The sequence below is a fragment of the Onychomys torridus genome, chromosome 18, assembly GCF_903995425.1.
Source record: "Onychomys torridus chromosome 18, mOncTor1.1, whole genome shotgun sequence".
Lineage (NCBI taxonomy): Eukaryota > Metazoa > Chordata > Mammalia > Rodentia > Cricetidae > Onychomys > Onychomys torridus.
Window position 1 is genome coordinate 58,975,047 of NC_050460.1, and position 140,871 is coordinate 59,115,917.

Below are 140,871 nucleotides of genomic sequence, written 5' to 3' on the forward strand. Positions count from 1 at the left end.
GGAACGTGTGACAAGAGCCTTGGCTTCCAGCAGGGATAGGGTAGGCAGTGCCCTACATGGGCAGAGGGAGGTGGGTAGCCAGCTCCATGCCAGTTATGTCAAGTGCACAGTCCTCTGTGGATTTCCTTCCCTTCAGCTGGAGGCACAGCGCTGGCACAGGACACGGAGGCATGCCGCCATCGTGAGCCAAGATGACGCGCACATTTTTCTAGGTGTGTATAGTGGAAACAAAACCAAAATATTAGCACAAGCCTAAGTTTGTTTTACAGCTGCAGTGATCTATGGCAGTACTTGTTTGACTCTGTCTAAACAGCTTGCTCTGTGCTCCCAGCCCCTGTCAGTTTCCTGCCCACTGTCCCCTGGGGCTCCAAGGATAACTAACCTGTTGAGCTGACATCCCAAAGACAGAATCTCCTCAACAACAGATCATCCTAACTATGTCCAGGACCCCCAAGCTCTATTTCCCTCCTGCATGGCTGGGTGTGGAAAAACCCAAGTTAGGTCTGCCACACTTAGGGTCTCCCGGTCTCCAGGGTTGGAGCAGGGCCCAAGGGTGCTCTGACCTCTGAGCATCTGATGGCTCTGGTCCCCTCTCTGGGCTAGAGTAAGAGGCAGGGGGCTCCTGATTCTTGGTAGCACAGTCCCGGCATCAGCCTCCCTGGACAATGACTTCAGTCCAAAGGTCTCACTGAACCAACTCAGCCCCTCAGACACTTGAGTTCCAGGCTGCGAACTTCTTCCTAAACCCAAGGGAAGCCTCTTGGCCAGGAGAAGCTGCTCTGGGGACATCAATGGCAGTGCTCCACAGCACTGTCACCCTCCCAGGAACTCAGCCTAGAAAGAAGTGAGAAACAGGCAGCCATCTGTGTGTGGGAGCTGAGCTCACAGGGCCAGTGACTGACAGGTGTTGACAGACAGCGATCTGCAAACAACTTGAAGCCGGTTTCCCAAGTTAACGCCATCCTCCATCCCACCTTGAGAGAAGCACTCATGTTACAGTAGAAACACCAAAATGTCACATGGCTCAGAGAAAGCAAAGAGCTTCAGCAGAAAGGCAGGAGGGTCAGTGGAGTCTGGGGAAGACCTGGCCAGCGAGTGTGGGGTGCTCAAGGGACAGGTAAGGTTGGTTTATTATACTGGGTGAATGCTACTACACAGGACCCAGCTACGATGACCGCTCAAGCCTCCCTTACACTCACACTTGATGTGACTGTCACACCCCACCTCTCCATGCTCTCTGCTCACAGCTGGCACCAGTGACCATCCTAGCAGCTACCGCTGGCCTTGGGTTTGTTCCTCAGGAGCTGTCTATCTTATTTTATGAAACAGTGTTTTTAAAAAAAAATTTATTTATTTATTATGTATACAGAAGAGGGCGCCAGATCTCATTACAAGTGGTTGTGAGCCACCATGTGGGTGCTGGGAATTGAACTCAGGACCTCTGGAAGAACAGCCAGTGCTCTTAACCTCTGAGCCATCTCTCCAGCCCCGAAACAGTGCTTTTCACTAAGACCTGAGGCTCGCCAACTAAGCCAGGTTGTCTGGCCAGTGAACCCCAGAGATCTGCTCAGCTCTGCCTCCCAAGCACAGAGATTACAAATGCACACCCAGTTTTTTTTTTTTTAATGTATTCTTCTTTCATATATTACATCCTGACAGCAATTTCCCCTCCCTCCTCTCCTCCCAGTAACCCGCCCCCAAACCACTCCTTCTCAGAAAAGGACAGGCCTCCCATGGATATCAACCGAACATGGTATATCAAGTTGCAATAAGACTAGGCACTTCCCCTCATATTAAGGCGGGATGAGGCAACCCAGTGTGAGGAAAAGGGCCCCAAAAGCCGACAAAAGAGTCAGAGACAGCCCCTGTTCCCACTGTTAGGAGTCCCACAAGAGGACCAAGCCAGGGGTTCAGGATTTAGCTCAGTGGTAGAGTGCTTGCCTAGCAAGCGCAAGGCCCTGGGTTCAATCCTCAGTTCCAAAAAAAAAAAAAAAAGCAGATCAAGCCACACAACTGCCACATAAATGCAGAGCTCCTAGGTTGGTCCCATACAGGCTCTCTGGGTGTCAATCCAGTCTCTGTGAACCCCTATGAGCCCAGGTTAGTTGATTCTGTGGGTTTTCTTGTCGTGTCCTTGACCCCTCTGGCTCTGAAAATCCTTCCTCCCTCTGTACACCCAGTTTATTTTTTTAATGGGTTCTGCGGCTCAAATCGGGTCCTTGTGCTTATGTGGCAAGCTCGTTAGTGACTGAGCATGTCCAGCCTGTAGACCACATTTTCTTGATGATGGCTTTCGTGAACACTGTGGCAGGAAGTAAGCATAGCTACTGTGTTGGTTGTGTTAATAGTGCTGTGGTAAACCAGGACCCAAAGCAGCTTGGGGAGGGAAGGGTTTATTTCAGCCTACTGCTCCACATCACAGCCCATCACTGAGGGGAGTCCGGGCAGGAGCCTGGAGACAAGAACGAATGCAAAGGCCATGGATGAGTATTGCTTATTGGCTTGCTCCTCACGGCTTTCTCAGTCTGCTTTCTTATAGCTCCGGGGACCACCAGACTCAAGATGGCACTGTCTACAGTGTGCTGTTCCCTCCCCCATCAATCAAGAAAATGTACCACAGGCTGGCCCACAGGAGACATTTTCTCAACTGAAGTTCCCTTGTCTCAGATGACTCTAGTGTGTCATCATATAAAACAAATCAGCACATCTGCATAGGAGTCTCTGCCTTTAGGTCTATGCCCGGAAGTGGCGCAGCTGGATCTTACGGCTCTACTTTTATTTAGGTTTTTTGTTTGCTTTGAGGAATTTACAACTGACTTCCATAGTGGCTATAGACATCTTCCCCAGCATGCATGTTTGTTTTGCAGTGTGGGGTCTTGAACTCAGGGCCTCAGGCATGCTAGGCTAGTACTATGCTGCTAACCTACACCCCAGGCCACCGTTTCTTGATGCTAGCTGCTGTGACAGACAGATGGAGCCCTGCTTACTAAGAATGACAAACACACTTCATGTATTTATCTATCACCTGCACCACTTCTTTTGAGGACTCTCTGCGGTTCATTTCCCATTGGTTGATCACATCCCTCTTTGGTGTTTGATATTCTCATATATACATATGTTCAGTTATATATTTTGAATCTGAATCCCCTGAGGGGTGAATACATTTCCTCCCTCCCCATGGGCTGTCTCTTCACTCTGGTGACCACTTCCTTTGCTGTGCACTTTTGAGTTTCATGTGATCCCATCTGTCGGCTCTCACTGCTATTCTTGGGCTATTCCAGGGTCACACGGGCAGAGCAAGTACCACTATAAGCACAGTCCTCTTCTGAAAGCTGCTCCATGTGACTCTACCTTGAAGAGTTTTCTCTGCATTTCCTTTAGCAGTTTCACTGTTTGGGATCTTACATCACCGGTACAGGGTATGACATGGGGGTCTAGTTTCTGTCCTCTACATGTGGACAGCCAGCTTTCCTGACACTAATCTGCTGAAGAGGCTGTCTCTTCCCCTGGATGTTTGTGGAATGTTTGCAGAGAACTAGGTGGCTGTTGCTGTCCGAGTTCAGTTCCCTGGTTTACGTGTCTATATCTGTGTCAGGACCATGCTGTTTTTGTATGATGGCTCTACAGTATAATTTGAAATTAGGTATTGCTCTTTTTGCTCAGGATTGCTTTGGCTGTCTGGGGTCTTTTGTGAAGAATGTCACTTTTAGAGGATTGCATTAAATCTATAGATTGATTTGAATAAAACAACAGTTCTTACAATCTGCCAATCCATGAGCATAGGAGCTCTTCCCATCTTCTAGTGGCTTCATCAGTTTTTTTTCTGTCCCATGCTTTATGGTTTTAATTATTAACATCTTTCACTCTTTTGTTTGTTTTCATAAGTGGGTTTGGGTTTTTTAAATATTAAAAGAAATATAATTGTCTGTACGTGTGTGTCAGGAGGTCTGTGCATGTATGAGTACAGGTGCTCATGGAATCCAGAAGAAGACATCAGATCCCTGAGAGCTAGAGGTAAAGGCAGTTGTGAGTTGCCCAACGTGGGTGCTGGGAACTGAACTCGTCCTCTGCAAGAACAGTATGTGCTCCTAACCACTGAGCCATCTCTCCAGCTTCTGCACATAGTCTTTATCAGGTTGAAGAGTGCTATTTCCAGTCTCGGTTCCTTTGGGGCTTTTACCATGAAGGGATGTTGAGCCAACTTTCTGTTGTCTCCAAGTAACAAAAGACACCCACAGGCTGGGAGTCAAAGGATGGAAAACAATCTACCAAGTGAAAAGAGACAGGAGACAATCTGGCTTAGCTCTCCTGATCGCTGATAAAGTCGATTTCAAACCAAAATTAGTAAGACACGACAAAGAAGGCCACCACAGACTAATAATGAAAACAATTCATCTGAGATGTAACAATATAAATACATATGCACCAAATGCTGGAGCTCCCTATATCATAAAAGAAAATACGGGGTTGGGGATTTAGCTCAGTGGTAGAGCCAGCAAGCATAAGGCCCTGGGTTCAGTCCTCAGCTCCGGAAAAATAAATAAATAAATAAATAAATAAATAAATAGAATACTAGTGGACTTAAAAGATCAGGTTGGTCCTAATACAATACCCACTGTCATCTTAGATAGGTTATCCAAACTGTAAATCAGCGAAGGACAATAGATGAAATGGATTTAACAGATGTCCAAAGAGGGCCCTACCCAATAGAAACAATACACATTCTTGTCAGCCATCCATAAAACTATAAAGTCAATCACATTCCAGGCCACAGATTGATTCTTACCAAATACAAAAGGATTTAAAGAATCACTTGTGTTTTACCAGCTCATGGTGCAATAAAAATAGAAATCAACATCCAGAAAGACAACGGAGACGCCACAAACGTGTGGAGACTGAACAATACACTCTTGAGCAACCATTGGGTCGTTGAAGAAAACAGGGGAAATTAAAAGTTACTAGAATCAAATGAAAACACACGCACGATTTTCCAGAACCTCTGAGATACTGTGAGGAGGTTCTAAGAGGAAGTTTGTAGCTATGAGTGACTTAAAAAAATTTTTTTTAAATCAGCACACTCTCAAATAAATAACCCAATGATGCACTTCGAGGTCCTAGAAAAACAAGACCAGTTCAATCCCAAAAGCTGTTGACAGCAAGAAACAATAAAGATCAGGCAGAAATAAATGAGATGGAGACAAATTCAACACAATCCCCTCAAAATCTCAATGACAATCATCCCAGCACTAGAAAAACAATCCTGCATTTCATACAGAAGCAGAAAAGGCACTTCCATAGGTTTAGCAGAACTTAGCAGAAAGCAATGCTGAAGGTAGGGCAATAACTGACCTCAGACTATGCACCAATCCCATAGTAATACAAACAGTGTGGTGCTCACCTGTTTCTATTCCTACTGTTGAGAGAAAACACCCTGGCAAAATCAACCGAAGGGAAGATGGGCTTGCTCTAGCTCACATGTCCAGGGTATGGTCCATCGGCAAGGGCTCAGGAGCTTAAGATAGCTGGTCCTACGGTAAGAAGTAGAGTGAGGTGAATGCATGCTGCTATTCAGCTGGAGAGGGGAAATGGATGTGGGGATGAGCACAGGAGCTAAAAAATCCAATTAAAAAATATTTAAAGAATATTAGGTATGCCAGGCGGTGGTGGCGCACGCCTTTAATCCCAGCACTCAGGAGGCAGAGCCAGGCAGATCTCTGTGAGTTCGAGGCCAGTCTGGGCTACCAAGTGAGTTCCAGGAAAAAGGCACAAAGCTACACAGAGAAACCCTGTCTCGAAAATCCAAAAAAAAAAAAAAAAAGCAAGAACAATAACATAAAAAAATTTTTTTGAAAGCATAATAAAGTAAAAAAAAAAAAAAAAGAAAGAAAGAAAGAAAGAAAGAAAGAAAGAAAGAAAGAAAGAAAGAAAGAAACAGTTAATCAGGCTTCTGTGAAGTCAGGACCAGGATGGTGGTTCTGTATGGTGACCCAGCATGGTGGCCCAACCTAAGACATGGGCGGGTTTGGTTGGTGTGGTTCAGTTAGGCTAGTGTGGCCTATGCATGAATAAGGAGCTGGGCAGTTCAGAACTCAGGGGTCCAGGTGGTGAAGCAGGTGATTCAGAGCAGGGCAGGGTGTGATTGGGATGTGATTAGTGAGGACAGGGTTTGCAGTTTCTGGGGTGAGAAGACCTGGCAATGTTAGGGGCTAGCCTCAGGGGACCCCCAGCTTGATACTGGAATACAGTACAAAGCTTCTTGTCAGCAAGAAGCCACAAGTTCATAAATATCACCTCTCTGCTCAGCCCTGACCAGGCACAAAGCCCAGGGAGTCTCTGCATCCCAGAAATGTCCGACAGGAACAAGAGGATGCAGGTCAGGTCACACACGAGTGGGGAGGACCCAGAGGAGTGCCAGCAGAAGATGCAGGCAGGAGAGGATCCCCTGTGCTCAGCTGGCGACTCTGGGAACACACAGCCCTGCAGTGGAAGGAAATTAATAACCCACTCACTCTGCCAACAGGAAAAATAATAACAGAACACATGATTTTCTCAACAGGCCCCAGAGCAGAATTCAATGAAAGTCCACATCTCTGTGTGACAAAAATGCTCTGCAATTAGGAATAACAGGTTTCGTAACTCTTCTGACGGAGGACAGGTTTAAAAGCAAACACCTACAAGGTACCTGGGAGAGTGTGAGGGTTTGCCCTAAGAAGACACATACTCTTTCACGGCACCACACACACACACACACACACACACACACACACACACACCTTCATTTAGATAGCTGCTGTCTTACAGGTCATTGCCCCTGAGGAGTCCCGAAAGCCTCAAGACTTCACGTTGGGTTAAGGTCCAACATTTGGATGAGGAATGTCTGAAGGGGAAAAGAGGAAAGATCGTCAAGTAAGCCTGGTCCTAGGTCAAGAAGTGCAGGTCAGTGCACACGCCCTTCATGTGAACAGCCAGCAGTGTCCTGGCTTGGCTTCCATGAAGAATACTGGCTGGCTGTTTCCCCATAGCCAGCTCCAGACACAGTAGTCATAATAATGAACAGTGATTCAGAGGGATCCGACAGACATGAGGCCCTCTTGGACATCCTGGTGACTGTTCCACATGTCTGTCCACTGTCCACTGCTAGCATATGCCTCCCAGGTGATCTTCCTGTACTTCATGCCCAGATGGTCACAGCCCAGGGACTTTGGGCCACGTTTACTGTAAAAAGACATTTCACCACAGAGAGTCCTTGTCCCCCAGAAATGCAGGACATAGAGGCAGAGGCACTGGTCTTGAAAGATGTCCATGTCATCAAGGGTTCAGGGACATTCTTGGCGGGGGTGGGGTGGGGTGGGAGATAGGGGTGGGTGAGAGAACAAGGGGCCCACATAGCCAAAAAAGGATCTTCCTGGCATTGGAAGTGGCCTAGATCAGGCTGCAGGCCTTTGAGAATTGGGGGCCACCTGAACACTGCTGAGGAGAAGCCTAGGCCCAGGCTGCCCCATTGCAGACCCATCCCTGCCTGGTTCCCCTGGGTAGACATGGACCTCTCTCAGAGCTGAGCTGTAGGCCTCAGGGCTGAGAACAGAGGGCTCCCAACCCAAGTCACCCAACTGCTGGTCACACTCACTATCATGAGCCCTTCCTGAATCCACGTCTCACTCTGGACATTCATCCCTAGTGAGACTATGTAAGTATTGGGGTCTGGGACCCTCACTGTTGGCAGATCCAACCAGTGGTCCTGGCAGTCCCAGCAGGGGCCCCGAAGGTACTGCTCACTGGGTTCTTTGCTATCCCCACAGCCTGGTGAGCACTACTGTGGCTGGTGTCCCTGGGGCCCAGAGAACCGAGCGATGGACCCAGACTCGATGGTGATTCTGGTGTCTCTGCACTGCAGAGGGGGACATCTGGGCCCTGGAGACACAACAGATCCCAGAGTGACTGATGCTGACCAGCAGCAATGATCAATGGAAGGAAGGTACTGGAGTTTCCAAGCCCCCCCCCCCAAATGCCGCCTCCTGCAGCCCTAAGATGGCATCCCCACCCCACCTCCGGGAGCTCTGAGAGTCAGAGTAATTCCAGTGGTCTCTGGCTGAGCAGGAGGGACAGTGAGCAGCTGAGTCCTTGCTAGAGGCTGGGACATCTAAATAGAACTATCTTCCCTGTGCCCTCTTCAGTGTGCCTCATGGCCTCTACAGCCAGGACTTAGCAAATGGAGGAGACACTGGGGTCTCAGGGAGCCCATGGCGTGGCTTGAATTATCCCTGGGTGCCCATAGCACCTCCTCCAGCACAGTTTACCCTAATCCAGCAATCCTGGCTAGCTGTCCATGGTCAGGGACCCCCAGACCAGCCCTGACCTCCAGGTTCCACACTGGGCCAGAACCCCAAGATAGGAGAGCTCGACCTGCCCAGGACAAGGGCAGGGATTCTTCTTGTCCACATCGGGAAGGCTTGGAGCTGCCTGGCAGTCTTTGAGCACGCAAGAACGGAGACTCCCGCCAAGAAGTACCAGAAGTCAGGCCTGGATCAGCTTTGACAAACTGCATCTGTGTCCAAGAGGCCATCCTGGGCCCTCAAGATGGACCACTTGTTCCTCCAGACTGGCAGGCATCTCATGGGGTGGGGGCTGCTCTGGAACAACTGTTAAGACACCCCCATTCCAGGGACAAGAGCCCCATAGCGCCGGGCTTCAAGGTTCAGAAGGGTTAGAGCAGTTCCACATTCGTCCCCTGGCCCCTTGGATATTGCTTGTGCGGCCTGGTGTCTGCTGTATGGCCTTTGGCTTTGGCCATATTCAGCTAGTCTCTCTTGTCACTAGAACAACTTGCCTTTGGACATCTACCCTTCAGTCTGGGGCATGAGGGAACATAGTTCCACAGACAGATGGGCATTCTCCCCACAGCTTCTAGGACAGCCCAGGGACAGTCACTGTTCCTGCTGGACATTTCCTGTCCACTCGCCCAGCCAGTCTGTGAGCTCAGCAGATGTAAAACACATCTTGCCAGGGACCAGCTCCCTCACTAGAGCTAAGTTAGACCAGAGACTGTGCAAGGACAGTGGGTGTGGACAGCTCCTGAGGATGTCCCCCACTTAGATAAGTTGTGGCCACCAAGTAAGACTTGGGGCTGTAGTTTGGACCTCCTGACCACCAGGTGGGTTGCGAAGTATAGGATATAGGCCTGGTTAGTCAAGGCCAGGTACCCTGGGCCCCTAACCTCACCCCCTAGCCAGAGTCCCCTGAGCTCCCCACTCCCAGCTATGGTTTCTTCTTTCACCTGACTCTACCACACTGTACCTGAGGCATCTTTCACCCCACCCCCTCATTTCCCATGATGTCAGCAAGCACAGGCGTCAGGAAGATGGGGTGTCCCTAAAGGCTGTTTAAAACCCACAAGTCAGGAAACCAGGTTCCTGTAGTGGACATGGACCTGGAGAGTGTCTATCTTCTGAGTTATGGGTTGGTGACCATCAGTGCCCTTGGCTCAAGGGAACAGTCCCTTCCTGGCATCTAGAATATGACTTACCTCTGTGATGATGATTATAGAGTCCCCTGAGCACCAGCAGGCCCAGGCTCACAGTCTCCTTGTTGTCTGTGGCCAAGGACAAGTCATATGGTAGGCTGGGTACCTTCTCCCCAAAGCAGAGGGTAAGGTGGTCTCTGCTGGTAGGACTTCCTTCTTCTTGGCTCTCCCAGTTACCTAGCCTCCCCCAACCTGGGAAGCATATGTAGCCCAGCCTTGGCCAGTGCAGAGCGAGTGGATCTCTGGGAAAGCCATCGCAATGGAACAGTGTAACATTTCTTGTTCCCCTTTACCATTTTCCCTCTGCCGGGTTCCTTCCTGCCCAGAAAGAATGTGAATATGATCGCTGGGGCTTTTGCATCTGCCTTAACATGACATGTATGGGGCTGATATCCCGGCCTGCGGCTGACAGTGGGCAACCCTCCAAATTTCTCATTGACAGGAGGCCACACTGCACTTGAGGCACCAGATTGATGTGTGGGTTTCAAGCAGCTTGTACCAAAAGACTGGTAGCTGACCAATGGCATCTCGTGCTTCCTTGGAACCCCTGAATGGAGGACATCTCAGCCTGTTTGTAATTCAAATACCACGGGCCAGTGTCCTGTCCCTAGGCAGCCTAGGGTGTGTCCCTGATCCTCTGGAAAGAAGAGCACAGGGCCTAGGCTCTGATCAATCACCTGCCCTCCTGACTTGGGGTCTCAGGGCAGCTACTCAACCTTCCTCTTCAAGATTTCCTCTGTATCTCCCAGAATGCTCTGTGTTCTTCCTGCTTCCTGAAGGGCTTGTTAACACTCAGAAAACATGGCTGTCCACAGGTGAGGCCAGGCAGATAGTGGAATGAATGGGGCAGAGTCCGAGGGGAGCAGGCCCTGAGGACAGGCAGGAAGTATAGGAGCTGGTGGCTGAACTACAGGGCGTGTGGGGAGCCACTCCAAAGGGAAGATGGAAGTTGTTTCTTCCTATAGGCCCAACCTACGGCTGAGTTCCTGACGGGAAACCAGAAGCCAAGAATACCAGCAGTAAGGACTACCGGGTGTGGGAGGGGCTCTGCTAGCCAGAAACTTCACTCAGGAACCTCTCCCCAGGTTTCCTTGTTCTGAGAACCCTGCTATCACACAGCATATAGCCGCTAACTGGGGAAGGACAGGGGACTCAGGGTCCCAGCATGAGATATATGTGGCAAGTGAATCCAATTACTCAACCCAAGGCCTCAAACTGCTTCAAAACACCCAAGGGAGCCTAGACATGTATTACTCACCCTGTCCTCGGCTGTCGTAACTGGGGACAGGGTCCACACCACCTCCAGGCAGTAGCCTGTCTATAGACTGAGATTAGAGAAGAGCAGGGGCCTGCTGCTCCTGATTCATTAACCAACTTCCCACACACACTCATCCATCACTATCTTCAAAGAGGACAATGATTAGTAACTCCTCCCCACTAGACTAGAACAAGGTCCCTAGGACAGCTTCAAACACTGACACAGATGTCTCCTGCAGCCTGTATACCTGCGTATCTATACCTGTGAGTGTGTACGCTGTGTGTGTATGTCGTGAGCCTGCACATGTGCACCCCGCGTGTGGTGTGACTGCACCTGTGTGTGGAGTTGTTCAACCTCTGACCCTGCAGGAGAGGACAGGCTGCCCTGTCTGCCTGAGGCCCAGTGCTGTCGCTGTGGTATCAAGGGCTTTGCTACCTGTGCCTCACACACCTGAACCACAGGTATCAGGTCGAGTAAGGAATGGGAGAGCTGAAGGAGAGGGCAGCCCCTGGCCAAGAGGCAGGGAGCTCAGCACTCAGGCTGGGTGGGTCAGGAGGGAGGCTCCCCCCACAGACCTCAGTTTCCCCTGCTGTGGCCTTCTCTTTCAGATAGTCTGGACTACAGGGACAAGGAGGCCATTTGTACTCCATAGGGATGACAGACACTCCTTGGCCTTTGAGTCTGTGAGACTATGAAGAAAATTTTAGATTCGGAAATACAATTGTCAATTTTTTTTTCCCCCTCCGAGACAAAGTTTCTCTGTGTAGCTTTGCACCTTTCCTGGAACTCACTCTGTAGACCAGGCTGGCCTCGAACTCACACAGATCCGCCAGCCTCTGCCTCCCGAGTGCTGGGATTAAAGGCGTGCGCCACCACTGCCCGGCACAATTGTCAATTTTTAAAAAAGTTTACTAGAAATGGTTAACTTTCAATGTTGTAGCAGTCTTAATCCTGAGGTGGATTGAATCCATGCTAAGATGGTCGTATAACTGTTAGATTCGGAAGAAAAACACTCTGAACTGGGGCTCTACTTAAAATAAGGTAGGTGGGGGCAGACGAGATGGCTCAGTGGTGAGGAGCACTGGCTGATCTTACAGTGGACCCGAGTTCAGTTCCCAGCACCCACAGGGCAGCTCCCAACCATCTGTAACTCTAGTTCCAGGGAATCTGACACCCTCTTCTGAACCCCACAGGCACCAAGCACACTATACTTGTTAAGACAGGGTCTTGCTGTGTAGCCCGGGCTGGCCTCAAACTTGTGGCAAACCTCCTGCCTCAGCCTACTGAGTGTTGGGATCACAGGTGTCCCACCTGACTCCACATACCCAACTACATCTGCAATGACTCCATTTCCAAATTTGCCTACTCTTGACTCTTTCAGGAGTACCAAGTTTCTCAGAAGAGGACACTGGTCTTGGCATCTGGGCACCTGCGTTTTAGCATTTCATGAGCAGTGTGTGGAACCCCACTGGGTTGAGAGGTGAGGTAACCCTGATGCTGGAGAGCCAGGGGCCTGGGAGAGTGATCTAGCAGCCCAAGAGTGCAGCTGAGGCCAGGGCCTCCATCTGCTGCATGCTGTACACACACCTATGCAGTGTGCCCTTGGTTTTATACTAGCTGTTTCTTTTCCCACGGGCTGGAAGCCAGGGACAGTGGGTAGAGGGCACTTTATGTGCCCCATCATTAGATGAATGGGTGATGGAATAAATGGGTAGCGGGCGCTTCACCTTTCAAACTGCCCACAGCCTCCCTCTGCTCAGGAGCCCTTTTCTGCTGCCAGGGCCACGGTAATCTAGACCTCATTTGGTTATGTTAGGTGAAGGAAGAGACTCCAGGAGGCTTGATCTGAATGGAGGGTGCTGGGATGTGTGAGACACAGGCATATTCGTGACTCCCAGGCTGTGCAGCAGCCCGGGCCGACACCCCACAGGCTTCTGTGCTGCTTAGAAGCCAAGTGTTGAATAAACACCAGGCACGTTTCTTCAGGAATGTTCCCCGAACAGCGATAACATCACCCTGAGACACTGGGAAGAGCTGGCTGCTGCCCAGGCCTTGTCTATATGTGGCTTCTGAACACGGCCTGGCGGCTGTGGGCAGGGAGGGCCCCAGCCTCCCGGTTCTCAGACACCCCCATGGCCTGTTTCCAGGGAGCACTATCAGCGTGTGCTTCCAGGATGCTGTACAGCCAGCTGGCTGTGGTGATAGCAGGCCCAGGCCAGCCTCCACATGCTCTTTGAAGTCACTCTTGCGTCTGGCCTGAGCCCTAGCCCTGAGACCACCTACCTTATTTCTTTTAAACATGTATTTTTATCTTATGTGGCTGGGTGTTTTGCTTGCATGTACATCTGTGCATCACGCGTGTGCCACCATGTGCTTGTACCAGGGCTGCCTCCTGCTGTCTCCTGTTCCCACTGTCTGATTACCTCAACCTTTCCTTGGTGGCAGCCCAGTGTATCCTGAGCAGAGTGTGGCTGGAGAAGCCAGGCTCCACCTCAGAGAGGGAAGGACCAAGGCACTGCTGTGCGCCAGGGTCGTTTCATCCACTATGTAACTTTCAAATCAGCACCCAAACCAGGGAATTGTACGTTTTCACAGAAATGTTTTGCCATGTAATTCATTCTATAAAGAGTAGGAACTACAAAAACAGCAAACTCCCATCATCCATGCAGAGAACTGCTTCCTTGGGATCTGCCTTCTGCGTCCACCCACATGACCATGTTTTGTCTGAAGTGACACGGGGCACTCATAGCTGACAGACCCCCGAGTGCCCATGGGGTCTAGTCTCTGGCCAGCTGAGCGCAGCTCTGCTCTTAGACACACGCTCATCTCAGGCCACTTGTCTGCAGCAATTCTGAGGCAGACTCAGTGATAGCTGCTTGACTCTTCTCCTGCTCAGGCCACCTAAGTGTCCTCTGCTGGGCTGGCCCTGACCGGCTGCAACTGCCCTGTACCTGATGCTGGCCTGTGGAATGCTCTCCCGAGTAGGACCCTGAAGGGTGGTCCCAGGTTCGGCGGCAGGCATCTTGAAAAGGTGCTATGCGTGGCTAGACTGGAGTCATTTCAAGTCGCAGCACAGGAGCCTCAGTACAGAGTGTGATGAAGACAGGAAACCTTCCAAGTCGCACCAGCCACACTGGACAGCACTCACACCACAGGCAGATTTAGGCACATGCGGTTTCTCTTAGTGAGAACCTATCTCCCCCAGCAAGCCAGCCCCAGTGTCTCAGTAGATGGCTGAAGTGGCCTCTGATGACGGGAACTTGAGTCTGTGTCAGGCCTGGTCACTTTTTGTTTAAATTTATTTACTTATTTGGTTTCTTGAGACAAGGCTTCTCTGTGTAGCTCTGGCTGTCCTAGAACTTGCTCTGCAAACCAGACTGGGCTTGAACTCAGAAATCTGCCTGCCTCTGCCACCCCCAACTTAGGCCTATTCACTCTTATCCACTTCCATTCACCAAGTGATCTATGGTTCTATACCAGGACTGGGGGCCTCATCTGTTCTGCCCAAAGGGCCCAGGCTCCACTGCTGCTGACCCCCACTCATGGGAGCTGGGAACCAATGAGGATGGGGCCTGAGCATGTGGGTACCCCTGTAAAGGCAGTGGGGGTGAGGAGTCACATCAACCTCTCCCAGATATAAGCTGGGACATGGGTCAGTTGGATGACGGGACCTGTGGGTGCTGCGCTCCCCTTTCACATCCTGAGAACCCATTAATGCCTGACACAAGTCCACTTTGCCACCCAGCCAGGCGATGACAGAGCTGGGCCTGTTCTGCCTCCAGGCAGGACCACCTGCTTCCCTGGTCACAGTAGTAAACGGCAGCAAGGAGCCTGGGCTGAGAGAGGCCAAAGCCACAAGAAGGTGTGGCCTGGATGAAGGCAGAGGATGTGAGGAGCAAGGTGGCCAGCTGGGGTGCCCTGCTGTGACCAGGATCCCAAATAGAGCTGGGGAAGAGTGCCGAGGTCTCAGGGATGGAGCTACTTGACAGGTTCCCAGTTTCACACTGGTGCAGCCCCTGCAAATCCTCACATGACCAACCACTCCAACTCTGCCCCTCTAGCTGGGGACCCTGGGTTTGTTCTGCAGAGGACCAGGACAGCTGTACCAGGGTCAGCTCAGCCTTGAAAATGCAGGAGCAGCTGACTCCAAGTGGGAAGGGCAGCCACAGAAGGGCTCCAGGCCACGGAAGCCACAGTCCATAAGTCACTTTATTTGTCCTCATCAGCAGCTCTTCCTTCCCCCTCCCTAGGTCTCAAGACTGGTTAGGCGGCCACATAGGTACAGAACAGGGCTCAAGAGCTGCTGGCACCTCTACCCACACGTGAGTCCTCCGGATCTCAATGGCACACACTGTCCTGGTCAGAGCTGTTCGCCACCTTCCAGTTGCATCTGGTGGGCCAGCTGCCGCCCGATGGCCAGCAGGGGACTGGCTCTGTAGGATGGGCTGGCCAGCAGCTCCCGAAACCGGGTCCTTTCTTCCTCACTAAAAGAATGGAAAGCAGAAGTCAGCCCGGGGAGAACAAGAACCCCCCAGGATGATGCACATGACAGGCCCAGGCCTAAGGCTACAACAGACAGCAGGGGCCCAGAGTAAGCATAAGTACAGTGCCAGGGCCCCCGGGAGGCAAGGGCACATGGCTGCTGAGTGAGCATCAACCTCGGGTGGGGTCACCCTCCCAGTGGGTCTAAGAGGGATTTGCTAAGGGCTGCTGCCAAGGCAGAGGCTGACGAACAGGGAGCAGTGGCCGTCACATGCCCTGAAGACAGCCTTATATAAGAGGTGCCTTTCCCTCCAAATAGCCCAAAATAGATGTGCACCGGAGAGCTCTGAGCGATGGGACAGACACAGCGATGGACACAGGCAGCTCGGGGGCCTAGGCTCCTTAGTGGTCCTGTCTCCCAGACATGCTGGATCCTTGGCTGTCAGGTCCCCCCATCCTTTCTCTCCCCTCTCCCCCAGCATGGCCTCCTTCAGTAGAGCCTGGAGACACCAGCCTGTGCTGCTTCCAAAGGCAATGTCCGTCAACAGACACGGTGTGGTAGTTTGAATGAAAATGGCCCCATAGGCTCATGTCTGAATTTCTGGTGGAACTACCTGGGAAAGATTAGGTGTGGCCTTGCCGGAGGAGGCATGTCACTGGGGGTGGGCTTTGGGGTTTTAAAAACCCACACCAGGCTCAGTCTCTCTTTTTCGCTACCTACTGCCTGTGGATCAAGATGTAAAGCTGCCCCAGCACCATGCCTGTCTGCTCCCCACCTTGATGACCGTGGACTAAGCCTCTGAAACTGTAAACAGGCCCCCAATTAGATGCTTCCTTTTATGAGCTGCCTTGGTCATGGTGTCTCTTCCCAGCAATACAAGAATGACTGAGACAGATGGAGAGGATGCTGGAGTGCAGCAACAGAGGAAGCTGTAGGGATGGGGCATCCTGGCAGGTAGAGCTTCTGCTCGTCCCAGACATGGTGCAGAGGGAGCTGCCCTGGTCCAGGCTAGGCTATAGCAGAGGCACAGGGAGGAGTGACTGCCAGAGATCAGACACTCGGATGGATGGATGGATGGACGGATGGATGGATGGACGGATGGATGGATGGATGCTTGCCTGGCAGGAGCTGTCTATACTAGCTGCCTTCAGACAAAGCTGTTCATAAGAGAGGGAAACAAGAAAGACACACACAAGCCCAAAAGAAGTCAAGTGAAGATAGATTAAGAGGTGTGGAAGAGCCCTGAGGCTGAGAACTGGGAGTCAGCCTACAGGAAGGAATGGGGCTAGCGGGGCTACCGCCTGGCTCTGGAATTCATTCTAGCTGCTCAGAAGGCTGACACAGGGGGATAGCAACTGCAAGGCCTGCCCTGGTCAGAGAGAGCGAGTTCAAGACTAGCCTGGGTAACTTAGTAAGAACCTACCTCAAAAACAAGAGCCGGGCGGTGGTGGCGCACGCCTTTAATCCTAACACTTGGGAAGCAGAGCCAAGTGGATCTCTGTGAGTTCGAGGCCAGCCTGGTCTACATAGCAAGTTCCAGAACAGCCAAGGGTATACACAGAGAAAAACTCTGTCTCAAAAAATGAAAACAAACAAAACAAAATCACAAACAAACAAACGAACATAGGAAACAGGATGTATCTTAGCAGTGGCGCTCAGTACGTATGAGGCTCTGGGTACAATTCCCAGTACTGGGAAGAGAGGTGAGGCTGTAAAATTCAATACAAATTTCCCAAACCAAGAGTAATCATTAAAAGACTTTAACCTATACCCTGAAAGGACTCGAAGAGCTTCAGGAAAAACTGACACAGAACACTCAACACCACTAAACAACAGAGGTTCTATATAGACAAGGCAAAACATCACTCTGGAAACAAAAACAAAACAAAACAAAAAACCAACCAAACAAACAAACAAATGTGTGGGTGTGAGATTCAGGCTGCCTCAGAGTCCCCCAAAGCCAGCACACCACTGCAGCCAAGTCTGCAGAGGCTAAAAAATCGGAGCCAAGAATCTCATGGCCAAGCTCACATCTTAGAACAATGTCAGTGACCAACAGGCCAATCCTGCTAATTTAGGGACAAGGTGTGGGGGATATGTGTGTCTAACCCACCATCCCAGAGGCCCAGGGAGACTAAGTTCCACACACCAGACGCCACTCCCTGGAAGCACTCCAGACAGGCGCCCAATGCCTAACTACAGGACATAAAGTTCTTGGTCCCCAAAAATGTCTCCCATCTGGAGTCACAAGGACAGAGAAGAGAGTGGGAGGCTTGGGGTGGGGTGGGGTGGGGGGAGTGCAGATGAGGAGATCAGGAAGACGGCCCTGGTCGGCAGGGCTGTACTCACAGGAGCTGCTGTCGCTGGGCTGCGCTCATCCGGCGAAGCTCCACTGGCCTGGGCTTGCTGGTCACTCTGCTGTGGACAGAGAGAATCCAAGTCAGTCTGACACCACATCTCACTAGAAAATTTGTCTCTGTGGTGCCCCTGGTGTCTATACCACTAGGAGTTCACGAGTTCCACACTGTACACTGGCTGTGGAGATTAGATCTAGATGAGCCACTCACCTGGCTACCATATCTGGAGTTGACAATCACAGTATCTAGGGGCTTTTCTTACTCCCTAAGGCTCCCATGTGATACAGAAAAGACTATCATCCCATGAAAACACATCACATTTGGACCCCGAGTCTGCCACCTGCCCAACCTGAGTGGAGAAGCCTTCTAGGCGACAGCCTACCCTGGACTCCACTAACTCTAAAAACATAGCACTCCCGACAAGACACAAATGCCTGACATCTGTCACTTCTCACTTCTGATGAGAGAAGAAACGTATGTAGCAGCTGCCTTCCAATGTGACCTTAGGAGTCAGAAACAAACCTCATGTCTGCCCTACAGATGTCAAAGTTCACCGAGGGACCTTCTGGGCCAAGAGGGTCTTGCCTGCCGACCCCCAGACAAGGGTAATCTGAGAAGATTCTCAGGGTCTTCCACGCTACCACACTGGGTCTGACATGGTGGGTAAGTTTGAGAGCCCAGGGTTCGGTGCCAGGCAGCATTCCTGCAGATTACCAGGAACTGATTCAATCTTTGGGAGGGCAGCAGAAGCATGCCCACTCACCAGCAAGGGACCTGGGAGGGGAGAGGGAGATCCCAGAGCTCACCACCTGACAAGATGGTTTCAGAGATGCTATGCTGAAAGAGTGAAGGCCTGAGCGGGAGGCAGCCAGAGGAAGGACGCAGAGTACCATGTCCTAGACCAACACCTAATTTAGAATCCTGAGCAGGAGGCCTGATCTCCTATTCATGTTCCTTTTTAAATATGAATGAATGACTTTGGTTGTCTCAGGGCATTCTCACACCCTGGTTTCTGGTCCCCCTGAGTAAGGAATGTCAGGTTGCATGCAACCCTTCCCTGCCCCAGTCTGTGAGGATGGTGACCTCATGCCTGTTTGCTCAGCCCTTCCAGAGGTCCCAGAATCCATGGAATAAGAAGTACCTAAGCAGTGGTGGCCAAGGCCTCCAGGCTAGCCTGGAGAGGAACTCTGCCTCAGGTGACCTAGCTAGGTAGCTCCCTCAGCCCCACTGGCTGCATGATGGGGAAAGTCACCCTAAATGCAGTCCAGAGCTTCTCTGAGTATGGTGGCAGCCGCCCAGGTCTCACAGAACTCTTGAGCATGGGCCCGGAGCAATCCCGAACTCAGACACTGGAAACGAGAACACAGCCTAACTAACCCTGTGAAGTTCTTCCACAGGCAGACGGTGGACTTCCTAGAGCACAGCCCCATATGGTGTTTCATAACTGAAAAATTTAAAACTAGTAGATTTCCAAACATACAACAGCCAAAAATAGATACAAAATCAAACGCAAAATGAATCCAGGGTGTTTTTGGCAGAGTGTGCCTGAGTTGCATCATGCACCTTTACTTCAGCCTTGGTCCTGATACCCAGGATGCAATGCCAACCAGCACTGCCCTCCTCAGCTGGCATTCAAGACTGTTACATGGGAGGCGTGGCAGTGTTCTTCTTGCACAAGGTTTCTGGCTCTCAGAGAAGTATAATGGTATAAGCATGCAAACAAAGCCCTGTAATGTATCCTTATCGTTCTTCACGCCTGTGTCAAATCAGGCTGCCTTTGCACTGCATTTTCAGAATTCTTGATTTAAAAACTGCTGTTTGACAATCTAGATGCCCCTCAACTGAAGAATGGATAAAGAAAATGTGGTCCATATACACAATGGAGTATTACTCAACTGTTAAAAACAAGGACACGAGGAAATTTGAAGGCAAATGGATGGAACTAGAAAATAACATCCTGAGTGAGGTACGCCAGACTGAGAAAGACAAAGATGGTATGTACTCACTCATAAGGAGATACCCGCTACAAAATAAAGGATGACTACGCTACAATCCTCAGATCCAGAGAGGCTAGGTAACAAAGAGGGCTCAAAGGAGGATGCATGGATCTCCCTGGAAAGGGGAAATACAAGAGATTTTCTGAATGGACTGAGGGCGGGTGGGGATGAAAACATTAGCGATCAGGCTAGGGGTGTAGAAGGAGTAGTACTGTAAGAGACGACTGGAAAGGGGGGGCATTTCGGGGTCAGGTAGAAACCTGGTACAAGGGAATCTTCCAGGACTCTACAAGGACAACCCCAGCTAAGACTCCTAGCAATAGCAGATATGTAGCCTGAACTGGCCATCTCCTGTGACAAGATTGGTACCTAAACCAATTGTCATCAAAGAGGCTTCATCCAGCAACTGATGGAAACGGATGCAGACCCATGGCCAAACATTAGGTGGAGCTTGGGGAATCCTGCAGCAGAGGGGGAGGAAGGATTGTAGGAGCCAGAGGGGCCAAGGACACCACAAGAAAACCCACAGAATCAACTAGCCTGGGCTCATAGGGGCTCACAGAGACTGAACTGACAACCAGGGAGCCTACATGGGACTGACCTAGGCCCTCTTCATGTATGTGACAGTTGTGTAGTTCAGTCCTCTTGTGAGACTCCCAACAGTGGGAACAGGGGCTGTCTCAGACTCTTTTACTGGCTTTGGGACCCTACTCCTCATACCGGGTCGCCTTGCCCAGCCCTCATACATGGGGGTGCTCTGTCTTACTGCAACCTGCTATGCCATGTTTTGTTGATACTCATGGGAGACCTGCCCTTTCCTAAACAGAAACAACAGAGAGGAGTGGATTGGGGAGGCACCAGGAGGGGAAACTGTTACCGGGATGTAAAGTAAATAAATAAATGAATGAACGAATAAATAAATAAATAGATAGATAGATAGATAGATAGATTTAAAAGAAAAGGAAAAAAATTGCTGTTTGAGTTGCTAATTTGAGTTTCATTATAGATAGATAGATAGAGATGGATGGATATAGACAGACAGAGATGGATGGATGGATAAATAAACAAATAAACAAACAAAACATTAAATTTTGTTTGACGTCAGAACATAATTTCCAGCAATTTCTGAAAGAGCCCTAACATACTTTCACCATATATACGTTTACTATGTGAGATATCATCCTCAGCACTTATGATTATAAAACAAAAATGTTGATCAACTCAAAAATACTAGATACTCTACATCCTTAAGTATCAGATGTACAGTCAAGATTTATTTACTTTTTTTCTAAAGATTTGTTTTTATTTTTACTTATGTGTACATGTATGTGTCTGTGAGTAAATGCCATGATTGCAGTGCCCCTGGAGGCCAGAAGAGGGCGTCAGATCCAGTGGAGCTGGAATTACAGGTCTCGGTGTGAGTGCTGGGAACTGAACCAGAGCCCTCTGCAAAAGCAAGAAGCACTCTTAATCACTGAACCATCTCTTCAGCCCGAGATTGGATTCTTTATGTTAAACAAGCACATTCACTGCATCAGTAAACAAATATGTTTGCACCTTTTTTTTTCTTTTTGGTTTTTCAAAACAGGGTTTCTCCATGTAGATTTTGTGCCTGTCCTGGATCTCGCTCTGTAGACGAGGCTGGCCTCGAACTCACAGAGATCTGCCTGGCTCTGTCTCTCGAGTCCTGGGATTAAAGGCGTGTGCCACCGCAGCCAGCCTGTTCTAGAGTCTACCTCGGGAATCCTGTAGACCCTCCGGCCCAGCTCCAGTGAGAGAGCAGCCACTACAGGGGCACCTGGAAGGTATTGTGAAGACCCTTAGGCCATTCTGTCACACATGGACTTGCAGTTGACCATGTGATATGGGAGAGGGTCACAGGATTGTCCCACATAAAGTCCCTTTGAGCCTCCAACATGAGGATGTGACTGTGGTGGGCAGCAAGCATGGTCATCTAGACATAGCACCTTCCTTCCCATGGTGAAGAGCACTGCCCTGAACAAGGCCAGTTTAACATAGTAAGGACATATGTGGGGCCTGAACCCCAACAGGCCAGTTAGGCATTAGGTGGCCAAGGGGCTGGCAGGGTGCAGGTATGGAGAAAAGTGGCCAAAGGCAGAGTCGCTGGCATAGTGAACATCCTCAGCTGCAGTCCTCGGTGCACAAGCCCAGTCCTTGGTGCTGGCTAAGCCTCCTCCTGACTTTAGCTCTGCCTCTGGGACTCCCCATGCTCTGTTGTCTGTCTCTCCCCTTTACTGTACAAATCATGACCATTTTATACCAGCTCTGTTAGACCACTGAATCCTAGAATCACCAAAATGAAGTGTATACCTGCAGTTGCCAGAGGACAGTCTTGTGGTTCTCCTAACTCTGAGTACATATTCTCAGGTTGGCACGCGGACTGGAGCATCTGCCCTGCTTGAAATAAGACTCTGGGTTGACCTGCACTCCAGCCTCAGATCCTGCTATCTGGCATCATTCTCCAAGGCAAGGGACCAAGCTCCTTGGAGAATCACCTGGTACCAGGACCAGGCAGAAGATGCCCAAGGTGAGCTCCCAGCCTCTACTAACATCAGAAGGTGAGGACATGCTCAGACACACCCACCCCACAGATGGGCAGAGCTGAGCCATCTGGGAGCTACTTTAAGAAATGCCGGTGGCCACTGCTGGAACAATTTCAGCAATAAATGAAGTAGTATTGGATGATAGCCCAAAGCATAAAGTAAACACTCATGAGTCTATAGAATATAAACCAATGATGGGCAAATACTCAGGGAAGAGGCAAAGCTCCCTCTTCAGCAGAACCCACGACTCTGCAGACCCTGTCCCTAAGGAGAGGGAGCATAGCTCCCCACTCAGGGTCAGTGTGGCCAGTTCCTTTCCAAAGGCACAAAGTGGAAGGGGTCAAAGCCCAGCACAATGAGAATCCTGGGGAACACACATCTACTTCGTGGTTCAGGGATGAGTTAGGCTAGCAGTGTGTGGCTCGATAACGTCATGAAGATGGCTGCCATCTGCATGAGCTTCCTCCTAGCAACCAGGGTCTTCTCCACCCTCAAGAAAACATGGGGCATACTTTAATGGGGGATGGCGTGAAGAATGCTCAACTTGCTGGGTGGTGGTAGTGCATGCCTTTAATCCCAGAATTCAGGAGGCAGAGGCAGGGGATCTCTTAGTTAGAGGCCAGCCAGGTCTACAGAGTGAATTCCAGGACAGCCAGGGCTACACAGAGAAATCCTATCTCAAATCATGACCCCCCCCAGCTCCCCAAAAATGCTTGCCTCAGTCTGAAAAGCTCACAACCAGGAGGAGGAAACAGGAGGATCACATGCCAAGTAAATTACTACTTTATTTTGTGGTGTGCGTTCACATAGGTGTGTTCATATAAGTATGTACGTGTGTGTGTGTGTGTGTGTGTGTGTGTGTGTGTGTGTGTGTGTGTGCGCGCGCGCGCGCGCGCGCGCGCGCGCACATGTGAAGGCCAGGTCAACTCTGGCGTCTTTCCTCAATAGCTCAACCTCATTTTACTTGAAGCTCATCAATTTGGCTAGGCTGGCTGGCCAATGACCTCCAGAAATCTTGCTGCCTCCACCCACGTGGCACTGGGTTACAGAGGCCATGTCCAGTTTTACACGGGTGCTGGAGATGCAAAGTCAGACCAGCAAAAGTGCACAGCAAGGACTTTATAGACTGAGATATTTCCTCAATCCCCTAATTACCACTTTACATTTAGTATGTGAGGCAAAGCACACCAGGGTACATGTGCAACAGCATTCAGGGCTGGGACAAGATGGGAACCTTCTCTCCTCACAACTGAAGCAATCCTAAGCAGGCACATAGCCCCACACACCCCTCTCTGGGCTGGTAGAGCAGGCTGTTTATGCAGCTCTCCCCATCGGGGAGCCCAAGCACATTTTTCAGATGAGAAACTATAAAGAGAGAAGGGACCCTTGACCGGGGTCACATTTTTTGCTTAAGAACCAGGAATGGAATCTGCACACTGGCTCTGTTCAGCGGCTGAGGCTTGACCTTGTGTCAGCGCTGAAGCTGGCCTGAGCAGAGTGGGTGTTCCATCTTGGGAAGCCAGCCCTTGGCCATCTGGCCCTGTAGTATGCCATCCACCTGCCCCATGACAAGGGTGAGGGATCACAGATGAAGTGCACGGAACCTTTGCTTTAGCCTCAGATGAAAATTCAGAAGGAGAAAGAATTATTTGTTTAAAAGGTAAAGTAACAAATAACAAGCTTCGCCGGGCGGGTCTCTGTGAGTTCGAGGCCAGCCTGGTCTCAAAAAAAAAAAAAAAAAAGAAGTAACAAGCCTCAAGCCTCAAATGGTGGCTCACATCTACACTTGGAAGGCTGAGGCAGGAGGATTGCATTAAGCTCAAGGTTGGTCTGAATTATATAATGAGTTATAGACCAGCCTGGAGAGTGAGACTATGTCTCACCCTCATCACCAACATCCTATAGATAGATAGATAGATAGATAGATAGATAGATAGATAGATAGATAGAGATAGAGAGATAGATGATAAAACAAAACCAGGAAAAAAACCAGAAATGACAAACCCTGAAAGCCCAGCAGCTCTGAGAGCAGAGCGCCCTTAAAGCCCCTCCACCTGCCCAGGGGTGCAGCTCTGCACTTTGGAGAGCCCCTCGCCCTGTGCCTGTTCTTCATCCTTGCACTGCACCCGGAGGATCCACACACTTAGGGGTGTGCATCCCATGCCCACTCACTGAGTTATCCTCGGCAGGGTAGGGAGGGAGAGACAGAGGCAGGGGAAGGACTGAGAACAGGATGTCAGAGCTGCCCGCAGGGTAGCAGGAAGGGCAGTGGATGCACAGCAGTGGCCACGAGGCCTGTGCCTGACCTCGTGCACAGGCTGGAAACAGGCCAATGGGAAGAAGGTACAGGGGCGGTGGCCGGTGGCGGGTCCAGGCTGCCAGCAGGGGTACATCTGGGCGCTCCTGTCACAACAGATACCACATTCCCAGGCGAGGCTCCCCAGGCCACGTGTGCTGACTCACTCACCTTGCAGAGATGGGGCCACCATCGACAACTATGAATGCCTCCCTTCCCCTCTGAATCCAGGGCTGACCACAGCTCTCTAAGAGATGGCCAGCACAGGACGCTCGCTCACCTTCTCGTGTGCTGCCGACGGCTGGCCTCCAGTTCCTGCAGCTCAGGGAGGGCATCCCTCAGGGGGTGCAGGTCGCCCACCACCACCGTGGCCCTGCGCCTCCGCTCCTCCTTGAGCTTCTGCTCAGCCAGCTTTATGGCTTCGATTTCTGAGGGGAGAGACAGGAGTACATGCCAATTAAACCCATCCCCCAGCCGCCCCTCAGAGGCCACCAATGCCAAGGCACCCACCGAGCTGCGTGCGCCCTGGGGCCTGCTTGTTCCCACAGAGCAGAAGTGTTCTTCTCTGTCTCCCTGCTGTCACCTGCTCTGCACCCCTCAAGACTTGGGGGGCGGGCCAGCGCTGAGTTATTTTTCTCTTCTTAATCACAGAGGCACACTTTAATTACAGGGCTGGCGCTGAGCTTGGAGCTGCAGCACAGGGGACCGCCTCCTCTGTAAGGGGCAGAGTGCAGGGCCTGCGCACAGACACGGGGGCTGGCACAGGGGCTGGGCAGATGCAGGCCCTGGGCTCTATTTCCATAGGTCACTTCCTGAGAAGCCACAATGTCCCTTTTCTCCTGGGCAATCTAGAACCATGTGGCACCTCCTCGAGAATGCAAGATGGGGAGAAAGGTCTCATGGGAAGGAACTGACAGCGCTAGGGAACATGGGGAGCAGGGTGGGTGGCCAGGTGGCGTGCACAGCACCAATGTAAGAGAAAGTTCACTGCAGGGCACAGCCTTGGCATTTGATTGTCTTCAAAATCACATGATACTTCAAACGTGGTGACCCTAACAGAGGGGGTGAGGCTACCAGCAGTTCCCCCTCAGCAAGGCACAGGCAACTCTGCCACTCCCTACCACTGGGAAGATGCCTCACAGGGCAGCTCAGAAAGGCCCACATGGACCACACCAGGCAGGTCCAATTCGTCAGGTTCCATCACTTCACCCTGAGGCAAAAACAGCCATCCAAGCCCTCTGCCCAATGTAGCCTAAGAACCTCTGTGGATTTATAAGTGACAATTTGGTGGGGTTTTTTTTGTTTTGGTTTTTTGTTTTTTTTTCCCCAGTCTAGCTGGAACAGAGCAAACAATTCACTTAGCACCTCATCAAGAGCAGCCCCTCTTCCCTGAGCCAAAGTCTGGGGACAGAACTTCCTTGGCAGCTCTGGGGCCACTCTCTCACACACGCACCGGGCAGACCCAGAGAAAGGAGAGCAAGGCTCAGGAGGACAAGCGGCCCAAACACACACAAGCAAATCCAAGCCAGAGACGCCAAACCGGGCAGTCCAGGGCGTGCAGGGGTGGTTTGGGGTCTGGACCCATGGCAGTGCTGGCTAACAGGGGAACCCTGGCCACTGGAAAGTTACAATGAAACCATAAACAGATCTAAGACAGAAAACACCTCATTCTACCGAGCTCAAAAGACGGGGCTGACCCCGCAGTCTCCCGCACTCCCATCTGGCAGCTCACTGCTACCAGGGAGGCAGCGACAGAGGCGACAGAGGCGGAAGAAACAGCAAGGCGGTGGTGGGGGTCGAGGCAGATATGCCCAGCTTCAATCCCTAACCTACACTGCAACAGGACTTTAACCACGCTGAGCTAGGAAAGCAATCTAAATCCTATTCTTAAACAAAACAAAAACAAACCCCTCAAACGTCACAGACAATATTCAAGACACTGTCTCCAAAACATAAAAATCTCACTCACTGTGAACAAAACATTATTTCAACAGAACAAGCAGGAAAGCAGAAAGCAGGTCTACTAACCCTCAAAATAAACAAGAATGGAGTCCAGAGCAGAGTACAGACAAAGACAGAGGAGTGGCCACACCTGCCGCTGCCCCTCGCTCCCTGCACCGGAGGATAAATTACTTGAGACTCTAAATAAGTAGAGAAACACTAAAAGCCAAAACATGGTAAAGCCCTGAAGCACCGCCGGAATCCAGGGAAGGAATCACAGCCGTGAGGCGCAGCTTCTGAGTTACCAAACATCAGACGGGCACATCAAGTGTAGAAATGCTGTGTGGGGTGAGTCGAGCTGTGGGTGGTATGAAAGGAGTCTGGAGGACACCTGACCGTCCACAGACTTTCAAGGGCCGTCATGTTCAGAACACACTGCTCGAGGGAGGGAGACCATTCCTCAGGTCTGGCACTGTGGGGGTGGGGGTGGGTTAAGTCAATAGGCAGAGTAGAGCAAAAAGAGGAACATGGGACAGGACAAAGGGAAAGCTTGGGACAGTTCCTCACAGTGACAGCAATGACAGACACCGTCAAAGGTCCCAGAGAATCCAGGGTAGCTACCAGACTAAGACATAACCTTAGCAAGATCACAGATGTAAGGTTGTTATTTAAAAAAAAAAAAAATCACTTGTACTTTTGCAACTTTAAGAAGTTTGTCCAAGACACAAAACACACACACACACACACATACACACACACACACACACACACACACACACACACACGAGAGAGAGAGAGAGAGAGAGAGAGAGAGAGAGAGAGAGAGAACATCTACAGCACTGATCATGGAAATGAACAAAACTCGGCGTGTCCCTGGACTTGATCTGGTGTCGGTGGCAAACCCACCTGAAGCTGACCTACATACCGAACGCGACCCAGTCATAATCCCTCCAAGCTTTGGTTGTTGTCTTTCAAGAAAATGAAAAAGTAATAGTAGAGTTAAATGCACGTGCTGAGACCCAGAAATACCCAGAGCACCTGAAGACCAAGGAGCAAAGGCGGCCTTATGTGACTGTCACCTGCTGAAACTACTGAGTGACTTCCAAAAGGACAATCCAAAGAGGAAAACGGTCTGCACCAGACTGTGGCAGGCCTACCCACCAACTCACAGCAGACACACGCCACTTCAAGGGACACACCTAAGACTAGCCGCTCTGGCACTTTCAGAAGGGAACATCCTTGTGACTCCAGATTAGGTTGCTCTTTGGGGAATTTTGTTTGTTTGTTTTTGAGACAAAGTCTATTACATAGCCCTGGCTGTCCTGGAACTCACTATGTAGTCCAGGCTGACCTCAAACTCAAAGAGATCAACCTAGGCAAGGCTTTCTTAAACAAAACACATAACCATATGGAAAAAGAAATATAGGTTTGATTTTTTTTTTCAATTAAACTCTTGCAGTTAAAAAAAAAAAAAAAAAGGCTGGGCAGTGGTGGCACACTGTCTTTAATTCCGGCCTGGGAGGCAGAGGAAGGCAGATCTCTAAGTTCAAAGCCAGCTTGGTCTACAGAGTAAGCTCCAGGACAGCCAAGGCTACAGAGAAACCCTGTCTCAATTAAAAAAAACAAAGGTTGAGAAAATGAATGTGCAAGACAGTCTGCAAGAACACAGCACACACAGCTGACCAGGACCAGTAGGTCCCCAGAACACAGAGCTGATCAGGGTTAACAGGTTCCTAGTACAGCACAGCAGACCACCAGGGCCAGCAGGTCCCCAGCACACACAGCAGACCAGGGCCAGCAGGTTCCCGGCACACACAGTCCCCAAGCTCAGTAATAAAACACAGGGCAGCTTGAGAAAACTGAACCTTACTGATGATGAACTGCAAAGGAGATGGACACATATGCCAGCCCTCTTCCACAGAACAAAGATTGCCGTCCGTGAGATGTTAGCCCATGTCACCAGATACATGACTGGAGACACACACACACCACCGGTGAGCACGACTGTGTGGCCGGCCACCACAACTCTCATGCTCCTGGAGGGGCGCACATGAACTACTGCTTCAGAAGAATGTCTGGCAGTTGCTTATAAAACTAAACATACACCTGCCCTATGACCCAACATTCCATTCCTAAGTATTTACATAAGAGGAATAAAAACATGTCCACAGAAAGACTGGAACAAATGCTCACAACCTTATTCACCCCAGACAAGATGGAAAGGCAGATACCCATCAACAGGGGACAGGGCAGCAATGATGAACAGGAGTGTGATGCCTCCCAGCCATGGGGTGGCCATGGCTGCCAGCAGCACAGCCTGCAGGAAGGCCGAGCACGGCCTGAGTACATGCACTCCCAGGAGATAACTGCAAACCCAACCACAGACTCGCTGGCCATGGCACCTCACCCTGGGCAGTCAGGTGGCAGATGCAGCTGTCAGAAGTCACTGTTGCACTAGGCAAACACACTCTTCACAAGAGAAAAGAGAAGATCACAGACAAGCTAAATGCTAGCCAACCTATTTGTAGGAAGTATACAAATGCCCCCAACTTGCTTTGAAACGCACTAAGATGCTGATGGGTAGACAGGAATGAACAATGAATCGCTGTGAGATAAAACAGTATGGTGCTAAGTAAAGACGCAGCTAACGCTGTACTCGGAGGCTAGGGAATCAGCCGGAAGCTACTAGTTTGAGAAGACAACAGGCCTAGGAATTCATAGCCGGGATTCTTGGACTAGAGAGATGGAGCTTCTTAAGGAATCTAAGCAGAAAGAGCAGAACACAGATAAAATGGCAAGACAAACTCAGCAGTTAACAGCTCTTCCCGAGGACCCAGGTTCAGTTCCCAGCAACCACCATGTGGCCCACAACTGGTTGTAATTCTAGTTACAAGAGATCTGATGCCTTCTTTTGACCTCCGCAGGCATGCGGGCCAAATGCTCACACACATAAAAAGGTATCTAATGAGAAAGCAGGGCTGGAGATGCCGCTCAGTGGCAGAACACTTGTCTAGCATGAGAAAGACCCTAGGTTCAATCTGTAGTACTGGAGGAGCGTGGGGATGCAGGGGACGGAGGGAGGGAAGAGGCAACACACAGCCTTTGGCTAATAATGTCTGAGATATGATGAGATTAGACTGTTTTAGAAGAAATCATGAGCAATTAAAATTGACTCAATCGATTAACCACCAGAAACAAAAAGTCCCACATCAAGGAACGACACCTCAGACATGGTCAGGTCCCATGGCTGAAGCCTTGGCATCTCCTGCTCCAAAGAGAACACACCACACTTGCTAGGAATTGTGAGAAGGTAAAGAGAGCAGCCAATTTCTTTAAAAAAAAAAAAAAAATCCACAAAGTAACAAAATATTTAAGTAGTAATCATTGAGGAAACTGACCAATTTCTATAAATACTGCTTCCAAAAAACACCCTTTTATTTAAAGTTTTCAAGAAAAAAATAAGGTAAATCGTACTTAAACATACAAGAACATAAAGATGAAAATGTTTTAAATTAACTCCCAAGGTTGACAGAATCACACTAAGAAGATAGCATCTAAGAAAAAAAAATTACAAAGCAATCTATGCAATTTTCAAGTAAACACAAGAAAGCACTTAGGAAAAGTCGCACATCATCAGCATTATGGAAAGAGAAGAAAACTACCATGTACAGGAAGGGAGTGAGGGAGAGCTGCTCCATCTGCTCCCGACGCCTGACTGGAGACCAAGACCAAACCCAACCTCAGCCATGCCAGGCGAGCTGCCTCACTCCTACGGCTGCAGGACAGGGGCACAGAGATGAGGAGTTCAGGGTCAGGCTTGGCTACCCAGGGTGCTAAGCTAGCCTGGGCAGTAATAGACCATCACAAAACAACAACTACAACCAACCTCAGGCAGCCAGGAAAGGTCTGCAGACAGGCCTGACCTCTGTGGAGTCACAGATGTACATGTCACCTCTGTAGATACAGCTTTCATCATGGAGCCCCAAACAGACTCTGGACCCAAAGGGACAGAGAAGAGCTCTCAGGATGGTTTTCTACAGAAGAGGAAGCAAGGGGGCTGCTGCAGGAGGTTCCATCGGTCTACGCCCACTCTGGGGACGAACTACCTCATGTTGTTTGTCCTGCTGCTGACTCCCTCTCTGTGGCTCCCACCGAGTGCTGCCTTTAATGCTTCCTAGGGAGCACCTCCTGGACCCCATCAGGGCCTGTGAGGACAAGAACATGACCAGGACCCAACAGTCCGGCCATGTGGCACAAGGGTCTGAATGAGATGAGGCGAGTGTGGCTAACTCACAAGGAAGGACATGAACTTACTCTGCAGCCATCGCTCATGGCGAAGCCTCAGTTTTTCCTTCTTGGGCAAAATGGTCTTTGGCTCTGTACCTGAGGAGAGAGAACACATGAGTGAGTAGTGAGGTCAGTGTCTATTCAGCCCAGGTCCCTCCACCCCTGCAGAGGCTAAGGCCAGGGACGAGGCAGGCTGTGACTGTGCTCAGGTGATGAATAGTCCTAATCCCTCAGCTTCAAGGCTCCACACAGCAGTGTGTCCCTGTGTTGGTCTCCAAGCTCGGCTGGGTCCCCAGTGTTTTTGGGGTAATGTGAGGTTGCCTCGGCGCCAACCCCAGGTCCTGGCCATGACATACCTCCACCTTGCTTGCCGGCATTAGGACACAAAGCCTAAGAACAAAGTCTCCAGGAGAGCTGCCATCACTGGAACACCAGCCTACAGCCTCTCATCTCTGGCTCTCCGCCCTATCTTTACTAGGTAGTTTCACCTGCCTAGTTGTGTCCTCTCTTTCTTGTGCTCCTGGCCTCGGATAACCCTCTATGGTGTGTTGGCACACCCCTACTGTAAGGGCTGAACTGTATTCCAAAACCATGTGCTGCAGCAGCGCTAACTCTTGGTTCTTCAGAATGGAATGCCAGGCAGCCAGGCATGGAAGCTAACGCTTGTCATAATCCTAGCACTCAGGAGGCTGAGGGAGGAGAATTGCCATGAATTTGAGGCCAGCCTGGGCTACAATGTAAATTTCAGCTACAAAGTGAGACCTTGTCTTAAAACATTTTTTCAAAAGGAAAAGTAATAGGACTATCTTTGGAGACAGGGAGTAACGGTTAGTTCTGAATGTCAACTGGACATGACAGGAAGGTAGTCTCAGTGAGAAATCATCTAGATTATGTTGGCCTATAAAGGATTTCTTAATTGGACTGGGGTGGGAAGGTCCACCTTGAATATGGGTGGCATCACTGCATGGGCTAAGTGCCAGACAGAATGAAAAGCGGAGGGCAAGCTCAGCACTGGCATGCCTGCATTGCTGCATGCTATCTGCTGCTGACTGTGGGTATAAGGTGAGCAACTGCTTGAGTTCCTGTTGCCTTTCTGTCCCCAGATTGATGGGACTGTGACCTGGAACTGTGAGCCAAGGAAACTGCTCCTCCCTAGGTTGCTGCTGTCAGGTTTTGGCACAGCTACAGGAAACAGAACCAAGACACAGGTCTGGGCCTCAGGAGGAGGCTCAGAGGTTAAGAGCATTTGCTGCTCTCGCAGAGAAAGAAGCCAGGTTCAGTTCTCAGCACCCACTTGGCAGTTCACAACCATTTGTAACTCCAGTTTTAGGAGATCCAACTCCCTCTTCTGGCCTCCACAGGCACTACATGCACACGGTGCGCTTACATACACACAGGCTAAATACGAATACAAATAAAACAAAAACAAAATCATTTTTTAAAGGCACAGGGGCCACACACAAAGGTAGTTTAAATAAAATGAGGTTCTTTTTACAGAAATGAGTTAGGAAACATGAGATCTCCTTTACAAATGAGGCCATGGCCCTGATCTTACTGACTGGTATTTTTATAAGGACCACGAGACAGGCGCACTCAAAGAGAAGGCCACACAGAGAGAAGACACCATCTGCCAGCCAAGGAGGACCAGCAGAACCAAGCCCTGCCTGTCACAACTGGGTTTCACAGTTCTGGCCTCCAAAACCACTAAGACAACACACATTTAAGACACTGGATCTGTGGTACTGCCAGACAAGCCCATCTTCTCAGAAAAGATGAAGAGCAACCAGTCAGGCAGAGGACTTGCATAAGTCCCCAGTCCCTGAAGGCAAAGGACCTCTCTGTGGCCGAATATTCACTTGCCTGGGGACATTTAAGAACACTGGCTATATCTCTACCAGGAACCAGATGACATGGCCCCATTTTTTTCAAAGGAGAAAACATGGCTCACTATTGTATGCTCTGTGGAAACATCAGTTAGACCTGTCCTAATTACCAGAAGTTGACTGATTGTGGAGAACAGACAAACAGGCTGTGTGAGCAGAAAACACTGAGAACACGCATGGGCTGATCTGAGGAGCCTGGACAATGCCAGCAGGGCTTCTTCTCTGAGAGTGATCATAGCCCACTCGTAGGGACAGCTGGAGCCAGCTAGGGTCACTGCCCAGCCAGGAGCACCTCCTGCCTATAGAGAAATAGGACTGGGCATGGAACCCAGGCATTACAAGGCAAAAAAAAAAACCAAACAAACCCAAAAAACAAAAATCCTTCACTGTTCACTGGTTACTGAGCTTCCAGAGCCCCACATCCCCAGGAAACTGGGTGGCATGGCCTCTTGGTAGGATGTGTAAGTCTATGAAATAAACCTGGAACCCCACTTGATGGAAACACCAGGCCTGGGGCGGGGGGGGGGGAAGTGGGGAAAGTTCACTGGTCTCAACACAATGATGGTCCATGTCCTTGGCCTTAACTGACTTTCGCAGCGATGACATGGTTTTAGCCACAGACACACGCTCCTAAGAACAAGTGAAGGAAACACGGTCTCCTGCCATCTTAAGCATGTGGATGTTCCTGGACAGTACGATAGAGAACCCGCCATGTTTGAGGATAAACAGGAGGCAAGTCCTGTGTCGAGAAGATGGAGATCCTGTTAAGTGATTCCAGCCTTTGTTGGGGGATCAGGCACAAAGCCTCGGCAGCTGGTGATTCAGTTCCTTCCCAGTTTCGGCCAGACTGCTGGAGTCTGTGTCCCTGCTTCCAGCATGGAGCTGAGCTGCCCTCTCGCTCTCCACCCCTGATTACTCTCATCTTCCACCAGAAGAAAGGGCTGGGATTGCACACCTTGGTCTGAGCCGGGAGCTATGGAGGGGGATGGGCTAAGAGGACCCAGGGCTCAGTAACTGCTCCTCCCGTTGGTCTGATGGAGCATCAGTGCACTAGACTGACTTCAGTGTGCCCTAGCACCATACCTAGGCAGCTGTCACATGTAGGTGCAATGTCAAACCACAAGTGAGGTGACCAGGCCTAAATGTGGAATGTCAGACTAGGGTAGGGCTTGGGGGGTTATCTGGGGTACGGGGAAGCTTGTAAGAAAAATGGGCCTAGCCCAGTCAAGACAGCACCAAGAGAGGGGGACAATGTGCCCAATGGTAAGACATCCCAGGGGGCAGGAAGTAATTCTCTCTACATGATTCTTTCAACTTTCTGTAATTCTGCAATTACTCCAAAGTAAAAATAACACCCAAGGTCAGTGGAGACTGGCCCAAGCAGTAACATGCCTAGCGTCACACAGAATGAAGGATGTTGGAGCAGGCTACTGAGAATGCTAGCCAGAATGTGACCCTCTTAGCCCTCCATGGCTCCAGAGAAACAGAAGCAAACAGGCTGTTCTTGCAAAGGGTTTGGAATGCTGAGGTCATGCAGAAGCTGCAGCCCTGACACAGCCCTGGGGTCCCACGGCACTTGGCACTGATGTTCGCCCTTGCTTCACTGGACTCTGCACAGCCTAACCATTACTCCCCGAGGGCAGAAAGACAGGCCTGGAGACAGGCAGCAACCAGACACATATGGGCAGCCTCCATGATGAGGACAAGGGGATGTGTGTGATGTCAGGTGACCATGCTAGTTAGAATAAAACAGAATCAGCCGTGGCTGCTGCACACAGCACACACAAGCCTTTCTACTTTGTGTCCACCCTGAAGGTTTATCTCAAAACCTACAGCTGCCCTCTAGCCTAGCTGCTGATGGGAGACGTGAGTGAGGAGCAGAAAGCCTCAGCAGAGCACCGGCAGCCAAGCTGCACAAACAGCCGAAATATGCTGAGAACCTGGAACAGCCCCAGCCACTTGGACCACAGTACTGAGCTTAGAAACAGCATCCCACATGCACAGGACCAGGCTCAGCAGGTCACCTCAAGGCAGGACCAGGCGTCTCTCTCAATGTTTCTTGGTTATGACTTACTTTTCATACAACTCCAGGTAGAGGCTGGAGCCCTGATGGTCAAGTCTCTGCCACAGGGCAGCAACAGTCCACAAGGCTGGCTCCATACTTAGAGAGCCAGGCCTCCAGCAGGACAGGGTGGAGGGGCCATGTCCAACTATCCTCCCTTGTCTCTCAAGACTGAACATGCCTAAGAGCCCTACACAACAGATCCTAACTCCTGGGGCCTCAGGATACAGGCCCCTCAAGAGTCCTGGGCTTCAACATCATCACAAATCGGCAATCCCTACTGGGTAGAGGTGAGCACTCGACATGGTCCACCATAGAGCACAGGAAACACATAGGCAATAAGGTTGTCCAGTGAGCCTACACCCAACTTCTACTACATGTTCTGCTACTACATGTTTAAACTGGTTATAAGGCCGCAAACCCGACAGGTACCTTCAGTCTGACATGATATTTGGAACAAGTTCCAGTCACTATCTCAGGTGCAGCCTTGCTTTGTTACCAACTTAGGCCAGCTTCTATGCTCAGGCTCTGAAAAGATTATCTGATAGGTCGCGGCACCATATAAACCAAAGCTGCAGGAGGGAAGTGGCAATGGGTAGCCCAGAACCTAGCCCTAGTTGGCTCCCTGCTGGCTCACACAAACATCTATGCATCACACTCCACAACTAGGTAACAGAGGACTCAAGAAACGTCACTGGCAGGGACACACAGAAAGTCGCTGGGCCATATCTGCCAGTCCTGATTTGGTAGCTCAACAAGATGTGTGCACCAATGTGTCAGCCTAGTACCCCACAGGGAGTACTTTCCGAAGCAAGTGCCTGACCCTCCTGCTCTCCCCCAGCCCGGCAGCCAGCATTCACACGACACTGCAGGCAAGGTCAGCTCATGCTAAGGCAAGGTTAGCTCATGCTGTAACTTGCTTGTAGAGCTCGTTCCCATAATTCACTGGTATGTGCTCATGCTAAGCCTGGGAGTTGAGTAGAAACAGTGGGAAGTGTGTCCTATGGGCTCTGTCATATCCCTGACTTCACAGCCCTCTATTAAACAAATTCCTAAAGAAACACTCATCCTCTTAGGGTTCTGTATACACAGGAACTGGCTTCCAGCGGGTCCACGACTCCAGGACCTAAGAAGGAAATGAAGCTTTGCTGCCCTCTGCTGCCCAGAATGTGAGTACACAAAGGACTGGTACCCACTGAAGGGAACCCTGCAAAGTCACATTCACTCACCTGCTCATTCGGCTCAGCCTATGGGAGGTTGAGGGTCTAAAAAGGTACAGCCACCTGAGCTCTGGAACCTGTCATGATGCCCGAGAAGACCATGTGTGTGCATGTGTGACCATGTGGGTTTCCTGTATCACAGCTGCAGGCACTTCACACAGCCTAGGGCTCCTAATGACCTGTTTCCCCCACAGCTCCTGGTGGCCTTTGCACCCAGCAGCATGCCGACCAAAGGCCACTGACAGTACTCACACACTCCTCACAGCCTTCCTTCTAGGAGTCCTAGCCCCACCCTGGCTCTCCTCTGCAGGAACTGCCTCATCCTGCCCACTTCTTGGAGCTAGAGTCCAGAAGACAGTCTAGAAATGGATGGCGCTTATTTTCTGTAATCTCGTGCAGGGACAGAGAACTGGAAATAAAATTCAAAAATATGCTTGTGGACTGTCTCCTCCGTACAGCACAACACCCTTTTTAGCTTCATGCCCAAGGTCAATCAAGGCAGATGCCAGACAGCATACCACGACCACCTGCTACGCTCACTGCCCAGGCTCACTGCAGCAGCTCAAGCTGACTACAGACCAGGTAACACACATGTGCAGGATGGGGCAGGAGGAAGGGTGCTCACTAGTGTCTGCTACCACTACTCCAACCCCTGCCAAAAGAGCAGGCCAGGGAGTCATGAACTACCTCACATGGGGGTTCAGGACCCCACAGGGAAGACCCTCCAGCCCACGGGACCAAGTTGGGTTTATTGGCTGGGGTTAGGGAAGATCTCTGGACCAGCCTCACCCCTCCTCCCAGGGCAGGAGGTGAAGATACATAAGCTAGGAGCCCCACAGCACAGCTGCGGAGCCCAGCACCTCCTGGGAGGTAGAGACCTTGCCTGTCACAGGAAAGCAAGCTCAGGGGTGCAGGAAGGGAGCTGGCTCGCAAGGTACCATAGAGACATTAACAAAGCATGCACAGAGACAGAGGTGCTACCACCTCCTGGGGCCACAAGCCTGAATGTGGTAGGACAGCCTGTGTGTGCACATGGGCATCAAGGCAATTGTCTATCCTCCTTAGGTCCATACCAGTTGTATCCACCTCAGCTCCTGGACCTGAAGTGTAGAATTTTTTTTTTTCCATTTTTCTTTATTAAGAAATTTTCTACTCACTCTACATACCACCCGCAGATCCCACCTCCTCCCACTCCTACCCTCAGCCCTCCCTCCCAAGCCACCCCACATCCCCATTTCCCCAAATCAAGGTCTCCCTGGGGAGTCAGCAGAGCCCGGCACACTTAGCCTAGGCAGGTCCAAGCTCCTTCCCATTGTACCAAGGCTGTGCAAGGCGTCACACCACCGGCACCGGATTCCCAAAAGGCTGCCCATGAACCAGGGACAGATCCCGATCCCCTTGCCTGGGTGCCCCCAAACAGTTCAAGCCAAACAACCATCTTCTGTATCCAGAGGGCCTAGTCCAGTCCCATGGGGGCTCCACAGCCACCAGTCCACAGTTCATGGGCTTCCATTAGTGTGGCCGGTCATCTCTGCATGTCTTCCCATCATGATCTTGACATCCCCCGCCTGCAGAATTTCTCCTCTCTCTCATCGATTGGGTTCCCGGAGCTCAGCCTGGTGCCTGGCCGTGGATCTCTGCATCTGCCTCCATCAGTCAGTCACTGGACAAAGGCTCTATGATGACAGTGAGGTTATTCACTAGACCGGTCACCAGAACAGACCAGTCCAGTGGAATTATTTCTAACACGGTCCTGGGCAAGGATGAGGCACCCACAGGCATTGCTTGTACCTCTGAAACCAACAGGTCACAGGGCAGACTCTGGGGACAGATGAGGTCCGGAGGAAAGTGTATTGTTGACATAGGCACAGCCATGTCAAGGACTCCAAGGCCTCAGACATACGGAATGGCAAAGCCTTCCTCTGGTCCAAGCATAGTGTTTACCACTGACCAGTGTGCAAACACTACCAACTACAGCTTCCTCCTCCCCGATGACTGCAACTTGAGACTGCATCCCTACGGAGACCCCTGTGCTCGCTGGTTTGGTGCTTGACACAAGCTGGAGTCATCAGAGAGGAGGGAGCCTCAGTTGAGAAAATGCCTCCGTAAGATCGGGCTGTATTGCCTACAATAATGCCTGTAGGGTATCTTCTTAATTAGTGATTGACAGGGAACAGCCCAGCCCACTGTGGGTGGGACCATCCCTGGGCTGGTGGTCTTGGGTTCTATAAGAGAGCAGGCTGAGCAAGCCATGGAGAGCAAGCCAGTAAGCAGTGGTCCTCCACGGCCTCTGCATCGGCTCCTGCTTCCAGGATCCTGCCCTGTGTGAGTTCCTGCCTGGCTTCCCTCAGGGGATTGCGATTTGTAAGCAAATAAACCCTTTTCTCCCCAAGTTGTTTGGACGTGGTGTTCATCCCAGCACTAGACACCGTAAGACATCCCTGAGTTCCCAGATTGCCTAGGTGGCCTCCATCAGAGCGAGCACAGCTCGCCCGGGGCCACCCTCCCCCGGCCCTCCTGGTGTGTGTCTGTCCTTTCTTCACCCTGCACTGCCCCAGTCCCGGTTTCAGGACCAAGCCAGGCAGAACACAGCAGGAGACTGAGTCATGGACTCAGCTCTCTCCATGACCCACGCCCACTTGGACACAAGTTAGGGCCCCCTCCACCTGCCTGGCTCAGCAGGCACAGAAGTGGCCAGCACCAAGAACAGAAAAGGTACCAGGCACCAGAAGAATCATGGGAGAGGGGTCTGAGATGCAGACCTGGGACTCCGGGAGACCCAAGCTTTGAACGCCTCAGCCAGGTGGGAATGAGATAAAGGACTGGGGTTTTCCAACCACAAGTCCCTCCCTACACACGGGGCTGTCCCCAAAGGGTCTGCAGGCACTGCTGTGCCCAACAAGCTGCTGATCTTTATAGTGCCACTGGGCAGAGAAAGAGCCAAGCCTGCCCTACTTCCCCAGGACTCTGTGAGGTCTAACAGTCACCGAAGTCTAGCCTAAAGTTAACTGAGGACAGATATGTAACAACTTGGGGGCCCAGTCAGAGGGGCCCCCAAGAAGGCAGGGCTGATCAGAGGACAGGTGACACACACAAGGAAACTGCAAAGGAGTGTCCCTGGAGGTGTCTCTGAGACCACCCTTGGTCTCCAGGGACTAAGGCTGGCTGTAGACTGGATGACTTCTTCATTCCGGAGCACCTTCTCCTAGGACATCCTGTGCCCCAGACACATGCAGAGGCAAGAATCATGAGCACAGAGAACCAAGGCTACTCTCTGGCCAAAGCTATACATGATCCAGGCTGAGGGGCCCTCCCATATCCCCCAAACCCGTCTCTGCCTCACACTAAAACTCTAGACCCTATGACCCTCTCAAAGGGGCAGACTTGTGAAATACACACAATTAAGTAGGCCAATGGCCATTCTAGAAAACTCAGATGTGATTCATCCCTTATTTAAGGTTTTATTTTTTCTTTAGACAGGGTTTCTCTGGGTATCCCTGGCTGTGCTGGAACTCACTCTGTAGACCAGGCTGGCTCAAACTCACAGAGATCCACCTGCCTCTGCCTCCCAAGCACTGGGATTAAAGGCATGTGCCACCACCACCTGGAGGGTATACAGATTTTTAAGACATCATTATCTGAAGGATTCAATCAGCTACAGTCTTCAAGTTCTAATTAATTGTTAAGCTGGTCCTTTTGAGAAAGCATTGCTATCAAGTGGAGGCAGGTGGGAGGGTGACAGATGGCCCCAGGACCATCCCAACAACAAGGTTTGACAGAAATGTTAGCAGGAAAAGGACAAGACAAGGCTGAAGGAGGCACTGCCACTGCAAGGTGGCCACCAAGTTCTGCAGGGTCCAGCTGGCAGGAAGGGCCCACAGCTCCACTGAAGCCAAAGAGCATCCCACTGTCCCGAAGAAGGGCGTACCAACTCCTCTGGAGTTGTCTAGCTGGTCACTTTGCTGGGCCCGCCTCAGGAATGAGAAAGGAGCCAGTGTTTGCTGAATGCCTGGACCTTTCTGGATATAGTTACCTCAGTCTCTATGAGGTGGGTCTGTCACCATTTTTATATGCCAGGACTGACAGTAATGTCAAATGTTCTCCCTCCTTCAACAAAAGGCATTCAGCATTCCAAAAAAAAAAGAGGGGGTCAAGATCATGATGAGGAAACCAGTGCTAATTGGAGCTCACTGACTCTGGACTGACAGCTCAGCCTGCATGGGACCAAACTAGGCCCACTGAATGTGGGTGACAGTTGTGTGGCTTGATCTGTTTGTGGGGTCCCTGGCAGGAGGACCAGGACTTATCCCAGGTGCATGAACTGACTTTTTGGAGCCCATTTCCTGTGGTGGGATACCTTGCTCAGTCTTGATACAGTGGGGAGGGGCTAGGCTCTCCTTCAACTTGGTATGCCAGACTTTTGTTGACTACCATGGGAGGCCTTACCCACTCTGAGGAGTGGATGGAGGCAGAGTGGGAGGGAGGGGAGGAGGTGGAAGAAGGGGAGGGAGGGGAACTGGGGTTGGTATGTAAAATGAAAAAAAAATTAATAAATATATTAAAAAAAAAAAAAAAAGAATGTCAAATGTCTCCTCTTCCTGTGAGTAGCCTAAAGTGACCTGGAAAGATGGTTCACTACTCTCTTGACCCAGAAAACCCTACAAAATCATGAAAATCAAGAGGTTCAAATCTTTTTGTTCACTTTAAGAACACCCATGAAATTGCCCAGGCCATGCATATCCAAAAGCCACCAAGTGTCCAGAGATGTCCCTTTTAAAGAAGTGGTATGTGGCCGGGCGGTGGTGGCGCACGCCTTTAATCCCAGCACTCAGGAGGCAGAGGCAGGCGGATCTTTGTGAGTTTGAGGCCAGCCTGGTCTACTGAGTGAGTTCCAGGAAAGGCACAAAGCTACACAGAGAAACCCTGTCTCAGGGAAAAAAAAAAAAAGCGGTGTGTGTTCTGGCGGTAGACTGGAGTTGGTAGGTGTGTCCAGGCCAAACAGTGGGGCTGAACACGGGTTCCAAGACAGCCAGGTCTATGCAGAGAAACTGTTATCTTGGGGGGGGGGGGGGGGGGGGGAGAATGCCTTTGGTCGCAGTAACAATTAGGGCTGACTACCTGGCAGTCACAAAGCCCACCTGTTTTCTGCCTCCCTGTCAATATATAGACATAGCATCCATTTGGTAGGTAAGTTTATCTATTGTAAGAGTATTTAGGGATGCATGCTGAAGAATTTATGAATGAAACGCCAAGCAGTCTGGTACTCACTTCAAAAGTACTCAGTGAATGAGAACCAAGGGCAGGCATTTGGCACATGGAACTTCTTTCTACTTTGGTATATTTTAAATTCTTTTCCATATAAGTAACATCTCTTTTTGTTTTGTTTTGAGACAAGGTTTTTCTAAATAGCCCTGTCTGTCCTGGAACTCAGTATGTAGACCACGTTGGCTTCCAATGCACAGAGATCTGCCTGCCTCTGCCTCTCAAATGCTGGGATTAAAGGTCTTTAACACCACATCTGGCCTAACATCTTTTTAAAAGCACAGGCCAGCCCACAGGCAACAGTCAGGCTGTCCTCTCACCTCTCCAAAGGCAGGAACTCACCTTTCTTTAGGGACACCACACTCTTCTGGTCCAGCTCCAGCCTCTGCACCAAGGCACTAGGGTCTATCTGTGTCCTGGCAAAGATGTCATTGTGAACCAATGTCCAGTCCTGCAGTCCCAACAAGAGAAGAGAGAGGACAACATCAAGTTGACCTTTAGTTTCAGCACAGTGACAAGATACCAAGACAAAAAATCTCTACTTCTCAGCCAGGGAGGCCCTGGGAAAGCAGTTGTGTCCCTATTCCCAGATCAGGCCTGTACCTAGGCTGCTCCTTCCTGCCCTGACCAGACTTGGAACAATCAGAGCAGCTGGGTCTCCTAGAAAGTAGAGCAGAGCTCCACTAGCACAGGGACTGAGCACAGCCTCCATACAAACACATGCAGATCCAGGAGCAGCTCTGTGAAAGGGCATCACTGCAACTGTATGCATAAGCCCTCTCAGGAGTGAGCAGAGGGAAGCTTCTAAGTCCCCTGCCATTTCTGAGGGTCAAAATAGGAATACCAACCACATAGCCTTCCAGGAGTGAGGCAAAAGATATGACTGGCCAAAGGGGCTTAGAACAATCTCTATCAACACATGGCTTAACCTTGAGCCAAGTTACCAAATTAAAAGAAACACGGAGAAACTAAGACATCAAACACTGCACAGCAACGGAAGGATGTAAAGCGAGATGGGAAGAATTCTCAAGTAGTTTAGCCACACCAAACAAATAAAAGCTGGGCACAGAGAGTGACAAGCCTGCCTGAGCTACAGTGAAACCTTGTCTCAAAAACAAAACAAAACATAAAACAATAAAATAAAATAGAAAACCCAAAGCAACAACTGAGCAATTATGGTGATATTTTATTTGTGCTGGAGATCAGAGGAAAAAGCCAGCCACTATATTAAACATAGAGATCAGGCAGTAGTAGCACATCCCTTTAATCCTAGCACTTGGGAGTCAGAGATTCATCCGGATCTCTGTGAGTTCAAGGCCACACTGGGAACAGAGCTAGATGTGATGGCACGTGCCTTTAATCTCAGCACTAGTTAATCATAGAGGTCTGTGCAGACAGACAGGAAGTGATAGAGCTGGGTGGAAAGAGGAAGTGATGTAGCTGGACAGAGGGAAGTAGTAGGATGGCAGGGCACAGAAAGGTATAAAGGCGTGAGTATACAGGAAGTAGCTCTCTCTTAGGCTGAGGATTTCCTAGCAGTAAGAACTTGTGGCTTGACTTGTTCTATTTCTACCCCAATATCTGGCTCCAGGCTTTTTTTTTATTAATAAAAGTGTTTAGCAATTCGTGTTACAGAGCAATGGTAGACAGAGGTCAGCGGTAGAACAATTACCTAGGTTCAACTCCTAGGACAGAAAAAACAACGCACTAACTTAAAAAATAAACAAGACATCCAATCAAACAGTATCAATGATTGCTACAATACTAACCTATTTCCTAAAAAAAAAAAAAAAAATTAACTCTGGAAGAAAAAATGTCAATATGAAAAATCCAATGGTACTTCTGTACACTAGTGATGAATAAATACTCCGTCCCAATTCAACAGTACTTCTGTATACTAGTAGTGAATACTCTGTCCCCAATTCAACAGTACTTCTGTACAGTAGTGATGAATACTCTGCCCCCAAAATTCAGGAAAAATATCCATTTGCAACAGCATTAAAAATAATAAAATATTGCCAGCCAGTGGTGACAAATGCCTTTAATCCCAGAACTTGGGGGGCAGAGGCAGGCTGATCTCTGTGAGTTTGAGAATGATAAATAATAAAATACTAAGCCAGACATGGTAACATATGCTTATAATGCCAGCACTTAGGAGGAGAAGGAAGAGGAGGAGAAGGAGAGGTAGAAGAAAGGAAAGAGAGAGAGAGAAAGGAAGGAAGGAAGGAAGGCAGGAAGGAAGGAGGGAAGAGAGAGAAAAGGAAAGGAAAGGAAAGGAAAGGAAAGGAAAGAAAAAAAGCATATCTAGCTGGGCATGGTGGTGCATGTCTTTAACCCCAGCATTGGGTTAGGGGGCAGAGGCAAACTGATTCTCTTGTGAGTTCAAGGCCAGCATGGTCTACATAGTCAGTTCCAGGGCAGCCAGAAGTACAGAGAGAGACCCTGTCAAAAAAAAAAAAAGGAAAAGAAAGAGAAAGAAATCTCAGTTGGGGACTAGAAAAAAGGATGACTCAGTGACTAAGAGCACTTCCTGTACTTGCAGAGGACCTACGTTTGGTTCCCAGCACACCCATGGTGGAACACTCTAGTTCCAGGGGAACCACACACACCCTCTCCAGCTTCTAACAGCACCAGACACACATGTGCTATACGCATACATGCACTCAAAACATATGCATAAAATAAAAGATTTTTAAAAAACTCATCTGTCACAATCACAAATGAGATTGTGTCAGCTTTACAGATGTGTGACACACAGCACACAGTAAAGGCTTGACAAACATGCTTTAGCATCACTGATGGGAAGTCACTGGCCCAGTGGTCCGACGTTGTTCCCTCTGCTCCTCCTATGCAAACCAGAAAAACATTGCCGAGGCAGCTTAAAGAGGAGCCCGGGGCAAAGGCTATGTGGATATATTGCGCAACGCCGACGAACTCTGACCATACCGTGCTGAGTGAAAGAACCCAACACAGGAGATTACAATCTCCCTCCAGTCACAGACGGTCCACAGCAGAGGTCCTGGCTGCAGGCATGGGTGGATGAGGCCATGGATGACTGTAAAGAGAACAGCGCTTCTTTTCAGGTCACCTAACTTCAGGAACCTCCTCCCTTTTACTCAAAGCCCAGTGCGATTTTAAAGAGCTAGCTAGCATCCCGCGGCACTTCCAGAACGTGGTGGGATGATGGAGCCCCACACTTCAACCAGGAAGGTACAACCGCTAAAGGTGGGATCCCGTCAAGACCCTAACTAGACTGGCCAGAACCCACACAGTGGAGGCGGCGTCCTGGCCGTGTGGAAAGCCGGCCCTGCTCGGCGGAGACTCCAAGTCTGAGAAGTCAGCCCTGCAGGACCGACCACTGCTCTACGGAGATCCGGCTCAGCGGAGACCTGGCCCAGGCCCAACCCGCGCCCCGCACCTCACCTTTGCCCCCGCTCCGCCCGCCGAGGCCTGTGGGAGAGCCGGCTCCGGGACGCGGGGCGCAGGACCGGGTGCAGCCTCCCCATCGAGCCTCACGGCCGCCCGGTGCACACGTGCCCGCAGCGTCCTCACTTTCCCCATCTTCACTGGAGGTTTGCGCTAGGTCGCGGCGCCGCGGAAACGCCTAGCACTAGCGGGAACGCCTCCCGGAAGTGCTCTCTGCAGGGGCGGAAATGACGCCTGGGCGGCGAAGATCTGCGTTCGGCCGATTCCCGGAAGTGCCTCCCGTCCTATGTGGGCGATCGCGGCGCTTATGTCCCAGTGCTGCAGCTCGCATGTCAAAAGTGCGCCAACGTGGCTGCTATAGGACCCTTGGTCTTGCAAAAAGCCAGGGAAATAAAAACGACAGATGCCTCGGGTGCATATTACGAGAAACGGCATGTTTCTATGGCGCCAGCCTGGGGCTGGGTAGGGAGACAGGTTCATGCCGGGGCCTTGGCCAAGTGGCCTGTATTGCTTATGCGGGTTTCTATTTGTGTAGTATTGCGTTTCGTCCTCAAAACAGGTCCTGGGAGCTGGGGCTTTACTCGTCCACTTAAATGGGAGCCGATCGGCAAATGACTTGCGGCCTCTTCCTCCCTTCCAGCACAGTCGGCTCCGCGCCCAACAGTCCTGTGCACCTAGCACAGCATTGGTTAGGGAAAGCAGGGCAAGAGTGAGAGCTGAGTCCCACTTCACCTAAATGACACCTGTAACAAAGCGGGCTATGGTGGGGGGCCACAGAGGAAAGCTGGACCCAGGCGCAGCCAGGGTGGTGGCTTTCGCCCTTTTCCTTTCTTCTACGCTAGAGGGCGTCCTGGGCTGTCTGTCCATCGGGCCCCAGGTGCCACCGTGGAGGATGAGCTGCTTAGGGATCTTGTCCCAAGGCGTGCACAAACCTACAAAGCTACAAAGGGGCACTAGTTAATATTCTCTCTCTCTCTCTCTCTCTCTCTCTCTCTCTCTCTCTCTCTCTCTCTCTCTCTCTCTCTCTCTCCCTCTCTCCCTCCCTCCCTCCCTCCCTCCCTCCCTCCCTCCCTCCCTCTCTCTCTCTCTCTCTCTCTCTCTCTCTCGCCTTTTAAATTGCTTTATTAATTTCAAATCATGGAAAAGATTTCTTTCTAAAATGGATTAAACTGCCATGCTGATAGGAATGTTTAGAATTGAATGCAACAGTAAAACAATCTTTAAGTAGAAACTGTTATGTGGAAACACCAAAAGTTTACAGAAAAAGTACTTCACTAAATACAAGCTTATAAAAGAGTAGCTACTTTATGAGCTCAGAGAAAACCTTCAATTTTTAAGGTCTGAGGCAAAAGTCATAGTGGCGTTTCCAGACACCAGAAACGCCCGCAAGGCCTCATCTGTTGCTCCCTAGACTTTTTCTTAGCTTCCATCACCTGCCCTACAAACTTCCCAGCATCCTCTCGCCCTTCATTGTGATCAGCATGTCTATTTGGTACGGCCCATCGAAAATTAGGCACAAGTCGCCTGACTCGTCCCCTTCTGACATTTCCCCAGGCTTCTTTTCAACTTCTTCCAGCTGGTGGGATTCTTCTTCACTTTGCTCGGAGGCCTTCCCTTTATTTTTGTTTTCTTTTCCTTCATTCTGCACTGCGAGATCTTTTATCACTTGTTGCTCTTTGGATGCCATTACTCCTGGGCCTATCCTCGCCTTCTCCCCCTCCGGGTGATGCTCAACACCAGGTGCTCCGAAAAGCCGGACTCCTGGGACCTGCTCCTCCACTCCTGCTCTCCTAGCTCCCTGGGCCCGCGCCCGCTCTGCGCCACCACAAACAGGTGCCTCAGCCAGGGATGGCGGGCTGGAGGGAGTCGCTAGTTAATTCTTTGGACGCCTCTACTCCTTTTCCTTGTCACGTGTCCTGCTGGCCTGGCTCCTGTCTTTTAAGCCTGGAGGCTGGGTGTGGGTGTGAACCGCCGCCTGCAGGCACGTCCACTGGTACAGCTGCTGGGGGAACACTGTACCATAGCCCCTGGCCTGGGTCACACAGCTGCCTAGCCAGCGGCAATCAGCGGAGTAGCCCTGGGCCAGATCAGCAACCAGTCCATCCCCAGTCCTTCCGCCTGAATCCAAGTCACCTCTGCCTGGCTGGTCTCAGGGAGAAGGGCCCCCTTGAGCCTCCCAGGGAGGTGGCCAGGTTCGCAGGGCCTGCTTTTGCCTCAGGTGATTTGGTCAAGCCTCAGTTTCCCTGTTTCTACAATAAGGGGATGGGATAGGATAGCGTGCTAGAGAACTGAGGGTAAAGCAAGAGGCAGGACCTGCTGGCAGCTTGTAGCTGGAGCTCATAGATTCTCAGGGCTGGACAGAAAAGAGGCCTGTGGCCCAATAGGGTGTTCACCGCGGGAAGAGCAAGCACATCCAATCCCAGGGTTAGCACAGAAACATGCGGCACTTCTGAGGCCCAGGACCTCCTTGTGACTGGACTTGCAATGCAGAGTCCTGAGCCTGGCTCAGATCCTGTGGGCTTGGCCAGCTGCTCTAGGCGATGGGGCAGGGAAGTGGTCCCTTCTCCTTCACACCACCCTGAGGAAGGAGGGCTTGCTGAGTGAGTACCAAGGACTAAGTCCCATCACCGACTTTGTTCAACCTGTAAAGGACACAGAGGAACTTCCGGGCAGTTCCCCTGAAGTGTGGTGATCAGAGAGCTGAGAAAGGGCGGGCGTGGGTGTCCCTTTGCCATGCTGTTACTTCCCACTGGTGTATTGATGCCACTGATTCTGTGGGCCCAGGCTAATTAGGAAGGGGCCTGGTGCCATGGCCATAGAGAGGACTTTCGGGGTGGTGCCATGGCCATAGAGAGGACCTTCGGGGAGGTGTTACTTCTGCTCTAGTGACCTTTAACTTCTGGCTTTGTTGATGGCTGGATTTATTACCTCCATAGCTGAGATGTTCCTGCAATGAACATCCTTCCCTCACACTTGGCTCCTGAGACCTCTGCAGCTCCCCCCCCCCCCCCGGCACATCTACACTCCAGGGGAACAAGGACTGGCAGCTGGTCCAGGGTGTGTGTCCCTGCCCGTCCTGTGGGAAACCATGCAGTGGCACCCAGGGTGGTTCAGAGGAAGTGAATCAGGGGAAAGACCTATGTCACAATTCCAACAAAGTGCTGAGTGCCAAGGACACAGGAGACCTGAGAGTCCCCTCAGCACAGAGCCCTGATGCCCTTGCCCTCAGGGGTCGATTTTAGGACTGGTCCCATCCTTTCAACCATCTCTCTTCCCATTGAGTCAGCCTGCTGAGTGGGGAAAGCTGGTTCCCAGGGCCTGAGTACTTAGTAAAGTTGACTTATAATAACCCCCTGACTTACTATAAAATGAATACACAGTTATCCTAAACAGATTGAAAAGTAAAGAGTCAGCTAAAAAGTTGGCATTTCTTGGACTTTATAAGCCAGAACTGCAATGTGGCGATCCTTCAAGCAACCCCGGCTGGCTCCTCCAGGGTCTGGGTGCCCACCCAGAGTCAACTATGGCCACCACTGCTGCTGTCTTTAGATCTTGACAACCAGTCAACACTGCCATTGCCCTTATTCTGTTTCTAAGCCCTAAACTGGCCCAGCCACCACTACCACCAGTTTGTTTATTTGTTTTGTTTTTTAAGACAGTCTCTCTATGTAGCCCTGGAGCACACTATATGGACCAGGTGTTGGGAAAGCATGGGGGGGGGGCAGGCCTAGAAAGAGAAAAAGATGGGGGGAGCAGAGCAAGGAACAGAGAGAGAGGGTGGGGTCCACATACGGCTTTTTAAAAAATACTTATTTATTTATTATGTATACAGAAGAGGGCACCAGATCTCATTACAGATGGTTGTGAGCCACCATGTGGTCACTGGGGATTGAACTCAGGACCTCTGGAAGAGCAGTCAGTGCTCTTAACCTCTGAGCCATCTCAACAGCCTCCCATATACAGCTTTTTTAAGGAGCAGATTGCATGACCACGCCAGCGTCCCCTGATGACATAAGACGCCAGACCCCTAGCTGCACATGTGCGGGAGTGAGGGCAGGATCCTAACACCAGGCTGGCCTTGAACTCAGAGATCCACCTGTCTCTGCCTCTTGAATGCTGGTATTAAAGGCATGGACCACCACACCCAGCTCACTACTGTTCTTTATACCCTATTTCAGGGGGTGCTGTGGAATAATCCTCTTGTACACTGTAAAGATTTGTCACTCAAATTGGTTTACTGGAACACCGATTGGCCAGTAGCCAGGCAGGAAATTAGGCAGGGCAATCAAACTGAGGACTGGGATGAAAAAGGATGGAGTTGAGGAAGACTTGAGTGAGTCTCCCAAGAAGCAAGATGCCAGAGGACCAGTAAAGCCACAGACCATGTGGCAATACATAGATGACTAGAAACGAGTTCATTTAAATGTAAGAGTTAGTTAGTAATAAGCCTGAGCTAATGGTCGAGCATTTTGTAATTAATATAAGCTTTTATGTGTTTATTTGGGACTGGGTGGTCAGGACAGAAAAACTTCACCTCCAATTACAGGCGGGCCTGTTGGTCAGTCCCTCTCAGAGGTAACCTCCTGCCTAACACCACCCAGAGGGATGAAGGAAAACACATGAAAGGGGTGGAACTGGGTTGGATCTTTCCGTGATGAAAGGTGTGGGTGGACAGGGGGTGGGTTCAGGGATAATAGCAGTGTATTCAAAGACATGGGAAGTGTCACAATTTAACAGAAGCCCACAGTGGGGTGTGATGAGAGTATGGGCTACATTTCTCAGGCCTTCCTGGTGTCCAGAGCAGGGATGATGTGAGAAACAGACTCTCAGTGGTGTTCATTGCTCTGACTCTCAAGCTGCCCCTTCTTTGGGGGCAGTGATAGGAAAGGAGAGGAGATGTTTCCCCGACCAAGGCCTCTAGACTCCAGGTTTTCCTCCACATTGCCCTCTTGCCCTTTTCTCTTGGAAAAGGCCGAGATCTGGTCACTCCACACCCCTGGAAACGAGGGTAGAATAATTTGACTCCTTCCATCACAGTTAAAGAGGATCATAGAGATTCAGAAAAATTAGGAAGAAATGTCTGCATAAGTTCAAATGAAACCTAATGAACTACCCAGGGAGGCTAGTGAGGATTAGAAGAGAATCTACTAGACCAACATAATTTCTTCCTACATCCTAAATCCTTATACTCACAACTAAGTGTAGCTCTAACCTTCATCAAAGAATGTTCATGTGTGTGTGTGTGTGTGTGTGTGTGTGTGTGTGTGTGTGTGTGTACCTATGTATGCATCTGTGCATACATATAACAATAATAAAGAAAAAGAGGCTATCAATTTGAGAGGAAATGGGGGTGACATGGCAGGGATTGGAGGAAGGAAAGGCTGTAATTATATTATAATTTAAAATACATTACACAAAAAATAATTTTTAAAGCTCAGATGAAGACTTTCCACTCCACAAGCAAAAACCAAAGGTAATTTCATCAGACTTTACAATCACTGATCACTAGGGCCGAATTTCATCCACACACACACATAGAGTGAGGGATGGAACCCAGGATCTCTTGCATCCCTAAATGCATACTCTACTCCCTGAGCTGCTCCTCATTCCCCTCTTTTGATGAGGGCATTTAAATCCCCTCACATGTACTGAGCATCTGCTGTGAGGGGGTGCCTTTTGCAGGACCCTGTCACATGCCCCAGTTGTCCTCACACACTGGCAGTTAAGGGAAACTGAGGCTTAGAGAAGGAAAGGCATGGAGAATCTGGACCACAGCTTGCAGGCCGTGCTGTACCCTGTTGCTACCTCAGCCAGTGTGACTTCCAAACAGACGAGAAGAGCAGAGAAAGGACCCAGAGAAACATGGTTGCAGAAATCAGGGTGAGAGCACGTTTGCTTGGATGAATGCAGCCCAGACCTTCTGCCGACACTCTCCTGAGGATGTCAAGGAGCTTTGTTCCAGTGTTAGTGGAAACCACACAAAGAGTAGGAAATGGTGGTTTGGTAAGAACTGGAAAGAGAAGTGGACAGGGCAGGCCGAGGTGGGGCCTGGGTTAGGGCAAGGTGCCTCCCATCTGACCTATGAATCTCCCACAGACAAATGGCCTTTGGAGTAGAGGGGATTGGCCTAGTAGGAAGGTATTTTTGCCTTCATATTTTGGTAATGAAAATATGAATCTCTCCCTGTTCCCTCCATCCCACATAGAAATGTATTACAGTTTTTATCAATTCTTTTTTATTTTTTACTTTTTATTTTATTTTATTGGCTCTTTTGAGACAGGTAGCCCCGATGTCCTGGAACTCACTTTGTAGACCATGCTGGCCTAGAACTTACTTAGTAGCCCTGCATGCCTCTGCTTCCTGGGTGCTGGGACTACAGGTCTGTGCCACCACGCCCAGCTTTAATGAATTCTTGGCCCCTTTGTTGTTCTGATCACAGAAATGTCATTCAATGCTGAGCTAAACTGTAATTATACTTTTGTGTACAACTTTTTGGTTTTCCTCTAGAGTTGATACTTGCTTAACTTTTTTCCTTGCTTAACCTCCTCTGACTGAGAGTCACATTTCCTCACCCTCAGGAAGGTCTGTGAAATGATTCTCAGAATAATGTTCACATAGTCCAGCCTGTAGATCAGTCTGTCTGAGGAAGGCTAGGGTCTAGTGAACTTGAGTCTAGCAGTCCTATGAGGGCCAATGTCCTGCCCCTCTTGAATACTGTGGCATCTTTTGGTGAGTCAAGGAAGCAAGAATTTGGCCTCTTCAGCTCCTTCCCACAAAGAGGAAGATAAAGAAGAGTCTGTCTTGGGGAAGTGGTTGGGTGAGGAGCCATTGTGGTCAGGACCAGGAGGGCATGGGAACAGCCCTGCCTCTTTCCTCCGTCCTGCGCTCATACCTGGCTACTCTACCCTGGGAGGGCTGCGATCCCCTTCGGCCTGTTTGTGTGTTTCCAAAGGACCAAGTAAGAAAGAGCCCAGGGGCACTGCATATAGCCTGCAGGTTTCCGGTGTATCTCTCCCACAGCAGCTCTTGCCTGCCTCCTTGTCCTCTCACCTCCCCCTCCTCCAGCTCCGCCTCCCGCCCCTGGTTCACCGCAGAGGTGGCCAGAGCTAAATCTATGCTGCAAAAGGAAGTCTTTCAGGGGGAAGGAGTCAAAAAGGAAGAGGCAAAGATGGGGGCAGGGCATCAAAAGACCGGAGTTGGGCCAGAGGGAATTTGAACAGGTCAGGTGGGAGGGGCAGGGAGGCCCAGGGCTGAGAACTGGTCTGTGAGCAGCTTCCGAGCATACTCCAGAGTGTGTTCAAAGGACAAAGTGCATCCTGCCTCAGTTCCTCCTCTCTTCTCTCTCTGCTGACTCTGGGCCCCAGGGTGAGCAGGCTGGCCCTTGCTGGTGCTGACTTGCAGCTCCTATCCCTCACTGACCTATCAAATTGACCCTCCAGCACCCCCTCAATGTCAAGTGCGACACCACTCCCCAGAGTCCTACTTTCACCCAAAGCTGCCAGCTTCACAGTGGTAACTGGAGCTAGGGAGCACAGGGGAGTGCTTGGAGGAGCAGAGAAAAGAATGGCACATAGCACACACTCCCTGACTTCTGAGTCCTCCATCCTCTTCTTTCTGCCTTGTTTGTTTCCAAACAGGGTTTCTCCTTGTAGCCCTGGCTGTCCTGGAATTCACTCTGTAGACCAGGCTGGCCTCAAACTCACAGAGATCCACTGGAGTTCTGGGATTAAAGGCATACACCACCACCACCAGGCTCTTTTTTTTTTTTAAATAGGGATCTGCTATAGCCGCAGATAGTCTTGAACTTCTGACCTTCCTGCCTTCATCTTCCAAGTACTGGATTACAGACACGTAGTACCACTCCTGGTGTAATGCTAGGGGTGAATCTAAGGCTTCGAGGATGCTAGGCAAGCACTCTACCCACTGATCTATAACCCATCACTCTTCCTTGCTGCCTGCTAACTCTTGCCCACCAGGCCTGGGTTGTACTCTGGGTTCCCACGCACTGTGTCATGACCTGCTGCCGACCTGCTTGTCTCTTAATACAACTCAGCAGTCTATCGGGCCCAGTGCTTGCCCTCAAGGAAGAGCCCTCACCCAACCCGATGAGCTTAGTCTCCCACAGGTGTGGGTGAAAGGGACATAGATGGAACTTCCGGGCCTACTAAAGGGGAAGCCTGCTCCCAGAATCTAACTCCAGTCCTGCCCACCCCTCCAGCCTCAGGGAGTAGTTCAGGAATGGTAAAGACCCAGTGTTGTGTCTCAACACATCTGTAAAATGGAAGCATGGAGCTGGGCAGTGGTGGCGCACACCTTTAATCCCAACACTCAGGAGGCAGAGCCAGGCGGATCTCTGTGAGTTCGAGGCCAGCCTGGACTACAGATCAAGCTCCAGGACAGCCACCAAAACTACACAGAGAAACCCTGTCTTGAAAAACAAAACAAAACAAAACAAAGACGGAAACATGGTTTTGCTCTCTGAGACCACATTGCCCTCCCAACTCGGACCAAATACAACCAAAGAGCCCAGTGGCTCGTCCGCTCGCTGCTTGTGCCTGGTACTCAATTGGCCATCTCTGACCTCTATTTTCTCATGGTGAAGTGAGAGGTTGGTAGCGTCCTGGTCTCCCCACACTGTGCTTTCCTCTAGGCATGGGCATGTCTGGTAGTTTAGATGAACACTGCTCCCTGTACTTGCCAGACTTACACATAGAAAAGTGAGAACAGGCTTTGATTTCCAGGGCAGGCTGCATGTCAAATATACAGATAAGTTTTGTGCAGAGGGTCTATGGGAGGAAAGTCAGACAACACAGGGTGGCCGGGTCCTGGCCTGCCCTGATGTATCCCTGCACTGAAGCTCTGTGGGAAGACAAAGGGAGGATGAGGGAAGGAAGGGGAAGGGGGAAAGAGGAAGCACGTGCACACACACACACACACACACACACACACACACACACACGCACAGCACAGCACAACTGAGCGTGTCTCCCCTGCTGTGCCACCAGAACACCAGAATCTTCTCCCAGCCCTAGCTATGCTCCTCCCATACTCTTCCCTACAATCCTGCCAAGCCATCTGTACCAGGTTCTCAAGGTCAAGTTGAGCACTCCGGAGCTGCAGGTCCCCAGCGTTGCCTCGATGGCCTCCCTCCCCCGACTCTATCGGCTTTCCCATTCTTTAAGCCCTCATTATCAGTCAGAAGCTTGGATAACTACAGCCCCTCCCAGTTCCCCACCCATGACAACCCTCCTTGCCTTCAACTCTGTACGGTTCAGCATGCCAGACTCGTTGCCCCTTGAGCCGTAAGTGAACCCTCTCCTCCCTTCCCTTCTTAGTCTGCCTGCATCGCCACATTTAGGGCTGGCTTCACATTGGAAGGAAAGAGTCAGGCTATGCCTTGAAGTCCCACCTGCCCATATCTGCCTTGAAGTGGGTGCTATGAGCCCTTGGCACATTGTGTGATAATAATTATTGAGGTGGCTGGCCTGAGCTCTGTGGCTTAGAATTCTATTCTCCATTGGTCTCTCCCATTTTTCCCCCATTTCCACCCTCTTCAGTGTAAATATTTATACTGCTGCATTTTTGTTCATGAATTGTCTCTTGACAATTTTTGTATAGATGTGATTGTTAATGTTTATTTCAGGATTTAAAATCTCCTTGGAGACAGACTTAGGGGTGTATGAGTTACTTTTGTTCCTGTGATAAAACACCATGACCAAGGCAACTTGGAGAAAGAAAGATTTTATTTGGGCTTACGGTTCTAGAGAGAGTGAGTCCATAATGTTGGGGAAGCCTGGGAGGCAGGGGCTGGAGCAGGAAGCTGAGAGATGATATCTCACCTGCAAACACAGAGCAGAGAGAGTGAACTGGAAATGGGCAAGACTAAAATCCCTCAAACTCTGCCCCAGTAATGCAGTTCCTCCAGCAGAGCTCCACCTCCATAACCTCCCAAAACAGTGCCACCAGCCAGGGACCAACTGTTCACATAGGTGAGCCTGTGCGTGGCAGGTGGACAATTTCACTCAAATCACTGCAGCATGTCTGTGAGTGACGTTTCAGACTAAGTTAGCTGAGGACAGAAGACCCACCCTGAGCATAAGAGGTACCAGCCCATGAGCTGGAGTCCTGGACTGAATAAAAAGCCCATGAGCTGAGAACCAGCATTCATCTCATCCTCCTAACTATGGAAGCCATGTGAGCAGCTGCTCACACTCCTGCCCTTGTGCCTTCCTTGTCATGATGGACGGTGTCCCTTCTTAAACTATAAATCCAAACAAACCCTCCCTCCTTACGCAGCTTTTTGTCAGGCATGTTATCAGAACACAGTAAGACTCAGTCAATGGCTGCTCTAGGGGATTACAGTCCACACACTAAACATTTTGCTGTCTACTTAACAGGGGTATTTTACCTCTTCAAATGAGATATAGAGGTGCCCTCCTCCCGCAAGATACTGAGAGTCAGTCAGCTCTGCAACAATCATCCTCTCTCCATCCACACACACCCACCCCAGCCTGAGCTAACCACTCGTCTACCCTTGACTTCCCTTGTTGTTTGTTTGTTTGAGACAGAGTCTCATGCTGTAGCAGGCCTGGAACTCCTCACTATGCAGCCTAGGCTGGCAATCCTCCTACCTTAGCCCTCAAGTGCTAGGACTGCAGGCTTAAGTCCCTATGCCCAGCTTTACTCTCTACTTCTTTGAGGTCAACTTTTAGCTTCCCTGTATAATTGAGAAACAAGAGGTGCTGTGTGTGTGTGTGTGTGTGTGTGTGTGTGTGTGTGTGTGTTGTCTTAACATAATGATCCCTACCCTCATTGATGTTCCTATAAATGGCAAGATCCTATTCTTTTTGTGGCTGAGGAATATTCCATCATGTATATGCCATATTTTTTTTATCCATTCATCCATCAATGGACACCAAGTTTGACTCTGCTTTTTGGCTATCGTGGATAGTGCAGATGTCTCCTCTGCACACTGATTTCCTATCATTGAGATATCTACCCACTGAATATCAGTTCATATGGTAGTTCTATTTGTGGGTTTTCTAGGAAGTCCCATCTGGTTCTTCATAACAGACATGCTAATTGTCATCCTTACCAGAAGTTCATAGGAGTCCCCCTCTTCCAAACCTTCACAGCATCTGCCATTCTTTGCCTGTAGTACCCATTCTTCTGGAGAGAGAGGACCTCTCTTACAACTTTGATTTGCATTTCCCCCATTATCTAGGGATGTTTAATATATTTCCCTATTTGTTGGCTATTTGTACACTTCCTTGCAAGTAACATGATCAGGTCATTTGCATAGAGTTAAAGTGGGCATATTTCTCCTATTTGCTGTGAAACTTGCCTTTGAGAAGATTCTCATCATTGTGCTTTTTTGGAAAAGATTTCTTTTTCTGAGTCTTGTGAGTGCATATGTACCCAAGTGTACAAGTGCTACAGGAAGCCAGAGAAGGTCCTTAGTTCCCCTGTTTGTGAGCTGCCTGGTGTGGGTGTTGAGAATCAAACTCCAGTCCTCTGCAAGAGACAGAGCTCTTAACCGCTAGCCCTCTCCCCAGCCCCTTCCAGTTTTGGGATGCACCATGTGACCAGTGTTGTAATCCATTATTAGTCCATCCTGTAGGTGGGCTGTGTTTCTCACTCTGCTGGATTTTCTCTTCTCTCCATCTTGGCAGGGTTCTGGGCTTCTCCTTCCTTATTCTCCCTTGGTATTTAACGTTGACTTCCTCGATAGTTCTGTGTCTTGGACTACATTGAGACTTGCTTTGCGGCTCAGTAAGTGATCCCAAACATTTTAACATTATTGTGAGTAAGTTAGAGAGACGATCCCTTCAGACATTCCACTGCACAATTGCCATTCTATTTGACCTGTCTGCTTCTGAGTCACACGTAGGATGGTTAATTTTGGTATCATCTAGATAGGATTAAGAAATGCTCTGAGAGGCCGGGCAGTGGTGGGGCACATCTTTAATCCCAGCACTGGGGAGGCAGAGGCAGGCGGATCTCTGTGAGTTCAAGGCCAGCCTGGTCTATGGAGCGAGATCCAGTATTTCTTGAAGGTGGGTAGTACCATCCCATGGTCTGGGGTAGGATCCATCACCTTTTTCTGACTGCCAGGTGCACTCACACACAGACATCCACACAAGCACATTTTTAAAAAAAAGGCTGGGGATGGTGGTGCAGCCTTTAATCCCAGCATTCCGGAGATGGAGGCAGGGGGATCTCTGTGAGATTGGGGCCAGCCTGGTCTACACAGAGAGTCAGGGCTAAACAGAAAAATCTTGTCTCAAAACTACAGCTAAATAAACAAACAAATAAATAAAATTTAATCTTAAAATAAAATTAAAATTAAAATAAGACCCCCCCTTTTTAAGAAAGGGAAAGTCGAGCTCCTACTGAGTACCACATTCCCCTTCACTTTCTGATCTTCCCAGATGAGAACAAGCACTCTGCCCTCATCCCCCACATACATCGAAAACCCGCAGACCAGAGCCTGCCCCGCCCCCAAGCCTTCCCCACCGGGATGGCTGTATCCCCTGTGAGTCAGAATGATCCTTCCTCCCTTCCTTTTCTCCTTGTCAGGTGTTTGGTTCCAGTGATGAGAACAGCCTACTGACACCACGCTGAAGAGGCCTGCAGGTCTGTGGCTCCATCTGTTTGCTCATGTGTCAGCTTTTGTGTTGTGTATTTTGAAAGCTCTAAGATCATGGTGTCTCTCTTGTGTGCGGTGTGAAGTGTGTCTATATTTGTATGTTTGTAAGAGAGCATGCTCATGCATGCATGCTCCTGTGGAAGCCAGAGGTCGGTATCTGGAGTCCTCTTCAATGGCCCTCCATCTTATTTTTTGAGAAGGCCTCTTTACTGAACCTGGAGCTCACCCATTAGCTAGGCTGCCTGACCAGTGAGCCTCAAAGATCCTACTGTTGGCCGGGCAGTGGTGGATCACACCTTTAAAACCAGCACTTGGGAGGCAGAGGCAGAAGCAGGTGGATCTCAGTGAGTTCGAGGCCAGATTGGTCTACAAAGTAAGTTCCAGGACAGCCAGGACAGTCCCAAAGAGAAACCCTGTCTCAAAAACGCAAAACAAAACAAAAAAGATCCTATTGTTTACATCCCCAGCTCTAGAGTTAGAGATGCACATGGCCATATCCAGCTTTACACGTGGCTTCTGGGGATCTGAACTCAGGTCTTCAGATTCATGCAGCAAGCTCTGCCCTCTGACTGTCTCTCTGACCTCTGGATTAGGCCTTTCTGATACTTCTGGGTGGTATTTGTTAGTATTTTCTATAAGTATATGTAAACCTTTTTATATGTATGTGTAGACCTTTTTATAGCTGTAAGTATATGTAAACCTTTTTATATGTATGTGTAGACCTTTTTATACCTGTAAGTATATGTAGACCTTTTTATATGTATGTGTAGACCTTTTTATACCTGTAAGTATATGTAGATCTTTTTAGTCTTCAAGCCTTTTTGAGATAGGATCTCACAGTATTGCCTGACTGACTGGTCTTGAATTCACAGCAGTCTTTCTGCCTCAGCCTCCTAAATGCTGGTATGACAAGTGTGAACCGTGACACCTGCTTTCCAACGCTGCTCTTGTAACAGTTTATCTGACAGCATCTTTCGCACATCTTTTCAGCTGTGGGAAAAATATACAAGTTCAGGGGTGTCAACTTCTTCTTGTAACCCTGACAGCCATCATCCCCAGGACATCCTGCATAGCTGAAACGGTCCCCATGCAACAGCTTCTTCCTCCTGTAAATACATCTTTACAAATTCTACCAAACATCTCACAGGCAGAAAAAGGAGTAGGTGAGCACCTAGGTCTTCAGCCACCACCCCTTCACTGTGGTCAACTTAGGGCCAGTCTGGTGTTCGCACTTATCTCCAACCCCTATCCCGATTACAGGGAAGACAACCTGAAATATTATATCATGCCATCTGCAAACATTTCAGCTTGTAACTCTAAAGACAGAGGCAGTGAGAAGTAACCACAAAACACCATCACTTAATGATTTCTCAACATGGCTGACATCGCAAATCCTAGGTTAAAAGGTTCCCACTCTATGTCTCTCTTTCTGCCCCCTCTAGTCTTGCAAGTTGTCATGTGGGGTTTTGCCCACCCTGAACTTTGTGATTGAGTCTCTACACATCCCTCTGTGCCCCATTTTTCTGTCCAGGAACCTTTCCCCAGCCTCCTTCCTCCTGCTCATCTGCTTCCTTCAGGGACGTACCGCCTGTTCCCTTGTGGCTGGGTCCCTCTCTCAGAATGAGAACCCATGCAATCAGCCTCTGCTCGCTGGACCCTGAACCCCTACCTCTTCATGACATGCTAGAGAGCCCCTCAATGCCCTCAATGACTGCTGCCTCCAACAGTAGCCCCTCCTCTCTTGTTGCAAACACTTGTCATCACCTGCAGGTCCCACCCTCTCTCAGTGTCTCTTCTCTAACACCCCACATGCAAAGGCGCTGGGGTGAAACCCACATGTGGGCCAAGGAGCCGTGTGTCGCTCTACTTCCTCCTTGGTGCTGACATACAACAGGAAGCGTCAGGCTGGGGCCTCAGTGGCTGTGTTCTCTAGACACCAGCACGGAGCCAGCTGGCAAGGAGCAGGCAAAGACATCGCCAGTCAGCCGGATTCTCTGAGTGGAGGCCTCTGGGAACCAAGAGGGGTGAGTGCAGGGCCCCTGTGTTCAGGTAGCTTTTACAGGAAACCCCTCAGAGCTGGGCTCTTGCCGTGGAATTTCTGTTTGTTTCTCCAGCCTTCGAACCCTTCTGGGTCCCTCGCTTGGGCTATCTAGCAGGAAAGGGTCTTGAGACCTTTTACGTGTGGCGTCTGGGTATCCAGACCCTCCTGACTGATGTCCATTGAAGGGAGGTGTGGTGCCACCCTTGGGCGGAGTCACAGAAGTCCTGGGAACTTCTGTAACTGGGTGTGGGTCAGCAGGCAGAGGACGGTGTTGATCCTCTCTCTGTGATGGTGCCTAGATGCCTGGGGCCAAGGAAGAACAGCAGTGACAGGAGCAATGCAAGCTGTGGGGAGTAAGGGGACATGTGCTGTCACCCACCCACCCACCCACCAGAGATGGAAGTAGATGCCTGTGGTCGTGGAGGTGGATTGTCAGATTGAAGGCGACAAGCAGGAGAAAGCTGCTAAGATGTCTGCTGTCACCATCTGCCTTACAATGGAGGGACTTGAGATCTTTGTGTTTTAGGAAAGGACTTCTCAGGCTGCCCTGCCAGTCTCTGGGACCTGGGCTATACATGCCCAGCCTAGCCCACAGCATACTAACCAATGAGGAAGTCCTCTGCCCAACAATCCCACACACAGTAGTGACCAGGCCTGGGGCTAGGGACCACAGAGCCACACCCCAGACAGGAGCAGGATGGATGCCTGTGGGGCCCAGCCCTATGAGACTGGCCTCTGGGAGATGGGGTGGGGGTGGGGGTATGGAGGGGAGTTGGCAGAGGGAGCTGTTATAGCTGCTGAGGGCCTGGCTGGCTCTGTGAGGTGGATTCCATGAAGTTAGATCTCAGGCAGCAGACACCCTTTCTATATCCAGTAGTGAATGAGCAGTTAAATGATTATTGATATCTGCTGTAAGCATGAGTCAGGCCCAGGGGCCTCTCCAAAGCAGGAGTAACATGAACAGTAAAATAAGGTTTAGATGGAGCTGGAAAGGCCCCAATTTCCTATCTCCACCCTTCTCCAATAGTTCTGTTTTTCTGTGTTGAAATATGTGGGTACAGTCTTGCCAAAGGCTTGCATTTCGCTGGGGTGAATTGTAGTCACTCTGGGATTGTGGGGGTGGAGGAGCCATACAGTCATCCTTTGCAGGGAGTTCTGCATAGGGGCTAGCTTCCATGTAGGGCTTGGGAGGAATCATTAAGCTCTCAGTGTAGAAAGAGTGTGGGCTGAGTAGGCTGCTGGACTCTGTGAGATGAGAGAATTGGCTGCCCAGCTCTGCAAACTCCAACTGTCTGAATTCAACAATGACTCAAGATTCACTCCCCTGAGGATGGAGTGGTGGAGACAACTGGGGCTCCCCCACCCCCATAGCTCCAACTTTGTCACTCAGGCACAGGTGGCTCTCTGCAGGTGGCAGGGCTTTAAGGAGGAGCTAATTGTGTGGGTGGGGTGGCTCTGTGGGGAGGAGCAGGTCCTGGGTCGGCCCCTACCTTCACACCCCTCCCCCTTAGGCCATGAGAATCAGGCATGCCTGAAGCTGTGTCAGCCAAGGCTCCCGGAGGGTACTCAGTCACCCAGAGATTACAGCTCAAGCCTCTGAGAAAATCCAGTTCAGGATGCTCTCTGCCTGGATGCTGGGCACCCTTGGGTGATGTTCAGGAGATGCCCTCAGGCAGGCAGCCCAGTGCTGGCTGTGTCCAGTCTCCACTCTCTTTTGCATAAACAGGACCTCAAATGGGAGAGCTAGTTCCCAGATCCCATGTGCCTGAGTGAATCCCAGGCCCTGTGGAGGGCTCTCTGTGACACTTCAACATGGAGAGCCAGCAGCCAAGCTGAGACAGATGGCCCAGGTGTGCCAAGTGGCTGGATGGCTGCTGAGCCCTGCTGTCTCTATAAAGCAGGTATCTCTGCTGGCTGGAGTTCAGGCCTTGCCTCTGCATGTGGATCTTGCACATAGCTGGTCTGACATAATTTGCCTGAAGCCTTGGCAAATGACAGATGAAGGCAAAGTCACTCTGAGCTCCAAGCAGGCAAAGCCTTCCAGTCCTTTCTTCAGGACCTTCCCCTAGAGCAGAGCAGGCTGGTGGCACAGCCAGAGTCCTTACATAAAGCTGGGGTCAGGTCCCCCATCATCATTCAGCAAGTGGTTCTTGGGTAAAGAGTTGGCCCCTAAGAGGTGATGTGCAGAGGTTAGATCAGATCCTGGATCATGCTGGGTGTGTGCACTGGCAGCCTCCCTCTTCCTGGAAAACAGCATCTGGGCTCCTTACACTCGTGGGATCAAGGTAGCCAGGACTGGCTGGAGTAAGGAGCCAAGAGGTCTTCTGCTGGATCTCCCCTGGATCACTATGAATGCCGACATCCATGGGCAGCCAGTCCTGGGATAGTCTGTGTGGGTTGGGACCCACCACCACTTGGTGATGATGGGGAAGAGAAAGTTACAGAAGCACTTTGGCTGCCTCAGGATCCAGCCAAGCCGGAAGCCACAGCTCAGCCTCACAACGCCGTTTTCTGTTTGTTTGTTTTATTTTGTTTCCTGTGACAGGATTTCTCTGTGTAATAATCCTGGCTGTCCTGGAACTTGCTTTGTAAACCAGGCTGGCCTCGAACTCACAGAGATCCACCTGCCTCTGCCTTCTTCTAAGTGCTGGGATTAAAAGTGTGCACCACCACTGCCTAGCCACAATGCTGTTTTACAGCATCACCCCAGGAGCTCCCTGAAAGCTGGGCTTTAATTATTCAGGGTCTAGAGGACTCAGGGTTCTCCACAGAAATGAACCAACACAAGGCAGGCCCTTCAGCTGAAAGGATGAGGCCTACTGCCCTGTGGAGGAAAATCTACTTTGTTGAGTCTGTTGACATAGAGGTTAATCTCAGAAAAATGCCTCCCCAGCAAACCAGCCCCGTGCTGGAATCAGTGTAGCTCAGCCACATAGACACTTGAAGGTCACCCTTGCAGGATCCTTTGCTTTCATCAAGAAGGGAGGAAATGGAGTGGCCTGTCTGTAGCCCTGTGAAGTTAGGCCTATGTCTAGGATGCTCTAGGGTGGGGCTGATGTGCTCTCCACCTGCAGCTGTACCTGGCTATGTGCCCTAGGTGTATGAGACTCTCAGAGCAAACCCACAGACTGAGGTCAGGCATAGGCTAACAGAGACAAAGGCTAACCCACCTGCCAGTGGGGATACTGTGAGTAGTGTGATATCCATTACTGTTTCTAGAGAACAACTGTCCACTTCCAGGAGCTGGCCCTACCAATGATTCATTACAACAGGTCATGGCCTGTGGGCAAGAGGTGTGGACATGGGCATGCCAGGTCTCTGTGATGCTCAAATCTGGCCAGTGAGAAACGCAGGGACTTCGAGGCCCCCAATGCTGCTACTCTGGAAGCTTCTGGAAACAGAGACCTCTTGTCTGAGCAGTGGGCAGGGATCTCTCTGACCTTCAGGGTCTAAGGATGCTCAGGCTCAACCCCAGGGAAAGCCATCAACTGTGTCCTGTGATGCCGTTTGGAGTGGTGGGAGCTCTGGAACATTCAGACACTAGGTGGAGGTTGTGGGGCCGGGCAGGTACTGTAAGATACAGGAAAGACGAAGTCCAAGAATGTCCAAGAACAGCCCAGATGCCCCAGTTCATGTTCCAGAGGAGAACAGCAAATCGTACTTGCCGGATGAGTGACTGAGTAAATGAACCAGTGGGGTAATGGAAAAGGAAGGATTGATGAGCAGGTTCCCACACCAGTGTGAGGTCACTGTTTCCGTTCTTCCCACTGTCACGATAGAACTCCCCACCCCCTCCCCGGGAAGGTTTCCAGGAGGGACAGAAACACCGATAGTTTTGGGATTTTTTTTTTCTTTTAAATAATTTATTTAACTTTATTTAATGTGCATTGGTGTGAAGATGTCAGATCCCAGGGAACTGGAGTTACAGACAGTTGTTAGCCGCCATGTGGGAGCTGGGAATTGAACCTGGGTCCTCTGGAAGAACAGCCAGTGCTCTTAACCGCTGAGCCATCTCTCCAGCCCCCTAGCTTTTGGGATCTTGAGAAGCAATTTCATATGGTGCGTCTGCCAGAGCTTTTAGGATGTCACTGTGCACAATTACTATACAAAGTTGGAAAATGTAGACAGCACATGGAGGAATGTGATGCTACCCACAGGACATTTCAGTCCATGGCTTTCCCTTTTTCCCATCTGTTCACTTTCGCTATGAGAATGAGTTGCCCAGCAGCTGTCCAAACCATGCTGCTGCTGCATCAGATTCCACGGGACGGGAGACATGAGTGTTAAAATGGTAAAGCCATCTTCCATTGGAAATGGACTCCAGGAATGCCCATGTTTTGATGGGTATCCCAGGCCCCTCGGTGTCTGTGTTCTGCCTGTTCATGACCTGTTCGTGGTCCATGCTCCTCGAAGATGCTCACCTTTTACCATTAACTTCTCAGATTCTGTTAGGAAACTTTACAGCAGGAGGCCTCTCCTGTACTAACATGCCTGGAAGGATGCTCGGAGTTTCCCGCTGACTTGCGAACTTTTATTGAAGTGTTATTTAATTATTCATTCATTCAGATTATTTATTCATTTATTCATTCATGTATGTATGTATGTATGTATGTATGTATGTATGTATGTATGTATGTATGTATGTATTTATTTATTTATTTATTTATTATTTGAGATAGGGTCTCACTATGTAGCTCTGGCTGTCCTGGAACTCAGTATGTAGAACAGGGTGGTCTGGAACTTGCAGAGATCCACCTACTTCTGCCCCCTAAATCCTGGAATTCAAAGCTTGTTCCACTATGCCCAGCTTATTGTAGTGTTCTTAAATAGCTTTAGAAGTGAGTTTGATTTAATTGTAGTTGGCCAGTCACTGCAGCTCTCGGTAGCTCTAGACTCCATCAGTAGTAAACATCATGTGACCATGTCTCTCAGTCACTTACGAAATTTCCTTTGCAGGTTCTGGGGTTTTTTTGAGAGTCTGTAGGATCAGTCTCCTCCACAATCAATGCTCCCTCTGACCCTTTGGCCTTTGGTTCCAAAGCTGCCTGGAGCTCTAGGACCCTGGATGCAGTATTCTGGAACCCAGCTACTCCATCTGTTCCTGTGGCCCTTTGTCCTAATTAGCCCCTTTGTCACTTTTACACAGCATTAAGTCAGTTAAGAAACTTCCTGGATCAGATTGTCCTGTGGGTATGTTTGTGGGGAAATGTCTTGACGATTAATTGATGTAGGAGGGCCCAGACCACCGTGGGCAGCACCATTCTCTGTGGAAACCTGTGGGAGGGTGAGCCACTAAACAAATGGTTCCTCCAATCATTTCTGCTTCAAGTTCCTGCTTGAGTTCCTGCCCTGACTTCCCTCATTGGCGACTGTGACCTACAAGCTGAGAGAAACCCTTTCCTCCCCTAACTTGCCTGTGGTCAAAGTGTTTTATCACAGGAAAAAAAAGAGAGCGAGAACACCCCTTGTTCCCTGTGTTTGCCCAGAGCTCTGCATCCTAGACCACTGTCCTCAAGCCAGCCGCTCCCTCTGTTTCTACTGGTCCCTTGTCTTCTGCCCGGGACCCCAGAACCCAGGATCCCAGAACCCTCTGTCAGTACCCTGAGTCCATCTGCCCCTGGTTCTCTTGGGAGCACGTAAAGGCAGAAGTGACTCCATCTTGACACTGGGCTTTGACGACGAAGTTCAAGGCTGGGTTGGGATCATCTCTGATCATCACACGCCTTTATTTTTGTTTTGTTCAGACAAGGGCAGTCCTGGGACTCCATCTACTCTCCCTCCAAACTACCCTGCCAGTCTTCAGCTGCTAGATTCCCCGCATTGCTCTCAGTCAGGGGCCTCATGTGCTCTGACTCAGGACAGGAAGCCACCCACCACTAGCCTCTTGTAAGACTCACCCCCGCCTCACCCCTGCTGGCTCTCTTACCTCACCTTCCACTTTTTTTTTTTGGACAGAGTTTCATGCACCTTCAGTTGTCTTTAAACTCACTATATAGCTGAGGATGACTTTGAACGCCTGAGGATGACTTTGAACTCCTGGTCCTCTCGCCTTCTCCTTCCAAGTGCTAGGATTATAGTTACAGGTCCCCACACCCTGCCCAAATGGTCTTTTGCTTCTTGTTTCCTCTTTTCTACATTTCATTCTTCATGAGGATACATTCCTATCCCAGGCCCCAGGTGCAAACACCACGAAGCAAGCGCTTTATTCACTTCTTCCTGTGATCCCATCGTCCCCAATGCCTGCCCTTCCTCACCACTTCCTGGGCTGGGCTAGCACTTGCCTAGCAGAGGGTGGAGATTGAGGGTGGCTCTGATGCAGAGTTCTAACAGCTAAGTGGGGTAGGGCTTTCTCAGGAGGCCTCTGCATAAGGTTGCTCCTCATGACTTGGTGAGGGTACCTGCCCGAAGATCTAAGGCGCTCCAGTGAAGGTCAGTTGCTGGAAGAGGCCTCCCCAGAGCTCTTAGCTAACCATGGGGAGGTCTTCCACATCCAGGCTCTTTTTACTCTTGTCCTGCCTGGACTGGTGGTACAGTGCCAGGGGGCTGGCAGCTACAGTGACCGGGGCCTCCCCATTTGCTGGCTGCCAGATTGAGTGGAGGGACCAGCCGTGCTAGGCACTAAAAGTATCACACACTGAGAATCAACGCTCACACCTGTCTTTCCAAGGGCAGGCCCCCCATGACCTGTGCCAGCTGATTGTTCTTCGGGGACCGGGTCCTGGGAAGGGAGGCCTAGGGGATGAGAAGATAACAAAGGAGGGAAGCTGGGGTCAGGAGGTCTTGCACAAGCTGATGACTTATGTCAAGTAAGTATATTAAGAAGTACAGTATCTTATATCCAGTTTTTAGGGGAGAAGAGGGACGGTGCAGCCAATAAAACAAACTATCATATAATAGGACTAAGACATGAGAAGCGAATCAAGCAAGGGGAACATGGACTATTTCCAGGATGTCGGAGACTGAGCACACAGATGGCCTTGGGGATAATAACCACAGCCCCTTAGGAGGTGGGACAGTTGAATTCTTAGGATGAAGCCACAGCTTCCTCCAGGCCCTGGCCCCAGACCATTACCAGCCTTGCTACACATAGTCTAGGTTTTAACAGGGAGCTGTGTTTCTTCTCCGTACATCAGGGCCTCAGGAAAAGCCTTGGACAGGCCTAGCCCTCAACACCCACGATCTGCCCCAGTTCTACAAAGGAAACTGAGGCAGAAAGAACTAGACAGGCTTTGCTCTTTCAGGTTTCTAAGGTGCTGCTCTCATTAAGGACCAGTGAGCTAGCCAGGCAGGGCTAGCTTATACCCTGTGCTGATACCCACACAGAGGCAGGCAGGAGCCCAGTCCCAGGCTCTGTTCACCTTTCAGAGCTTGGCCTACGTCCAGCTACCTTCCAAGCTCACACCACTGTGGCTGTCTGGAGTTCTCTGTGGGGCATCAGGGACTCAGGTGGAGATGGCTCCTCTCAACAGCTCTCAGTTCTGCATCTGGAACAAAGAGCAAGAGGTGGCTGCCCTGGCTACCACCCACTTCCTGTGTCCAAGGTCAGGGCAGGGCAGTGTGGTCTGTGGGTTGGTCCTATAACCAAGTTATAGTTATAACAACTTAGTGTGTGTGCGTGTGTGTATGTATGTGTGTGTGTGTGTGTGTGTGTGTGTGTGTGTGCACATGCATACACATAGGTATAATGAGACACTCAGCCCTGTATCCTGCTCCTGCTTTGAGCTTCCGTTTCCCCCATTTGGAGAACTAAGTTTGAATACAGACTGCCGTGGCTGTCTGGGGGTGATATCTGTGGGGGCCTCTCCCCAAAGCATCATGCCTATACCCTGGAAGGACTCTCCCCACTCTCCACCCATAGCAGCCATGGCCTCAGAAAGGGGACTTTCCCAAGGCTGACTCAATTGCAGTATGCAGATCCCAGGGACACTTGCCAGGCCCCAGGTTAGCTAAGAGAGTTGGTAGACACATATGTGTCGCCCCTAGCAATGTTCAGGGAACTCAGGGTTGAGGGTGCAAAAGCAAGAACAGATACAGATGCCTTGGCTTGAGCTGGGTGCCCCGGGACCGGGAGATACAGAAACATTCAGAGCTGGGATGGATCCCATGTAGCTTGGAGTCCCTTCCCTGCCTTGCTACATAGTCTGCTAAACTCAGAAAGCCAGGGCGAAAGTCTTGCTTTCCTTGAGTGGGGAGGAGCGGGCTTCATTGAACAACTCTGGGCCCTGAAGATAATCTTTCTGAGATCACAGGTCACTTTTAGAAGGGTCAGAAATGGGGCCACATGGGGCCTGTACCCACAGGGCCCCCCAAATGGGGTGGCCCGAGAGGGTTTCATAACTACCACAGATCTCAGCATGGATGCCGGGCTTCAGGGAGCAATGGTGATATCAAGGTCCACAAGCTGGTGTACCCAGTACTCTGAGGCCATACAAGACACTAAGAGCCTTCTTCAAAGCACTGACCTGGCAACTCTGCCCCCACCCTCACTGCGACACCTCAGTGGCTTTAGCCTTGCCCCGTAGAGGAGCTGGTCATGGCTTAGGGAGACATGTTGATTTTTGTTTCTGACAGCCTGAGTCCTGGTGCATGCATCTCTTCCAGATTGCCTGCCACAGATTCTCATGTCTTAGGAAGTCAGACCCAGGGGCCACTGTACTCAGAACACCATAGGTCCCACAGGCTGAGTCCTGACCTCTCTGGGTACTTCTAGGGGAATGAGGGTGGCAGTTAGGTTCTAGGATAATGACAGTCCTGCCAGTGCCCAGCTGTAAGGAAGGAAGTCATATCCCAGGCTCTCAGGATGCCAAGTCCCCAGCTAGCCCTCTAGTATTTCAAGGCCATTAGTGCCATTGATTATAAGCAGGACAGCGTGCTGTGGTTCTGGAAACATGGCAGCAGGTGGCCAGCAGTAGGGTAGTCCAGGCTGTGGATGAGCTCTGTGAAACCTATTCTCACCTGCCTGGGACAGAGATTCCAATAGGGTCCCCAGCTCTGGCTCCTCCAGGCCAAGAATAGAATCAAGGCTCCAAGGAGTGTCTGAGACAACCAGAGACAGGCAGTCTCTCCCTGTGAGCCAGTTCAGTCCTGCCCCACAAGTACTCCATGTCCATGGCTCTACCTGGGCCCAGTTTTGCTGTCTGGGCCAACTAGGTCTGTGGTCCAAGCTCACTTGGAGTACACAGATGTTACAGCCCTGCCCTGGGCTGTATGAGCCACTGCACTTGTGGGTGGGGATGGGGCTGCCTGTGTGGCATGCATCTCTCTCTTCTTCTCCTCCTCCTCCCTCCCTCCCCCGTGGTGTGTGTGTGTGTGTGTGTGTGTGTGTGTGTGTGTGTGTGTATACGTGTGCAGGTACATATGTGCACACACATGTGTATGCATGACTGTGGTGTCCCCACAGAGGCTGGCTGGCTGGCTGCTCTTCTAGGTACCTGGCCACCTGAGCCAATATTCAGGCCCCCACATCCTTCCCAGTGGTAGCTGAGTGGTCTCTTCCCCTGTGGACTTTGAGTGATAGCTGTACTGACCCTGCCTGGTTCTCATACCCTGAGGCAGCAGAACAGGAGACCAGTAAGAAGGAAGTCCTCGGGTGATCAGCCTGAAGTCACCTATCCTTTCTCTCCACAGGACATGCTGGGCCCACACTCACTGCTGCTTGCTCTAGCCGGGCTGCTCTTCCTGGGATTGGGTGAGTTCTGTGGAGTTGTCCCTACACATGACATTCCCACACAGCAGGCCCACTTCATGTCGCCTTGGGCATAAATTTCCAAGTGGCTGAAGAAGGACTACCCTCTAGGAGTAAATCTCAGGCATGGATGGTTTGGGTCCTCCAGAGTGCTGCTCTGAATCCCATTGGGGTGACTCAGGGCCCTTCGCAGACCACATAAGGCTGTAGCCTGCCCCCTCCCCAGAGCCTCGTCTACCTTTGCCCACCCCCACTTACTCTTGAGGGCAGCCAGCCTGGGTGCAGGGCCCTCATCCAGCCTGTCTGTCTCCCCAGCCATGTCCCAGGAGTGCACCAAGTACAAAGTCAACAATTGTCGGGACTGTATCCAGTCGGGGCCTGGCTGCGCGTGGTGCCAGAAGCTGGTAAGAGCTGCGTGGGTCACCTGACAGAGTCTAAGCTGCCTTTTCCATCTTCCTGGGTCGGGATCTCTACGTCTCTGAAGCCAAAGACACTAGGATGATCTCCTTAGGACATAGCAGGAATGGCTCAGTAGAGAAGCTTCTAGAAGGGAGATGAATGTACCATGGTAACCCAAGTTGACCCCCACCAGGTACATAAGGAGGGACAGTCTAACTTCACAATATGAATCAAGAGCAGAAGGAGGTGAAGGCCCACAGTTAGGCATGGCGGACACTTCTCATCCTGAATGACAGTCCCTCAGTACAGCTGGCCCCGTCCTATGGGGGCTCCTCCCATGGGACTAAACCTTTATCATACCCTTCTCCTGGGGTCCCTCAGTCACCTGATCCTTTCTGGGGAAAGCTACAGCGGCAGCCCCTTCTTCCTTCATAGGTCTTTAAGAATGAGGTGACTCGGGTATCCAAACCACTGAGTGTTTTTATAAAAATTGACCGTCTTAGTTACTCTTCTGCCGTAAAAAAAAAAACCACCCTGACAAAAGCCACTTAAGAAAGGAAGGCTTTGTTTTAGCTCACAGGTAGAGATTACAGTCTGTCATGGTGGGGAAGTCATGGCGGTGGGTGTGTGTGTCGGGGGGGGGGGGGGGGGGGGGGGGGGGAGGGAGCTAGTCACATCATATCCAGTCAGGAAGCAGAGTGATGAATGTCCATGTTCAACTTCCTTCCTCATTTCTTTGGGTCCAGGACCCAAACCCACGGAATAGTGCCACCCACACTGGGCAGGTCTTCCCACTTCAAAGAGCCTAGTCAACACAGCCCCTCACAGTGTGCCTGGAGCCTTGCCTGTGGGAAGATTCCAGATCCTGTCCGGTTGATAATCAACACTAACCATCATGTGTGCACGTCCATATTTGATTCTGTTGTCAAACTCAGGAGATTTACTATCAACCCAACGGGCAGACCGGCAGACCGTAGGCAAATCTTGCCAAATTTTCATATTTTTTCCTCGCTGTTGTAATCTGAGGACACACAGGATGTCATTTTACTTCCCTTATATGCAGAACGTTCCCAGCTTTCTCCATCTTCACATCCTTGTTATTTTAGGATGAGTGGAACCACCAGTGTAGAATGTCCCTTGGCACCTCCAGCCAAGCATGTCCTCTGATTCAACTCCAGTGTACACCGGGGGACACCAGACAGTGATTCATCCTTTGTGCCCTGCATGAGGCACATGTGGTGCCCTCACAATGGCCTTGGTCCCTGCACTAATGATGTTTGCTGAGGTGGCACCTGCCAGGTTCCTCCTCACTTCCTGTGTCTCCTCACAGTGAGTGACAGGCTCATCTGGGAGGTGCTATCAGGTTGCTAGGATTCTGTCCCCACTAAACTAAGTCTGTGACCTTGCAGTCTGTCCACTGGAGACTCAGGCAAGCTCTGTTACCACTGTAGTGGGTGTAAAATGGTTCTCTCTTCCACTTTCCCCAGCCCCAATCCACTGATGGATCTGCAGGTCTTTATTCTGTTCATAATTTATGACTATTGTTTTCCCAATTTGATGTTCAACTTGTCCGCGTCAGGCCACTGGGCCCCTCTAAGCGTCTCTGGGTGTCATTCATATGACTTTTTCCTTTTTGTCATTTTTGTCTTGTTCTGAGAACTTTCATACTCTGGCCTGAGCAGCTGTGCTAACTTTACTCTGGCCTCCCCTCTCCTGGCCCAAGAGTTAGAGTTAGAGAAGACTCCTGGGCCTTCATGAGAAGTGGCTCCCAGCATTCCCTGCAGCTTTCCTCACTTTCTCCATCCCATAAGGCTTCTGTCTCCAGCAATCATGTCATAGGCAAAGCTCCAGAACAGAGAGGCCTGGTGTTATAGCCACTATCCTGTGACTGAGGGCTGGGGTGGCAGCCCTGGACAAGCCGTTCTCGGATGGACTGGCTTTCCTCTCTTCCTCTTGGGCCATTTTACTCATCTGAAATGAATGGTCGGGCCACTTATCCTATGTGGATTACACATTGGCTTCTCTTCTCTCTAGTCCTGCTGATGGTCTGTGTTTCTTGAGGACTTAAGATGTGGCTCTGAAAGAAAGACAGAGCAGAGGCCCTCGGGAGGTGGTGTCTACTGCACTTCTGAGCTGGTCTTCTGACTTTACTGTCTGTGGGTAAACAGACAGTCCCTGCACGTTTTGGTACTTTGCAGCTGAGCCAGACCTACTTTGGATGCAACAGGCTCCAGTTCAGGACTAAGAACAACCAAATACCTCCATGTCAAATCCAGGGGGCTTTTAAGGGACACATTGGTCAAGATGAAGTGGCCCCAGGCTCTCCACTCCCCTCACCAACCCATTTCCCTATGAACTGGGAGAAACTTGACCCTGAGCTCTGCCCTGAGTCTCAGCAAGGGCTGTCCCATTGGTTCAAAGAGACCACCTGCATTCCCTTGGGAGACAGCAGCTCCCTGGGCAAAGGTCCTGCTGAGGAAGGGCTGGAGGGTTCTGGCCAGCATTTGAGCTTGGGGCTGCTGATCAGCATTTTGGACTAGGGTAGAGAACCCCACGTCTTTGCTGATGGAGTTAGTGCCCAAACGATAGAGAAAAGTCAATAGTCTATGCTTCTGGTGACCCGGAGCTCTCAGGGAGACTTGGAGCTGTCAGGGAGACCTAGGCTGTCTGCGAGTCTGGTTTTCCCTAGATGACTGTCCCCAGCCCACAGGGGTATCTAACTGAAGTTTCAAAGGCAGGTAAGGAGGAAACGGGGCTGGATCCCACTGTCTCAGCACTGTGCCTCCTGCCTGACCCCTCCTCTAGAACTTCACTGGGCGAGGGGAGCCTGACTCCTTGCGCTGTGACACGCGGGCACAACTGCTGCTGAAGGGTTGTCCGGCCGATGACATCATGGAACCCAGTAGCCTTGCTGAAGCCCAGTATGACCAGCCAGGGGAACAGAAGCAGCTATTCCCACAGAAGGTGACGCTTTACTTGCGACCAGGTGGGTTTGGACTCGACTGGAATGGGCCGGGTACACGGTGCATCTAGGAACTCAGCCTGGGCTGCCGATCAGGGCTAACCGAGGGTGTGTGTCTCTGGGTTGGATAGTGAAGTGGGCCGGGTGATGAACTTCTCACCATCCAAGTCTGAGCTCCGGGACCAGTGAAAGGGCTCAGTGGGTGAAAGTGTTGCCACCGAGCCTGGTGACCTGAGTTCAACTTCCTATAGGATCCAAAGGGTGAAAAGAGAAAACCAGCGGGTACAAGTCATTATCTGACATGATGTGGTGTGTACAAGCCACCATCCCATAAACAAACACATAACTGTATGGGTGGCGGTGGAGCACGCCTTTAGTCCCAGTGCCCAGGAGGCAGAGCCAGGTGGATTTCTGTGAATTCGAGGCCAGCCTGGTCTACAGTGCGAGATCCAGGACAGGTACCAACACTGCACGGAGTAAACTTATCTTGGGGGAAAAAAACCAAACAAACAGATAACTGTAATTTTTTAAAAAGTTATTTCGAAGGGTTGGGGATTTAACTCAGTCGTAGAGTGCTTGCCTAGCAAGCACAAGGCCCTGGGTTCGATCCTCAGCTCCACCAAAAAAGAAAAAAAGTTATTTCGAAGTCTGAGCTCTGCCCTGGGTGGATTCTGTCAACCCCACTGTCTGCACTGGCTGTCTGGACTCTCTTAGCAGTGCATTCTGTGCCTTTCTGAAAAGGGGAAGCGAACAGTTTAGAAATCACCGTTCATTTCCACTCTCAGAAGACTCAGGCACTCTTGGCAGCGTGAGCACCCTGGCAAGCCCTGTTGCCCAGGATGCATAACTCTTTAAACCAGGCTTGCCCCAGCCATGCTCCACTGGGTCAGATGCAGTGAGGTGAGCATGCATGGGACAACAGACATGCTGTGGGCAGGCTCCATGGAGCTGTAGCCACAGTTAGAAGGGGAACCAGCAGCTAACCCTGCAAGCAGCTGAGTGGGCAGAGCAGAAACCTGGAGGATCATACTGGTTTCCTTTCTGTGGCTGTGATAAAATACCCTGACTCAAAGCAACTTAGTGGGGAAAAGGGTTGTTTTCAGCTCACAATGTCCAGGTTACCGTTCATCATTTCAGGGAAAAGTCTAGGCGGCAGGAACTTGAGGCAGCTGCTCACATCACATCCACAGCCAAGCACGGAGAGAAGTGACTGAATGTTTGGTGCTTGGCTCACTTCCTCTTATAACCAGACCAGGGCCCCGATGAGGGGAATTTTGCCACCCACTCTCAGGCTGGGTCTCCTCACATCAATGTAGGCAGTCCAACACAATTCCCCACAGATGTGCCCACGGGCCAATCACATCTCCACAGCCCCTCAGTGGGACTCTTCCCAGGTGGTTTTCCTTTGTGCCCAGACTTAGCAGTGCAGGGTCTAGTTGGTGTGTGAGGGGCAGGTTGTCAGGACAGAGAAGGGTGGACAGCGTGAGTGGAGGGAGGCAGAGGGAGACAGAGGGGTGGATCTGAGAGCTTGTCCTGGGGACAGCAGAGGACAGAGCTTGTCCCTTGATGTCCTGTGAGCTGACACAAGCCCTTCTGCTCTGGGACCTCTGCCCCTGACCTGGTCCTGTTGACCCCTGACTGGAGGGCAGTTCTGGCATGCTGGCTTACCTGAGCCAGGAAGCCCAAGTTGGGACAGGTACAGTCAGTCCCTCCTAGTGGGAAGACAGGGGTGATTCTCTGGGCCCTCTGTGAAAATGTTAATCCCTTGGGTTGGTTGGGTTCCACCCTTCTGGCCTGACTCATTACTTCTAGCACCACAGTCTGGATGGCTGGGCTTCCAACCCATGAATTTGCACGGCACATACTCCCCACCATGCAGGTATTCTTGTACTTGGAGTGAGCCACTTACCTGAATCCAAATCTGCCTGCCCTGTGTCCTGCCAGGTCATGGGAAACAGGGAGGCACTAGGAATTTGGGGACCGGGTGAGGGCTGCCAGACTGCAGCCAGGCTCAAGTGTCCCCTGCTCTCCTCTGACAGGGCAGGCAGCTGCGTTCAACGTGACTTTCCGGCGGGCAAAGGGCTATCCCATTGATCTGTACTACCTCATGGACCTGTCCTACTCCATGCTGGACGACCTCAACAATGTCAAGAAGCTGGGCGGTGACCTGCTGCGGGCCCTCAATGAGATCACTGAGTCCGGCCGCATCGGTGAGGTCCGCAGTGCATTCATGCACGTCAACCTTGGCAACTCCCTGCCACCACACACCTCCATCCACACAGCCCCTCAGAAGCAGAGGCTGGGGAGCTACATGTGCAGTGTTTATGGGGCCGGAGTCAGCCCTGCATCGCTACCATGGGCCACACCTGGCCATGGGCTGCTAAGACCTGTAGACTCCTCCAACCTTTCTCTCCCTCTTCTTTATATTTTGATGTTTAAAAGACAACAACCCTGCAGTGCTAATTACTAAAAAGTGTATCTATCTTACAGTAACCAAATACCATTAATATAGTTGTGGGAGCAAACTACCGGGCAAGTCTCAGGACAAGGGTCACAGGGTGAAGGTTGCAGCAGTGACCAACACCAGCATGTTCACCAAGCTCATAGGACAAGGGAACAAGGTGCCCTACTCATGCCTGAACAGCACTTTGCCTCATTGTCTATGTGTGAGGATGCCCATGTGCATACTCGAAAACAGGATACAAGCTCATATAGTTTTGTGTGCTCATATACTCATGCTCACACACGTCCAGGATCCCATACACAAATACACTTGCATGTTTATGTACATGCCATCACATATGTGTGCCTACATGCCTGTATACACAAGACCACACCCATACATACATACATGTACTCACATGCAAACACTCATAATCACACATGTACATGACCGAATACCCATACATTCTCTGTCACACACACTCATGTTTGTACATGATCTCACATATACTCACCTGCACATGACTACACACATGCTTGTACAGCACGCTCAGCCACACATGCTCTCACAACCATCATCTTGCTTTCTTCCTTACTTGGGAAACTGAGGCTCGGCCCTTACCCTACTGAGAGGTGCATTGTCCTTTGTGGAGTCCTGCTTTCTGCCTCTGCTCCCTGTCCCCCGCCTCACGCCATGTACCCCTCAGGCTTTGGGTCCTTCGTGGACAAGACAGTGCTGCCTTTTGTCAACACACATCCTGAGAAGCTGAAGAACCCATGTCCCAACAAGGAGAAGGCCTGCCAGCCCCCATTTGCCTTCCGGCATGTGCTCAAGCTAACCGACAACTCCAACCAGTTTCAGACAGAGGTCGGCAAACAACTGATTTCTGGAAACCTGGATGCCCCTGAGGGTGGACTGGATGCCATGATGCAAGTTGCTGCATGCCCGGTGAGGCCACTGTCCCTCTTCAGATCTCCCAATTTCCTCAAACTCAGGAGCTCCACCAGTGCTGTGGGGTCACTTGGCACTGATTGGTGGTACTGTTCAGGGACTCACCCTATTCAGCCCCATGTTGGGTCTTAAAAGAGCAGCCTCCACGGCCCAGGCCCCTTCCAGCCTCCCAGATCAGAGAGCCAAATAAGAGCGGTCACGTAACTGAAAAATTCGTCTCAGCATTAGCTGATAACCCTCATAGCTCTCTTGTGCACCAGTCTGCCCGGCAGCGGGTCTTCAGTGTGAGGACTGTCCTTAGCTGTTATGTCTCCTCATCCACATCCCTGCTGTCAGTTCTGGATTACGTGTATAATGTCATCACCGCAGCAAGCCAGTCACCACCTGAGTCTGGCTCTCAGTTCCTCAGCTTTGTTGGGCTCACATTGTGGGCACACACATTCTACGTGTGTGTTGGACCATCGTACAAAATCTGGATGCTGCAAGTGTGTGCTCCTTCAATTGTTCCAGGCACTCAGCTCCCCTATGGACATCCCCTGGTCCCCTCTTTAATGGTTGGGAGGTGTCTGCATACTTTTTCTCCTTCACAATTGTCATTGGAATCTAGTTCCAGGTCTGAAGAAGATATCTCTTCTTTCAGTTCTCACCTCACACTCCTGCAGGGCATGCTGAGAGCTGTTGGCTTAGGCACTGAGTGGGCTCTCTCTCTCTCTCTCTCTCTCTCTCTCTCTCTCTCTCTCTCTCTCTCTCTCTCTCTCTCTCTCTCTCTCTCTGTCTCTCTCACCCAGTAGGGAAACCAAGGCAGGTAACGTAACCTCTGGCTGTATTCTTCCTAGGAGGAAATTGGCTGGCGCAATGTCACAAGGCTGCTGGTGTTTGCCACAGATGATGGCTTCCACTTTGCTGGTGATGGAAAGCTTGGTGCCATCCTGACGCCCAATGATGGCCACTGCCACCTGGAAGATAACTTGTACAAGAGGAGCAATGAGTTTGTGAGTACTCTCTGCCTGCCTTGGCACATCCCGGTACTAAGACTGGTTAAAGGCCACTCAGGAAGGGCAAGAGGACAGGATGAGAGCAGGGTCACATGCCTAGGTCACCCCAACAGAACCCAGACTCCTCTTAATACAATAACAAATCACAGAGGAGTTCCCGGAATAACATAAGATTCCTGGTAATAACATAAAATTTCTGACACCCACATCTGCCTACAAGGCATCCCTGGCCCTAGTCCCCATGGCAGAGGCCCTGACACAGCCCCACCCAACCACCTAATCCATCTCACTGCTTCTATGCATGCTTGCTCCACGTAATGATCCTCTCAAAGCTCCAGGTCCCATCCTTGGACACTCATTGCCTTTCCAAAGGAACCACGAAGGAGTTCTGAAGCCCCATACTGCAGGGACCACCTGAAAACCACTGATTTGGAGTTGTTGGCTGATAGAATCTGAGGTCCTGACCATGTCCATTTGCCACCCCCAAATGTTGACTGTCATACCCATTTCCTATAACATCGTGGTAGTGAGAGGTGGAGCCTAGAACCTAGCCTTAGTGGAACCCCAGGCACTTTCTTGGTGCTTACACACCAGCTCCTCGGGATGCTGCTTGCACTCTGACTGGCTTAGCACCCAGAGTGGTATCTCACAGTAGCTTTCTTTACCTGGCATTGACCAAGAGAACCATCATGATTGTCAGTGTTCTCTTCATATATTTCACAGTAGCTGGTTTCCTGTCAATCTCGTCACATGCGTGTAAACCTACACCAAGTGAGGCCCGCCCCAAGCAAGGTCCATGCCTTATCAGCATGGACGCTTGCTTCCCTAAGGTGTCCTGGAAGACTTGTCTGACAAGATGTCTCCTTTCTCCAGGACTACCCATCGGTGGGCCAGCTGGCCCACAAACTTGCCGAGAGCAACATTCAGCCTATCTTTGCGGTGACAAAGAAGATGGTGAAAACCTATGAGGTAAGCAGAGCTTTGTGCAATGTGAGCGACAGGCCATCTCAGATATGACAAGCCAGGTCCTGCCCAATATTGCCTCAGTTCTGCTTTTCAGGCTGGCCTGTGGGTGGCCAGCCTGGCCACTGGCCACAGTTTTCTGGGTGTGAGCTTCCTGGTGGAGGAAGTTGAGGCTGCCACTGGGCTATCCAGTGTCCACGTCTTGAAATTCACAGTGCTGCTTGCTCAAAATTTTGTTTCTTCTGAAACAGAGCAGTCTGGAACTGCTTCTCTCTTCTCCCCTCTCCCTTCTTTAACTCAAGGAGAAGCCCCTTTGAGTAACGAGCATTTGGATGGAGCCAAATTCACATGTTGCTACCACCTGAGGAGACCTCCATTCTGCCCACGGGGAACACCTCCTTCCTTCACGTGTTGGTTAGCAAAAAGCCTCCCCCAAAACACCTCAACAAGCAGAAGCCAAAATCAAAGCAAACAGGATCTTGGGGCTGACTTTGGTTTTGAAACAATTGTCCATCCTTCTGGGGAGGAAGGCAGCCACCCTTGCTCCTTGTAGAGTCAGGCGTGATGACTCCAAGGCTTTGCATCCAGAGAGCCCTCTCTGGTGGCCTCTAGAGGAAGGCCAAATTCCACTCTTGTAATCAGGAGACCTTTGGACCCTTCAGTTCATATAGTAGGAATGGCACTTCCATCCATCGGAAGTGGAAGTAATTGGATCCAATGGTGTCAGAGCAGAAAGCGCTAGACAGTATTTCTGATCGTCGGGGTGTTTCCCTGTAGCCTCTTAAAATGCTGCTTGAGGCTCATCCTGTGTTCCTGCTGTGGTTGTTATTTCCGTGTGTGTGTCCTGTTTTGAAAAGGCAGCTGGGCGGTGGTGGCGCACGCCTTTAATCCCAGTGCTCGGGAGGCAGAGGCAGGCAGATCTCTGTGAGTTCGAGAGACCAGACTGGTCTAGAAACCATGTCTGAAAAAAAACAAAAACAAAAAGAAAAAGAAAAAAAAAAAGAAAAGGCAGCTGAGGAAGTGAGGTAAAATCCTTCAAGGATGTGTTCACACAGGCAAGATTCTCAGATGTTGTCAGGCTCCTAAACCTTCTCCCTGGCTTAGGGACTTACTTGCTGGACAGGCCTACAGAATTAAGCAAAGTCACTAGACTTCCAGTCGATTTGCCAGTGCCGGGGTAAAGATAAGAAAGGGAAAGAGCAAAGTCCAGGAAAGAGATGGGGCTCGAGCTTCCGGGGCCCCTCCCCTTCCAGCGCTAATCTCTCTGCAGACCAGGACCTCCAGCCCCTCCTGAGAATGACACCCCCCCCCACCCTGACTCCCCACCTGCCAGGAGCTACTTCCCAGGGCCACCTTCCTTTGGAATGTGCAAGTTGTAGGCAGCCCAGCCTGTGGACTGACCTTTACTGGGCAGTGAGGCATCAGGGACTGACTAAAAGCAAAAGTACTGGGTTGGGGATTTAGCTCAGTGGTAGAGCGCTTGCCTTGCAAGCACAAGGCCCTGGGTTCGATCCTCAGTTAAAAAAAAAAAAAAAAAGCAAAAGTACCACTCCTCTTCCCCTAAAAGAATCTGTGCTCTCAGGAGCTGTTCAGAATAGGGTCCGGGGCCAGAATGAAGTCAGGTGACCTGAGACATGGAAGCTGATGGCCATAATCAGTTTGTAAAGTCTGATGACTTATTCTTCAGGGTCAGAGAACCTTAGATCTCAGCCACCCCAGACATGTCTAAAGAAGGGACCCAGCTTCCTCCACAGTGAGAGGCAACAGTGCCCACCTGGGAGGGCCACAGCGGGGACACTGAGCTCAGCTATCCAGTGACTTCAGAGAGTACCTGCCACCTCATCGGAGAGTGACCACAACTCCTCAGCAGTCCCTGCCACCACTCTGTCCTCATAGACACCAGCACGTATGGACCCAGGCTGACGACCTTCCTTGTATCACAGCTCTGTACAGCCAGCCGTGCTACTTCAAATTGGCAGGGAACAGGGTTGGGCTGAGCAAGAGTGTGCAGATTAGGAGAAAAGCACACAGTACCTGGGAAGGTGACTTTGTGGAATGTGCGCTGCTGAATAAGAACTGGGAATCAGGTCACATCGAAGGGTCAATCGAGTCACGATTGCTGGGCTATCCACCACACGAACAGTCCTGCTGCCAGGTTCCTAGACTCCAAAAAGTGCACAGCAGCTTGAAAGACATTAGGGAGAAGGAGAGACAGGCTGGGGATCCTCTGGGTGGGTGATGTGAGCATCCTCGGTGGTTTATCTCAACACAGGAATGACGGTCAGGATGAACACTGGAAACAGGAGGCTACTTTACGGTCAGAATGTTCACACCTGCCCACCTCCCCCATGTCCTTGTCTGTGACTGGGCTATGGATTGTCCGCTCCTCACAGAGTCGTAGCAGGTCCCAACTCTCACTATGAGTGGCATGAAGACAGCAGGGTAATGAGGGGAGAAATCTGCCAACAGGGGACTTGAGTCCCAAGGCCAGTCCACTTTTTCCTCTGAGACAGTCTGGCTGAGTAACCCAGGCGGGCCCTGAACTTGTCATCCCCCTGCCTCAGACTCCCAAATATCTGGGATAAGAGGCCTGGGACACCAGACCCAGCTCCTAAGGGCTTGCTGCTCTTCAGCTAGGATGAGGGATTGTGACAGCAGGCTGCGGCATCAGGCCTGGCTCCTCAGGGTTTGCTCCAAGGATCTGTCATTGGCATTCAGCAGCGTATCACGGACTTACTGAACAATGTCATGTGAGCCATCTCATGAGAATGGGAGGCCCTGGGCATCCATCACAAGCCTCGTGGCTGTGGAGGGGCCTGTAGCATCACATGCCAGCTTGATCTTCTCATCCACAGAAACTCACAGAGATCATCCCCAAGTCAGCCGTGGGGGAACTGTCCGATGATTCCAGCAATGTGGTGCAGCTCATCAAGAACGCCTATTACGTGAGTCTCCGGCAGAGCTGGCCCCCATGGATCAACAGATGATTGGCAGGGTAGAACACCTTGTCAGGTTGGGGTTTCTGCTGGGATCCTCATAGCTTCTGGACAGGCATGGCAGGGAGAAAGAAGGGAGGGTAAGGAGAGATGTGCCCGCCCCTTCCCACATCTTTGTGTCCTTGGTGGCATGGCTGATCTCTACCAGACCCTGAAACACCAATGGCAGGCCCTTCTTACTGAGGCTCTTCCCTGCTGGCCGACATGGAATTGTAGCTAGAGTTTTCCTGCCTGGCCCACAGTCAGGACAAATCTCTCTCATCCTCCAGACTCTCAGAACCAACCAAGTAAACACATAGAAACTTACATGGTTTACAAACTGTATGGCCGTGGCAAGCTTCTTGTTATCTACTTCTTCTATCTTAAATTAACCCCATTTCTATTAATCTATACTTTGCCATATGGCTCATGGCTTACCAGTACCTTATTTCTTTCTTGTCACGGCAGCGGCTGGCCGTGTCCCTCTCTCCGCCTTCCACTTCCCACAATTCTCCTCCTCCTTGTCCCGCCTACCCTATCCTTCCTGCCTGGCTACTGGCCAATCAGCACTTTATTGATTTTAACCAATCAGAGCAACACATTTGACATACAGAACATCCCATAGCATGGAATAATGGGGAATGAATGGCTGGCGAAGGCAGAATGATGCCTCTCATGATGGGGAGACCCCAGAAATCATCACAGTGGCCTTGGGCCTTGTGAAGACTCCCTTAAGGTAGAGTGCCTCTTGTATGCTATCCCCCAACCTTATTCTGGGTGAACCCTCCAAGACACCTCAGCCATCATCCTCCTTCACAATGGACATTCTGTCCAAGTACACCAGGTTTTCTTCCCTCAGAGGCTCGGTGTCCTGGTGAACACCAATGTGCACCAAACACTGCTCAGGGCTCAGACACCATCCAGACCCCAGCAAATAACAGATATCTACTCCCAGTGACGGGTGTCCCAAACATTCTGGCCTGCATCCCGCTTGCTGAACGTCTTGAAGGCTGGCAGTACACACTGTGTTCGAGACCCTTCAACACCATTGTTGCCGACCAGAGTGAAATCCTGGGGCCAGGGTGGGGAATCCTGTTTCCTTCTCTAGCCTTCTGAGCCCTAGGTGCCCCAAGCAGGCTCCATGCCTGATCACTGCCCAGTCATGTCTAGCTCTGTCTTTACAGGGATGACTTGGGTGACGCCATCATTGTCCACTCACTGGATGCCTCCTGTTTGCCTCCTTCCATCTGCGTCTCATCTCTCACATCGCTTCAGCAATCTGTCGTTCCTGCTCTGCTAACCCTGGGGTTCAACAGTGAGGAGATAGTCCTCACAGGGCTCATGGCCTGCGTCTATGCTCATCACCTGCCAGTAGCCTGTCTCAGAGCACGCCGGTGCTGTCAGCCTGCTGTCCCATTCTGTAATAATCACTGAGCTCCCAGTCGATGTCTGTGTCATCATCGACTGGCGTGCAAGAGGGGTATGAGAAGTGAGATGGCCAGAAGGGAGCAGGGATGGCCGAACCTGTCACCCCTGAATGTGGCTGCTCTCTACCCACAGAAACTCTCCTCCAGGGTCTTTCTGGACCACTCCACTCTCCCCGAAACCCTGAAAGTCACCTACGACTCCTTCTGCAGTAATGGAGCATCAAGTATAGGCAAATCTCGAGGGGACTGTGACGGTGTGCAGATCAACAACCCGGTGAGCCTGGCCTGCTGAGAGACCCAGGGTTCCCACATCAGCATGTTAGAGGGACCTGGGGAGATCTTGGTGACCCACTCCCGGTCACAGCTAGGAGAAAAAGGAAGATCACAGGGATAAGCAAGGGAAGAACCCACTAGTGACCAGCAGCCAGATGAGACATCTATTCCCTTTAAACATCTGTGAAGAGGCCAGATGAGGCATCAGGAAAAAGGGAAAGGGTACAGGAAGGGTGCCAGATGTGGTCTCAGTTGCTGGTTCACACCTATCAACACAATGAATACCTGCAAATCTCTAGAGTGGCCCTGGGTAGACTGATGGGCATGGAATGGTAGCACCCTCCGGGGGCAGCTGATGGACATGCACAGCTGGACAAGTATCTGGTTGGGATACCGGAGCGGTTCAGCAAGGGGACAAGAGCAGGGCTATTATCCTGGCCACCCACAGCCCTAAACTGAACCCCACCATTCTCTTATAGGTCACCTTCCAAGTAAAGGTCACAGCTTCAGAGTGCATCCAGGAGCAGTCCTTTGTCATCCGGGCCCTGGGCTTCACTGATACAGTGACTGTGCGGGTCATGCCCCAGTGTGAATGCCGGTGCCGGGACCAGAGTCAGGAGCAGGGTCTCTGTGGAGGCAAGGGTACCATGGAGTGTGGCATCTGCAGGTGAGGAGGGTGCATGTAGCCCATGGCACATCAGTTCATAGGGAAGGTGTCTGTAGATGAGGTGGGCATGGCCATCCCACAGCATGCCCGCCCATGAATAGGTGTCTGCAGGTGGGTATGGCCAGCTCACCCAGAAGGTAGATGGGCTGCAAGTACTCCCGTACCCTAGTTCTCTGACCTCAGAGACTCTGAGCAATCAGGCTGGCAGCATGTCACTAGAGTGCCACTGGGACAGGTGACCACTCCTGGCAGCTTGGATCCTAAAGCCACCCTGTGAACATATATGCACAGGCCTCAGTTCAGGATGCCATTGGGCTGGGATATTCCAAGCAGAAGGAAGGGTGCAGTATGCCCAGCAGAGAGGCTGTAATTGGTAGCCTGGATGCCAGACATCCTCTCTCAGCTGTTTCCCCAGTTTCTGCTCTTTGGGGTGCTCTATCCCACACCTCAGATCACACTGATTATATTCCTCTTCCCAGACACTCTATGAACAGTGGTGGTTTGGGTAGCTGTACCTTGCTCTGGTCCTCAGTGTCTCCTAGGTGGCCTCCCTACAAAGCTGAGCTAACTTGGCTGGAGGATTGGTCCATTGGTCAGCGAATTCTGCAGCTTCCTCCTGCAGGAGGTGTCAGGGCTGGCTACTGACATTCTTGTCTCACTAAGCTATGGATCATGTCCCCACATTCTTCTGTTCCGTGATGAGACCATGCTGTCATATCCCCACCAGACCTCCTTCCAGGTCTAGGTCAGCAAGGTCAGATACTGGCTTCTTAGGACTGTCCATTAACGCAACTCTCCAGGAAGCTCCCAGATGAGCCTGCCAGAGGTGTTCTCCTAGTTAGGGTTGCTGGTGCTGTGAGGAGATACTGTGACCACGGCAACTCTTTTTATTTTATTTTATTTTATTGGTGTTTTGCCTGTATAGTATGTCTGTGTGAGGGTGTTAGATCCTGGAGTTACAGACAGTTGTGAGCTGCCATGTGGTTGCTGGGAATTGAACTCAGGTCCTCTGGAAGAGCAGTCAGTGCTCTTAACCACCGAGCCATCTCTCCAGCCCAGGCAACTCTTATAAAGGAACACATTTAATCAGGGTGGCTTATGGTTTCAGAGGTTTGGTCCATTATCATTGTGGCGGGATATGGTGGCATGCAGGCAGACATGGTGCTGGAGGAGCTGAGAGTTCTACATCTTGACCTGCAGGCAACAGGAAGGGGTATGTCTCGCTGGGTATGGCTTGAGCATATAGGAGAGCTCAAAGCCCGCCTTTCACAGTGACACACTTCCTCCAACAAGGCCACACCTCCTAATAGCGCCACTCCCTTTGGGGACCATTTTCTTTCAAACCACCATATGTGTCATGCTTATAGGACAGTCACCTGTATGCTCCCAGGGACATCCTTGACTGGTGTACATGGCATATCCTTAGGAGACCTTTGGAAGCAGGTGTGGCGTGCCATGCATTACAGGTGTTTGGATGAGTTCTGGGCCAGGAAGGACAGGAGGTGTCTCCATCCCAAGGGAGGACCTAAGCACACAAGCCCCTTCCCCATCACACCAGGTGTGACTCTGGCTACATTGGGAAGAACTGTGAGTGCCAGACGCAAGGCCGCAGCAGCCAGGAACTGGAAGGACGCTGTCGGAAGGACAACAGCTCCATCGTGTGTTCAGGGCTGGGGGACTGCATCTGTGGGCAGTGTGTGTGCCACACCAGCGACAGCCCCAACAAAGTGATCTTTGGGCAATACTGCGAGTGTGACAATTTCAACTGTGAAAGATACAATGGCCAAGTCTGCGGTGGTCTAAGTAAGTGTCGGGGGCCAGGGCTAGCCTGGGGAACCTTCTTGTCCATTTGTACCGGGAGATAGTAAGTGGCACATTGGGGACAGACAGATGGACAGACTAGCCAGGCTTCCCTGCCCAATCTGTTTCAGCGTGAGGGTCAGCCTTGTCCTGGGAAGGCAATGGAGGTGACAGTCCTGTCCTGATCCAAGGGCTTTTCAGATACCACGTGGAGGTCCCATCTGGCTAAATGGTAGCCATGTTGCTAGAGGCGCAGGGCAGGAAGGCATGCCTGGTCCCTGTGTTTTTGCCCAGCTGTCTTTCCATGGTGTTCTGGAGCCATATGAGGAAGGATAGGTAGAAGCAGAGGAGGCTATATTGCAAGGCAATATCAGGCTAGGGAACAGGATGGCCGGAGGATTGCTCCCTGTCCCCAGCCACCTGCAGGGAAGTGAGTCTTGGTGATCTCGGTTGTTTTCCAGTGAGGGGCTCCTGCTCCTGTGGCCAATGCAATTGCAAGGAGGGCTTTGAGGGCTCCGCCTGCCAGTGCCTGAGGTCCACCGAGGGCTGTCTGAATACACGTTTGGTGGAATGCAGCGGCCGTGGCCGGTGTCACTGCAACAGATGCAAATGTGACAGAGGTTACCAGCCACCGCTGTGTGAGGAATGTCCTGGCTGCCCCGTGCCCTGCACCAATTACACGTGAGTGTTCCCACTGTCTATATTGGTCTCACTGCTGGACAACCCTGGAGCCCCCAGGGACACAACTGCACCATAGTTCTCAGCAGGATGCAGCAGGTCCTGTGTCCCTGCCCCCATCTACCTCCTTGCATGCCTGCAGGAGTCCTGGCTTCATAGGGGGTCTGGATCTATGCCCCTTTAGCCCTTGAACCAGGTTTCCATTAACACTGATTCTGCCTTCCAGATCCTCTTAGGAACACAGCTGGCATCCCCCATCACTCACATCATTGCACTTAGTCCTGGGAGCTCCCCAGACCTGCTACCTGGGACTACCTGGTACGCAGATGCCCATACTCCTTTCATACCATGCACCAGACACACCTGCATTTCCTGAATCATTCATGCCACCTTGCATAGCTCTACAGCCTGGTCCAGCCATGCATCCTCACATACCAGCATACCCCCACACACACACACCTGGACATCCTGACACACCCGTGTATTTTCACATTCACAAACCTTGACACACTAGTGCACCCTTCCACCACCATGCATCTCTACACACCGGTGCACCCTGGCAGACCTGTGCGCTCTTGTACATCATTGCGCCATTTCATACCTCATGCCCTAACACCCTCTCAACACCCACTCCACCCCACTCCTCTGCAGCTCTTGTGCCGAGTGCCTGAAATTCAATAAGGGCCCCTTTGAGAAGAACTGTAGTGTGAAGTGCGCCCATGTGACGCTGCAGCTCACCCCTCTGAAGAGAACACCCTGCAAGGAGCGGGACTCGGAGGGCTGCTGGATAACCTACACCCTGCAGCAGAAGGACGGGAGAGACACTTACGACATGCATGTGGAGGACAGCCGAGGTGAGGCTGAGCGATACCCGGGATGAAACACCATCTGGCATAGGTTGAACGTGGTGACAGGCACTCTGACCATGAGGTCTTTGCGGACCTTTTCAGTGGAGGACTGCAGAGAAGAACATCTCTCTTCTGTGGGGCAAGACAGATCCGTCAGCAGGACGAGAGCCACCCAGGATGCCTGGGCGGGGCAGCATTGCAGGACAGGCTGGCAGCCATCTGCTTTCCCTGTCCCATGCCTCTCTCTTTCACTCTGCTCTCCTTACTTGGCTCTGCATGAGGAGATGAACAGCCGATGGCATTTCCTGATGGTGACTCCATATTGGGTATGATGCCATTGTAGTGCCACACTGTCCAGCCAGAGCATCTCCCATTTGATGGGGGATCCCGAGGGATGGTGTCTGTTGCTTCCTCAGAGGCCCCCATGGAAAGCTTCAGGGAAGTGGGGGTGATTCCACCCCCCAAGCACTGTCTACTGTCCTTCCACTTGTCTCTGGTTTTTGCCAGGCCCAGTGACACCAGTGAACTTAGAAGATTCTGGCCTGGTCTCTAGGTTCACATTTAAGGAGAGGGGGCACCTGGCTAGACTCCAGACATACCCAACACAGTGTGAGGCTGCAGCCGTCAGTGAGAGGTTCATCTAGAGAGGAAGTTAAGACCATGGGGTAAGGGAAAGCAGAGTGTCTGTGGTTAGAGCAGGCAGCACCCCATGATGCACACGCCTTTAATCTCAGCACTCGGGAGGCAGAGCCAGGTGGATCTCTATAAGTTCAAGGCCAGCCTGGGCTACCAAGTGAGTTCCAAGAAATGTGCAAAACTATACAGAGAAACCCTGTCTTGAAAAACCAAAAAAACAAATTTAAAAAAAAGAAGAGGAGGAGGAGGAGGAGGAGGAGGAGGAGGAGGAGGAGGAGAAGAAGAAGAAGAAGAAGAAGAAGAAGAAGAAGAAGAAGAAGAAGAAGAAGAAGAAGTTGTTTCCAGAAAGAAAGTGGCCATACTCAGCTATGTTTTTTTTTCCTGTAATTGCTAGTTTTTTATTATTATTAGTGTGCACATATATGAGTGCATGTGTGCAGATCAGAGGACAGCCCTCAGGAGTTTATTCACCCTTTTTAATCATAGAATCAAACTCAGGTCACCAAGTCCGCACAGCAAACACCTTTACCAGCTGATCTAGCTCACTAGCCCCCAAACTGTGTTTTTAAAAGTCTAACCAACAGCTCTCTTGGTGGGGTATAAGATGAGCATTGCCCTGTTGTTGGATAGTGTGGACACTGTCCTGTCAGGAACCAAGTGGTCACAGTCCTGCCTGGGAACCAGGTGGACATGGTCTTATGAGGGGCCAGGTAAACACAGTCCCTTTAGGAACAAGTGAACACGATCTTGTCAGGAGCCAGGTAAAAATAGTCTTATCAAAGAACAGGGCAGATATGGTCTTGTTATTGTAGAAGATGGCTGCTGTCATCAGGTGGTGGTGGCGCATGCCTTTAGTCCCGGCACTCGGGAGGCAGAGGCAGGCGGATCTCTGTGAGTTTGAGTCTAGCCTGGTCTACAAAGTGAGATCCAGGACAGGCTCTAAAGCTACACAGAGAAACCCTGTCTTGAAAAAAACCCAAAAGAAAAAAAAAAAGAAAAAGATGGCTGCTGTCCTGTCATTGACCAAGTGGACGCATCATATCTGGGCTGCAGTGGACACTAACAAAGGAAAATGCTGCTGGGACCTAACGGAGTGGAGATGAGTGGGCCGGAGCATGGAGCGAGTCTCTCTTTGAATGAAATGCAGAGGAGTAGAGCTGAGAGAAAGAGGTCCTGGGGTCCTGGGGTACCCAACAGAGGAAGTTGGAAGTCGGAGGCTGAACAACTTAGAAGTATGTTGAATACAATGAGCAAAAATGGTGGGCATGATGGATTTGGACAAAAAGATGTGACAGGGTACCTTATAGGCTTAGACAAGGAGCCTTGGGATTCCAGCTACCCACCTCACACAGATTTGGAGAGCTGAGGGAACTGCAGAGGAGGCTACTCAGGTGACCACTGGCAGCTCAGGCCAGTGACATACCAGGTTCATAAGGACTGAGCCCTGGAGCCCCTGATCCCAAGCCCCTCTTCAAGTCAGAACCCCATAAAAGGCAGTAGGATGCAGACTCCATACAGGACCTGGAGCTCAGGACCTATCCTCCTGGTTGGGGGCTGCTGGCTCCAGCCTGCCCGAGCAAGAGCTCCTCCAGGTTACTCTCATGGGCATGTTTGGGATTGTGTCTGGTTTTATACAACCTTGGCTAAGATATTTAACCTATGTGAAGACAACTGGCTTCCCTGAAAAGGCCACAGTGATAGGCGAGATTCTGTGACAATGTTGTTGGGGACCCAGCAGAGAGAGGTCCATAGTGATAGTACCTCTGTCCCACAGTCAGGGTCTGCTGTATAGCCTACTGCATCCCAGGGCCCACACCCAGGAGAGGCCAGCTCAGCACTGGACCTTGGGACACTGCCCTGTTCATCACATGGCTACCTCAGCTGCTGAACACAGGCCTCTGGTTCCTGGCATTGGTCACCATAGAATCCCTTCGCCTGGATATGCCAACTCAGACCTTACTCCCTGATCCCACTCCCATACTGCACAATGAGACAGCCAGGGATGGTTCAAACACAACCCTAGTCCAAATACACCAGCAGGTAGTGACCAGGGATGCTGACATTTCATCCAGGCTTACCTCAGGTTGGCCACTGACCTGGCCTCCCCTTCTCTGTGAACAAGGGCCAGGCCAAGTGGCCTTCATGTGTCATTTGGAAGCACAGGGCCTGGTCTCAGTTCTGGTAAGGATGAGGCTAGATTCCATCATCTACTCGTGAGATGTGACAAAGAGTGAGCCGGCTTCCTGTGGCAGGTGTAGCTATGGAACATTGGCTACTGTAGGGAGGGGCTGACATGTGGTTGTGTTCCCTCCTCAGAGTGTGTGGAGGGCCCCAATGTGGCTGCTATCGTAGGGGGCACAGTGGTAAGTGTTGTGCTGATCGGTGTCCTCCTCCTGGTCATCTGGAAGGCCCTGACCCACCTGACTGACCTCAGGGAGTACAGACGCTTCGAGAAGGAGAAGCTCAAGTCTCAGTGGAATAATGTGAGTGGCTTCTCTTGGGGACCCACACAGCAAGCACATGCATGCTTCCTTTCCTCCTTGGCCCTTCACAGAGAGCAACTGGTACACTCTCTATCCCAGCCATGCTTGGGAGACCCACACAGAGTGTCTTCCCCTACCCTGTTACTTCTCACAAGGGGACTGTGGCTGTCCTGGAGTAAGGACACATCCCTTACCCCAGCAGCTTAGCCTTCGAGCTCCCAGAGTGTGCTGTGCTGGGCAGGCTTAGAATCTTGACCCACTCCCTGAACTGACAAGAGCATGTTTCGTTCCTTCCTAGGACAACCCCCTCTTCAAGAGTGCTACCACAACTGTCATGAACCCCAAGTTTGCTGAAAGCTAGGGCACAGCTCTCAGGATCAACCAGATGAGACGCTGAGACCACGCCTCCTCCCCTCTGCAACCATGATGTGGCTTACAGTTCACCACAGTACTGCCAAGGATCCTCAGGCCCACTCTGTTTCTTCCTGCCTTTATGTCAAGGCTCCAGGTTTCCCACAAACTCATCTTCTGACCTGCACCATCTTGTCACAGAGCCTTAAGAATGTCCCAAGGTTCCGCACGTATTTTCTTGTAAAGGAAGACAGCAGTCTCAGCAAAGGTGGCACCGACTTATTTATATTAAAACTTGCCAGGGAACAAAACGACATCCCATTTTGTTGTTGTTGTTGTTTTTTGTTTTTCAAGACAGAGTTTCTCTGTGTAGTTTTGGAGCCTGTCCTGGAACTCGCTCTGTAGACCAGGCTGGCCTCGAACTCATAAAGATCCCACCAAGCACCCCAACACAGGAGCTTTTGTAGAGGGACACTTCATATCCAAAGCATATCACCCAGCCATGTAAAAATGCTGGGTCCTGTGGTTGTGTGCCCAAGTCTTAGAATAGGAAGGGCTAGGTGTGGCCAGAGAACCCCTCAAGGGTTCTCATCTTTAGACAGAGGTACTCTTGTTCAATTCTGCTTATTCACACATGAGTGAAGTGTGCAGGACTGAGTGTCAGGCATGTATGTATTTCCTTATATTTTTGGTTGGGAGCCTAGTCTTTAACGGCAGAGTCATCCCTCCAGCCCAGCGAAACGTATTTTCAAGTCATACTTTGCCCTTACCTTTTCATGAGAATATAATTGTTCAAAGTCCAGAAACTGTTGATGAAACATCCCATTCAGTCAAAAAGCAGGTGGATCTCTGTGAGTTCGAGGCCAGCCTGGACTACCAAGTGAGTTCCAGGAAAGGCGCAAAGCTACACAGAGAAACCCTGTCTCGAAAAACCAAAAAAAAAAAAAAAAAGAACTGGGAGTCAGACGTTGGGATGAAAACCTGCTAGATCAGAGAAGCTGAGAAGCAATCAGTTGGCCTTCCTTTTTGGCCAGAGACTTGGCAAGAGAAGCATCTCTCCACGCATCCCAAACCAAAAAGATCACAACTCTCCAAGTCCCTCCTTACTCCTTCCTGTGTCTCTCTATCCATATTCTTGGCTCCTCCATCCTTTCTATGGCCCTGCCCCTGATCCAAGGTTAAATTTATTAACACAGTGTCAGAGTTTCACAGTGCCCTCAAATATCCCTCAACAGGGCAGAGAAAAGCAAAATGGCAGAAAAGCAAGCATATTTTCTATGTCCACAGGGTGGGGATTCTCGAGCTGATACAGGCTGTAGAACTGACATCAGGAACTAGATGAACTTGCCCAATTTAGTTAATCTTCGGGGTTGGATTAAAGGAGGTGCCTGGTAAACAGACACCCACATCTAGGCTTCTGTTTACCCAGCCCAAGTCCTTCTGTTTAGGACACTGTCATCAGCACCTGCTACTTTGTGGGGGCCACTCTGGACCTAACAGAAGTGAAACTCCAAGAATAGCCCTGGGTCCATGTCCAGCGTTGTGTCTTTACTGCTATCTTGGAACAAGTGACATCCTCCATCTTGTTGAAAATGTAGGTACAGAGAGATGGTTCAGTGGCTAAGGGGGCCTGTGGCTCTTCCAGAGGACCAGCACTCACATCAGGAGGCTCACACACTCCAACTGCAGTCGGGGAAGGAATCTGTCCCCTTCTTCTGACCCCTGCCATCATCCCCACACTCTGCACACATTCACAAAGCACACACACACACACACACACACACACACACACACACACACACACATATATAAATAAATAAAGTCAAAGTCAATATTTAAAAATACATGGGTGTGGGGATCACTGAAGGACTGGAAGAGATTGCTTTTCTGAATTCTGGAGCCTGAAAGGCCCCACACAGCACGAACTAGGTCCCAAACCAGTGGAGCACACAACCTCTCACAGTCCCATCAGGGCCCATCCTGCATTCCAGAGTCACAGGTTCTTCATCCTTGCTTAATCCAACCATGGAAAATGGGCTTTGTCCCCAGGCACTGCCCCTCCCTTGGCCCAGAGCTCTGCTGACGCCTATCTCCCACAGACCCCAAGCCCACCCCTTTGCCAACTCCCCTCCAGGAGTTCAAAGTCCCAACTTCCCAAGCATGCAGATTTATCCTCTCCATGTGAAGCACCCGGAGACAAAAGTGTGCTGTGACGCAGAGGAAGCTTCCACACTTTTCACACAGTCTGGATGGCATTCTGTGGCTAACTAAGGAATGCCTTCACATTGATGAAAAACCGGTCACACAGATACTACCAAATACAACTGAAAATCCCCAGCAGGTGACTCAGGTATCAGCAATTCTGAAGTGCAGCTCTGGAACTCCCATAACTACCGGGCCGTGGCACCACACCGTGGGGCTGGTCTGGGTTGTGAGCTGCTTTTCTGTGTGGGCGCAACAAACACGCCTGCTCAGACTGACGCCGTTCCGTGTCCGCTGAATTCTTTAACCATCTCCTTGGAAAAGCAAGTGCCCCGAGACTTCCAGTATCATTGTTTTTCTCAACCACCCTTACTGCTTGTGCCTTCTGGACCACGTGATGTGTGGTCGTGTCAGGCGCCCCTCTCCCTCTTGACTGCCATGCGGCTAAAGCAGGGATATCGGCTATATGCGCGCGCCCATACGCGCGCATGTGCATACGTGTTTCATGTTTCTGCCCACCCTCCCCCAAGTGCTGGCACTCTACACAGCGGGCTTGGTAAGCATGGGTCTGGGGATTTGAACTCAGATCTTCATGCTTGCATAGCAAGCAGCCTCACCCATTCAGCCATCTCCCTAGCCCTCAGGCTAGGCTTCTTAAAAAAAAAATATTTTAAGCTGGGCATGGCGGTGCATGTCTTTAATCTTAGCACTCAGGAGGCAGAGGCAGGCGGATCAGTTTGAGGCTAGCCTGATTTTCAGAGTGAATTTTAGGATAGCCAGGGCTACATAGAAAAATTCTAAAAATCACACACACACATACACAATTTAAATTAAGACAAAATGTTGAATTAGTGCTGTGTGCTTTGGTGGGAGGACAAGAGCACACTTGCTCTAGGCATTTTATATTTCTGCAAGTGAGTTTTCGAGCACCTGTGTGTATAAAGAAGATCCTCTGAGGGCTGCATGTAGATGCCCCACTTGCAGACGCATATAACTGAAGGGATTTTATGCTGCACCAGATGGAAGTGAGACCAGCTTTGCTAAAAGGTTCCTTAGCATGCCAAGACGCCAATGACCTTGTCCTTGAGCAAATGTGTCAAGCACAGACTTCTTGTGAATGTTGTGCCAGGCACTGAGTGAGCTCAGGTTTGGGACACTGACCCTGAGGCTCTAATCATCTGACCCAGAGCACCTGATCCTGTTCCAGTGTTTGCTGTGGCCACTGAAGCTCATTGGGGCTTTGAAACGTTGGTAGAGGTCATGGCAATGGGAATGGGAGGGGCCGGGAATTGAACTCCTCATGGCTTCATGGTGACTCAAAATGCATACCTCAAAGGGAATGAGACAGTTTCTTCTTCTTCTTCTTCTTTTTTTTTTTTTTTTTTTTTTAAGATTTATTTATTTATTTATTATGTATACAGAAGAGGGCGCTAGATCTCATTACAGATGGTTGTAAGCCATCATGTGGTTGGCTGGGAATTGAACTCAGGACCTCTGGAAGAGCAGTCAGTGCTCTTAACCTCTGAGCCATCTCTCCAGCCCCTGAAACAGTTTCTTCTTGAGCCCAATACAAGTGATCATAGCTTAGGAACATAGACTCAGGCTGTCCGAATATCATGCTCCAAACGTGTAAACAGTTCTGTAAAGTTCTCATAGCTACAGAACAAAGCAAAGTCACAATCAAGGCACTTTTCAAATATATGATATTAGAGGAAATATCAGATAGGTAGGTTATGACAAAGCAGGGGTCTCAGATGCTATCTATGGCACTCTTAGATTTGGGTGTGGTGGAAGATAGTGGTCTGCTAAGACTGCATTCCGGAGATTGCACCTGATAGGAAAAAAGGCATTAGGTCAGAGCCAAGCAGTGGTGGCTCACACCTTTAATCCCAACACTTGGGAGGCAGAGGCAGGAGGATCTCTGTGAGTTCAAGGCCAGCCTGGTCTCCAAAGTAAGTTCCAGAACATCCAGGGCTACACAGAGAAACCCTGTCTAAAAAGGAAGGGAGGGAGAAAGGGAGGGAGGGAGGGAGGAAGGAAGGAAGGGAGGGAGGGAGGGAGGGAGGGAGGAAGGAAGGAAGGAAGGAAGAAAAAGATATAAGACAGAGATGGGCAATGATTGGCTGTTAAGGAAACTAAAAGAAAGGCCAAAGAAAGTTTGGCTCTGGGTCTGCAACATTCCAATTCTCCAAGACTGTGAATTCCAATCAATCAATCAATTAACCTTGTAGAACCTTCAGCATAGCTATGTCCCTTTTCTAGGGATTTTAGTTCACACCGGTCCCCTGTGAGCCCTCCTGGACTTATGACCACGGGCAATCCATACTCCTTGGGTCTGGTTTTCCATTACTACTCTGATAGGGTTATTATGAGACCCAGGGGGCCAGGAGGTTCTTGGTCCAGTGAAGAAATAATTCATCAACAAATGCAGATGGGACCATGGAAAGTCAGATGTCTTTAGCCAAATAATTGAATAGTATACTTCAAAGATGGCCAGAGCTGGCTATCCTGAGAAATGGCAGCAGTGAAGGACCTTGGGTTTGTCACTCCACAGGAGGTTTCTGTATATTCATGAGGGCGGTAGCATATTCATAGGGTGGATGATGCTGTTTTCCCTCTCAAATGAAGGCAGATCAGATCGTCCTTTTAGGGTACTTTCCCCATGATTCTTCCGTTAAAAAACCCACAAGATGGGGGAAAGTGATGAAAAGGACAATGTCAATGCCATTGAAGCCAGGACTGCCTGAGGATGCAGACCTTGCACAGGGCCATGACAGGATGACCCCACTAGAGCCTGAGGTTTTGTTTTTAATCCTGTTTATTCTATTTATTTATTTGTAGGCGTGAGTGCTCTGTCTGCGCGTACATGTGCACCAGGAGAGGGCATCGGAGTCTATTACAGATGGCTGTGAGCCACCATGTGGGTGCTGGGAATTGAACTCAGGACCTCTGGAAGAGCAGCCAGTGCTCTTAACCGCTGAGCCATCTCTCCAGCCTGAGCCTGAGTTTTTGATACAGTAAAAAGAAAAGTGTTTGACTGTAACAGTGCATTTAAAGACAGCTGCGGCTTCCTTGGTGCATTCCTTAGTAGCTTCTCTGTTGCTATGGTAAAACACTGGCCAAACCAACTAGGGAAGGAAAGGATTAACTTGGTTTACACTTCCACATCACAGTCATCATTTAGGGAAGCCAGGGTATGAGCTCAAGGCAGGAATGGAGGCAGAATCTCAGAGAAACACTGCTTACAGGCTTGCTTTCTTATATAACTCAGCACCACCTGCCCAGGGATGGCCCTCCCATATTGATCATAAATCAAAACAATGCTCCGCATACTCACAGACCAGTCCGATGGAGGTAATTCCTTACTTGACTCTCCTCCTTCTGTCTGACTCTAGCTTGTGTCAGGTTGACAAAACTAACCAGCACACTTGCTTACCCCACGTCTAACTCCTCGCCTATACAATCTCAGTGCTGGTGATATGCCACTGCCTTGAACATGGAGCGTACAGACACATACATTCTTGTTACATCATCTAAGAAGAGCCAGGGGGATCAGGGAGAAACGCCAATTGCCAACTACTCCTTGAGTTGCTATCATTAAGTGGTTAAACAACTTATTTCTTTTTTTAAAAAAATTTTAAGGCCGGGCAGTGGTGGCGCACGCCTTTAAGCCCAGCACTCAGGAGGCAGAGCCAGGCGGATCTCTGTGAGTTCGAGGCCAGCCTGGTCTACAAAGCGAGTTCCAGGAAAGGTGCAAAGCTACACAGAGAAACCCTGTCTCAAAAAACAAACAAAAAAATTTTTTTTAAATTATTTATTTATAGTTTATGCATGAGTGCTCTGCATGTATACCCACATGCCAGAAGAGGGCATCATATCATATTATCAATGGTTGTGAGCCACCATGTGGTTGCTGGGAATTGAACTCGGGACCTCTGGAAGAACAGCGCTTTCATCCCATTACTCCAGTTAATGAGACCAGTGCTGGCAAAAGGAAGGTGCCAGCATAAAGGGACTCAGGATCCCCAAGTCCATCTTTGGGGCACTGATATTAGCTTTGGTTTACTAGAGGGGGGACTGGAGCAGGGCAAGGGAGGTGCATAATTAAGCAATCTTAGTCACACTGTGGCCTGGTTGTCCATTGTCTCAGGTCTGGTCCTTCAAGGTGATGTCCAAGCAGCCTTGATAGCTTGAGGGGATGTAGATGAAATTCTAAATGGTTTTATTAAATAAGAAACACAGAGCCAAATACAGAGTTAAAAACTCAAGAGATCTGAGCACTAGCAAAGAGCCTCGACCACCTTGTCTTACCACTCGCTGCTGTCCTTCCGAGAGAGAGAGAGAGAGAGAGAGAGAGAGAGAGAGAGATCTTCCTGTGTGTCTTGAGTTTATTGCTTTCCCATTCTGCCTTCTCATTGCCTCTAAGCCCAGCCACATGACTTCCTCGTCACTGCCTGTCTATACAGACTTCCTGGTCTCTATGGTTGATACTGGGATTAAAGACTCAAGGGTCACCACGCTTGGCTGTGTCCTTGGCCACACAGAGACTCTGCCTGCCATGTGATCGGATTAAGGGCCTGGGTTACCACCGCCTGAATTCTGTTCCTGGCTTGCTAATGACCTCTGATCTCCAGGCAAACTTTATTTATTAACAAATAAAATCACATTTCAGCACAATTAAAATATCACCACAAGGGGACAAGCTGGCTACCTAGAGGTGACTGCTACTTCTTAGGGGATGGAGCATCTGTCTGTCAAAACTCTGTTGCTTTTTACCTCTGGAGAGCCCTTTCCAGTCTCGGGAGCTTCTCTCCTGTTTCCCTAATATTTCTTAATACACTTTTTAAAGTTATTGTTCTATTGCTGTGATGAAAAACCCTGAACATAAGCAACTGGAGGAGGAAAGGGTTTATTTCATTCACAGTTCCTTAGAACAGTTCATCATCGAAAGCAGTCAGGACAGGAACTTAGGCAAGGCAGGAACCTGGAAGCAGGAACTGATGGAGGAAGGGTGCTGCTTATGGGCTTGTTCCTCATGCCTTGCCTAGCTTGCTTTATTATAGAACCTGGGACCACCTGCCCAAGGATGGCACTCCCCCGACACACGTGCACAAGCTGGGCTCTCCTCCGTCAATCACTAATTAAGAAAATGCCCTACAGTCCTGCCTCCTACAGCCCACTCTTAGGGAGGTATTTTCTGAGTTGAGGCTGCCTCCTCTCAGATGACTCCAGCTTGTATCAAGTTGATGTAAAACTAGCAGACACGGGCTAGAGAAATGGCTCAGAGGTTAAGAGCACTGACTGCTCTTCCAGAGATCCTGAGTTCAATTCCCAGCCAACTACATGGTGGCTCACAACCATCTATAATGAGATCTGGTGCCTTCTTCTGGTGTGCAGACATACATGCAAACAGAACACTGTATACATAATAAGTAAATCTTTTTTTTTTTTCCCCTGAGACAGGGTTTCTCTGTGTAGCTTTGAGCCTTTCCTGGAACTAATTTGGTAGCCCAGGCTGGCCTTGAACTCACAGAGATCCGCCTGGCTCTGCCTCCTGAGTGCTGGGATTAAAGGCGTGCGCCACCACCGCCCGGCATAAATAAATCTTAAACAAACAAACAAACAAACAAACAAAACACCTAGCAGACACAAGCGCGTATCCTATTTTGCTTACCCCTACAACTGTTCCGGACTTTAATGAATCAACAAACTTGGGAGCCACTGCCCCACATTGATCTTTGGTGTCCCTCACCCTAGGTCCCTCCTACTCAAAGCTCCTGTATTTCCAAGTTTGCGTTCTTCAATCACTGTGAACCAGGACTGTTTTGTTTTCTTTGAGGCAGGGCCTCATTGGCTGAGGAAGACCTTGAACTTCTGATTTTCTTGACTCCACCTCCCAAGTGCTGGTGACAGATGTGGCCATCACGATTGGTTTGTGAAGTTCTGATGATGGAACTCCGGGCCTTGTGCCCCGGTTGCTAGGCAAGCAATCCTACCATCTAAGCAAGGTACATCCTCAGCACTAGGCAAGCAATCCTACCATCTAAGCAAGGTACATCCTCAGCACTCTCTCGGGGATTTAAAATGCCTTTCCACAACTTCGAGACAGCTTGGAGGCCGTTTTAACGTACATAACAAGTGAACCAACCCTCAAAACCTGCCCTGTGGGCACATATGCGGCTCTGGGAGAGAACCTACAGGACTGTTAGAAGCCCTACTGAGGGCGGGGCAGGTTGCCGAGGGTAGGTGGCTACAGAGCAGGAGCAACCCACGATCGCTGCTGCCAGCGTCCCTAGTCAAAGGAGCTTGGCTGCACCGGCTCAGTCCACGCCGCTTTGCCGTCATTCCCAGAGCACCTCGGCGGTCCCAGTTGGCGCCCCAGGTCTTTTACTATCCCCAATGGACCTGTGTGGAGCAGAGCAGCTGAGCCTCAGAACCTGCTTCACAGTCCAACAGCTCCTTTGCTGCACAAGCGCCCTAGATAGCAAAGAACAGCCCAGTTTTGGAGTCAACTGAGCACGCGTGCAGGTCTGATGCTCCCGTTATACCTCCCTCGCGGCGATTCCGACAGTGCGCAGGCGTACTAAGCCTCCGCGGCGCCCGGAGGCGGGCGTAGGGTAGAGGGCGGAGCGAGCCGGAGCCTGCGGCTGCGCACTCGTAGGCTCCGCCCCCTGGGCTCGTCTACCGTGCTTCCGCGGTAGCTGTGCAAACAACCTCGGGCCGCGTCCAAGTTGAGTCTTCGGAGGTGCTGGCGGCGGACGCCACCGACGCACCATGGCGTCTGCTGCTCTCGAGCTGACGCCGAGCTGGGTGATGCTCCTCGGCGCCGCGCTGCTGCTGCTTCTGCCCGTAGCCTCTGCGCAGGAACCTCCGGGAGTGGGTAAGGCCCCGGGGCCCAGGGAGCCTGGGGTTCGGGTAGGAGGGCGGCTGGGTCGGATCCAGAGCGGAACCCAGCCCTCGGGCTTTGCATCCTCTTTGCTCGCGCCCTCCCTTGGAGCTGCGGGCGCGCCAGCCACTACTGGAGGAGCTACGTCGTGCCCTAAGGCACAAGAGAAAGGCCGAGTCGGAACCGATGCTTCGGCACCTGCTTAGCAGCCGGCTGATGGAGCTTCCAACACGGCGGGCATCTGCATTCCTTCCTGCCTGTATCAGATGCTGGGGCCCGGCTCTTTGAGGAGCTGAGGTCTCGACAGATGCCTGACTCTAGCCCAGCACTGTTTCTTTTGGGGGAAATCGCGGAGCTGGCAGGTTATGTCAAGGCCTGAAACTGAGAGTTGACTCAGTCTGCTTCCTGACCTTTGCAGCGAGTGTTGATGGGGCCCCAGCTAGAGAGAGAATATTTTTCTCAACCATGTTAGCTCAGGCTTTCTCAAGGTGTCTTTACTTTCTAGCCTGGCACGGTATATTTTCTCTTTGTGACCTTGTTGCGTGTTGTCGCAGCTCTGTTTAAGTTTCTTATCTGCTCTCAGCTGTGCCTAGGGTCTGTGACTGCTGCCCTCCAGCTATCTTGGAAAGTGCGACTGAAGGAGTTGACCCTCGGTGTTCTGGGGACTTGGGGCTAGATTCCCCAGAGAGGACTTTACAGCGGGCAGAATGCTAGAGAGAGAGCCTGTATAGGCGCAGGACCCCTACCCTCAGCAGGTCTAGAATGCTCTAGTGAGGGGAGCAATCACATCCTCCACCTCTTGCCACAGAACATGTTCTAGGTGTGAGATTTCTACTACTTGACATCTTTTTGTTGTTTTGTTTTTTCGAGACAGGGTTTCGCCATGTAGTTTTGGTTCCTGTCCTGGATCTCGATCTGTAGACCAGGCTGACCTCGAACTCACAGTGATCCGCCTGCCTCTGCCTCCCGAGTGCGATTAAAGAATACATCACAGTAAGCCCAAACTCATCGTTTTTGTTTTTGTTTTCTTTCTTTTTATTTTGTTTTTCGAGACAGGGTTTCTCTGTGTAGCTTTGCACTTTTTCCTGGAACTCACTTGGTAGACCAGGCTGGCCTCGAACTCACAGTGATCCGCCTGCCTCTGCCTCCCGAGTGCTGGGATTAAAGGCCTGCGCCACCACCGCCGGCTAAACTCATAGTTTTATTGTTGTTTGTTTGTTTTGTTGGTTTGTTTGTTTTGGCTTTGGAGACAGGATTTCTGTCAACAGTCCTGGCTGACCTGGAACTCTCTCTGGAGACCAGGCTGGCCCAAAACTCACAAAGGTCCACCTGCCTCTGCCTCCCAAGTGCAGAGATTAAAGGCCGGGCCCCACCACAGGCATTGTTTGAGACACGGTCTCACTATGTAGACCAGGCTGGTCTTGAACTCACAGGTATTTGCCTGCTAGTGCCTCGAAAGTGTTGAGATTAAAGGTGTGGACCACCATGCCTGGCCACACTCACCTTTTTAGTATTTTTGTGTGCTTCATTGGTGGGTTGACATTGCAATCTGTAATGGATTAAATAAAGGTCCTTAGAGTGAAATTCATAATATTGAGGACACTTGGATAGGGCTCTTGGGACAAACAGTCCCTAAAAGGACTGCAGTTGTCATCCCCCACGGGAATACCCAGGCACAGTGGTGGCCGGTGCAGGACACTGGGCAGTGAGTCCTTCCTGAGCAGTTCAGTTTGCATAGGAATCTGCAGCCCCCCTCCCTCTCTCCCTGAGGAACCTGCCTTCATGAACTGTACTGAATGCTACTGTATACATGCCTCCTGGGGTGCCCTGCCCCTCCTCCTCTCTTTTCTCCTTGAACAACAGTGAGGTGGCCAGGACTACTTTGTCTAAGTGTAACTTCCCTGACATGACAGGGGTGCTCTCTGAGTTCCGTCACCAGAGTGGACACCAAGCCCTTCCCGGTTTATTCTTCTCGGGGATGGAAGCCTGGGGCTTTCTGGAGCATAAATTTATGATAAACAATTAGTTTCCTTTGTTTTTACTGTCGTGTCCCCCCCCCCACTTCCTGAATGTAGGTGTGTCCTTTTGTCCTGAATGCCTTTGTTGACTCACCTGAAACGTCAGGGACCCACTCAGGAATGAGTCACTATTTTATTATCTTTCCATTTAATTATTAAAGTGAACGAGTCTGAAAGTTCTTTAAAAATAAGTAAATAGCACCTAAACTGAACTCTTAATTCATAATGCCTCCCAGTCAGGATGTTCACAGTCAGTAATGAGGAACCGCAAGGGCACTGCTCTTATCTCCAGCATGTGGTTGGCTGTGTCCCGTGATGGGGTAAGAGATACTGTGTGGCTTCCCAGAAATGTGAGTTGTAGGGCAGCAAGCTGTCAGTGTTTCCGCCTTGCCATATGAGTCTGGGAGTTACTTCAGCCAGGATGCCTGCCATTCATGCTTTCTGGTATACAAGATCCACCCTGCAGTTGGCCTGTGGAGGAGGAGGAGGAGGAGGAGGAGGAGGAGGAGGAGGAGGAGGAGGAGGAGGGCTGGCCCTTGGGGATTCAGATTTCCTAGTAATGGAGAGGCCCAGGGTGGCCAGAACTCATGATGTGTTTCTTGGAGCTCAGTTCTTTCAGTTCTCGAAAGTGTAGTTACCAAAATATCCCGTGACAGAGATCCGGACCTCGTCATTACTGGGGCCTCTGTGTCGGCTGATAGGAAGCAAGGCCATCCTTTCTTGTGGATGACTTTGAAAAAGAGCTGGAGAGTGGGTGTGTTTGACACACCCTCAGCTGTCACCATAATGAGAAAGATCTCAGTGCAGACGGGTGTAGGAGAGCTGAGGGGCAGTAAGGGGTGAGCGGTGAGCTCATGGTGACTGCATGCCTGCTCTCCCACCCCCTCCCTCTCTGTGCTTGATAGTGTCTTACCATAAATTATCTGGTAATTTAAACATGTTTATGGCACATTGTAATCATACAGCTTGTTACTAATTTGACCAAATCATGGGAGTAAATTGTTGAGGTGGCTTGTGCCCCTGAATTCTTCAGAAGCAACCCCTCCTAAGAGTGAGGATATTCTCCGCTCAGTTAGGACATAGTTGCCAAGCTGGGGTGTTAAAATGGAACTCAGCTGCTTGGTTTACTATACCGCCCACACACAGATTGGCCTAGTGAGGTCCTTCTCTGTTCTCGAACTCTGAAACCTCCAGTCATTTTAAGTTGTTTCAATTTGCACTTCTAATCTCCTCAGTCTCCTCTAAGCTCCTCAGTCCATCTTTGTCTTCAGAAAACCAGTCTGTAGAGGACCCCAGTTTGGTTTTTCTTTTTTCTTTTTTTTTTCTGCAAGACAAGTCTCAAGTATGTAGCTCTGGCTGTCTTGGAACTCACTCTGTAGACCAGGCTGGCCTCGAACTCACCGAGATCTGCCTGCCTCTGCCTCCTGAGTGCTGAGACTAAAGGCGTGCGCCACCATGCCCTGCTTGGTCTTGCCTCTTCTAGTCCTCGTGGATAGACAGAGAGCTGGAATTGATTGTGTAGTAGCGCCTGGCTGTCCCTCAGGTCGGCCCCAAGCGGGAGTCGAGGAGCATAGTAGGAGCCCAGGAGCCACCCTGCAGTGTGTTATGTCTCCACCACTTTGTTTTGTCACTGTGTTTTGCTGGTAGACCTGTGCTGTTATCCACCAAGGTGGATAAGTTTCCTTATGTAACCAGGCTACTGTAGATGCAGACTGCACCTAGCAAGCCAGTGAGGCAAGCATCTCCCCTCTGGTGTGGCCCTGGAAGCACTTTTTCTCACTCTCCGGTGGATGAGTTCCGGTTGTGTAGAACTGCTCGGCCTTGAAAGGTGATCTTTGGTACAGGCTTCTTTCAGCCTCCACGGTATTGCTCACTTTCATTTATTTTCCTTCTCTTTGTGCCTTGAAGTTGCTCCCCAGTGTAGACTCTCCAGCCTATCTGTCCATCCTTCTAGAAGTGAACATCTGGGCTGTTTCCAGTTGGGTCATTGTGGATAGAGTTGCGGTGAGCATGCCTGCACAGGACATTCTGTGGGTGTGTCTTCTGATGTCTTGAATAAGATACCTCTAAGTCGCTTGCTAGCCGTAAGAGTGGCCATTTCTAAAAATGGCTGAGCCAACTCCAAATGTGCATTCTTGTTGCTGTGTGTCCCTGGTCATCTCTGTAAGTTCAGCCTTTCTCATGCATGCATTTCCTTGCAGTTTTCATTTGCATTTCCCTGGCAACCAATGGCTCGAGTGCATTCCCCCCCTTAAACCCCGCCTCCCTCCAGACAGGGTTTCTCTGTGTAGCTTTTTTTAGTGCCTGTCCTGCTCTTACTCTGTAGACTAGACTGGCCTCGAACTCACAGAGATCCCCTGGCTCTGTGTGAGTGCTGGAATTAAAGGCATGCACTCCCCCCACCCTCCATCACCCCCCCTCCGCCCCGCACCCCCGCCGCATGGCTGAGTACAGTGCTCTTTTCAAAGTGTGCTTGTTTTAAGGGATGGTGGGGGGAAGTTGTGGGCCCAAGTTGGATAGCATGAGAAATACATGATTTATATGCTCCTTCCTGTACATTTGATTTGTTTGAGGTCAAGGCTGATAGCTATATAGACTTTGACCCTTTCCTGAAAACAGTGCTGTGGGTGCTGGCAGGTGTCCCAGGTGCTTTGCATGATTAGAGCAGGCTGCCACCGCCTGGCTTCTCGGGTCTGGGGAATGCAGCCCTGTCTGGGGAAGCTTGCCCCCAAGATCTTGAGATCCAGAGGTAAGTTTTCAAGCTAGGCTTTGCCTCTAGGCATGTCGCCTTATGGCTGTGGTCCCCTGCTCTCAAGAGCATACTGATGGCAGTAGGTCTCAGAGGTTAGTGGTCGCACAGTTTTGTGGTTCACCTGTAGAGGAGAACTGTAAAACAACAGCTTGTTGTGTTTGGAATCTTCCTTCCCAGAAGGCTCCCTGCGGGGAGAGCTGTGGAATGAGTGGTGGCTCTTCTGGTGTCTTGCTTGCAGCAGGATTAAGTTGGGTGCCTTGAAGCAGGCCAGACCAGCAGAGTCTGCTTGATCATTCCTGACAGGTTCACAGCACCAGGGTCTTCTCTACCCTTCAGTGATACCTTTGTCTCTCCTGGCAGGCTGTTCCCTGTACACAAACAGATCCTGTGAAGAGTGCCTCAGGAATGTCTCGGTAAGTAATGTGGTTCAGATCCATGTCCTCAAGTCCAAGGTGGCATATGTGTTTGAAGCACTCTGACATTTGGGGATTGTTAGGTGCTTTACCTGATGGTTGTTAAATACTATATTCCAGCTTCTCTCGGGCATCTGAAGCCTTCTCGGGAAAGGCACAGGCTCCATCTAGCACAGCTAGTGTCCATGACTTGGGTAGGCAGTGTGGAGGATATACCCTTCCTGAGCTGCTTGGGACAGTTGGACAACATCTAATATGTCGGCATTAGGTGACTAGGACTGCTTGCCTCTGACTAGGTCTTCTCTAGAGGGTCATCCAACCTTCAAGACCAGTTGGGGGCTGAGATAACAACTTACATATACAATTGACAGGTACTTGATAGGCAGGTACAGGGCTTGAAGGCACGCTCAAGAGTTCTTCTTCCTTCGTGTGTGTTGTGCTATGGGGTCATCTCCTATGGTCCGTGAGAGAGCTCTGCGCCATGTGGTGCCCTGGGAAGACCCAGCCAGCAAGTTTACCCTTTGTCCTGTTCTTTAATTTCTGTGTGTCCTCGAGTCAGAAGGTGGTTGCTATTCTGGAGCAAAGTTACCTAATCTTCCACTCTAGGAAGTAAGTGGGCCTAGGACTCATGAGGGTGCCTTCTGATAGATCACCCTGGGTGTTGATGGATGGGACAGACGTTCATCTGCCCTCCTGGGAGAAGCCGACCAGCAGTGGGAAAATGGTTTCACAGCAGAGATCTCTGGGTATCCCGTGAGGGTGCTCAGCTTCTCCAGTGTGGCGGCCTTCTCTTTGGCCCGCCTGCATGCTGCTCCTTGAGGCTGAGGAGTCTGCTTGGGCATGTTTAGCCCAGTCTGCACAGCTTATCTTGGGAACCTTCAGGGAGGAACGGAAGTGGAGCATCAGCTGATCAGAAAACAGTTTTCAGAGGTGGCTTCCCCCAGGAACTCCAGGGGGCTTCATGGCACCCTGGGGCTTGTGCCGTTGTGTGTCCCTCCCTGACAGCGGGTTAAGGACAACACTGGTCTGGGTGGTGTTTCCTCTTGGCTTCCTCCACAGGACAATAGGAGCATCTTAAAAAGCAGCAGTACCCAAGTAACCAATAAAAGTATTATGGGAAAAAAAAAAGCAACAGTAGCTTTTTAAAGTGACAGCGGTGCAGATCTGAGACATGTCTTGTCACTGGGGGAGACTCTAGTGGGCACTAGGATCTGCTGACTGAAAATGAGCAGCTGCTTCAGCCTCAGTACTGACATTGGTAGTGCTGAACCTGCCACCCCAGGTGGGAGTGATTTCTTGACTCTTTCTAGGTTCAAGTTTTTCCTCTAGGAGGTTATTTAAGCCATTTAAAAAAAAAAAAAAAGAAAAATCTTTTGTTGTACTAGCCTTAGAGCCTCATTACCCTGGGTTGTGTGTGTTGAGGACAGAGTCCAGAGAGGGACCTGCCCAGGTCACAGTGGGTTGGTCTAGTCAGGTAGAACCTGAGGCCTGACCCTGCTCTGAACCCAGACGGCAAGGCTTTAGTAAGGTAAGGTGGAGAAGGCCAGCCCAGACCCAACCAGCCTGCTTGGAGACAGGGTTCTGGGAAGAGATAGGCCTTCAGAGGACCAGTGGGTTTCTTAATGCTGCTGAGTTGTTGGTGGGCCCCTTACTTAGTTAAAAAGACTAGAACAACACACATTGCAAGTGCTGTGTTCTCATTGGAGCTTGGAAGGTTAGACCTTGTGACTTGAGCCCTTTTTAAAGTGGAGGAGTAGCCAGAGATAATGCAGGATAGGACCCCTGGGGTGGAAGATGTTCTCGGTAGCAGGATCTGCAGGACTCCGCTGCTGCTAGCCACACGGTGCCAGGAACCGCTGTGAGTACTCAATGGACATTGTACAGTAGCTCAGCACATGTTTAAATGTCCCTGGAATAGATGTTACTCCAAATTGAGACCCAAACCTGGTCTTTAATCTTGTTGAAGATCCCGTGAGATGCTTACTCGGAAGAGGTGTGATCAGAAAGATGTCCTCTTGGTTGGCTCTGGCAGGGTCCGTGCTCTGGACATCAGAATTCTTTTTCCCTGTGATGTGTGTAGTCTTTCCAAGGACACCTTCCTAGGTCAGCTGTGCTGTATGCTGGTGGTCCTCAGCCCTGTCTAGCACTGTGGGGTGGAGATGGTGGGTCCTGCTGAGTTCTGACATATGTTGATGTGACAACACTGTCTCCTCACTTCCATTCCCACCCGACATCTGAGGGGCTTAGACAAGAGCCCCCTGGAGGGTCTCCCACTCTCATGCTTGGTGGCGTCATCCTTCAAAACCAGACACTTAGTGCAGTATAAAGATGGAGGCACAGGACCTCCTACAGTAGTGCCTCCCCTGTGCCCCATCATCTGCTCAGCAAATACCTCAGAAGCACCTGCCTGCTGAATGCTCAGGTTTCCCTGTCCTGTGTCTCTGGTGCTCAGTGAAGGCCACAGTTATCCGACTTCCTGCACAGTGTGAGGAGGCATGCTGTGGGAGGAAGCAATCCGTGTGTGTTGTTGGTCAGGGAATGGGGGCTTGGGTGGTTGGTTTCAGGGCAGGCCTCCTTGAGAATGTGAGGGAACCATTCTCAACCTTGAGGAAGAGGGCTCTAGAGAAAATTGGCAGGCCTCAAAATCCCCAAGAGCAGGGCGGCTTTCAGGTCTGTGTGGCTCTGTGGGGTGCTCAGGGATGCCAGCCATTGTGTTGGACATTGACCAAAGGATAACAAGGATGAGTTGGAGAATTTGGAGGATGCATAGCTTAGATCCATCCGAGAGAGATGGTGGCGTGGGTGTTATCGAAGACAGGGAGGTGGTGGTCTTGCCCTGGTCTGTTGAAGGTCTCCTGATGCTGGTCTCTTTCAGTGTCTGTGGTGTAACGAGAACAAGGCATGCTTGGACTACCCAGTGAGAAAAATCTTGCCCCCTGCTTCTCTTTGTAAATTGAGTTCTGCTCGCTGGGGCGTATGCTGGGGTAAGTTGTTTTCATTTACTTCTTGAAAAATCAGTGGGTTTTGGTGAATCTGGGACTTGTGCTCAGTCAGCAGAAGTTACTAGGAAGTTACGAGGAATGTTGCTGCACTGTGACTCCCAAGGGAAGAAGCAAGGAGTCCTGTGATGGTCTGCTGTTTGGCAAGCAGCCAGGGACCTGGAGGGCTCCGGCAGAATCATTAGCCACAGCACTGTACAGCCCACGTCCTGGGAGGTGGGGAAAGGGCTCATGTAAAAGCCTGTTTTTATGTTCCTGTGTATGATGTGCTGCTACCTGGGAGTCTGCCAGCCTGTGTGGATTCCCTCAAGCCAGTAATCCCCCAACCAAGGGCCCTGTTAGTCTGTGTGTGTCTGTGGTGGCCATTTTCTCCCATGAAGGAAATTAGTCCTATGTGGCTCAGCTTGCCCTTTAAGTATGTTGCCACCTGGAACTCATTTTCCTGTCGTGAGCTGTTTACCTTTTGTGGTGTTAGGTTTGGGGTTGCACAGGCCTCCAGCCTGGTGAAGGAGCTGATGTTTCTCAGAGCACTGGGGATAAGGAGATTGTTGATGGTTCCTCATGTGTTTGCATCATGGATCCACTGCCCCTTACATCTTGTTTAGCTATCTATTTAAAAAAGACTTGAGGCTCAGACTCTGTCAGCCTCCACCCAGAACAACTTGGCTGTTGTAAAAGCAAGCCCAGGGCATCCAGAAAACAAGAAGGGCTGATAGCCTGTGTCTGTGTGGTGTGTGTCTGTCTGTCCTGACCCAGGAAAGCCTCTGAGGTCTCGCCACTGCCCACTACTGTCTCCTGCTAGTGCTCTTTCCTGGCCTGGGCGTTGGCTTTGGAACACTGATTGCCACTCAGGCCTCTCCCATCAGTGTGTGTCTGTGGGTTCTCAGAGAACATAGACAGAGGACAATCCTAGAGCTTCTGGAAGTGCCCCTCCCCCAAGGTCCTGAGCTGGCCTTCATAGAAGGAGTCTTGCTTTGTGCTGCCTTCTCCACTTCTGCCCAGCCTTAATTAACTGTTTGGCCCGGCTTACCACTGCGTCACCTCATCTGTTTGCATCCCTCCAAGCATTGGGGACGTCTGCCTGCTCCGGATCCTTTCAGCAGAGAGGGCGTTTACCTATTTTACCTTCGACTCATTGGGTGGTGTGTGGAGAATTGGGAGCTGTTGGTCTGACTCTGATGACCGAAGGTGTTGAGCCTTGTCAGGTGGTGGGTGCTTTTGTAACTGTCTTGTGCAATGCAGTTCCCACCCAGGTTACGGGGTGGCTAAACAGCACCCCCGGCGCAGGGCAGATGGAGGTGCACGGGTGCTCACCACGCGCTGCCTGCCAGCAGAGTGGGCTGGTGGCTGTGGGAAGCAGCCTTGTACTGGCGGGGGAGCAGGTCTGTGTCCGCTTCCCAGTCAGTGAGCACACCGATGGTGACTTCTGAGGGACTGATACCACTACACGGGAATACAAGCAGTTGGGCCCGCTCTTGTGGTCAAGGGGGTTGTCTGTCAGACTGGATTCCTAATCCCCTGAGCAGGGCAGCACTTGGGGTTAGCCCACTTAGTCTCCTGGTGTCATCATAAGCAGGCTTGTCGTGAGTGTAGGCCTGCACCATGGACAGTTAGTTCTTACAGATAATTTCCGAGTCATTGTTTCCCTCCAGCAGGAAAGTGGCTATAATCTTTATTCAGGGTTTTGATTGTAGTGACTTTGAAGTGTTATATCTGTTCATTTGCGGAAAACTGGTCTTGCCATGTTGACCTTTTGCGTTGAGCCCAGGAGTCAGCACTCCCGTCAGGCCAGGTTTGCACGTGGGTAGCAGTTGTTGCGTTTTCCTGTAGGGTTAAGAGAGGTGCTCACACACTACTGTTTCCATCATGACTGACTCGAATTGCTTGTGAGAGAAGCTGTGGGAGGAGACTGGATTTAGTTAGCTCCAGCTGTCCCAATGTTCTCACTTTTTAGGTTGACTTAGAGGATTCTGTAGTCAACAACTACCACCTGCCGATGCCGTTGCAGGCTCCTTTCTAACCACACAGGTGCTGCTTTTTGCGCTTTCAGGCTAGGCACGGGTGGGCAGACACAGGGTTAGAAAGAGCTCAAGGCTTCCGAGCAGTTGTAATGCCCCTCTCTGATTTTAACGTGCGTAGAAGCCGAAAAGGATTCTGGGAGCTGAGTCCAGCCCCCGGCGCTGAGGCTGGCTGAGGGAGCCCAGGAGCTGGCCCCCAGCCTCCCTCCTCCTGTTGCCCAGCTGCAGCAAACACCTGGACAGCTGTTACGTTTGTGACTCCCCTTAACACAGCTCAGGCTGCCAGCAGCCCTGCGGCTGGGGAGTTTGCTTGTGAAGTGCCTCGGTGCAGAGCTGAGCTGGGTGACTGGGACATATCGGCAAAAGCAGTGCTGGGCTCCTGAACTGGCTTTGGTTTGAGTGGAGGAATAGAAAAGCCTTGACTGGTCCTATTTTCATTTTTCAGTCTTTTGAGACAAGGCTCAAAAGGTTCTGTGTAGTCCTGGCTGTCCTGGAACTCCCTCTGGAGACCAGATCTTGTATTCAGTGATCTGCCTGCCTCTGCCTTGAGTGCTGGAATTAATTAAAGGTGTGCACCAGCACACCCAACCCCACGACTCTGACTGCTTTTCATGCAAAGATCTTTAAGAGAAATTCAGAAGAACCTTAAATTTTATTTTGAATTTGTATCTGTTCCTGAAGGTTGGCTGTACCAGCATGTCACGTCACTGAGTGACACTGGTCAGCCATTTTCAAATACCAGGGCATCTGTCATGCTTGGATGTACACATGTTGGTGGTCAGGGCACTTCCCCTTTCTATAGGTGGCACTAAGGAGTCAGGAGGTCTTGGGAACAGACACAGGTGACATCTTTCCTTCTTCCCACCTTGAGTGGGGAAAGGGTCTTGGCTCCTTAGTTTGTTGTGGTTAATCTAGAAATTGTAAGTTGTAGACATGGGTTGGAAGCAGCCACGTGCCCAGGCCCTGTGTTTAGGGCTGTTCCTGGGACAAGCAGTGGTAGCCCGTGGGTGGAGGCAGGTTACAGGTGCCGAGGTTTCAGCTTTTGTGCCTGGACTTGCAGTGAACTTCGAGGCCTTGATCATCACCATGTCAGTGCTTGGGGGCTCCGTGCTCCTGGCTATCACTGTGTGCTGCTGCTGCTGCTGCCGCCGGAAGAAGAGCCGCAAGCCAGACAAGAGCGATGAGCGGGCCATCAGAGAGCAGGAGGAGAGGAGGGTGCGGCAGGAGGAGAGGTGAGGCTGGGCTCGTTGCTCAGGAGCTTGCCTCTGAATTTGCAGCAGAGAGGCCATGGGAAACAACAAGGGTTAGGAGTCACATGCTTTCTCCACTTCTAAGAATGTAGCCAGTGTGTGTTGTCCTGCCTTTTCTGGCTGTAGTTAAAAGAGAAGCTAGTGGTGGTCACTGGCGTGTCTCCGACCTCAGGCTGCCTGGCCTACCTCTTCCACTGATAAAAGAGGAGGAGGCTGGCAAGCCTGTGCTACAGTGCTGTTGTACTGGCATGGCCCAGCCTCGAGTACTGCCGTTCCAGCCCCAGCCCCTAATGATGAAGTAACCTGACCGCTGTCAGAGACACTGGCTTGTGCCCACCGGTTCCCGGAGCACTGAATTCTCATTACCACCATGTCCCGTTAGAATCAGAGCAGCCTCAGCGGACAGACTTTGTAGTCACCCTGCTGGTCAAGTGGTAGGTGTGGCCTAGTGGCCACAGTCACCACCACCCTCTCTTGGGGAAGCTTGTAGAAAGTGCTGCAGGAGCTCCTAACCTTGGAGGGGAGGGAAGGGCCTGGGAGTTTGAGATGACCTTGCTTGTCTGTCATAATTTGATGCAACTTGGTTTTTCTGTACTTTTTTAGGAGAGCGGAGATGAAATCAAGACACGATGAAATCAGGAAAAAATATGGTAAGAATGAGAAGTGTCTCTCTTGACTGGTTGGGATCGGGGCAGCTGCTGTTCTTCTGTTCCCAGGGCACCACCAAGGATTGATTGTACTGAGCGCCTCGAAGGAGGAAGGCTCTGCAGGTTTTAATCTCAGGCACACTTTTCTTTGGTACTCATGAAGAGTAAAACCTTCAGGAGGGTTGCTGGGAGCTGGTGGTCCATTTGCCTCACAGCAAGATCTGCATGGGTAACCAGCCTTGGTTCTTTCTGTGAGTTCCTGGGCTGTTGTCTCTGCAGCCCTTGCTCTTGTGTGTCTCTTCTTCTGTCTTCTGACGGGGTCGGAGAAAGGCATGCCATCCCTTCCTCGCTGCTTTCTGGCTATGTCATCTCGTTTGCAGAGACTCTGGGGAGTGACTGTGAAGGGACCAGGCTGATCATAGGTGCCAAGTGTTAGCCTGTTTGGTTCCGCTGGAGTGAGTCAGAAACCTGGCTCCAGCATCACACACTATTCTGTCTTGTGGTCCTGGTTTGTTGCTGCTCCCAGCTGGTTTTAAAGTTCAGAAAGGGCACGAGAGCTTTCTTCTGCCTGGACTTCATGGCTGCAGGGGTGGGTGCTGTGGAAGCTAACAGCTCACCCACCCAGACAAGGGGCCTTAGGGCTATGTGGAGCCTCCAACTGTAAACCCACTTTTTTGGCCTTGAACCACTATCTTTTTTTTTTTTTTTTTTTTTTTTTGGCAGGGTTAGGGGGTTCTTGAGACAGGGTTTCTCTGCATAGCTCTTGCTGTCCTGGATCTCTCTGAGTAGACCAGGCTGGCCTTGAGCTCACAGGGATCCGCCTGCCTCTGCCTCCTGAGTGCTGGGATTAAAGGTGTGTGCCACCAAAGCCCAGTTTAAATCACTTTTTTTGTTTTTTAAGATTTATTTTTTATTATTTATACAGCATTCTGTCTGCATGTATATCTGCAGGCCAGAAGAGGGTGCCAGATCTCATTACAGATGGTTGTGAGCCAAGTGGTTGCTGGGATCGAACTCAGGGCCTCTGGAAGAACAGTCAGTGCTCTTAACCACTGAGCCATCTCTCCAGCCCCTTAAATCACTATCGTTTTTTTTGTGGAGCTGAGGATTGAACTCAGGCAAGTGCTCTTCCACTGAGCTAATCCTCAACCCTTAAATCACTATCTTAATGGGAGAAATCTGATGAAGAAAAATTTTAAAGTCTTTCCCAAAAATGTGCATTAAAATTATTTCATTTATTTATATGTATATCTGCACATGCATAAATGTGCTATTGTGTACATATGGAGGAGGTCAGGGGATGCCATGTGGGTCCTGGGGTTATCAGGCTTGGTGGCAAGGATTTTACCTGCTGAACCCCATCTCACCAACTCCTAATCTCTGAGTTCGAGGCCTACCTGGGTACAGAGTGAGTTCTAGGAAAGGCACAAAGGTACACAGAGAACCCTATTTCAAAAAACGAAAAAAAAAAAAAAAGAAAGAAAGAAAATATAATTTGGGGGTCATTTTTAATATAAGGAAATAGCATATTTGTGATGCTTCAGGATCTTACCCACTGGGAACATTATTATGTCACTGTGTGTGTTGAAACAAAATGTCTGAGTTAAACATCTTTAGGGAGGAAGGCTATGTTTTGGCTCTCAGGGTCACAGGTTTCTGTCCAGGGTCTACTGCTGTGTCCTGTGGTGAGGCAGAACATGGTGGAGGAAAGCTGCTCACCTCATGACAGCTGTGAAGGAGTTTGGGGAGACAGCAGCTGGAACAAGGAGGACTCTTTAAGGACCTATATCCTCCAGCTGGGTCCTTATACAGTCTCCTGATACTGCCAGCAGTTTTAAGAATCCACAAATGGGGGGCTGGAGAGATGGCTCAGAGGTTAAGAGCACTGACTGCTCTTCCAGAGGTCCTGAGTTCAATTCCCAGCAACCACATGGTGGCTCACAACCGTCTGTAATGAGATCTGGTGCCCTCTTCTGGCCTGTAGTCAAACATGCTATATACATAATAAATAAATAAATCTTTAAAAAAAAAAAAAAAGAATCCACAAATGGGCCAGAGGGTGGTGGCGCACGCCTTTAATCCCAGCACTCGAGAGGCAGAGGCAGGTGGATCTCTGTGAGTTCCAGGCCAGCCTGGTCTACAAAGCGAGTTCCAGGACAGGCTCCAAAGCTACACAGAGAAACCCTGTCTCGAAAAACCAAAAAAAAAAAAAAAAAAAAAGAAAGAAAGAAAAAACAAACAAACAAAAAAAGAATCCACAAATGGAAGTCAGGTACAGTAGCACATATGCTCAATCCCAGCACAGAAGCAAGTGGATGTCTTTTTTTTTTTTTTTTTTTTTTTTTTAAGATTTATTTATTATGTGTACAGTATTCTGCCTGCATGTGTCACTGCTGGCCAGAAGAGGGCACCAGATCTCATTACAAGTGGTTGTGAGCCACCATGTGGTTGCTGGGAATTGAACTCTGGACCTTTGGAAGAGCAGTAGGTGCTCTTAACCACTGAGCCATCTCTCCAGCCCACAAGTGTATGTCTTAAGAGTTAGAGACCAGCCTGGTCTACACAGTAATGTGCGAGCCTGCTTAGAACTGTGGTTAAATCTTGATGTAAAACTTAGCTGAGGTGTACTGATTTTGCTGCTGGTTGTTTTGCAGGAGTGGAGTGAGCAGTTTTGTTTTATTTAGTCTTTTTCTTTGTTTGGTTTGGAGTTTTTGAGACAAGGTCTCACTATGTAAATCTGGTTGGCCTGTTCTCCACTGGCCTCTTAACTCATCCCTTTTTTGTTATTGTTGTTGGTTTTTTTGTTTTTGGAGACAGTTTCTCTGTGTAACTTTGGAGCCTGTTCTGGAACTCACTGTGTGGCCCAGGCTGGCCTCGAACTCACAGAGATCCGACTGCCTCTGCCTCCCAAGTGCTGGGATTAAAGGCGTGCACCACCACCACCCGGCAACTCACTGTCTCTTGTCCTGAGTGCTGGGATTAAAGGTGTGCAAGCCCAGTCTTTTGGTTTGGTTTATTTTTCTCTTTGAGATAGTTTCTTGCTCTATAACCCAGGCTGGCTTCAAACTACAGCAGTCCAGTTCTAGGGTTACAGGTCTAAGCTAGAACACTCAAGGCCATACATTGCTTTTGTGAGTTTTGTTTCCACTTGAGTGGGTGAAGTTGTAAGTTAAATTTGTTTGTTTGTTTGTTTTCCTCCCTCAGGTCTGTTTAAAGAACAAAACCCATATGAGAAGTTCTAAAGCAGCTGGCATATAACTTGCGGCAGATCTTGCAGTCCCAGAGTTTCCTGGGAGTGCCCTCCTGAGCATAGCCTGCGGAGACCTTACCACTACAACCACCCATGACCTGGGTCATCCCTCCAGCTTCAGCACAGGCACCAGAGTGGCCTTGAGAGGACAATCCTGCTCTTGTTCCCTCTATCTCTGTATGTAATCCTTATGGTGACGACCTTTTTGGGGGAGGAAATGTACTCGGTCCCCACACTACAAAAGCCAGCAGCAGCCTGAGGCTGACTGGCTGATGAGTGGCCTTGATGCAAGAGTCACATTGCAACAAATGAAGTCATATTTACTTTATGACAAGAATTGACCCTCCATCCTTGCTTTTCCCAAGGCTGTGCTGTGACTGCAAGCCTGTTTCTATGACATGTCATTGTCCCCACAATCTAGTGCCTAGCTATATCTAGTAAACAGGAGTGTATGTATGAAGTCACCTGAAGTCTTTAGTCCCTCAGGAAACAGTCTTACCAAAAACCTTTTATGAAAAGTCCAGGCCTTTTTTTGGATGACGTTTTTCAATTGTCTTTAATAGACCGAGAATCTTTTCGCACATGGGAATTCTAAGTTGTGAATTCAGGTTGATACTCCTGTGATTGCTAAGTCTTCTGCCTCAGGCTTCTCCAGCTGTGGTGATGCATGGAGTCACGTGTCCTCAGTCTTTTGTGCAGCTCTTGGACACCTCCCCTCTACCTGTCAGGCTGCCCAGTTGGTCCTGTGTGTGTGCATCATGAAGGATGGACAGCTTGTCCACTGGCCAGCCTGAGCAGACATACCCACCCACCTCCCTTCCCGCCCTGCTTCCCACCATGGCTCAGCTCACTGTATCTGACACAGCTTGTCACGGCACACGAGGGTCCCCATGATTCCTGAAATCCAAGCTTGTCACTAGTATCATGAGCTTGGTGGCAGGGTAAGGAGGAAAGCTATTCCCCCTGGGAAAACAGCCACCAGCAGATGAGGTGACCTTTCTGCAGGCACCTTCATGCCTGGACACCTCACCTAGCAGCTCGGTAACCCTTTCAACTCTGTCAGTCTGTCCAGGGATTAACATTTCTCCCCTCCAGTTTTCACAAACTGAGGGAATGACCTTTACCACTCTGGAGTCTTACCATTTTTCTGCCTTGTTAGGCCTTTGATGTAATTTAAAGCATTGTCAAACATTTCTTAAAGTATTATAGCAGCCATTGAGATTTCTACTGCCTGTTGATAAGGAATCCCCCTCACAGGCCTTGATGAACTTTGTATTAATATGTAGCATATATAAATCATACCTTTTAGGTTGCTGAGCTGATGTTAGAGTGACCAGCTGCTAAATGCAGAGTATTTAATTCTCCGGTATAGAAATGCAGCAGGTGCTCACGGGACTGCCTGGTCTGGGCCCCACTCTGAGCAGCATGAGGAGCAGCCACAGACCTACGCCTGAGACCGTGGCACCCAGTGCCTTACTTTTTAACCACTTTCCAATAAAATGGTTGGATATGGCTTTGAATTCTTTCTCTGTGCTTTGTCTTAAGGGTGGGCTGGGGCTGTGAGCTCTCCAGTTAAGTCCAGCTGCTGGGCTCGCCCTGTGAGCTGGGTGCCATGCCCCACAGTGTAGAAAGGTCCTCCTTGTCACCCACCCTGTCCAGTCCCACTCCGCCATGCTCAGTCTTCAGCTTTTGCCCTGGTGCAAAGAAGTCAGAAGAAGTTGCTCTGCATGACTGCCAGCTGGCACCTGGGCACCCTCCTGGCATGTCGCACTGGCTTCTTCAGCCCTGGAGTCTGAAGTTGAGGGGCTGGTGACATAAGGGGTGTGGGTGTCACTGTGTCTGCCTGTGACAGGCTGTTGGCTCCCAGGGTCCTCAGTCCCAGAGCTCACACTGGCTGCTTGAACCTCTTATCCATTGTTAATAGAGGAAAAAGAGACATACAGGGCTGAGCGTGGAAACCGACTCCCTGGCTTTCAGGTTAACACTCTAGAGTAAGGGACACTGGCCTGAAGAAAGTCCAGGAACCAGAACAAAATGATCCAGAAAGCTGTGGCCAAAAGGAGGCTGTCGACAGCCTGTTTGCTCAGGGTTCACGCTGCGGTGATAGTCTGCCCTCTTGAGGCCTGCGCCTGGACTGCTGGTTCCGGGAGACACAAGCCGTGGGACAGGTATACCCATGGACACTCCCATATGTCGACCTGCACCCAGCACCCTGCCCAGGCTGCAGACCACAAGAAGTGAGGACAGGTCCTGAGCAGGTGGGAGCCCACTTGGAGCCCCCTGAGCAGGTGGGATCCCACTCACCCAGCCTTGGTCTGGAATCACAGGCCTTTGTAGGTTACTCTGGGCAAGTGATATTAGCAATTTCCACCATAAATGCTGACGGGCTAGGAAATTCAGGGGGTGGGGGGGAGCCAATGGGAGTCGTGGGGGTCCAGTTGGCAAAGATAGTTGATGTGTTGAATGTTTAAGTGTTCCGTGGGAGCTACCTGGGAACTGTTTTAGGCCCAAGGACATCCCCAACTTGGGCTTTTAGAGAGCCACTTGTGGAAAAATAGCGTAATGTAGTTGGGTTGAAGAAAGGTTTACTCAGAAATTTCCTTTGCGGACAGAGGGGAGCAAGCTGGGGTGGGGACAGGTACATCAATACTATAATGCTGTCAGCTGACTATATCAGAACCTCAAAGAGCGAGCAGTCTTCCACTTTGTAGGAGAGTCAGCCTTAGCCCTGAGTTCTGGTCCCACCTTTGGAGCTCAAGCAGAAGCAGGGAGGCAGGGGATGCTCACAGCTGAGGGAGGCTCAGACAGCCCTGATCCAGGGCTGCTATTGCCTCGTGCTCCACTTCTGTTCTGGGAAGTGTCATCCCAGCTAAAGAGAACATGATGAAAGTGGACAGATACGGGGAGCCGGGCAGCCAGAGGAGAGAATCAGCAATGGGCTGCTTAGCACCGGTCAACAGTGCATCCTGGGTAAGACCCACAACCAGCCATGCCAGTATGACCCACCCAGCACTCTGTCCTGGCTTCCTCGGGAGAAGCCATTGGGTCTCTGAGCACACTAGTTCAGGTTCTCAGCCGTTCTTGACATCTCTACATTCTCTGCCTCCCCTCCCTGCTCCACACACTGCAACCCTGAGAGATTCTCCACCCCAAAGACAACCTCTGAGGCCATGTCCCAGCATCTGCTTCCTTTGAATTACCTCAGAAAGTTACCGCCTGACCCAGGTGTCTGACCCAGAGAATGTGACTTAAGCAAACAGCAGTGAGGTGGGACTTGTCATGTTGGTTTTTATGCGCAACCTCTGACTGGGTGAGGGATGGCCACAGCCGAGTATCTATCAGTGCTCCAAGGGGAGTAAGGGATAGTTCATTCTGAGTCAAATATGTCTGACCATGGCCCAGGAACATGGATTGAAGGGATTGTGTGAATAACCTCAGTCTCTCAAATACTATCAATGCCATTTTTAGCCCTTAGGGCTGGTAGAAGTTAGAGGTATGCTAAGTCAGCATTTCCAAAAGTTTTCCCTAATAGTCACGAGACTGTTAGGGCCGATACAGAGAACACTGGTGATAAAGACAGGATAGTTTGGGCTCTGCAGCTCTCCATCCACCAATCAGGAGATCGGCACAGACCTCGCTTCCTCAAAGAACGTCACAAATCCAGTAAACACTCTTTCTGGATGAAACTGGACTTGGGGTTGGAGCCCCGAGCAGAACCAGTAGCCCTCCCAGTTTGCCCTGAATGTCACGTCTGCATGTCATGACACTGCTGAATTGGAGCTGAGTTCTTAAGTGTGTCTGACGTGAGAGTAGAGGATACTGTGCTGTGCTTATGGGTTTGGGTGGTGGGGGTTACAACTGCATTACAGTCTAGGTCTGCTGGGGCTCCCTTTGTCCAGAGAGCCACGATGGATGAGGGCTGTGCCCTTCACTTTGTTAAGGGCCTCCCTACCAGCCATGGTCTTCCCTGGCACTGCCCAGTCCAGTTTTTCCAGTGAGTGCCCCACGATGGTATATGCAGGGGGTGCAACATATAGGTGGTGTCTGCATGGCGTGCTCAGCTCCCAGGGCTGCATGTACTGGCATCAGATCTGCCGAATACTTTATCTGGTCAAGTCTTCTAGCCTGCTTTCATGGAAAACCCTGTAGTTGGAGAGCTTCTCTCCAGCCCCCGCCAAGCCCTATTAGTCCAACAACCCATTTATAAAATAAACACACAGACTTTCATATTATTTAAACTGCTTAGCCTTTAGCTCAGACCTACCTCTTCCTTTTTCTTTTCTTTTTTTGGTCTGCTGTGAGTGGTGCTTATGTCTGGCCTGTGTTTGGGTTCCAGCTGGCTGACCACCCTGCTGATCCCAACTCTGTGGTGGGATAGACAGCCCTGGCTCTGCAAATCATTGGTGCTTCCCCTTGGTAGGACCACCCGGTGTTTGCATCATCTTTTCCATGTCTGTAAGCAGCATGGATGGTAATCACTTCACACCATGGACACATGAAGGCTGGGGAGCTGCAGTTCATGTCAACGCTGTGGAAACACCTCATGCTGTGACTTCCAGAACTCCCTTATATGGTTTCTACAAACTAGTTAAATGGATTGAGTTTGTGTGTACCACTACTATTCCCTAGTGGCTTGAAAGCCGTTGCTAATTTTCTTGAGCTGATCCTACATTTTTTTTTTTCTGCCAAACTCTTCATTGAAACTAAATATTGACACAGCAAAGCATATTCATAACAAATATTTTATGTATTTAAACACCTATTATTCTCTTAGCACCTGTCTAATATCTAGATCTGGGTTTACATCTTGAGCCAGACCAGGGCTGTGGCTTGCTTCTCTCCATGCCTCTCCCACTCTCCATTCTTCTGCCCACTGCATGTGATTATCTGGGATGTCAATCTCAGTGACTGCATTTTTTTTTTTTTTTACAGTGTACACCAGATGTAAAGCATTAAATATAAGTTTTACTTGCTATCTATTTAGGTCAGGAAATACCTCACAAAAACTTGCCCTTCTGGGTAAGAGTGATGACTCCAGATTTTTTGCAGCCGACCCAACACACAGGTCTTGCCTAATTTTCTCAGTCATGAGTTCCATTTGTGCTTTCGGCAGTATATTGTTAATGGAGTGTGTGTGTGTGTGTGTGTGTGTGTGTGTGTGTGTGTGTGTGTGTGTGAGAGAGAGAGAGAGAGAGAGAGAGAGAGAGAGAGAGAGAGAGAGAGAGAGAGAGAGAGATGTGTGTGTCGTGTATGGGTATGCATACACCATGGTGATCAGAAGACAACTTTTAGGAGTCAGTTCTGTCCTTCTGTCATGGGTTCCAGGGATCAAGCCCAGGCTGTCAAGTTTGTAGGGCAAACACCTTTACTTGCTAGGCCATCACATGGCCTTTTGATGACCCTTTCGCTGAGCTCTTTTGAGTATTTGGATTTCTGAAGATGACCAGGAACTTATCTGCCCTACCCTTCACTGCTTCCCACACCACAGGAACCTCAGTTGCCCCTGCTTCGGGTAGGTCTTGGCTGACTTGAATTCTGCTTTTGTTTAGGACTCCTGACATGGCCACTCTTGTGCATGTCATTGTCATGTCCCTTCAAAAGTACCCTCCGTGGTGCGGGCTCCTTCCTGTACTCCTAGGCTTCCCCTGCTGAAGAAATCCTGTCATCAATTTTCCTTTAGCGTATGCTCATGACAGTGAATTCTTGCACCTTCCCGAAGCCACTCCAGCCACTGCTGTGTACAGCGCTTTTGCTGGTAGAAGCTTCTCCCTGGGCAGTTTCCCCGCACTCTGAGATGTTACTCTCCATCGTTTGTGTTGAAAAGTCAGGTGGAAGTCCTTTATTTCCTCCGGATGCACAGCCTTGCCTTGCTTTGTGAGCAGAGGACACCTCAGCTGTTGGGCCATGGCCGGGCTCTTCTAATAGAGCTGTTGGGTGGGTGAGGGGAAGAGGCTTTCCTATTGGATGGATGCTTTCTCTGCAATCGTAGTTTCTCTCTCTCTCTCTCTCTCTCTCTCTCTCTCTCTCTCTCTCTCTCTCTCTCTTTTTGGTTTTTCGAGACAGGGTTTCTCTGTAGCTTTGGAGCCTGTCCTGGAACTCACTCTGTAGCCCAGGCTGGCCTCAAACTCACAGAGATCCACCTTCCTCTGCCTCCCGAGTGCTGGGATTACAGGCGTGCGCCACAACCGCCTGGCTTTTTTTTTTTTTTTTTTTTGAGACAGGATTTCTCTGTGTAACCCCGGCCATCCTGGAACTTGCTCTTCAGACCAGGTTGGCTTCAAACTCAAGAGATCCGCCTGCCTCTGACTCCCGAGTGCTGAGATTAAAGGTGTGGGCCACCACCCAGCCAAATATTCCTTCTTGCACATTATTTCCTCGACCCCAGGGGCTTATTTCACCAAACTTAGACCTGTGCTACAGACTCATGTCACAGGCCTCTCACTATGTTCAGGTCTTCCTGCTGCTCTCTGAAGATTTCCTTCTGCCATATCTTCCTGTTCACTAATCATCTCTTCCACTGGATCTAACCTCTTCTTAAGCTCATCCAGTGAATTCAAGTTTAATTTTTGCTTTGGACTTTCAACTGGATTCTGAAATACGCGTTCCACTTCAAAGTTTCTGTCTCAAATTCACTTCCTGGGCATATTAATCACAAGCTACTTTCCAGTCTGTCTGGTCAAGTCCACACCCTCTTCTGTGGGTTTATTTCTCGTGGATATGTTTCCTGGACTGGATCATGTGATTTTCCATGTAAACTTTAGTTCTGGATGCTGTGAACAAGAACACATCCGCTAAGTGGAGTCCTTGCACTGTGGTGATATATTGCTTGTAATCTAAGAAATAAAAGCTTGCCTGAAGATCAGAGGATAGAGCTAACCACAGAGTTAGCCATAGAGGTCCGGCAGTGGTGGCACAGGCCTTTAATCCTAGCACTCAGGAGGCAAAGGCAGAGATCTGTCTGGGTCTCTGTGAGTTCAAGGCCATACTGGGCTACACGAGAGTAATCCAGTCTAAAAGAGAATCATCCAGGCAGTGGTGGCACAAACCTTTAACTCCAGCACTTGGGATCACACACCTTTAATCCCAGCACTAGGAAGGTTGAGACAGGAAGTGATATGGCTGGGCAGGGAAAGGAATATAAGGTGGGAGGAGACAGGAACTCAGGTCTTTCCAGGCTCTTGCAGACTGAGGAGTTGGTGAGTTAAGAGGTGGCTTGCTCTGCTTATCTGATCTTTCACTTTTCACCCTGATACCTGGCTCTGGGTTTTTATTATAAGACCATTTAGGATTCATGCAACATGACACAGAATCTCTACATGGTGTCTCTGCCCAGATCTTTCTGTTTTAGGTTAGTGGGAAGCAAGACACGCAAGCTTTGCCCAAATTGCAGCTGGACTGCCTGGGCTGGTCTTGGGGCTGTGAAGACTGTGCGCACAGCTACCCAGCCTTTTTCCTAAGTTACAGCTCTTGATCCTCCAGGATTGTCCGAGTTTCCTCTCATGGTGCTGTGCTAAAGTGCCCTGATGAAGGCAACTTAAGCAAAGAAGGGTTTGTTTGGGTTCTCGGTTCCAGTCCATCGTTGTGGGGAAGACAAGGTAGCATCTTTTCTTTCTTTCAGGACAGCCAAAGCTATAAAGAAAAACAATTTTTTTTTTTTGAGACAGGGTTTCTCTGTGTAGCTTTGGCGCCTTTCCTGGAACTCTGAAGCCCAGGCTGGCCTCAAACTCACAGAGATCCGTCTGCCTCTGCCTCCTGAGTGCTGGGATTAAAGGTGTGAGCTACCACCGCCCAGCTAACATTTTTTTTTTTCTCTAATTTAGTTTGAGATATGGACTCTCTATAGTGCAGGCTGGCCTTCAAACTCATGATCTACCTGGCTCCACCCCATGTGCTGGGATCACTGGTGTGCACCACCATGTCCAGCAGGTGTTGGAGGCCGCAGGGTGTCCTTCACATAAAGGAACTGTTGGCATCCATCCTTACACCGAATACCTCAGCGTCAGCCTTCTTCTCTGGCTGTTTGGTACTCAAGGACGTGTCCCATTTGTACATATTCCTTTAGTCTAGAGACGTGTCTTCAGTTGTGTCCTGCCTCCTTGTTCTGTTTCCTCTCTCTGAAACTCCTAAATGGGTGCATACTTGCACTGATCCATGGTGCTTCAACCTCTCTGTGTTCCTCTCTTTCTCTGTGATCCCAAAGTCCTATGATTTCCCCAGAGTCCTATGGCTTCCCTTGTGAAGTCCCTCAGCCATGATCCTCCTACTATTCAGTGATGCTACTCCTGATTTCCCAGTTCTTCTTCTCTGGCTAGTGTTCTTTGCTTTCTGTTGTCTCCTTGGGGGGATGTGGCCAGATGTGTGTGTATGTGTGTGTGTGTGTGTGTGTGTGTGTGTGTGTGTGTGTGCAACCTCAACTTACTATGGGCTGTCTGTCTGGGTCTGCTGTATGAAGGCAGGCTGGGATGCTCTATGCCAGGCAAGCTACTATTCTCAAGTAATGAAAGTCATGCTAAGGTTTTGTCAATGCCCAAGGGGCCTTCTTAGGCCAATGTTTTTTGTGTTTGTTTTTGTTTTTTAAATGTGTGTATGTGTTTATCTGTGTGTGAATAAGCATGTGTGACTGTGGTACTCTTGGGGGCCAGAAGAGGGCGCCAGATCTCCTGGAGCTGGGGTAATAAGCACTAGTGAGCTGTCTGACATGGGTGCTGAGAACCAAACTCAGGTCCTTTGGAAAAACAGTGTGTTCTGTTACCTGCGGAGCCATCTCTCCATTTCCCCAATAGTTGGATAGCTTGAGAACAGGCTTTGGAAACTACTCACAGGAGTGTCTCCTTTTATCGGTTATCCACTTTTCCCAACAGTAGGTTTCAGCGTGTGTGAACTGGTCACAAGGCTGCTGTTTCATACCGTGGCCTACTTAGATGCCCGGATCAGTTGCACTCCGATAACTTGGCAATTAGATGCCCTCAGCTACCAACCACACAGGTCAATGCTTGTATCCTGTAAACAGTAAAAAGAAAAAAAAAGGGTTGGGGCTGGAGAGATGGCTCAGAGGTTAAGAGCACCGACTGCTCTTCCAGAGGTCCTGAGTTCAATTCCCAGCACCCACATGGTGGCTCACAACCGTCTGTAATGAGATCTGGCGCCCTCTTCTGTAAACATAATAAATAGATAAATCTTTAAAAAAAAAAGAAAAAGAAAAAAGGGTTGCATCCTACACACAGTAATGCAACTCTAGTGGTATTTGCCCCGCCCAAGACCTTGAGCTATATGGAGGTGGTACTTCTTGCCTTACTATACTTCTTCCCCTGCCCCCCCCCCCCCCCCCCCCCCCCGACAGGGTTTCTCTGTAGTTTTGGAGCCTGGACTAGCTCTGCCTCCCAAGTGCTGGGGTTACAGGCGTGCGCCACCACCGCCCGGCAATGCAACACTTTTATGGTGCCTGGCATACTGGAACTGCTGGTACACTGCAGTCTCAACACCACCTGCCCTGAGTCATAGCCATCAGTGGAGGGAAGGTGTGCTTTGATCCTCAACAACTGCCTCAGCAAGGCTGGCTTCCTGAGTTCCTGTCCCTCACATGTAGTCTGAACCAGACATTCCAGAGATATGCTCAGCTACCGCAGGAACAGCAGAGTTAGGGCAAGAGGTTTATTGGGGGACGGGTAGATGGACCAACAGAGAATAGGGAGGGGCGGAGATGAACCGTGACCTAGTTCAGGGTCCCAGTCCCCAGATAAACAGGGGGGTGGGGGTTGGCTGGAGGTGCCAGAAGCCTAGCCAACAAAGCCTAGGGTACAGAGGGAGGGACTGGAGCGTAGAGCCCCCAAACCCTGGATGTACGAAAGCTCAGACCATTTGTCCATACGCCGGCAGAAAATTTCAAAATCATGAAGGATGTTAAAGACAAGAGTTCCCCTTGGCGGCCATATTGACTGGTCATCAAGAGCATATTGAGGCCAGGCCCGAGAACACAAGGAAATCAGGTGTTTTGGACATATGCTGTCAGAGAGCCCCAATTTGGATAAATTTGGCAATAGACACCCCATGGGTGACTGAGAATCAGGCTTGGACCTACAGCTACCGGTTACAAGCCTTTTTCCGGAGACTGAATGTTATAGAAATGCATCCAGTACTATAGCCTAGGGCTGAGGATGTGTAGTGTGTGGGAGTTGCCTTTGTGGAGAAGTCTGTACAAAGGACCCCAGGGACAGAGCTGGTCGCTGCTCCAGAAACAGGCCAGGTTGCCTGGTGCTGTGGAGGCTTGGCAGGAACCCTCTGGGCCAAAGACTCAGGTCCCAGACCTCTATAGGCGTTTTGCTTGGAAATGGGTGACTGACCCAAGTCCAAGAGTCGATTTGGTCTGGCAGAGGGGGTGGGGATAAAAAGAACAATGGCCTCTCACGTGGCAGGGGGACTAGTGGGGAAGACTCAATTCTACCTGGGTTCAGCACCCAGATGGTAGGGTTGTTTTTATTTTTATTTTTTTTTTAAAACCTCAATAATAGGTTTCTCAATCAACACAGTAAACTAGATTAAACTGAATAAAAAAAGACCAGGTTTATTGGGCCAAACATTCCCAGGTGACTTTTGAGCCCCCAGAGGTGAGGCAGGCAGGGGAAGGGAACAGCAGGAGAAATCACATGCCATTTTTTTTTTTTTTTTTTTTTTTTTTTTTTTGGTGCCTGTCCTGGATCTTGCTCTGTAAACCTGGCTGGCCTCAAACTCACAGAGACCTGCCTGGCTCTGCCTCCGAGTGCTGGGATTAAAGGCGTGCCACCACCGCCGGGCTCACAGGGCCATTCTTGAGGAAGGGGCTTAAATACCTTGTATGTGTAGTCTTCAGCAGGTAGCAGCTTGAGGGGAGGAGCCTGGATTTTTGGCGGTCTTTCTGAGAGAGGCGTGGTTTGGAATGGGGCCAAGTTGGTTTGTCTGGTTGGGGTGAGGGGTAAATTCCAAAAGGATCTTTATGGAATGACCTTGACAGACTTCCTGGGAAAGGTCATGTGTACAGGGGAAGGAGGCTGGAAAGCTGGGCTCACAGACTTCTGGCTTGTTGGCTTTGCAGGGTTACCAGGAAATGGAGATACTTGTCTGCCGGCCCTTTCTTGAAACAGGAACATACTTCTGTCAAATCCAGACTGCCAGTTCTCTGGAGGCTGCTGTCTGTTTCTGGAACATGGCCACCAACATCCTCTTGGGCCTACTGTGAGTGACTGGCAGTCTCGACTGGTCTGTTTTGAGGGTGTTGGCATATAGACACAGAGAGCAGGTGGACTGCATCCTAAGAACACACATTCCAAGATACAGCAGAGGGCTCTTGACTACCCAGTCAGTGCTCCCTGCTAGTGCTCCACTTGTCCTGTGTCCTGCAGTAATTACCAAGCTGACTCCTTGGGCATGTTATCAAACCTGTGCGTATCTTAGTGTCCCCCTGTGTAAAATGGGTTATTAGTGTCTACGACAGCACTCCAGAAACTGGGCAAATAGTAGGTCAAAAGGGAGGCCTCCTGTGCATGCCACTATTACCCACCCCAGCCACCTGGTGGTTACTTTGGGACCATGTAAGGAAGAAGGGTAGATACTAAGAAGGCTGGGGGCGAGGCAGGTACCTCCCGGAGCCATCTTGGGAATGCCCTTGTCGAGGTTGACCCACCCCACCTGGAAAGGTCAGATGGGAAAAGATGAATCGGGAGTATGTTCTGACTTTCTGGGCCAACAGAAGTCTTCCTGCGTGTCCTCAAAGGATGCCTTTTCCAGACATGAGCCCCCCTGTGACATTCAAGTTCAAGGCCACAGGCCTGTTCCGGGGAGTGTGTGGCCCATCAAGGATGCCTGGTAACCTCTTTTTGGTCTTCCTGGACCACCTGAAGGGGTTAGCCTGATTTTCTTTCCCCTTTCTTCCCCAAACGCAGCCTGCAAACAGGAAAAGTAGCCAAACGTGGGTGGCGAAGAGGTTGCTTGAAGACACTGGGGTCGGTTGGGCCAAAGCGTTTCTTTGGCTCCCCGTTCTAACACACACGCCCCCAGTGCTCCCATGCCTCGCAGCCCTTGCGCCCTGCGCGGCCCCGCGGACTTGTAACCCACATCGGGGGGGTGTGGGGGTGGGGTGTGGGGGGGGTCTCGGTGCCCGGGACCTGGAGTCGCGCGTCCCCGGGGCTCTGCGCGCGCCCGGGCGCCAGACCCGCCCCGTGACGCATTCCCAACCGTCCGGAATCGCGGCTGGCCAGCGCGCGCCCGAGGCGCAGGGCGCGCGCCTCGTGCACGCGCGCCGCCACGTGACTCCGCGCGGCCAACCGGCGCGCCGGGATTTAGGGATAAAGCGCGGCCCCGCGACAGTTGCGGCGGGAGAGCGGCGGGGCAGAGAGCGTGACTCGCCCGCTCCAGTGCCACCGGTTCCCGCTGCGCTTCCCGCCGTCGCCGCCGACGCGCAACCATGTCGGAAGAGAAGCCCAAGGTAAGCCCGGGAACGCAGGCCGCTGCAGAGTCCGCAGGACGCAGGCCGGGCCGCGCGCAAACAGGGCCCGCGGGCCCGCGCCCGGGCCTCCGCGCCCCTCCCCCCCACGGCCCGCGCCCCTCCCCCACCGGCGTCGCACCCCGCCCCGAGCTTCACCCTGGCCCCGCCCTGCCCCTTAGTCCCACCCCCAATCCCCCCCCCACCCCGGCCGTGCCTCCCGCCACGCCAGGGCTCCGCCCCCGGTGTAGCCCCGCCTCAGGTGTGGTCACGCCCCGAGTCTAGCCACGCCCCACGGCCCGAGAACCCGGAACTTGGCTGTCCCACGGGGGTGCTGGTGGTACTTGGTTAGCGGGTTTCCCTCTCGGTCCTCACTCGTGGACGTGGCCCTCCCTCTTGTGCCGTGTGCAGAGGTCCCCGCGTGAGGCCGCGCCTGAGACCCTGGGCGCTCTGAGAGCTGCCCCGGTGCAGGAGTAAAGCTGGCCGCTCCGAGCTTAGGCCTGTTGGTCGGGCCGGGTGCTCTCCCACTCCACTGCGGTCCTGCGGGGGCAGGCTCCTTACTTAGTCTCGGCAGTTGGTGCGTGGAAAGGACAGGGTTGCCCAATCCTAGTTAAACAGTTTTTCCACCTCCCCTGCCCTGCTGGGAGATAAACGTTGGAGCCTGGTATTCTGTGCTGTTCACCGGCCTGGGCCTGGAGATGACCACTCTCTTATTTATTTATTTATTTTTTCGAGACAGGGTTTCTCTGTGTAGCTTTGCGCCTTTCCTGGAACTCACTTGGTAGCCTAGGCTGGCCTCGAACTCACAGAGATCCGCCTGCCTCTGCCTCCCGAGTGCTGGGATTACAGGCGTGGGCCATCACTCTTCACTCTTGATTCAGATGGGAGACCCCAGGAGCAGGGCAAGCCACTGGAATGCTTTGGTGCCCTGCTGTAAAGTCAACAGCTGAACCCAGCAGCATCTTGCCTGTGGGGCCCTTACCTTTAATTCCAGCTCAGCCTTGGGTGCTACCTGCACCATCATGGATGTTGAATGACCTGTTAGTCCTGGGCCAAGAGCAAACACTTTATATTTTGTAGTTGGTTTCCTCGTTATGAGGTTGGGCAGGAAGTGAATGCCTGGTGTGGATTGGAAAGACCACAACTTGTGCCTCCTTAGGTTAGTGGAGGCAGAGCGTTATATTTTTATTTATATTTTGCAGTGCTGGTGATCTAACCTAGGGACTTTTGGACGCTAGGTAGGTACGCTGCCAGTGAGCTACTTCCTCTCCCCCTTCACCCCCCCTCCTTTTTAAAGACAAGGTCTCAATGTAGACCAGGCTGGTCTTGAACTCACAGAGCTCTCCAGCCTCTGCCTTCTGAATGCTGAGATTAAAGGAGTGTGCTCCACACCTGGCCAGCCTTTGTTTTGAGACAGGGTCTCCCTGTGTAGCTCAAGCTGGCCTTGACCTGCACCCAGGAGTGCTGGGTTACAGGTGTTAGCAGTCATCATGCTAAGCCTCATTTTTCTTAACTCTGAGTTTATTTGGTAATTAGAGAACTCCTGGACTGTGCCAGCCGTCCTGCTGTTAGAGGGAGAGAGCCTCAGGCCTCTTCACCTCTGCTGGCATTTCTGTTTATTTAAGTCCTGGTTGCTGCCTGTTTTGACCACAGCATACTTTTTTTTTTCCTGATAGAAGTCAGTGCATCTTGGGGCCTGGAGTTGTTCACTTTTTCTCGTGGTGGATCCCACACTCTGGAGCAGGAGCCAAGCTCTGAGCAGTGCTGCTGTGTCCTTGGTGTCTTATGACTGAGTCCTGGGAAGTCGAAAGGGGGAGGGAATGGGAGAATGGTGTGCCCCAGGTGTTCTCTCAGGTCCTTGCAAGATCCTCTCACCTGGAAAGAGCTCTTACCCGAGGGCCTTTAGGACCCAGTGCAGGTCAGGTTCCTTCCTGACACTGTCCTCTCCCTTTCTCCAGGAATAAGTGTCTGAGGACATCCTAGGGAAGTAGGGTGCTTCAGTGGAGTTACTCAGCCGAGCAGTGGGGAAAAACCGGTGTGTTGACAGGGAGAAGACTTGATCTGCAAGTGGACCAAGGATCTATGTCCTTAACAAATCAGTCCTGCTCTTTCAGAGAACGCAGTTCAGTTCCCAGCAGCCACATGACTGCTAACAAACATCTATAACTCCAGTCCTAGAGGATCTGACGCCCTCTTCTGGCCTCCATGGGCACTGCTTGCATGTTATGCATAGACATACATGCAGGCAAAACACTCATACACATTCAAAAAATAATAAAGGTTAAAAAGCAGGGGTTGGGGATTTAGCTCAGTGGTAGAGCGCTTGCCTAGCAAGTGCAAGGCCCTGGGTTCGATCCATAGCTCCACCAAAAAAAAAAAAAAAAAAAAAAAGTCCCTGTGGGCTTTTGATACATTCTGTGTGTCATGAATGCCCTGAACAACAAAAGTAGTTCCTTTTCGGAATGAACATCCCCAAGTTGCCTCTGTGGCTGGCCCATAACATAAACTTTTTATTCAAAGTGTGTTTCCAGGCAACAGAAGTAACTGACTTTGTCCAGCAGCTTGTGTATATCATGATTATATAAAAACTACTGTTCAATAGGAATTTTTCATCCACTATGGGGAATGGAACCCAGGGCCTTGTGCAGGCTGAGCACATGATATTCCTTGGATCCATACCCAGCCCCAGAAGAGCACAGTCTGAGCCTGGAGGGTCCAGGGGGACCACAACCCCTCAGAACCTCCTAGTGTCCCTCTGGTCTCCCACCCTTGGTTTTTTTCTTACCAGTCAGAGCCATGTGTAGCCTGCAGACATGTTTTTACTAGCCTCATAGATCATTTTAAAACAAAGATGGGTTTCCTTTGGCTTCCTAGATTTAATGAGTAGATTTTTGTCTTTGAATTGGTAGTCTGTGAGGACACTGGCTTTATACGGCTGTTTCTTTCTCGGTGCTTAACAAATGTAGGTTAAAAATAAATTCTGTAAAAATAAGCCAGTCACACGAGTCACTGTGGGCTGCTGGGGGAACTGTAAGAAGTAGGTTGGTTTTGATGACTTGAAACAATCACCAGTACCCAAAGACTGGTGCTTTAAGCCCCGGTGATTCTGAGCTGGCTTTTGAGACCCAGTTCCCGCGTCTTACAGGAGGGAGTGAAGACAGAGAATGACCACATCAACCTCAAAGTGGCGGGGCAGGATGGCTCAGTGGTGCAGTTCAAGATCAAGAGGCACACTCCGCTGAGCAAGCTGATGAAGGCCTACTGCGAGAGGCAGGTAGGCAGAGCCCTGTGCGTGCTCACGGCCTCCCTCCCTGAACGAGTCCTGCGGGGGCTGCTTGTGTTGCAGACTTGCCCTTGCTGCCCTGGGTCTTGCTATCTGCATGTCCCTCATAGTGTGTCTTCTCCCGGGTTCCTACAAACGGAAGGGTGGAGTTTAAGGCTTGAGTAGACTCCAGTGTGGATTTGCCTCCTGATAGACCTCATCACGGTGATGGTCCAGTCCCATCAGCCAGCACGTGGGTCTGGTGGTAATGCCCTGTGGTGTGTGCAGATATGGTGCTGGTTCGAAGTCCTCCCTCTGATTTCCTTCCAGTTATGCTTGTGTATGTAGTCCTCATTGGCAGTTTGATTTTCTGTCTTCCTTTGGAAAGAGAGGAAACACTTGATCTTGTCCCTTCATTACCATTTCAAAGTAGCGTGCTGACTGACCTTTGTCCCCAACAGTGACCAGCTGGTTGGTCATTTCTGCTCGCCATTGTTGATGTCATTGTGAACTTATGCCTCTTGCACACATTATGCCTGGGCCCATCCACCTAGTTCATTCTTACTAAGGACCTTTTGGCAGGTGGGTACATTCCAGCCGCCTGGGAGGCCTTGGACTCCTGCTCTTGCTCCTCTGCCTTCTGCCGCAGTGGCTGCCTGGCTTGTTACACACAGACCTAGGTGCCGGTTCCTGGCTGAGCCCTGCCATCTGGTGGCTGTCATAGGGGGTCTTGCCCTTTGGCGTGGGCAGGGGCATCTCAGCATGGTGGTTCAAGGTTGCCCTTAAGTGCTTGCAGACCCAGCTGTTTGCTGCCCTTTTATCTCCCTGCCCTGACTTGCTCAGTTCCCGCCTTGGAATTTTGTTAGGAGTACTCTGCAAGGCAGTGCCGTGAATTCTCCTTTCCTGCCTCTCGAGCCCTGCAGGTAGAGCACTTGCCTTCCCGTCTTCTAGGCTTTGACCTTAGGTGCTCTCTCACCTGTGAAAGGTGAAGAACATCTGAAGGGACAGAACTTTGTGCTGACACTGTCCCCCTTAAGCCCTCCCGGCTGGGTCAGTGCAGGTGCCGTGTGCGTGCAGGGCCCTTCCTGGCCTGTGCTGTGCGCAGTCCGCTTGCTCTTGTGTGTTTCTATTGCACCCCGGTCTTCTGCTGAGACCCCACATTTGGGGGGGCACACACTGGATCTGCTACCTCAGTGTTTTGGAGCCTCCTGCTGGCCCCACCTGAGCCACTGCCATCCCACATAGCCTTTGAGAGTCCTTCTGGAAACTTCCTTTGTCTCCTTTCTGCTTTTTTTTTTGTGTTAATTCTCCCTTTTTGCATGGAGCATCAGCTCTTGTATCTGATAGGAACTTGCATATCTGGCTGCAGTATTCTAGGCTGAGGTGCACTATTTTGGATGTTGTCATAATTCACTGTCCTGTGTTTTGGAGTGTTGGTGACATTCTGGCTCTCTGATGTGAGATCTCAGCAGGGGCTCTGGAGGTGATTGTTACCCTCTGGGGAGGTGCTTTCTGGACCCTTTGCATTTGTAAACTCGACTCTAACTAAACCTGACTCTAACTGTCCTCGCTGCTGTGCCTCTGCTCTGTCTCATGTTTGGAGTACACAGTGCTCCTGCAGTCAGCCACTCTGCGTGCTTGCCTCTGGCCAACTTCCTCCTTTTGCACTGACTGGGTTTTGCTGTGGCTGCCCCTTTTCAGTTTGCCCTTTCTTTATCTTCCCACTTTATAGGCCAGTCTTGCTCACCATGATTTTTAGTTTCCAGAAGTTTTGTCTTTTCCTTTTTTGTGTTTCTTTTTTTCCCCTAGTAGCAACTTTCTAGTGTTTTCTTGGTGTGTGTGTGTGTGTGTGTGTGTGTGTGTGTGTGTGTGTGTGTGTTTATGCATATGCATGCATAAGTATGTTTTTTTAACCTTCCCCGAAGCTTGAAGTGTACATGTACTTTAACTGCTCCGGCCCCTTCCTTTTTTCTGCCTCATGATATTGAAGAAACTCAAATAGTAGAATTGATGCTTTACTAATAGGTTTGCTTAGGAGCCATGACATCACACAAAGTAGAATTCAGCTGAAGGAGCACTGCCTCCCAAATCCCCCAGAGGTAAGGAGTACTCTAACCAGGCCTGTTAGAGAGAAGGTAGGTTTAGGATGCTGGGATGTAAATGTGTATCCATCAGGATTGACCATTAGGCTCTAGTCCCACAACAAAGGAGACAGCCCTGACCTACAACCAGCTCTGAGACCCATCCCCATATCAAATAACATGCTTCGAACAGTGCAGCACAAGGGGACAGGACAGGCTCAAAACCAGTGTTAAGTCTTAGTCTGCTGTAAAGCCCCCGGTTCTCTCACCGAGAAGTGCATAATCTGTCAAGTGGACAAAACTACCCCAGGTAACAACTATTTGAAAGAGAACCCCAAAAACCCCACTGGCGTACTTAAAATAATTCTGGCAATATGCAATACCTTTGCTGTGTAAACCTCACATCTGCCTAAATGGCCAGACCTGAGTCTCCTGTCTCTGTGAACATTGTTCAAAGTGGAACCTGGGGCCGAGACCTGGAAGAGATTTAAGGATGACATCATATGTGGAATCCATAAGCCTCGGCTGTATAAAAGTTAGTAAAATCTTCTATCTGAGGCATTAAACCAGACACACACTACCTTATTAAAGAGCTTTTTCCTTATCTCTAAGTGTGAGAAATCATGCTGGGAAGGCATGTCATTTCTGTAACACATGGTGCTTTCTTCTTCCCCTGGTCTGTTTTCACATATTTGAGTCTTTCCTGCTTGTATTTAAGAGAGAAGCATGAACCACTGCAGGAGAGAGAAGTGCTGTGTGTTGGATGGTATGTTAGAAGTAGGGGCTCTGGAGGGTCCCAGATGCTGATCTGAAAGGCACTAGGTTTCCTAGGAAAGAATACCTCTAGGCTCCACCCAGCACTTGGGAGTGCAGCTGGAAGACAGGGGTCTCTGAGGCACATGGGAGATGCTGGCTTTTATTAGCCTGTCCTGAACATCCATTTGCTTATGTGTCTTTTTGTTTTTTTGTTTTTGTTGTTGTTGTTGTTTTGTTTTGTTTTTTGCTTTTGAGACAGGGTTTCTCTGTGTAGCCCTGGCTATCCTGGAACTCTGTAAAACAGGCTGGCCTGAAACTCACAGTGATCTGCCTGCTTCTGCCTTCAAATGCTGGGATTAAAGGCATGCGCCACCACCATCCAGCACCATACGGGTCTTGACAGAGCTCTGAGTCCATATCTCTAGAAAGTCCTGATGTGGGAGAGATACTTACTGGCCTCTGAGGGTTGTGGGGGACTTTGAACCCTTGGAGATTTACATGTGAACTCTTTTTTCATTTTTTCAAAATTTGATATGTATGGGTGTTTTTGCCTGCGTGTATGTCTGTGTACCATATGCATGATTGATGTTTACAAAGACCAAAAGAGGACATTGAATCCTCTGGAACTGGAATTACAGGTGATTATAAGCTGCATGTGGGTGCTGAGAATTGAACCTGGTCCTCTGTAAGAGCATCAAGTGCACTTGACCTTTGAGCCATCTCTTTAGCCTCTGCATGTGAACTTTCAAAAAGTTCAGCAGCTTCCCCAGGCCTGGGGGTGGGGTGGAGTGGGGGGTGGGGGAGGTTCTAGTCATTTGAGACTCCAGGGTCCTTAGGCTCCTGGCTGCAGAGACCAGTTGTCTACCGGTTCTTCGTGAGGCCTTGCCTTTGCATTCATGGTGTTTCACGGAGGCTCCAGGGTTGAGTAGACAGTCTCAGTTTATCCGTCTGTCTGTTCCAGGACACCAGAGCTGCTGAAATAGGGAAGTATTTCTGTCGGGGGTTATTCACCTGCTCCCGAGACAGGCCAAGGCAGACTGCTGCCTTCCTTTCAGGATCGAAACGGCCTTTCTGCTGTGCTCCTCACAGCCTTCCTGATTGTGGCCCTCATGGTCACCTGACCCATTTCTCTCTGGGAACTTTCCGGAGGAGGAAACGGTGCTGCAGCACAGAAGTTCTGGGGGTTTAGCTTAGTTTAGCCTCTGAGAGGAAGGGAGGGCAGAATTAGGGCAGGCCAGGTGTCGGAATGGGATGGAGACTTCTGAATGGGTCTGTTTGGGGCAGCAGATGCTGTAGATTATGGGCCACCAAGGCTTTTTCTACTCAGCAGGGTTGTGTGCATATGCAGATGCTAATGGTTCTGGATATCTCCAGGTTAATCTGTGTTGTGTGGGAACATCTACTGCATGTCCTTCTTTTTCCCCAGGGCTTGTCAATGAGGCAGATTCGATTCCGGTTTGATGGACAACCAATCAACGAAACAGACACTCCAGCCCAGGTATGAGGTAGCCGTGCGTGCCAGGTCTGCGCAGTTGGAACACTACCATTTGAGAACAAGATAGGCGCACACGCAAGGGCTTGTTTCTGCAGTGATTCTGATGATTAGGCTTCACGTTCTGACATTCAGAGACTAGTTTCTCAGATGAAGAAGTGGGACTGCAAACATGTCTTGGCTGTGGTGTATGACCCATACCCTCGGAGGCCATGGCCATCGCTGATGGCTGCCCACTAATCCACAGCTCCTGGGGTCCTGAGGGCTTAGTGCCAACCACTTGTTCTTTATTGGAGTTGGAACTGGAGTCAGAACCTAGGTACTTGTCTTATTTTTAAAATTTTTAATTAGAAATATTTTTGTGGGGACTGGAGAGATAGTTCATCAGTTAAGAATACAGGCTGCTCTTTCAGAAGACCCGGGCTTGATTCCCAGCACCCACATGACTGTTCACAACTGCCTGTAACTCTAGTTCCAGGGAATCTGATGCCCTCTTCTGGACTCTGGGCATCAGACACACATGTGGTATGTAGATATACATGCACATAAAAATAAATTAAAAAAAATTTGGGGGGCTTGGCATTAGTGATGCAGGACTTTAATCGTAGCACTCAGGAGGCAGAGGCATGCAGATTTGTGAGTTCAAGGCCAGCCTGGTCTACAGAGCCTGTTCTAGGGCAGCCAGGGCTATAGAGAGAGCCATATCTCAAAAAAAAAGACCAAATGTTTTTTCTTTTTGGGGGGGTGGGGCTGGAGAGGTAGTTTAGGGGTTAAGAGCCCTGGCTGGTCTCCCAGAGGACCTGGGTTCAATTCCCAGCACCCACAGGGCAGCTCACAGCTGTAACTCAGTTCCAGGGGCTATGATGTCCTCTTCTGCTCTGTAGAGTCCTCCATGCATGTGGGTGGGGCACATAAGCTCACACAACCACACAAACAGACACATAAAAATAAAAGATGAATACATAATAGGCAAGGTTTTTGTGAATGTCAAATGTTTATCTACAAATGCTGGGCTGGCGAGATGGCTTAGTGGGTGAGATGCTGGTCACCAAGCCTGGTGATCTGAGTTCATGTGAGAGCCCTTAATTAAAAGTATATAAAAACACTTTAATGCTGACATTGTGATATATACAATAGCCATTATAAGAACACATAGTGTATTCTGTGGGCTGATGATTCTGTTTTTAATGACCCCGTTTTTCCCTCAGTTCTTAGCTGTGATTATTCTTCTATAAATCTTGTCAGCAGTCGGGTGGATAAGTAGTTACTGTGACCCCACCAGTGACCCTTTTCCCCTGCATGCTGCATGCAGGTGACTGGGCTGTGTCTAGGGGAAGCTGTTTGGGAGCATGGTATCATTGTGTATTCACCTCTGACATTTCCTGTCCCCTCTGCCTGGGCCTGCCTTGGCAACTTGGACAGCTGGAGATGGAGGATGAGGACACCATTGACGTATTCCAGCAGCAGACGGGAGGAACAGCTCCCCGAGGGACCATCCCCACACCCAACCATTGTCCTGACATTTGCTATTGAATGGTGACCATGCAGCCACGCCAATCACAGAAGAGTCAGCAGAAGCCAGAGTCACCGCTTGGAGTGAACTACAGACCATAATGCAGGGACGCGAGTATTTTGTAACTTGGCCAACACGAGTGTTTGGTTTAGGGAAATGAGATGTGAGGTTTTGGGATTTGTTTTTGTTTTTGTTTCTGTTTCCTCCCATCCCTAAAGTACTTTCCCCCCCAAACTTGGGGCTGGATGTAGACTCAGCCTGTGGCCCAACTGTGACCTCTGGTTTGACTTGTCCTAATCAAATAGAGAGCTTGTGGTCACATTCCCCAGTGGGTGTGCCTATGGGATGTTGAGATGGGAGAGGGACAGAATTCCACCTATTTGTTGTAGGCAAAGAATATTAAAATGTGAAATACTATAAATTTGGGCTTTGTTAAACATATGGTGAAGTTCAAGGGAAAAGACCAATGCTTTTTAAAAATGTAAGGAGTCCTTAAGTACTGTGGCCCAACTACTCCTGCACACGCCCCTTTCTACTTGGTATCTGGTAGTGGGTACCTGGGCAAGGCTGGTACAGTGAAACCCACTCTCTTCCCTTTTCATGATGTAGAAGAAAGTAATTGCCCTGTCTCATTTGGAAATTGAATGTGGCCTCAGATTTTTTTCTAGTACTTGGTTCCGATACATAATTATGGTTTCTGTTTAAGAAGGTAATTGGTTAAGTATCAAGTTTACAGTGATGTTGTGTAAGAGACTTGCTCTAAAGTGTGGTTGCAAAAGAAAGCCAGGGGAAGGTGACCTCACTCTCATGGATTGTGCTCTGCCGCTTTACAAATGTGTATTAAAATGATGCATCAGTGGGTGACGTCAGTCCTGCATTGTGGGGTCTCTACCAGTTAAATGTTCATAGTTCTGCCTGCCATCCTTCTGTAAGGACCCATTGCTGCTTGATGACCATCTCTGCCTTTTATAGTCACCTGACACTGACCTACCATCTCTCGCTTGCTTCAAATCCTGAGGAAAATGTTCGTGTTGCCTGTTTTGCTGCGTGGGCTTGGGTGGGATGTCTGTTGGCTCTGTTGTGTTTATTCACCAGTTTGTACATTATTTGTTGTCCTTTACTACTGTAAACAGTAAATATAGTTTGGTATTCTGTCTCTTGGCTTCTGTTAAACACTGTATTTGGAGACTGCATCTGTCACTCACTATTGACAGTCTGTCTAGTGGGGCCACTCGGTCACAGACAGAGAAGTCAGTTGCTGGACACTTGTAGGTCCTGATAGCTCACTCTCCAGCATGTGCCCCATGCTGCTCCATGTTGCCTGCTCTAGTAGGTGTCCTGTGTGAAGACAAAGTGGGCTTTAGGGGCAGGGTGTTAGTTCTGGGGTGTCTCAGTCTTTCTGTTGTTTGAATAGGTCATCCATTTGTGAAGTTGATGACCTCCTAATCTGTTTGAAACTGAGCTGATGCTAATTTGGCTGTGAGGGGGTTCAGTGCTGAGGTGAGACAAAACCAGGGTTGTCCATCAGTTGAGCAGAAACACCACGAACTTACCTCATCCAGCAGCAGGAGTGTGCAGATTAAAGCATCGTACAGTCAGACATCTCCTAGGTCCCTAAGACGGCACGGAGGAAGGGCTGGTTAAAATGCACAAGAGCTCCTGAGGTGAGGGCTACGTCCCGGGGGCGTGGTTAGTCACTTTGTCAATACTGTCACAAAATCCCTGGCAAGGAGCAACCGGAAGGAGGAAGCCGAGAGATGAGCGCTGGGACTGGCCTCCACTGTTTTCCTTTTTATTTAGTCCAGACTCCAGCTCTGGAAATAGTGTGGCCCATATTTAGGGTGAGTTGTATCGTGATCCCCACCCCCCAAAACAACCCTTAAGACATACTCAGGGGTGAACTTCATTAATACCCTAGCTATTTCTTCTTTCAAGTTAACTATTACAAATCCACTCCTTGTCAACTAAGCACCCAAAGACATCACTTTATAACATTCTGTCTGGCATTTGAAATCGTTTACCTCATAATACAAAATGCACTTAGTGTATCCCTGAGTGTCGTCTTTGTCCTCTCTCCTCCAATCCCCACAGTTTAATGTCTAAGTTCAGAGTTTGCTCTGAGACTCAAGACAATCTCTGATTCGTGAGCCCTGTAAAATAAACAAGTTACTTCCAACATACAATAGCACAGAGTAAACAAACCTGTTTCAAAAGGGAGGAATTGGAGCATAGCGAAGAAAGATTAGGCCAAAGCAAGATGAATGAAATCCAGCAGAGTAGAAAACAAAGCCTCTGCACCACATCTGGTCCCTGCGGTTCTTGGCATCATTTGAGCCCTGGTGGCCTCGGGTAGTCCCGTCCCACGGATCTGGTGCCTGTGGTGCCTGTAGTCTCTGTTGGGCCAGTACTTGGTACCTGCAGCTTTCCTCAGTGAGCATCCAGCCTCCCACCTTGCAGGCATCTCTAATATCTGGAGTCTTTTACAATGTAGCCTCCACCTTCGCTTCACGCAGTGGCCTCTCCAGGCCTCTGTACAGGGAATGACATTGCCATTCACTGCTTTGTTTCAGTGGCTTTCGGGAATCTTGGCACACATTTCTTCTTTTTCTTTTTTCAGAGCTGAGGACCAAACCCAGGGCCTTGCGCTTGCTAGGCAAGCACTCTACCACTGAGCTAAATCTCCAACCCCACAAATTTCTATTATTTCTTTCCCTGTACATATTGCAAATGTGGATGTCACATCACCAGATTTGGCTGCCAGCTCCAGTTGGAGCCCGGCACACTTAGACCATGGTTGCAGCCACCTCTGCATGCTCTTGTGGCCGAACCTGGGAAAACGTCTTCCTATGTGCTGTTTTCCATCTTTTCAAGCATTCTCCTTTCAAATGGATTTGCATTTTTATAGCCTGGAGTTCTCATTTGAATCAGTGAGAGATTGCCTTCTAGGAGCCTTACCTGTCATCCCAGTGTACCATCTCAGACATCAGTGACACTAGATTTCTTTAACAACTACAGCCAGTTTATCCCAAATCTGCCCTGCCCTCAACTTGGTCCAATCTCTACCCACCAAACGACATTTTCCGAATTTTCTCTGCACCACTTTCTACTTGTTCTCATTGTGAATGTGGATAAATGTGTGAACAATAACTATCACAGCCTGGACATTAGGCTGACTTGAGATTCCTCGCCTAACAACTTAACCCATTACTTTTGAAACTCAGCCTCACTCAAGCTTTCAGGATGCAGATAAAACTTAGCTAGAATTGTTACTGGGAGTCCACTGGAGAAGACCACTCAGACACGGTCTATAGCCAACTGAAGATCTTGATTCCATCGACTGGGGCTACACTCAGGTATTTGGGACTCAGGTGTAATACCGAGTATTTAGAGCAGTAGTTTAGAGCAGTCATGACCCCTTTGGGGGTTGAAAAACCCTTACACAGGGGTCACATCAGATATCCTGCATATCAGATATTTAATTATGACTCAGAACAGTAGCAGAATTATAATTAATGAAGTAGCAACAAAAATAATTTTATGGTTGGGGGCCACCACAACATGAGGAACTGTATTAATGGGTCTCAGCATTAGGAGGGTTGAGAACCACTGGTTTAGAGTAAGGTTTTTGTTTTGTTCTGGTTTTTTGAGACAGAATTTTGTTGCTGGAAGTTTCTTTGGTCCTTCCTGGCCCCATGGTCCAGACGAATCTCTCCTACCCGTGGTCCCACAGCCACTTATAAAATAATCACTCAGAGGCTTAATATTAATTACAGACTGTATGGCCTAAACTTCTATGGCTCAAACTTCGTGCTAGCTAGCTCTTATAACAATCCATTTCTATTAATCTATGTATCGCCACATATTCCATGGCTTTTACTGTGTCCCATTACATCTTGTTCCTTGGACAGCATGCTGGCATCTCCGCTGACTTCACCCTTCTCTCTATATCTCCACTTGGCTTTTCCCACCTGCCTCTAAGCTGCCTTGTCATAGGCCAAAGCTGCTTTATTTATTAGCCAATGGGAGTAACATATATTCATAGGGTACAGAAAGATATCTCACAGCAGGATTTCTCTGTTTAACAGCTTTAGCTGTTCTGGAACTCATTTTGTAGACCAGGCTGGCCTCGAACTCACTGAGATTCTGTGCCTGTCTGTGCCTCCCGAGTGGAGTAAGGTGTTTTTAAAGACAAAAGCCACATCCTGGCTGGGTGGTGGTGACACAAACCTTTAATCCCAGCACTTGGGAGGCAGAGGCAGGTGGAGCTCTGTGAGTTCGAGGCCAGCCTGGGCTACCAAATGAGTTCCAGGAAAGGCGCAAAACTACACAGAGAAACCCTGTCTTGAACCCCCCCCCCCAAAAAAAAAAACCAACCAAACAAAACAAAAACAAAAACACATCCTGGCATCTCAGCCAGCAGCTACAGAGGGAAGTTTTGTGCAAGCAAGCAGTTTAAAAGCAGTTAGCTGAGAAGAGGTTCTACACAGGTGTTAACAGAAGCTAAGTTGGCTAGGGCATCTTGACCTTGAGTTCCTAGAATAGAGTTGAGTAATTGTCCATGTGGCTTCCCATCAAGGAGGTCAGATTCTAGTTAACCCTAAAATGGCCTCAGCAAAAATACAAGATGGAGGAAACTCCACTGTCTTGCCCTGTCACAGACAGTGACATGAATGGTTGCCAGCCTAGCTTCTGATAATGATCCCCTTGTTCCCCCTTGAAATAAAACTTTGTGAGCAGTCTTTAGTACCTGCGTTTCTCAGCCCTCCATCCTCAAATGACCCACTTGCTCCTGCTAGGCCTCATCTGCTAAAGGTTCCAATCTTCCAAAACTGACCAGTGTTCAAACATATGGAGTGTTGGGGCACACATTTCATGCATAAACTGTCCCAGGGAATCGTAGCTGCCATTCAACTGTTTTGATGTGTTAGAACAGAATAGTTTGCCGGGTGGTGATGGCACATGCCTGTAATCCCAGCACTCGGGAGGCAGAGGCAGGTGGAGCTCTGTGAGTTCAAGGCCAGCCTGGTCTACAGAGTGAGTTCCAGGACAGGCTCCAAAGCTACAGAGAAACCCTGTCTCGAAAAACCAAAAAAAAA

General features: G+C 50.2%; 4 protein-coding genes across 4 annotated transcripts; 3 read left to right on the plus strand and 1 right to left on the minus strand.

Annotated features, from left to right (window-relative positions):
• Positions 1-14,969: 14,969 nt before the first annotated feature.
• Positions 14,970-44,757, minus strand: Fam207a (family with sequence similarity 207 member A). The gene is made up of 6 exons (XM_036168240.1): positions 44,554-44,757; positions 41,473-41,581; positions 30,731-30,799; positions 24,756-24,903; positions 17,611-17,679; positions 14,970-15,262 (listed from the first exon to the last, which is right to left on the minus strand). The coding sequence occupies exons 1-6, from the start codon at positions 44,689-44,691 to the stop codon at positions 15,139-15,141; spliced, it is 657 nt and encodes a 218-aa protein (XP_036024133.1). The 5' UTR covers positions 44,692-44,757; the 3' UTR covers positions 14,970-15,138.
• Positions 44,758-59,068: 14,311 nt separating this feature from the next.
• On the plus strand, positions 59,069-90,091 carry Itgb2 (integrin subunit beta 2). The gene is made up of 16 exons (XM_036167823.1): positions 59,069-59,229; positions 68,874-68,934; positions 69,247-69,335; positions 72,136-72,316; positions 74,332-74,502; positions 75,442-75,683; positions 76,523-76,678; positions 77,555-77,650; positions 80,500-80,589; positions 82,180-82,320; positions 82,799-82,986; positions 84,545-84,789; positions 85,248-85,467; positions 86,116-86,318; positions 89,265-89,431; positions 89,730-90,091. The coding sequence occupies exons 2-16, from the start codon at positions 68,877-68,879 to the stop codon at positions 89,790-89,792; spliced, it is 2,310 nt and encodes a 769-aa protein (XP_036023716.1). The 5' UTR covers positions 59,069-59,229; positions 68,874-68,876; the 3' UTR covers positions 89,793-90,091.
• An 8,562-nt stretch (positions 90,092-98,653) lies between these two features.
• On the plus strand, positions 98,654-115,737 carry LOC118569743 (PTTG1 interacting protein). Its single transcript, XM_036167961.1, has 6 exons — positions 98,654-98,864; positions 104,001-104,053; positions 106,929-107,037; positions 110,131-110,302; positions 110,924-110,970; positions 114,172-115,737. Exons 1-6 carry the CDS (start codon positions 98,759-98,761, stop codon positions 114,207-114,209), a joined length of 525 nt encoding a protein of 174 aa, XP_036023854.1. The 5' UTR covers positions 98,654-98,758; the 3' UTR covers positions 114,210-115,737.
• A 10,765-nt stretch (positions 115,738-126,502) lies between these two features.
• Sumo3 (small ubiquitin like modifier 3) lies at positions 126,503-136,931 on the plus strand. The gene is made up of 4 exons (XM_036168353.1): positions 126,503-126,674; positions 129,817-129,945; positions 134,197-134,268; positions 135,685-136,931. Exons 1-4 carry the CDS (start codon positions 126,654-126,656, stop codon positions 135,793-135,795), a joined length of 333 nt encoding a protein of 110 aa, XP_036024246.1. The 5' UTR covers positions 126,503-126,653; the 3' UTR covers positions 135,796-136,931.
• Positions 136,932-140,871: the final 3,940 nt, after the last annotated feature.

What these genes read in the sequence shown, in the direction of transcription:
- Fam207a (XM_036168240.1), bottom strand. Translation starts at nt 44,691, where the DNA reads ATGGGGAAAGTGAGGACGCTGCGGGCACGTGTGCACCGGGCGGCCGTG. An exon ending in CGGGCGGAGCGGGGGCAAAG is followed by an intron (nt 41,582 to 44,553) that starts GTGAGGTGCGGG and finishes TTGGGACTGCAG; the next exon opens with GACTGGACATTGGTTCACAA. An exon ending in CCATGAGCGATGGCTGCAGA is followed by an intron (nt 24,904 to 30,730) that starts GTAAGTTCATGT and finishes CTCTCCCCTCAG; the next exon opens with AAATCGAAGCCATAAAGCTG.
- Itgb2 (XM_036167823.1), top strand. Translation starts at nt 68,877, where the DNA reads ATGCTGGGCCCACACTCACTGCTGCTTGCTCTAGCCGGGCTGCTCTTC. An exon ending in CACTGAGTCCGGCCGCATCG is followed by an intron (nt 74,503 to 75,441) that starts GTGAGGTCCGCA and finishes TGTACCCCTCAG; the next exon opens with GCTTTGGGTCCTTCGTGGAC. An exon ending in TCATCAAGAACGCCTATTAC is followed by an intron (nt 80,590 to 82,179) that starts GTGAGTCTCCGG and finishes CTCTACCCACAG; the next exon opens with AAACTCTCCTCCAGGGTCTT.
- LOC118569743 (XM_036167961.1), top strand. Translation starts at nt 98,759, where the DNA reads ATGGCGTCTGCTGCTCTCGAGCTGACGCCGAGCTGGGTGATGCTCCTC. An exon ending in GCAGGAACCTCCGGGAGTGG is followed by an intron (nt 98,865 to 104,000) that starts GTAAGGCCCCGG and finishes CTCTCCTGGCAG; the next exon opens with GCTGTTCCCTGTACACAAAC. An exon ending in AGTGCCTCAGGAATGTCTCG is followed by an intron (nt 104,054 to 106,928) that starts GTAAGTAATGTG and finishes GGTCTCTTTCAG; the next exon opens with TGTCTGTGGTGTAACGAGAA.
- Sumo3 (XM_036168353.1), top strand. Translation starts at nt 126,654, where the DNA reads ATGTCGGAAGAGAAGCCCAAG. An exon ending in AGGCCTACTGCGAGAGGCAG is followed by an intron (nt 129,946 to 134,196) that starts GTAGGCAGAGCC and finishes CTTTTTCCCCAG; the next exon opens with GGCTTGTCAATGAGGCAGAT. An exon ending in AAACAGACACTCCAGCCCAG is followed by an intron (nt 134,269 to 135,684) that starts GTATGAGGTAGC and finishes CAACTTGGACAG; the next exon opens with CTGGAGATGGAGGATGAGGA.